General features: G+C 44.5%; 5 protein-coding genes and 1 non-coding gene across 11 annotated transcripts; 5 read left to right on the top strand and 1 right to left on the bottom strand.

Moving 5' to 3' along the window:
• The first annotated feature begins 4,642 nt into the window (after positions 1-4,642).
• On the top strand, positions 4,643-25,430 carry GOSR2 (golgi SNAP receptor complex member 2). Of its 2 annotated transcripts, XM_004013001.5 has the most exons (6): positions 4,643-4,714; positions 13,007-13,071; positions 14,715-14,823; positions 15,805-15,937; positions 18,836-18,976; positions 22,638-25,430. In XM_004013001.5, the coding sequence occupies exons 1-6, from the start codon at positions 4,686-4,688 to the stop codon at positions 22,797-22,799; spliced, it is 639 nt and encodes a 212-aa protein (XP_004013050.1). In that variant the 5' UTR covers positions 4,643-4,685; the 3' UTR covers positions 22,800-25,430. The 2 variants fall into 2 exon arrangements, with proteins under 2 accessions (XP_004013050.1, XP_027830191.1); XM_027974390.3 differs by lacking the exon at positions 18,836-18,976.
• Positions 25,431-49,571: 24,141 nt separating this feature from the next.
• Positions 49,572-50,722, bottom strand: RPRML (reprimo like). Its single transcript, XM_004013425.6, has one exon. It carries the CDS (start codon positions 50,463-50,465, stop codon positions 50,100-50,102), a length of 366 nt encoding a protein of 121 aa, XP_004013474.3. The 5' UTR covers positions 50,466-50,722; the 3' UTR covers positions 49,572-50,099.
• Positions 50,723-50,777: 55 nt separating this feature from the next.
• On the top strand, positions 50,778-80,649 carry LYZL6 (lysozyme like 6). 2 transcript variants are annotated; one of them, XM_060394940.1, is made up of 5 exons: positions 50,778-51,000; positions 75,871-76,104; positions 77,039-77,197; positions 78,119-78,197; positions 80,293-80,649. In XM_060394940.1, the coding sequence occupies exons 2-5, from the start codon at positions 75,966-75,968 to the stop codon at positions 80,360-80,362; spliced, it is 447 nt and encodes a 148-aa protein (XP_060250923.1). In that variant the 5' UTR covers positions 50,778-51,000; positions 75,871-75,965; the 3' UTR covers positions 80,363-80,649. The 2 variants fall into 2 exon arrangements, with proteins under 2 accessions (XP_060250923.1, XP_027831241.1); XM_027975440.3 differs by having other exon boundaries at positions 50,778-51,058.
• Positions 66,702-66,774, top strand: TRNAG-CCC (transfer RNA glycine (anticodon CCC)). The gene has a single exon. It is a non-coding gene; the product is annotated as a tRNA-Gly (tRNA).
• Positions 80,650-81,686: 1,037 nt separating the features above from the next.
• On the top strand, positions 81,687-91,756 carry RDM1 (RAD52 motif containing 1). Of its 4 annotated transcripts, XR_009595361.1 has the most exons (8): positions 81,687-81,804; positions 82,188-82,367; positions 85,336-85,458; positions 85,832-86,003; positions 86,866-86,964; positions 88,335-89,299; positions 89,757-89,842; positions 91,349-91,366. XR_009595361.1 is itself a non-coding variant. In XM_004012999.5 (7 exons), exons 1-7 carry the CDS (start codon positions 81,709-81,711, stop codon positions 91,439-91,441), a joined length of 849 nt encoding a protein of 282 aa, XP_004013048.4. In that variant the 5' UTR covers positions 81,687-81,708; the 3' UTR covers positions 91,442-91,756. The 4 variants fall into 4 exon arrangements, 3 of the variants coding, with proteins under 3 accessions (XP_004013048.4, XP_042112057.1, XP_060250922.1); XM_004012999.5 differs by lacking the exon at positions 88,335-89,299 and having other exon boundaries at positions 91,349-91,756; XM_042256123.1 differs by lacking the exons at positions 86,866-86,964; positions 88,335-89,299 and having other exon boundaries at positions 91,349-91,756.
• A 160-nt stretch (positions 91,757-91,916) lies between these two features.
• Positions 91,917-141,755, top strand: LOC101120000 (leucine-rich repeat-containing protein 37A3-like). The gene is made up of 17 exons (XM_042256823.2): positions 91,917-93,911; positions 94,497-94,565; positions 94,917-95,977; positions 96,077-96,303; positions 96,598-96,760; positions 99,105-99,176; positions 106,502-106,573; positions 113,154-113,225; positions 114,115-114,195; positions 123,175-123,246; positions 123,783-123,857; positions 130,051-130,169; positions 132,361-134,165; positions 134,580-134,684; positions 140,923-141,066; positions 141,148-141,290; positions 141,399-141,755. The coding sequence occupies exons 1-17, from the start codon at positions 91,917-91,919 to the stop codon at positions 141,505-141,507; spliced, it is 6,384 nt and encodes a 2,127-aa protein (XP_042112757.1). The 3' UTR covers positions 141,508-141,755.
• The last annotated feature ends 201 nt before the right edge of the window (positions 141,756-141,956 follow it).

Raw genomic sequence — 141,956 nt, 5'->3', positions numbered from 1 at the left:
TGCTCCTGGCTGTTATGGCTACAGGAGACAATTTGCTGATGGACTCTCTCTGTAGGGCAGCTTCCTGGAGAACTCTCCCCACCTCCTATAGGACCCGGGGCAACATCTCCTCCACCTGGTGGGTCCTGGAAGGGGCCGCAGATGCTTGTTTTTCTCAACTCACTGCAGCTTCTGAATTCAGAAATGTCATCCTGTCTGCTCAGCTTTAATCGAAGGGGCTGGGGAGAAAACCCAGAGGCGATGAGATTATGTTTCTCCGGCTTTGAGGGGGTGGTGACTAGGGTTTTGTTGCTGTCCAAAGCAGAATCCTTCAGGGGTGTTTTACTTATCTGTGCAAGGCCCTCTTTGAGTCAAAAAGGCAGGATGACAGAGCAGCTCCTTGGAGGGCAGTGTGAGACCACAGCCTGGACCTAGTTCCCCTCTCCCACGGTCAGTTTAGGCAAGCAAGTTAACCTCTGAAGCTCAAGATGCTTGTCTAGAAAACCAGGATGGTGATGCCTGTCCTGCCTCCAACCGGGTGGTGGCAAGCACAGAATGAGAAACTGTTGTGAAAGTGCCTTAAGAGGAGGTATTTTGTTTAGTACTCTGCACCAATTTCAAGTGATGAGTCTTTCAGCAGGAATGGCTCCTCTGAGGCAGACTGTTTATAATTGCCTAAAAGTCAACTTTCAGACAATTCCGAGCTTCTGAAATGGCAGGCAGATGGAATAAATAGGAGAAATGAAGTCTCTAGTCATGTCTGACTCTTCGCAACCCCATGGACTGTAGCCTACCAGGCTCCTCCATCCATGGGATTTTCCAGGCAAGAATACTGGCGTGGGTTGCCATGTCTTTCTCCAGGGGATCTTCCCGACCCAGGGATCAAACCCAGGTCTTCTGCATTGCAGGCAGACACTTTACCATCTGAGCCACCAGGAAAGTCCATAATTAGAAGAATGAGTTGATTAAATGGAGTTTATTTCAAGGTATTAACATTAACAAGTACCTACCTTATAGCAGTCAAGGCTTCTCATGTGGCTCAGTGGTAAAGAATCTGCTTGCTCATGCAGCAGGTATGGGTTTGATCCCTGGGTAGGGAAGATTCCCTGGAGAAGGATATGGCAACCCACTCCAGAATTCTTGCCTAAGAAAGCCCATGGACAGAGGAGCCTGGCGGGCTACAATCCATGTGGTCACAAACAGCTGGACACGACTGAGCATGCATGCACCTTATACCAGTTATTGATTTGATTCTAGGAAGATACAAGGATGAAAGACACAACTCCTGCCCTTGGGCTGGTGGGCAGAGAATTGAGATACATGTGAAAAGTGCTGAGAAAGAGCACCAGGTGCCACAGGAGTACAGGGGAAGAGTCCTGATCCAGCACAGGTGTCAGGGGCACTCCCCAAGAGAGGTGAAACCAGAATGAAACTTGAATGATTTCATCAGGCTTGAGGCAGAAGGAAGGGTGTTTGAAGCATAGGGAACAGTGCATGCAAAGGCCAGAGAACACAAAGGCACTTCAGGGGAGAACTACAATTACTGTAGTCAGGATGGGGAACGTGGCCATAGATGTAACCAGTAAGCAGGGCTCTGTCTGCCAAGATAAGAATTTATTGCGGTGTTTCTGAGGCACCAGGGAGCTATCAAAATGCTCAACACTGAAGAGAATGATTGGAAAGGGGAGGGAAATGAAGGCCTCTCAACAGGCTCTTGGTAAGTGAGACATTCAAAGCTGGTGCTAATTGTGTGAGGTGCTGAATGAATATTGGTACAGGTGAGATAGACAGCAGGGGGAAGGGGGCTTAGGAGACAACAAGATCAGAAGGAACACTAGGAGCAGAGTAGAGACCAGAGTAGGGGGAGTATAGGGAGCAGGGATGGTTTGATAAAAAGGATAACAGAGCTGTTCTATTCCATCTAATTGACCAGCGAGACACAACAGATTCATGGTTTCTGAGAAAATAATTACGTTTCGTCAAATTGGACAGATCAGAAATACTCTTCACGGACTCCCCTGGTGGTCCAGGGGTTAAGAATCCGCCTGCCAATGCACAGGACACAGATTCGATTCCTGGTCTGGAAAGATCCCACATGCCAGAGTGTGCCGAGAGCCTGTGCTCTGCAATGAGAGAAGCCACCACAATGAGAAGCTCACACACCACAGCTAGAAAGGAGCACGTGTGCCACACAGCCTAAATAAATAAACAGATACACAAACTTCAATAGAGTATTGAAGCTTATCACACCACGAAGGGAACAAACAAGCTGACTGTAGACTAGTTTACCAAATTCTGGAGCTGTAGAACAGTAGGACACCTCTTAAAGTTCAGATAAAAGGAGAGAGCATGAAGTCACCATACTGATTTTTCTGAAATATTATCTTATTCCATTACCCAAGGCTCCCCTGGTGGCTCAGATGGTAAAGAATCTGACTGCAATGCAGGAGACCTGGGTTTGACCCCTGGCTCAGGAAGAGCCCTGGAGAAGGGAATGGCAACCCACTCTAGTATTCTTGTCTGGAGAATTCCATGGACAGAGGAGCCTGATGGGCTACAGTCCATGCAGTTGCAAAGAGTAGGACATGACTGAGCAACTAACACTTTCACTTTCATTTTCTCCCAAGGCTCAAAGCCCTCCAGATGTTCCACAAGATGGAAGCAAAACGTCTTTCCTGCCTGCAGCATCTTTCTCTGCTCTAGCCAAGAGGAACCACACAGACTGCCTGGGACTACCTACAGCTTTTGAACTTTACCTCTCTGCTTGCCAAGAGCCCTCTATGCCTGCTTCTCCAAACATCTTAATCCCTCTTGTACTTCAAGGTTCAACTGAAATCTCATCTATTCTGGAAAGTCTTCCTTCATCATCGAACTGAAAGGAATCTCTTCCTTCTCTACATTATGACATACCTGATTGTCTTCACTACTCATTACACATTCATACATTGTCTTGCACTGTTACCTTTTCATAATCCCTGTACCCTCTCTAACTGGCTGACAAACTTTTTGAGGTCGAGCATCTCTTCCTGAAAAACAAACAACCCCAAAATTCAGTGGCTTAAAATATCATCAATTTTACTTTATCTCTTGATTTCCTGTTCAGGAATTCAGGCATAGCCTCAGTTGGGCAGTTCTTCTGTTCCATGTGAAGTCTACAGATGTCTATAGAGGTAGGAGTCAGCTCTTGAACAGACTACTATTGAGGGGACAAGATAGTTTCACTTACAGGTCTGGTGCCTTTGCTGAAAGATTGGGCTCAGCCGGGCATGTTGACTAGACTACATATAGACATGGCTTTTTCAGCATGATGGCCTCAGGGGAGTCAAACTTTTACCAAGGTGGCTCAGGATCACCAAAGTGAGTGCTCCTTTAAAGGGGTGAGTAGAAGCTGCCAGGCTTCCTATGACTTGACCTTGGGAATCCTAGAATTTCTCTTTTACTACATTCTGTTGGTCAAGGAAGTCACTCAGAAGAATTAGACTCCACCTTAAAATCAATTTTTTCCTTTACAGTAGCAAAAAAAAAAAAAAGAAAGAAAAAAAGAAACCCTCTTTATTCTGCCACACAACATTATCCTAGGGGCCTAGGCAAGCAAAGTCCCTGGATCTCAGGGGGTCCTACACTTTGGAGTGCTAGTTTTAATTTTTTCTAAGTCTTCCTTAAGTGACTGGGATCATTCTAATCTGCTTTTTTAGGATAGTGTCTTACTTGTCTTCCATCCCCCGCCCCAATATCTGTGCCCGGTAACAGTAGGTAATCATTAAGAAATAAATATTAGAATAAATGGGCAAGTGTTAAGGAAAGAATGTACATGGGTGGACAGTCTCTTGGGACACAAAACTGGGTGGGATCCAGGATACAGGAAAATAGAAGCATCAACTTGTCAAAGGAAGAGGAACATCACCTCCCTTGGGAGGAACTGTAGATAAGTATGGGAGGACGGAAACGGATTAGGTCTACGTGGTGTCCGAATCCTTCAAGTGTCCAAATCCTTCAAGTCCTAAGTCACATGTCACCTCCTACATTGTCTTTCCTGAATCTCCCATTGGAGCCAACTCTAACTCGCTTGATTTCTTTAGACCGTCTACCCTTAGACGTTTATTTGTGCACACATCTTATTTCCTTTCCTATACCGAGACCTCTTTGAAGACAAGAAGAACCGGTTTGCCCCACAGCATATGTGATACATGGTAACCGCTCATTTACTCCGGGTTTTATTAGATGAATGGGGGGGACGTGGGGAGGCAAGACAGCAGATGCTTGCACCAGAGACTCCAGCGAAGAGAGAAATCTCCAGACACACAATTAAACAGTTTAACGCGAAGCCAAGCAGCAACCCTCCAGCCTGTCTCCAGCAAAGAAAAGCTGTGGTCCGCTGACCTCCAACCTTGCTCTGAGGACCCCAAGCCGATACACTGAGACTGCCCTTACCAATGCCTGACTCGAAGCTGCAGACAGTCTCTTGCCAAAACCTATACTTCCTCGTCCCTCATCTGAGGCAGAACCTCTGATTACACTTAGCCTTCTTCAGGCCTCCTTACTCGTTCCCTTTCTCCCTTCTCGCAGGCGCCACCAGGGTGGCGCGCGTTGGGACAGCCCTAGCGGGCAGGGGAGGAGGGTCCTGTGACCGGAAGCCGGAAGCCGGAAGGGGGGCTGTGAGGACGTGTTTCGTGGAAGCCGGAGCGGGACCCGGCGGGGCCGGCAACATGGAGCCGCTGTACCAGCAAACGCACAAGTGAGGGACGCGGCGGGCACGGGCTGGGACGAAGCCAGGCTGGGCGAGCCCTAGTCCCCTGGGCTGGGGCCTCGGTCGTCTGCCAGAATGGAGGCCTAGTCCTTCCGTCCGGGCGCTGCCGTGGGACCAGCTCGGAAGGGCTCAGTCTTTGGCCGTGATGCCCAGGTCTGCGGCGGCCGGCGGGTCCGACCTGGTGCCGGCGACATTGGGCCGGATGCCTTCCGGGATCTCCAAGGCCGTGACTAGCTGTTGGGTAGACTAGGTGAAGGGAAAGTCTCACATTGTCCAGCTCCAGCCAACTGTGTAGTCAGGATTGCTAGAACCAGTGGGGACTGAGGGCCCCTGCACGTAGGCGTTTACGGTTTAGTTGGAGAGCCAGGGTGTTCGAAAAAAGGTCTGACATGGGGTACCATGAGATGGAAGGTAAATGAACGTTACCAACAGGATCTCCTTAAGCAACTTAGAAGGATTCATAACTGGTCTAAGGTCGTCAGAAAACGTTTAATTAATGACTCACAGCCCCTAAATGATACTAGTCCTTACTTTGATTGGTCCAAACCTTGTTGCTACTACGCTGTGATTTTTATTTTCTCTTTCATTCTGATTTTTGTGTACACTAAAATACCATATTTTTCTGATAAAAGAAATTGCTCCAAATATCTGGTTCCAGGTTACCTTTAAGGAAGTTGAATTTTGGTTTAGCTTCTCATAAAATTCCTTGGTAGTGTTCCTTATTCAAACTGCCCTGCGTTTTTGGACTTTGCCGAAATATATAATTGAATAGGGAAATAAGGTCATACCTATCCTGTTTTGGGGGAAATTTTTTAGGAGTTATCTTTTATTATGGTCAAACGTAAATAACATGAAGTTTACCTTTTTAAAGCTAACCATTTATTTTTGAATTAAGTTACCAGTATCATGTAATTTACTATTTAAAATGATACTCATTTCTAAGCATACATCTCAGCGGCATTAAGTACATTCACAGTGTTGTGTAACCATTGTTATCTATTTCGTGAACTTTTTCATTATCCCAAACAGAAACTCATGTACCCATTAAGCAGTACTTCCCCAATTCTTCCCAGGTCCCTGGTAACCTGTTCTACTTTCTGTTTGTGAATTTTCCTATTCTAGACATCTAGATATCTCATATAGTAGAATAATGTATTTGTCCTTTCATGTCTGCCTTATTTCATTTAGCATAAGGTTTCCAAGGTTCATCTGTGTCATAGCATGTATCTGTTGCTCCTTTTATGGCTGGATAATATTCTTTTGCAGAGTTATACACACACACACACACACACACACACACTGTTTTGTTAAACATTTCTCTACTGATGGGCACTTGGGTTGGTTCCACCTTTTGACTGTTGTAAATAATACTGCTGAGAACACTGGTGTACAAATGTCTGCATGAGTCTCTCTTTTCAGATTTTTTTCGGAATATATACCTACTTATCCCTGTCCTGTTCTGACACCTTTCAACTTACAGTGTAGTTTTGTGCTGATGAAAATTCTTAAAATCACACCCCCAAGGCCTGGGAAAGAAAGAAAATGGGAACCCACCTCAAATTCACAATAAAAGAAATACTTTAGAGCACTAGAATAAGAGGGAGATGATCCTCTTGTTTCATTTTCTACTTTTGTGTCTCATTTATGTTTCATTAAGTTACTGTTTTATTTTCTACTTCCTTTTACTTTATTGATTCAGCGTTTGGTTTGGGCAGGTGGAAATGGAGAGCCTACTTTGTGCTGCTGCTGGGCTGCTAAGTTGCTTCAGTCGTGTCCGACTCTGTGCGACCCCATAGACAGCAGCCCAGCAGGCTCCCCTGTCCCTGGGATTCTCCAGGCAAGAACACAAGAGTGGGTTGCCATTTCCTTCTCCAGTGCAGGAAAGTGAAAAGTGAGAGTGAAGTCACTCAGTCGTGTCCGACTCTCAGCGACCCCATGGACTGCAGCCCACCAGGCTCCTCCATCCATGGGATTTTCCAGGCAAGACTACTGGAGTGGGGTGCCATTGCCTTCTCCAGCCTACTTTGTAATAGTATTGAAATGACAGAATTGGTCTTACACTATTATATGAGCCCTATTCTCATGTAAAAATTATAGGAAGGACAGACAAGGGACAAAAACAGACAAGGGACTTTAAAAACTGGATCTGTGAGTCAATTGGAAAAGAAATGAAACAGGAAATTGTGCCCATGTTACTAAGAAAGGGCAGATCTTTTACAATAACCAGGCTTAGTGGACTGAGTAGTGCTTTGAAATTGATCTTGTGTACAGTCTCATCTGGTTAGCTAATTTGGTTAAAGGATAGTCCTAAGGAGCTTGCAACCCAGGTTATTTTTAAGAATAATTTCGTTCACAGTGTCTCATGCTACCTGTTACTGGTGCAGCAGGTAGCTGATCACAGAGTAAACTCAGAAGCTCAATTATATGTCAACTTAGAGGAGGAATTCTAAACGGTGTCCCAAACAAGATTTGTGGAGCATAGATGAACTCCTTACCTATGCAGGCCTCCAACGACCTACCCTCAAGCTCTGTAGACCCTTAGACTCTATAGCAGAGCTCACCAACTTTTCCTGTCAAGAGCCAGATGGTAAATATTTTAGGTCTTACAGGCCATATGGTCTCTGTGGCAGCTATTCAGCTCAGCTATTATTAGTGCACAAGCAGCCTGTAGACAGTGTGTAAACAAATGGATGTGATTTACAAAACAGACAAGGGGCAAGATTTGACCAGCCACTGCTAGGCTTTCTACTGTGTAGTCATTCGTTTATTCGGTGAGTATCGATTGACCACCTGCTCCGTGTTAGGCACTGTTCCCAGTGCAGACAGTACAGCCCTACCCTCCGGAAATTGGTTTGTGCTGCAGTGTATTCATCAGTATCCTCATGATTATTATTAGTGGCGCAGTATGTTCTGATCTGCCTCCTTTCCCTTCGAGGACTGAAACAGGACTGAGGATTCTGGTTCTAGACCTCATCACCTTATTTTCCTCACCTATGAAATAAAAGTTTGGGGCTGATTAAACTGTAAGTCTCCTTTCAGTTCCATAACACTGGTGATTGTCTTAAAAAGGAAACAGAATCCTGTGCATATCTGCAGTTGACTTTTGGAGTTGCAGAAATTAATGATTGCAGCTGAACTGATACAGCAGTAACTGAGCATATTAATTTTACTGGAACTTTGAAACCAGTTTGTGGTTATCTCTTGCTGTGTCCCTGAAAGTACATTGGAATTACATCAGCATTTTAAAGTTGCATTTATCTTGAAAATGCCTGAACATTGGGGGAAAAAAACAGATGAAAAGCAGGGTAAACATTTTACACTTAAATGATACTGTGTTAGGGTGAACTTTATAGAGGAGCTAATAGCCAGGCTTCTATTTTTGAGATCGCAGTGCTTGTAAAGGTGCCCATATTTGTCCAGGATCATTCAGTGCCCTGGACCTTATTATCACTAGAGATTCTGATTCAATAGGTTTCGAGCACAAGAAGCTCTATTTTTAACAAGCTCTCCAGGTGATTTTGATGAACAGCTGGGTTTAAAGACTGTTACCTTATCTCAAGACCAGTTTCTCCTTTTTTTTTTTTTTTGATTTTGCCTTCTGATGAGAGGCTAAATATAGTGAAGGCAAAGTGGGTGAGGTGAAAGTGCCCAGATGGTTCCGCTACTTTTAAATAAACGAAGCAAAGTAAAAACAACAGACTTCCCTGTGGCGCTGTGTGGTTTACCGCAGCAGTTTCATATTGCCTTTGGATCTATGACCCCTTAAATATGATTATCAGTGCCCCATTTTAGAGTTGAGAACACTAAGGCACCAAGGAATTAAATGAACTTGTTCAGTGCCCCTCAGCTACTGCATAGTGGAACTTTAACTTCAACTCATGTCTTTTAACTCTAAAACCCTGTTTCCTGCTCAAGTTAGGCAGAAACAGTATGTGTGCAAAGTGGGTGTATATGATGGGGGTCGGGTAGTTCCATGGACTTAAAAAAAATTTTTTTTTAATTTGGTTGTGTACATGGGCTCTTTGATCTTCGTTGCTGCATGTAAACTCTTAGTTGCAGCATGTGGGGTCTAGTTCCCCGGCCAGGGATCGAACTCTGGCCTCCTGCATTGGGGAGCGTGGCATCTTGGCCACTGAAATACCAGGAAAGTCCCTCCATGGACTTTTAAAAAGCAGTTCTGTTTTAAAATTCTTCCTAGGGACCTCCCTGGTGGTCCAGTGGTTTAGAGTCTGCCTTGCAATGCCAGGGATGTGCGTTTGATCTCTGGTTGGGGAACTAAGATGCCACGTGCTGTGGAGCAGCTAAGCCCACACTGCATAACTGGAAGGTCTGTGAGCCCATGCAACCAAGACTCGACGCAGCCAAATAAACAAGTAAGCTTTATTTAAAAAAAATTTCTTCCTAGATCTACAGACATTAAAAAAAAAAAAAAAAACTCAGCAACATTGACAATTGTTTATTTGCTACTGGGTCTCTGCTTGGCTATGTTTTCACCCACTCCCACCATGAACCCCACACTAGTCAGGGCTAGGATTTCTGAATTCTAGTGTCCACATTCCCGTGTCAGATTTGCATATCAGCTGTTCCTTATTGGCTTCAAATGTGTTGTCTGGATTCCCAGTTCCATGTAAAACAGATTTGCCACTTTGCATATAGTAGTTCTCGTGGTGCCATTCATCCTTGTTCTGTTGTTTTCATTTATTTCCTCAGGCCTGGCGTGTGGAGATTGGTATCACTTTATTGGCTCTTATCTCTTCTAGTTCATGTAAAGCAAAAAGAGATTGGTTGGGAAAAGTCATGTTTCGCTGCAATTTAATATCCATTTTCACTTAGAAAATAGTAAAAACCAGCTGATGAGCGGCTATAGCATTTCTTGGCTATTGACCTCATCTCTCCTGCTGCTGTCGTGGAATTTAAAAATTGAAAGTGCCTGGCAAGATCTTCCATTTCAATTCACTTTGGTCAGGAAGACCCTTTATAAAGCCCAAGACAGTTCATGTATTCTGTGTGTAAACATGCCAGAGTCCTTTTTTTTTCCCTCTTCTTTGAGAGTTTGTTCTCGTTTTTTCCCCCTGTGTTCAACTGACATCTGTCATCTTGAAATTTGTACCCTTTGGTTCTGGGGCTCCCTTAAGGGGGGGGCTTCCCCGGTGGCTCAGTGGTAAAGAATCTGCCTGCAGTGCAGGAGGTCTGGATTCAATCCCTAGGTCAGGGAGATCCCCTGGAGGAGGGCATGGTAACCCACTCCAGTATTCTTGCCTGGGAAATCGCACGGACAGGGAAGCATGGCAGGCTATAGTCCATTGGATCACAGAGAGTTAGACACGACTAAAGCAACTGAGCACGCGTGCACGCACTCCCTTAAGGAGCAGCAACAGAGAACAAGCCCACTCCTCTCCTGTCATCTCTAGATACTTGAAGAGCCCCAGCTGCCCCATTTTAATTTAGTTGTTTTTTCCTTTCTTTTCTCAAAGGATCATTATCACTAGCTCTTTTGGCTGTTCCTCTTTGCAACTTGACTTCTAAACTTTCCCAGTCATCTTGTTCATCTCCCACTGGGGGAAATCTTGACTTGGTAGGGTTTCTTCAGCAAGTGACCCAAACCTGAATGCCATTCTTTGTTGTGCATTTGATTTTTTAAAAAAATCTTAAAACGCTTTTTATCCTTGACAAATTTTATTGTATTCATTTCAGTTCAGTCGCTCAGTCCTGTCCGACTCTTTGCGACCCCATGAGTCGCAGCACATCAGGCCTCCCTGTCCACCTCCAACTCCCGGAGTTTACCCAAACCCATGTCCATTGAGTTGGTGATGCCATCCCACCATCTCATCCTCTATCGTCCCCTTCTCCTGCCCTCAATCTTTCCCAGCATCAAGGTCTTTTCAAATGAGTCAGCTCTTTGCATCATGTGGCCAAAGTATTGGAGTTTCAGCTTCAACATCAGTCCTTCCAATGAATACCCAGGACTGATCTCCTTTAGAATGGACGGTTGGATCTCCTTGCAGTCCAAGGGACTCTCAAGAGTCTTCTCCAACACCACAGTCTAAATGAAAAACGTTCGTATTTGCTTTGTGTTTCAATATCCTAACCAGTCACTGGAGTGCAGAATTTTGTGCAGATATCATAGCCGTAAGTTGATTTTTTAAAAAATACCAAAACAGAACACAGAGCCAAAGGCAGTCCTGTGATAGAACCTGGAAATCTTCCCCAGAATCCCTTGGGTACCATTGTTACGCCTGCCAGGGGTCCCTCATCCTTAAAGTTTAAAATATTTGTCAATCACATGGGAGAAATGTGATGTTATTACTTTTAATATGCATTTTCCTGATTACTAGAAGAGTGTTTCTTCATATATTTTTTGTCCATTTGGATTTCCTTTTCTCTCAGTTGCCGTTTGCCCATTTAAAAACTGTTTCATTTTATTTTTCCTATTTGTAGGAGTTCCTTATACATTCAAACATATTCCTTTGTTATCTGCTGCAGGTGGCTTCCAGTCTCTCCTTTTTTTTTTTTTTTCCAGATGTGCCTTTGGTGTAAAAAGGTTTTGTTTTTGTTTTTTAATGTGGTCAGATCTGTCAGTCTTTTCTTTTGTGATTTGTGGGGTTTGGGGGTAGTTTGGGGTTTTGTCTTGTTTAAGAAATCCTTATTTAACCTGCAGTCATAATATGCACGCCTTGAGGTTACCTTTGTGTGTTATACGGGGTGTCACGGTTAACAAGCTGAGCCGTCAGCATCTATTGCAGTCCGTTCCTTCCCCGCTTCCATTAGAAATTTGCCTCACTGCCCACATCAGGCCGTCAGGAAAGTCCTCGTTCTCTTTTCCATCAGCACTGCCATTCAGTGCTCTCTAGCTGTTCCCATTGTTTCCTGATCCAGACACCAGTTTCTTCAAGTTGCTGTCCTTCATCTGCCTCCATGTGTCTCCATTCAAAAGCATCTGGACTTACCTTCCTGAGGTAGCGACCTTATCCCTCAGACTCTAGGAGTGGTTTCTGGTTGTCTGTCAGGACCTTGGGTCTTGCCCAGGAACCTCTGAGGGTCTGCCTTTGCTTCTGGAGCCATGGGTCATGTTTCGAGACCGCAGGGAAGCCCTGGAAAAGACTCGAGGCAAGTTCAAGCCAAATTTAGGCTCCTGGCTTGCGTTGGTAAATATGGGGTCACAGTTTGTCGTGCTCACAGTGGAGGATGGTTGCTAATATTTCTTCAAGGCCCTGTGACTCTCTGAAGAGACCAGAAGCCCCAGGAGGCAGTTTTTGGGGTAGGATGAAAACATCCCCAGGGTTTATCACAGAGGACTGCTCGGAAGGGCTCGGAGGGTGACTTTGGCCAAGCCCTGGGAAGCCATCGGGAATTGCCCTGGGCCTGGTGTCAGGACCGGCCAGAGGGCCCAGGTACAGTGCTGCGTTTCCAAATTGCCTCCTATTGCCAAGGAAGGAGGGTTACCAAACAGGAGATCCCTGTTTCTCTGGGCCTTCCTCTGATGGCTCCCTCCCACTAATCCGCCTCCTGCCCTTCTCCTCTCTGACCCCAACTCTCAGGCAGGCCAGCCTGCTGGTCACCCACATGACCGGCCTCGCAGGCATTTGTGCACGTTGTTTTCTCCACATTTTCCTTCACCAAATCACATTTTGAACTCCCTTTGCCCACAGAGCTGCCCCCAGCTCGGTCTTCTGTTTTCTTTGCCTTTGCATAGCACTGCTGCTCAGATCTTTCTTTTTATTTACGCTTGTGCGTGTTCGTGTTCTCTTAAATCTTCTTGGGACTTTTCGCGTCTATCTGGCCTGTCGTTCCTAATTATACTGTTTCTCAAGGACAAGAATTCTATCTCTCTTGCCCTTTGACTCTCTCTAGTACAGAGCAGCGCTCAGCACATTGGGTCAAAGAACAGAGAGTGGGATTGGCCGGGTCCACATGGAGGTTTATCACTTGGTGTGTGACCTTGAACAAGTTACATAACCTTTCTGGGCTTTGGTTGTCTTATTTACAAAAAGAGGGTGATAATAGTCCTTTCCTCATAGGGTTTTTGACCTTGCAGAACGTCTCAAATGCAGTGAGCGCTCACTAAATGCCGCTTGTCTGCCTTGTTATTAATATTTAACGTTAAAATATTAGAAAACCGTGCCAAAACATGTGACCTGAAGTGCCGCATACAAATTTCACAGTTCAGCGACACTGTCCATTTAGATCAGTTCTACGCTGGCATTAGAAAAATTGTCTTTCCTGACCGAAGCACTGTTGATTACGCATGTCTCACTCATTTCCTCCCTCTCCCTTTGATAGGCATGTCCATGAAATCCAGTCTCACATGGGACGCCTGGAGACGGCAGACAAGCAGGCTCTGCACTGTGAGTAATTAACTACGGAGACCAGAGTCCTGTCTCTGATGACACGCTGCTAATGGGCTGGGTTTCCTGACTGTGTTTCTGCCTCAGGGGCTGAAGGAGTCAGCGTGGAATGAGTTCTGTTGTGAGGGTGGACAGAAAAACCCTATGGCAAAGTCACTGGTTTCCCTGAACGTGCCCTCTGGAATACCACAAGTCTTATCCCCCATTACCCCTCCACTCAACCTGACAGGGCCCGATGGGAATGGGAGTACTTGCCTCCATCTGTCTTAATCTAATTACCCTGTCCGTAGAGGAATGTGGTCCATAAAGATTCAGAGATGTTTAACTGGAACTGGGCGTTCCTTCTTGAGCTGAGAATTCTGCGGCTTTCTAGGAGGATTATTCAGAAACGAAGGGCAATATTAATTAGTTCAGTTCCCACACCATGATTTCTTTTGAGAAGAGTGCTGCTTATTTGTGTTTTAGTTTCTTTTCTGTTATGAGAAAAAGTCCTGAAACTTCCCTGGTGGTCCCTTGGTTAAGACGCCATGTTTCCCACGCAGTGGGGTACTGGTTCGATCCCTGGTCAGGGAACTAAGATCCCACATGCTGACGTGTGGCCAAAAGAAAAAGAAAAGGTGCTTTTTCTGAGTCCATCACACAGACCCCGCTGGCCCCTCCCACCACTGCTGCGGTCGTCTCCTCTCACTCCTGCGCTGGCGCTGGGCCCCTTCTCCTGCTTTCTCAAGTCTGCTTTCTGCTGCTCCCAAGCACCTCTTCTCTCGGTCCTGTGCCCTGCCTTGTTCTGAGCTGTTTGTTAGCTCTGGGCTCCTCTAAGCAGGCGACACTTCTGTCTCTACCGTCACTTCCTTATTGGACACAAGGCAGTCTGGATGCCTTTTTCTGTGCACAGTTTAGCTTCTGACCGTCGACTTTGGCTTTCCAGCAATCTCATTGATACATGATTAGAAATGGAAAAGAGGTCATTTTGACTGTTTAGTAAAGGGGCTAAGGAAAATGACTGTATTTATCATATTATTACCTCTGTGGATTCTTTCGTGGGCCTTCCCTGTTGGTATTTTGTCTATTCTGGTGACTCCAGCATCTGCCTACCTATTCTTAATGGAATGTGTCTCTGTTTTTCACCTACTAATCTTTTCCCTGTGTGCTTTTATTTTTAACCTCATTATTTTCTGTAGAGGATTCATTTGACAGTCTTTTTTTTACTAGTTATTTATAACCCATATCTGAGAATAATCTCAAAGGAAAAGAGGCCTCATTCTATATCAGAAAATACTGCATTTTGCTGAAAATATTTATTTGGGCAATCGTTGAATGTTCATTTTATTTTCAAAGGCAGGAAATTTATTTCTATAGATTTATCTTTAGGTTGTTTTTTTAAAAATAACATTGTTATGGCATTAACACCTATATATACGTGTGTGTATATATATATGTATATACGCATATATATGTATATATATAAAAACATTTAGAAAGTCACTTAGTATAATTTGAATTTTCTTCTGTTCTCATCAGTGCATTTTTCTTCTTTTGCAAGATAGATTTTTTAGTTTATTGGATATAGAAAAAAAATGTTTATCATTCTAATTTAAGTTCACTGTCTCTTTTCTAGTAATTATTCTTTTTTTTCTTCTGTGCAGTAGTAGAAAATGAAATCCAAGCAAGCATAGACCAGATATTCAGCCAACTAGAGCGTCTGGAGATTTTGTCCAGCAAGGAGCCCCCCCACAAAAGACAGAATGCCAAACTGTGAGTGCTCTGACCCTGCCAGGCCTTGCTCCCGGAGAGGTCATCAAATATTCTGAAAATCCATTTACACGTTGAACAACTGAGACTATGCAAAGATAAAGTCACCTAAAGACCACAATTCTATTTGCATGATTCTCCCTCAGAATGAAAAGCCTGTGTTGTACACCACAGGGAATATAGCCAATATTTTATAGTAACTGTAAATAGATTATAACCTTTAAAACTTGTGAATCACCCTATTGTATACCTGTAACTTATGTAATATCATACACCACCTCTACTTCAGTAAAAGAATAAAAACCCGGTGAGGTTAGCAGCTCAGAAGCATGGTGTCTCCTCTCCTTGTTGGTATCATTTTGAAATTTTGCCCCCAGCACTGTTTTTCTGACCAGACCCATGGCCACTTGAAACCTAAGGCCACCAGGGAGTTTCACTCTGTTTTTTGATTCCCACTTCATTCTTGGGTTGAATTATCTTGCTCTTAATCACTCCAGTCAGTGTATTTGTAATGAAATACTGGTCTAATGTTTGATACACCCCCATGAAATTAAAGTGAAACCACTCTTACCACCTCCACCCCAGCCTCTCTTTCCAAAATGTTTATGAAACTTCATTGATGCTCTACTCCACAGATGCCTTGGGCTTCTTCCAGGAGAGCAATATAATCCCTAGAAGGTCAGGAAAAGGTCATCGAACCTGCTTCCTGTCACCTGTTCCCTGTCATGCATCCAGAATCAGAGACCAGCAGATAGTTAAGGAAAGCTGCTGGAATCTCATTCGCTACCATCCTGATTTAACTACAGGCTCCCTTTTCACTTTCAACATCATTGATCAAATCAGATTATTTGGGGCCGGGGGTTGGATAGCATGGAGGGGTACAGGGGGAAGTAAGGAATTGTCTTCCTCCCTGAAGACAAAGTCCAGCAGCCTCCAGTTGTGCTCCTCTGGGCTCCTGGAATTTAATATTTCTGTGAATTCCAGCCGTGTCGACCAGTTAAAGTACGACGTCCAACACTTGCAGACTGCTCTTCGAAATTTCCAGCACCGGCGGTATGCACGGGAGCAGCAGGAGAGACAGCGAGAGGAGCTTCTGTCTCGCACCTTCACCACAAACGTAAGCCCGGTGCCTGGGCGGGATTGGCAGGGACTGGGCGATTGGTTGGAGCTGGAGCTCAGGACTCTTGACAGGAGCCCTCTGGGGGGTCCTGAAGCAGACCGATGGGATGGGAGGAGAGCAACTGGAAGTGATGGCTGACTCTGCGTTGCCACGGAGACTAGACCTAAACACTGCTTGCATCTCTTTTTCTGTCACGAAAACCCTCAGAGGAAGTCGTTAAATTGAGGGAACAGGCAGAGGTGAAAATTACCCGGTTTGACTGGTCGATGCAGAGTAGTCGACTTTCCCACGGTGAAACATTTTCCTGATCAGATCAAGAGGGATGATGAGAACTTAGACGATTTGTAGCGAGGGCAGCATTTCAAAGCTGCCTTCAGGCAATGTCTCTGTGTGTGTGTGCACGCGCGTGTGTGCAGTGCCAGTGTTGGATGCGTTAAAATGTTTTTGCCCCTTGCTAGTGTGTGTGGAGAAGGCGATGGCACCCCACTCCAGTACTCTTGCCTGGAAAATCCCAGGGACGGAGGAGCCTGGTCGGCTGCATCCATGGGGTTTCGAAGAGTCAGACACGACTGAGCGACTTCCCTTTCACTTTTCACTTTCATGCATTGGAGAAGGAAATGGCAACCCACTCCAGTGTTCTTGCCTGGAGAATCCCAGGGACGGCGGAGCCTGGTGGACTGCCGTCTATGGGGTCGCACAGAGGCGGACACGACTGAAGCGACTTAGCAGCAGCAGCAGCAGTGTGTGTGTGTATGTGTGTGTAGTTCCAGTGTTTAATGCATTAAAATGCTTTTGCCCCTAGTCTGAGCGGCAGTTAGGAGGGATTTGTTAACAGGTATTTCGTTTTAGAGGGACTACTTGACTTGAGCCCGTTTGAAAGTTGCCTGTTGGTTTGCATGTTTGATTTCCTAGGATACCCATGTCCCTGTCCTTTGGTCTTAATGGGATCATTTCTCACATGTGGCTATAGAACATTACTGGCTTTTCCTGTGTCCTCCATAATGTATTCCACCAAATAAGATGGGTCTCAGGGGCTTTTTCTTTGGTTGGTTTTTTGTTTTCTTACAGAGGTTCATTTTCTAGAGAGGACTTACGCTTTCTAAGCCCATCCTCAGAATTCAAATCAGTTCCCACTTTGAAGATGTTGAACCTTCTTTGCTGTGTCCACACGTGCAGTAAATTTCCCCAGGTGCTTCAGAATATGCCTGCATAGTTTGGTTTCTCTGATGTAAGCAGTCAGGTAGTAATGATTAACAATTCAAAAGGTCAACAAACATGTGTTGGTCATTAAGCAGAGCCTCTTTTCGAAAGAGTAGGGAGCTATATGACACATTTAAGGTGTTGTGTGGGCTTTTGATAGCTGTGGCATTGGTTATAGGGCTTTTTTAGGCCAGGGATGATGGCTCCAAATTACTTTACATCTTACCAACCTAGTGTGATGCTGTGCGTACAGTGGGCCCTTAATAAAAATTATCTGGCTGAATGAACTTCTTCCTGGTCTTTTTATGATCATGAGCTATAGTACATTTTTCTGAGAAATTACAGCCTATCAGCTGTACCCAAACACTGGGATCTTCACCCACCAAGCATCAGCTTGTGCAGGATGCTATTTAAGGTGCTGAAAGTAAAGTGTGTTTAAATTAAAAACCTTGACTCCTACTCCTGAGAAACTCCCATGTTAACAGCATGGGGATTGAAAATATATACCTGAAAAAAGATTGTGAACTTGAACAGCGAAGAAAAGGTGGTTGGTTTAACTTCTTCATGATGACAGAAAGTGGTAAAAGTGGTACTGCTTGGCAGAAGGGTTTGTAAGGGTCAGGGAACTGGAAAGAGGACAGGGCAGTGACTGGCCGTGCCATGCGTCTGTGTCCTTCCCGCTTGCAGGGTGAAAGTGGAGCGCTGGCATTGGTTTTGATGTTTCTTCCTACAGGACAGTTACCCAGCATGGGGATTTGTGCCCCTCTGGACGTCTCACTGGCAGGGTCTTAAAGTCATTCCACGTCTCTGGGCTTCTGTTTCTTCATCTAAAACAAGGATAATTCCATAACTACAGCATAAGCTTAGAGTGGGGCCTAAGCGAGCTTAGAATGAAGAGTTTGCAAAGTGGAAAGCATTGATCAGTATTAGTTCTTTCCTCCCTTCAATTTTACAGACTTTTCTTCCCTGCTCAGGTGGATAGTCCCATTGTGAACACTGTTGGGCCTTTAATAGAAACCAGTCTCTGCTCTCTGTAGTCAGTCTGTCTAATCGGAGGGAGGAATAAGCTACAGATAAAATAGCCAAAGGACAAAAGCAAACCTCCCACTGCACCAAGGGAAAACCAGGTAAATGAACAATCAGAAGAAGGCAGGTTAGTAAGGCATTAGAGACAACCTTTAGGAGAAGCCTAGAGAGTGTAGTATTTCCAGGACTTCCCTGGGGGTCCAGTGGTTAAGACTTTGCCTTCCAGTGCAGCAGGAGTGAGTTTGATCCCTCATCGGGAGCTAAGATCCCGCATGCCCCGTGGCCAAAAAAACCAAAGCATGAAACAAGCAATATTATAACAAATTCAATAAAAGACTTTAAAAATGGTCCACATCAAAAAGTAAAATAAAAAATTTTTTCCTGAGTTGGGGGAATGATGCAGAGGAGGCAGGGATGAACAGACTTGTGTGGTGGAACCCATTTGGAGACTGAGAAGTCTGAGAATTGTACTTCCTCTGAGTGAACAGAGGCTGCCCCAGATCTCCGCTTTGCTTTTTAGTCTCCGTCAGGTTCCTTTGATTCTTGAACCGTTTCCTCTGGCAGTTCTTCAGCTTGAGCTTGACCAAGAGGCAGAGTGGTCAGTTGAGGTGGGGACACCAGGAGCTGAGCAGCAGCAACGTTAATCAAGTGCCTGCGTTTCTTTCACAGGACTCTGACACCACCATACCAATGGATGAATCACTGCAGTTTAACTCCTCCCTCCAGAAAATTCACCACGGCATGGATGACCTCATTGGAGGCGGGCACAGTATTCTGGAGGGACTGAGGGCCCAGAGAGTGACCCTGAAGGTGGGGGCCCTTCCGGGGGGACAGGGAGAAGGCCTTGTGTTTTGACTTTAGCCAGCAGTGTGGAACCTGCATTTACCTTTTGGTCACGTAGCCCTGGACTGTGATGCTGTGATGGTGAGACAGAGCCTTTGAGTTTGGGATCCTTTTTGCTGGAAGTGGATTATTATGAGTCCAAAAGTAGCCGAATTCCCTTTGCCAGTAGGTATTTACTGTGTTTACAGTGAACCATAATGTGGCATCTTTCAGTATCCAGGTGTTTTTCCATTTCCTGAACTGAACAGAAAGTGACTGCCGCTGTGAGAGGAAGCAGTAATGGGCCAAGAAATTCTGTGATAGAATTCACTCTCAGAAGAAGGAAGACACGGCTTTACTTGGCGTCTCACTCACTCTTGGGTGTTTGCCGTGCAGCCCCTGTGGTGGGCCGAGACCTCTGTTGTGCAGTAGCTGCAGCCCCCCAGGGGAGGGTCTTAGGGCTGCCCGGGTTGATTGGCGGTGGCTTCTGGAGCACAGGCTAGTGACCCCCAGTGACTCTGCTTCATTCTCTTTAGTAACAGGTATTCCTAGAAACCCTGCCGCATTGGCTGAGACTCAGACCCCTAGGGAGTGGTTTACAGAAACATTACACAGCCTCTGATGTCAGTCATGATGTTTCAGCCTCAGCCCTTTTCCTGTATCAACCCTGGTGGATAATGGGGTGTGAACTGTGCCTGTTATCAGGGTGTGGTCCCTTGTGCACAGAGCCCTCCCAGCCCCTGAGCTATGAGAAGCAGTCACTCGGAAGTGTGAGCTTTATCTTAGTTTTTGTTGGACCATGTCGAGCCTGTCAGCTCTGCAGGACTTTAGCATGTTTCTGAGCATCGCCTACCACCTTTACCTGGGAGGAGGTCAGGCAGGCCTGGAATGACACTTACCTTGCTGATGGCCACAGCGCTTCAGACAGTCTGGAAGCGTGGTCTCTGACAGCTCCACAGGCACCCCCTTGCAGGACAGCCACCTGCAGTCATCTAAGCTGATGTGTGTGTGTGTTTAGTTGCTCAGTTCTGTCTGACTCTTTGTGACCCCATGAACTGTAGCCCACCAGTTTCCTCTGTCCACATTTTTTTTTCAGGCAAGAATACCGGAGTGGGTTGTCATTTCCTCATTTCCTCCTCCAGGGGATCTTCCCGACCCAGGGATCGAACCCGCATCTCCTCTGTCTCCTGTATTGCAGGCGGATTCTTTACCCACTGCGCCATCAGGGAACCCCAGTCTAAGCTAATACATGAGGGTTAATCCTCCCTTTCTTCAGAAAGCTGCTGGCTTCCTCCCCATATCTCAGAAAAACAAACTTTTTTAGGATGAGACTCATAGCCTCAACACTCAGCGTCGAACTGGTTGGGCTCAGGGCTTATTGTTAAAGCAGATGTCAGCTTCCTACCGAAGTCTGGTGTCACCAAAGAGCCCAAACAACTGCCCTAACACTGTCCCCAGAGATGAAGCGCTGGGAAGCCTGGCGGGTGGGCAGTCAGGGGTTGGAGTGTGAGGTTTCTGATCTGTTTCCTCTGCGGATCTGCCGTACCGCTTCCTTCTGCCTGCCCCACTGCTGTCAGGCAAGCTTCTGCCTAAACCATTTGAAAAGAACAGAGGAAGCATGAAGGAGCCAGACCTTGACTTGGGGAAATTGGTGGTAGAAAATGAGTAGTGTTTTTGAGATGTATGTTAACTTTCCAGTGATTTTTGAAGTTGATATTTGAATTTCATAGAGTGATGGAATAATCTCTTCTTTCTTAGCTAAGCAGAGTCTTGAGTGAGAGTCTAATGCTGATCATCACTGTTGTGGCGAAAACGTGTCTCTGACCTCCTCTGGCAGAGGTGAAGTTTGACCTGAGAGCCTCTTCTCTCAGTTGCCTGATACTGTGTTCACTTAAGTAGACACGGGACCTTAGGTTAGATGCCTCCATACACATACAATGGGTGACGTGTAAGTTGAGGTCCACCCAGCATTCATCTATTATTTCATATAAAATTGAATATGCTTAAAAATGAAAATTAGAAAGCAGAGAGAAAGGGCAGCCTGGGTGGTATGGACTGTTGGTTTAGGAATAAAATACCCTTTTGTTTTGGGTGGTGGGCGGTGACATGTATATGTGGGGTTTCAGGTCGTGGTACTGGGGTCTGGTAGCTGTGTTTCTCTGGCTCCGCCTTGCCTGCTTCAGACGCTCTCCTGAACGTGGACATAGGCTCTGCTCAGCAGAGTTCCTGAGTGTCCACAGCGCACACAGACTGATAGCAAGCATCTTAGAGCCAGAGGGCAGAGGAAAAGTTTCTTTGATGTTGCCTTTCATTTTTCAATATGAAAAGTGAAAGTGTTGGTTGCTCAGTCGTGTCCGACTCTTTGCAACCCCGTAGACTGTGGTTCACCAGGCTTCTTTGTCCATGGACAAGAATACTAGAGTGGGTTGCCATTTCCTTTTCCAGAGCATCTTCCCGGCCCCAGGATCAAATCCTGGTCTCCCATATTGCAGGCCAATTCTTACCATCTGAGCCACCAGGGAAGCCCATTTTTTCTTTTTAAATATAAAATATTCTAATTTAGAACTTCTTTGTGGAGGTATGGTGTGCATACAGTGAGGTGTACAGATCTTAACTTGTACAGGTCGTGGAGTTTTGACAGATGCCTATATACACCTTTGTAACTCTCCCTGCTATCGAGACATAGACCATTTTTATCACCCCTGAAAAAGCTCTTGTGCCCTTTCCAGGTTAGTTTGCTCCTGCCCCCAACCCCACGCCACCCCCCTAGGCAACCACTCTTGTTATTTCATCATAAATTAGTTTTGACTGTTACTGAACTTAATGTTGATGTTCGCATTACTCTTGTGTGTGTGCCTCCTTCCTCTCAGGAGTGTTCCAGGCTCTTTCATGTCATTACATGGTGTCGTTGGGTCCTTTTTATTGTGCATCAGTATCCCATCATGCACAGAACATACATTGTTAATCCATCCTCTTGTTGATACGCACCTGGATTATTTCCGGTTTGGGGATATTCTCCTGTTTTCTTCTAGAAGCTTATAGTTTTAGCTTGTATGTTTAACTTTATGATGAAATTTTTGTGTATAATATGAAGCAGTGATCATTTTTTAACACATGTTCTTGTGTATTATACATTTGGACATACACATATAAAGTGAAGTGTTAGTCTCTCACTTCAAGAGTCGGGGTTGCCCGACTCTTTGCAACCCCATGGATGGCAGCCCATCAGGCTCCTCAGTCCATGGGATTTTCCAGGCAAAGATACTGGGGTGGGTTGCCATTTCCTTCTCCTGGGGATCTTCCCCACCCAGGGATTGAACCCAGGTCTTCTGCACTGCAGGCAGATTCTTTACCGACTGAGCTACAAGGGAAGCCCATGTTTATGTATATGTGTGTATATATGCTCTATGTACAAGATGCCCATTATCCAACCATTTGTTCCAGCACGTTTGTGGAAAAGACTTTCCTGTCCCCCTTGTTTTGCTCTGCGACCTTGATTGAAGGAGCCTGATCTATGTCTGGTTGCTGCTGCTTGTATACTTCGGGCGTGACCGAGAGACTGTTGGTCCATCGCAGTTCATGATGACATTCACCAGCCTTGGCACAAGGAGGTGATCACGGTTTTCCGTTCTCCTCTTGTCTGCCCCAGGGGACCCAGAAGAAGATCCTCGACATCGCCAACATGCTCGGCCTGTCCAACACGGTGATGCGGCTCATCGAGAAGAGGGCCTTCCAGGACAAGTACTTCATGATCGGTGGGATGCTGCTCACCTGTGTGGTCATGTTCCTCGTGGTGCAGTACCTGACCTGAGCTGGCCAGGCCCCGCGGCTGAATGCCGGTCCCAGGGCGTGAGAGTGTGCGTGAGTGTGTGTGCGCGAAAGAGAGGGGCCCCCGGGGCTGCCCTCTGGAATGTGTGTCCCCATCTTAACTGTGAAGAGCCTTCGGAAATAATTGTGACCTGTGGCCTGGTGGGAATTTCAGACCTCTGTTTCTTGTGACATCTTGGAGGGAAAGCTCATGCTGCCAAGACACGCGGTGCTTAGGAAATGAAGTACCAGTTCTCTTGCTCACGCTCACTCGCTCTCACTGGGGGAAGGAAGTGAAGCCAGGGTGAGGGAGGAGGAGGAAAAGGGGAGGAAGAGAGTGGCCTTGGCGGTTCTATCCTTGTAGCTGATAGGCGCCTGGGAAGCTGCTCAGGCTTGCAGACGAGACTCCATGCTCTGTCGTCCTCCACCCTTTCTGACTCCTAGTAGGTGGTCTGGAACAGAAGCAGACAGGAGGGGGAAAGGGGCCTTCTTTCTCTACACTCACTATAGTAGGTGGATTCATATGCTCTTGCTACTAGCCACTGTGCCCACCCCACCCCCCACCCCCAGATGATCTGCAGATGGCTGACTGCTAATACTTGTCATCCTTACCTGGAAGCCGCCACCTAGAGGAAGCAGAGGCATGGGCGCTGTTGCTGACAGCAAGTTAAGATTTTCCACCTCACGGTCGCTGGGTGTTTCTCCTTTATAAAGTAAGGCCACTGTTACTCCCTGGTCTGTCTTGAAACTGAAGACCCTAGTCACTGATTTGTTTTCAGCAGTTAATAGAACAGTTGACTTTTAAGACTAGAGCCTGGGCCTTTGCCCCTTAGAAAGTAGCTGTGAACAGAGGTTAGTGATTGGTCTATTGCGATCTCATCTCGAGTTTTAGCGTCTCTAATTAATAATAGACTGTTTTCCTTTTCTTGAAATATATTAGCAGCTGCCAGTCAAGCCCCCATTCTGTCCAGCCAGTGAGGGCAGATGCCACCCTAGGGATGCTCCTGGTGTGTATGTCCTTGTAAGACTCTCTTTTAAGGGACCAGCACCTTTTTTCTTCTCTGACCAACCCTGGATTAAGGCTGTACCAATACCCAACGTGTTGCGAAATTTATTGTAAAGCCAGCCTGTTCAAAGAGAGTCATCAGTGAAAATACCAGAAAGACCTGGTTAGCATATTTTTTCATCTATCACAGGCCCTCCCAGCCGTAGGCCCAGTAGGGCAAGACAGAAATATCACTCAGAATTTCCCAGAGGAACTATGAACCTGGTCGATATTAACCCCACCTTTGAACATCTTGCCCCAGCTGCTTCCTGTCTTTGTTGCTTGTCATTTGGACTCTCTTCTGTCACCTTCCCCTCCTCTTCTCTCTTTTCTGTGTGTTCTCGTCCACCTCCCTTTTTTACCCTCCACCTGTCTCTGTAGCAGTATTGTCTTTCCAGGTACATCTGTGGCATAGATCCCTTTTGGGGAAAGGTTTCTTAATTGTCACAGATTTTTAAATGAGTTTTCTGGGTACTGTTTTCACACTTTTGGTTGGATCTCCATTGCTCCTGCTCGTCTGGGCTAAATGGGCCCTGAGTTTCCGAGGAAAGGGGACTGTGATCAGAGTCCCTTCATAAAAGGCTGAGGGCCTTACCAGCGTGAAGACTGGCCTGGTGGACAGACAGGGGTGGGTGCATCTTCCGACCTACCTGTGACACGGGGAGGCCCAGTGTGAAATGTCCCTCACGTCAGCACCCCTGTCATCCCAGGGACCCAGCACAGGCTTCTTACCAGTCCACAAAATGGGTCTTTAAACTGCACAGACTTGGCTGTGAGCCTGGGCACTCGAGGATCCCACCAGACGGTGCACTTTGGAAGATATGCAAGGAGCAGCTGAGCCATTTGGACTTGAACTCAGGGGAGGCAGAAGCTCCCCCCACCCTCTGCCCTCTGGTGGCTGACGTGACATCTGTTTGCAGTGTACACCGGTGTATTTCCACACTTGGCCTTCACAAGTGATTGTTGGCCTCAATGAACCAGAAGTAAGGTCTGCACCTTCAGTGCCATTCTTCCTGCTTTGTGATACAAATGGAGGAGAGAGTTTGTGGGTCTTCACTGCTGGCGGGGTAAGGAACAGCAGCCACCGTATGTCATAAGGTCCTGAGGTGCTGAGCCCTTGTGTCCTCCCATGCTTGGCTTTCAGTGATGGGAGAAGCACACTTGTGCCTAACTGGGTGCTCTGTCTCCACAGTCCTGAGTACAGGGAAGGGTCCCAGAGCAGGGAAGGAGCGCTCTCTAGTGGAGATGGGGTGAATTCTTAACATAAGCTCCAGCAGCAGCCTCTGGGATCTTGTAAAGAATTTTGGTGTTCCTGTTGTGGATTAAGAGAGGTGGGTTGTCCAGAAACTTGGAAATAACTTTCGTTCCACAGATGTTTACTCCAGGTGTGATCATCTTAAGAAAAGCCAAACTCCCAAGACCAAGTAAGTAGGAGAGTCTTGATTTTATAGAAGGCTTCTCTGCTGGGTTTTCTCTTAAGACCTTCACCCTGATGAGTTTAAATGGGTTTGACTTGCAAATTTGGCTTTATGCTCCTTGTTTTCGAAACACATCAATTGAATAAAGTTGCCATTTATTTTATTTAGAAAATGACATTTTGTAAAGGAGTTTGACATTCATCTTTATAACTAATGGCCCCCTTTTTCTGTCAAGCCAGAGATTCTGAAACACTGTTTCAAGACCAAAGTTGGGGTTGGTTGCCTTAGCAGCAGCGGGGGAACTTTTAAAAAATTACAGATTACTCAGGCCTACCTTGGGCCTTCTGAATTAGAATATTTTTATATCTCTGAAGTTATTCTGATGTGTGTCTTGGAAGCTTTTCTCCTAAAGACTAGAGCATTTGAAAACTTGCTGAACTAATTCAGCATATGTGAGTGGAAAGCAAACTTATCAGGTCCAAAATAAAGTCTTAATTGGTTTCTGTCTTATTCCAGGAAAGATTTGAGGAGAGTTAAAGAAAATAACTAAGTGAATAAAGAAGTGAAAACTAGGAACAAGTCAGCAGAATGTCAGTGCCAAGAAAAGGACACTCAGGTGCACGTTGTGAAACCCCGCAGGAAGGCTCTGAGGGGTCCCTGACTTGGCCTGGAGGCCCAGGAGGCCCAGCGAGGAGAGGAGCATGGCCTGGTTAGTCCGTTGAGGGGTAGGATGTCGTACTTGCTCAAGAGGAGGGCCTAGACCTTGACGACTGCTTGCTTCCCTGTGGCCCTTATTGTAAGTGGAACATGGTTTCTGGGTCACCTGTGTAATCTTCAGAAACCTTACCAGTTAGGTTGAGAGTCCTTCCATTTGTGCAGATCAAGAGGCTGAGCTTCAGTGACTTTCACAAACCCCCGCAAGGAGTCCTGGAGGAACCGGCCCCTCTGACTTCACAGCCCAAGCACATAACCATGGCGCCTGCCTGCCTGCCTCCCCTGCTCGGAACATGATGCAGGAGGCTGGGGCAGCCTGGGTGAAGAGCTGTAGCACATTCGGTGCACCTTACATGGCAGGTTCTCTGCTCTGAAATATTTTCCTGATTTAGAGGGCAGGGGTGGGGAATTTGAGGAGGCCCTCCTGGAAAGAGAAGGCAATGGCAGCCCACTCCAGTACTCTTCGTCTGGAGAATCCCATGGACACCGGAGCCTGGTAGGCTGCCATCCGTGGGGTCGCTAAGAATCGGACGGGACTGAGCAACTTCTCTTGAACTCTCTGGAAGTGGTGAATGGGAGCTGTACTCAATCTTTCCACTAGGGGGAGACATGAGCCTTTCGGGCTGGTCTGCCCAGCACTCCACTCTGCCTTAGGCCTGGTGCGTTTGCAAGAGGAGGAATCATCTTCAGATTCAGTTTGTTTCCTTATAGAAATTACTGCTGAGCAGCGGCTTGGCCCCTGTTGCTCTCAGGGTATGGCCAGCAGCACCTTCTGAGATCTCAGTTCATTCTAATTTCTAGGGCTCCCCTCACTTTAAGTCTCACAGCACGTGGGTGTGTTGCAGACAGACGCGGCAAATGCTCCCCGGGGTGTCAGCCCCTTCCCCTCTCTCTGCATCTGTTCATGTCATAAAGCATATTGGAGCCGAGGGAAGGAGGGCGGCAGAGGATTCTGCAGTCCTTGGCCCCCTTGGGTGCCATCGGTAGTCCCCCCACCATGGAACCTCCGTTGTGTACACCTCCCTGCCTCATCCCCACAGCCCACTGGCAGTGGGCTCTCAACTTTTGCTCCATGTTGGAATCCTCTCCAGACCTTTTAAAGACACCTGTGTGGGGGGTCTTACCCCAATCCATTATGATTTAACTGGCTTGGGTTGTAGCCTGGATATGGGGGATTTGAAGGGTTGCCAGTGCAGGAGACTTGGGTTCCATCCCTGGGTTGGGAAGATCCCCTGGAGGAGGACATGGCAACCGACTCCAGTGTTCTTGCCTGGAAAATCTCATGGACAGAGGAGCCTGGCAGGCTATGTTCCATGGGATCTCAGAGGTCTTGTCAATGACTAGACAACAGCAACATCCATCAGCCTGTGACTGTCAAAGGCAGTGAGGGAGAGCTGCTGGGAGGGCTGCCTGTTAGGCTCACAGCTCTAGTGCGTCAGCTCAGGGCCCATCTGAGGAGTGGTTGCTGCTCCGAGGCTCAAGAAGCCTGCAGTGGAGCTGAGTCCTGGGTGGACAGTCACTCGGTGTGGGCTGTGCCTAAGGAAGGCGCTGCCACCCCTCTTCCCCCTCCCAACCCAAGGCCATGGCCCCATATTCTTTCACCTAAGACAGCTTGGGCAGATCCTCTGGCTCCACTCCTCTCTTGGCACCTGCTGGCAGGTTTTTTGTTTTTTTTTTTTGCATGCAGTGTAAACTTACGAGTTGTTTATTTCTGGAATTTTCTATTTAATGATTTTAGACTGTGGTTGAACAGAGTTAATTGAAACCATGGGAGGCGGAACTGTGGATGGGGGGTGGCAGGGACACTACTGTGTCCAGAATTTTCCAAAGTTCTGTGACTCATTCCAGCCAAGCTGGATAGAAGTGCCGGTATCCTGGGCACTCCATTGCAATTGGCATCTGAGGTGGGGAGCAGGCCTGTGAGACAGAACCCTTAACCTGTGGGGTCTGACGTTAAATCTGGAAGTCAGGACTGAACTGAAATGTTGGACACCCAGTTTGTGTCAGAGAATTGGGAAATAGATATTCATTCATTCATGATCCTCAGCACTTTACTCAGGCTTTCAGTTTGGGATTCTGAGTCCTCCATCCCTTTCCAAAATTAGCCTTTATCATGATCAGCCAAAATCTGTAGTAGTGTTAGGTAAACTTAAAAAAAAAATGTCTTTGGCTGCACCAGGTCTTAGTTGCAGCACACGAGATCTTTGATCTTTAGCTGTGGCGTGAGGGATCCAATTTCCTGACCAGGAATCAAACCCAGCCCCCTGCACTGGAAGCACAGAGTCTTAGCCACTGGACCACCAGGGAAGTCCCAGATATCAAACTTTTATCTGGTAAAAGCTTGAGTTGGTCACTTCTCTGCTCTGCTAAGAGTTTCTCACACCAGGGCCTGTGCAAGGATGGGGCAACGGGTTGGGGAGCTGGGACCTCCATAGGAACAGAGAGTAATCATTGCTGACCCTCAGACCTCTCTCCGTGTGGTTGTGAACTTCTAAAGAGAAAGTCCTGAATGCTCCTTCATGTTGTCTGAGTTCTTGTTGCAGTATGCCTGGGTGGGCACACAGTCAGTGTCTAGGAAACCGTTTCTTCCCCTCCACTGCTGTGGCAGGGAGTGGCTCTTTCAGGGAGCTCAGCACAGAGGCCCTGCCCTGGGAGACCCTTGGCAGGCAGCCCCCAGAGCAGAATTCCGGGATGGGAAACCATGGCCACCTTCTTGAACGAGAAAACACATTGAAACAAATTTTCTGAGATCATCTGTTTGGAGGCAATAGCCGTTAACTAAAGATGTAGAAGGCCTGGGATATTCACTTAAGCAGGGGAAAAAAAAAGCTCAACCCTAGCATTGTACCCTTTTAACATCCCACTCCAGTATTCTTTACTGGAGAGTCCCATGGACAGAGAAGCCTGATGGTCTACAACCCATGGGATCGCAAAGAGTCAGACACAACTGAGCGACTAAGCGCACCACACCCATCACTTGCTTATGCTCTCTTTCAGCTTCAGTGTCCTTGTGTGTCAAATGGGGATGGTAATAATGACCTGCTTAGAACTGTGGTGAGGACAAGACGATCAATCACGTGGATCAATGAGCATGCTCTGGGCTGCAAGCACCAGCAGCTCCAACTCCAAGTAGCTTAAAGGACTGCTGGAGCTGCAGTGGGCTGCAGGGGTTATCGATTCAGGGCTCCAATGTCATCCAGGGCAGGCTTGGGACTGCGTAGGTTCCCCAGGAACAGCAGAACTCTGGGGAGAGGAGGTAGGAGAGGTGGGAGTGATGGTTGAAAGGTTAGTCTGGAATTGTCACCTGCTGAAGTCCATGGATTCATTCATTCAGTAAACACTCATTGGGCACCCGCTATGTATCCAGTCATGGAGCTGGGCCTTGGAGTACAAATGTGATTCACAAGGTCCCACCTGCATTAGTTTCAAATAATGTGTCACCACAAAACATAGGGGCTTAGGGACTTCCCTGGTGGTCCAGTGGCTAAGAGTCTGTGCTCCCAATAAAGGGAACTCGGGTTTGGTCCCCGGTCAGAGAACTAGATCCCACATCTAGTTCTGAAGATCCTGCATGCCGCAACTAAGACCTGGTGCAGCCAAATGAATACATAAAGATTTAAAAATGAGCAAACAACACTGCTGTGTTCAAAATGGATAGCAGTCAAGGAACTTGTGTATAGCATGTGGAACTCGACTCCGTGTTACGTGCCAGCCTGGATGGGAGAGGGGTTAGGGGGAGAACGGATACATGTATGTGTGTGGCTGAGTCCCTTTGCTGCTCATATGAAACTAACGCGACGTTGTTAATCGGCTATACTCCAATACAGAATAAAGAGCTTAAAGTTTGAAATAAACAATCAGGGACTTAACAACGCCCAGTAGTTGTTATCTCACCGTTTCTAAAGACTAGGACGGCACAGTTGGGATGCTCCGTGATGTCCAAGGCTTCGGCTGGGAGGTTCCAGGGCTGGGGGAGGGAATCATCCGACGATTCACTCTCGGGTCTGATGCTTGGTATCTGCTGAACTCCTTGGCTGAAGCTGTCCATTAGAACACCTTCTTGGGGCCTCTCCACGCAGCCAGGGCTTCCTCACAGCATGGTGGCTGGGTTCCAAGAGTGAGCAGCCCAAGGGAAAGAGCCTGGTGGAGCAGTACTTATTTATGGCCAAGCCTCAGAAGTCCCACGCCGTCGGTTCCTCCATGCTCCTTGGGCAGTGGCAGGCACAAGCCCCCACTGCCTCTCAGAGGGGGTGGTGTTGGTCACACTGTTAAGAAGAACAGGTAGGAGGGGTCAAACCATGCGTGTGGCCTTCTTTGGATAGTACAGTCTGCCATGTTGCTTCGTTGTTGGCTAGTTTCTTAGTCATGTCTGACTCTTGGCAACTCCATGGGCTGTAGCCTTCCAGGCTCCATGGCGGGATTCTCCAGGCAAGAATACTGGAGTGGGTTGCCATTTCCTTCTCCAGGGGATCTTCCCGACCCAGGGATCGAACCTGCGTCTCCTGCTCGGCAGGTGAATTCTTTACCACTGAGCCACCTAACTAACCCCATAGTCTGCCAAACTCCTCTGCAATAACAGGCACGTCTAACTCACAACAGTAAAACACACCAACTCTGTTACCGTAGGTACCGGCTAGTGTCTACTCATCTGAGACACAGGAAGGGGCCTTTGAGCTGAATCTCAGCTGTAAGACTTGACCAGATGCGGCCTGGGAGGAAAGTCTCAGCAGAAGGAGTTGTGTGAAAGGGTTATATCCTGAATCAAGCACGAGTATCTCTGTGACTGGGGCTCAGGCTTGAGGTTGAGGGCTTGCTGGGGCCAGACATGGTGCCAGAGAACAGGCTCATGACTCTGCCTGCCTTCGTACCCTGCCTCTCGGCACACAGTACACACTTAATGAATATTGATTGAAACTGGAATGAACAGTACGTGTCCAAGAGGAAACCATATCCCAGAGCCGTAAGATGGGGCCTTTGGAGGAGGCATGGGCTAAACACAAGCCAGAAGTCACTGTCTTACTGTAGGAACTTGGGGTCTTTTCCCTTAATTGACAGCCTTCCAGTATTTGTCAGTGTTTCTGAGAGAGCCTGCAGGAGCTGGTAGCCGTACCTGAACCACTTCCCTTTTGTTTTCCTTGCTGCCAGAAAGATTCTTAGGGTCTCTTCCCTGCCCGAGACCCCCATGACACTCTGCTGCCCCTCATGGATGAAGAGGGTGGGATGGGGATGGCAGAGGAGGAGTGGAAGGGCTAGGAGGGAGGAGATGGAGAGGAGGGGAAAGAAAGGAGAAGGGGTAGGAGAGAGAAAATTGAATCCTTCTGTGTATGTTCAGGGCCAGAGCCAAAGTCCCGCACCGCAAATTGCTTTTTCCTTCACACACATCCCAGGGAAAGGTCCAATTAAAATAGCATCTATTGGAAATGGAAGCGTAATTGCAACAGGCAGCTTATGAAACCCATCTCTGGGAGCATGCGGGGGCAACCAGGAGCTATGGGAACATCTGTCTGCATGCTCAGACACCCCAAGCTCAGGGGCAAGGTGGCCCCATGCAGCAAAGGCCTGGGGCACGGGGGCCACCGCAGCGTCTTGCCTGCCTCAGAGCCTCTGCGACAGCCTCAGAAGAGCCTGGGCTGGTCTCTGAGGGGAGGACAGCCTGTGCCATGGTGGATGGTGCTGAGATGAGGGGCTGATGAGATCCAAACTGTCAGGTTCCAAATCTAAGAACAGAGGAAAAGTGGAGCTGAATGGGGTCTTAGGGACCTTCTGGGAGAGAGTGACTTGCCAGGGGGTCACTCAGCCAGCTGGTGATATAACAGATCTGAAATCAGTGTGGAGGTGCCCTGCTCCCAGTCCAGTGCTCATGCCATTTCACCCCTGCCATGGGCATTCTCGCCTTGCCAGCCTGTCCTAACCCTTGTCTGTGGCATTTACCCCAGCTAGGTCCCATGACCCAGTGCTCTGCCATACTCTTGCCACACACAGCTAACTCAGGGTGGCGGAAGCCATGCCAGGTCTTCTCTGATTGGGGGTATCTCCCCAGGTCCCTTGGAGAGTGATGTGAACTGGCACACACATTGCCAGATGGTGATGTCCCTAAGAGGATGCAGACAGAGGTGGACAGAGCCCACAAACACAGCTGAAACAGTGGCTTCCAGAGGTGCCTGCTTGCCACCCACAGTGAAAGCCTGGTGGTGGGTGGCATTCTCCCCTCGGGTTACCCATTAGACGATGTCTCATCCTCCCAGAGTCAGTTTCCATGGAAACAGCAAGTTTCTTACCCATCATTTTCATCCTTAAAGATTTCCACCCCAGCTGTCTGTGCCTGGGCTCCTCGCCCTGCTGCCGCACCAGCCGGCCCCAGATCCCAGGTTTAACAGTGAATTGTCGAGCTGCCAGCAAAGCCTCCTGGGATGTGTCTGGTAACTGGCATAGCCCTTGAATATGACTATATAATCACTTCTCTTATTTTAGATTTTTGATGTGGACCATTTTTAAAGTCTTTATTGAATTTGTTACAATATCGCGTGTGTTTTATGTTTTCGTTTTTTAGCCATCTATGGCCTGTAGAATCTTAGCTCCCTGACGAGGGATTGAACCCATACCTGCTGCCTTGAAAGGCAAAGTCAGCCACTGGACCACCCGGGAAGTCCCATAATCACTTTTTAAGAAAAGATTATTTATTTGTGTTTGGCTGTGCTGGTCGTCTTTGCTGCACAGGCTTTTTCTCAAGCTGTGGTGCGCAGGCTTCTCATTGAGGTGCCTTCTCTTGTTGCAGAGCCTGGGCTCTAGGGCGTGCGGACTTTGATCGTCGTGGCTCCTGGGCTGTGGAGCACAGGTGCGTGGACTTGCTCTGCAGCACATGGCATCTTCCTGGCCCGGGGGTCAAACTCATGTCGCCTGCGTTGGCAGGCAGATTCTTACCTGCTGAACCACCAGTGGTTCACCAGGGAAATCCACCACAGTCACTTAACTGTGTTAGACACTTGCTCCCGTATCAGAGCCACCTCCCTCCTCTCCCCTGGAACTTAGCACTGGGGGTCTTCCCCATTCCCCTTTGCCCACCCTCCCAGGCCAAGACGATGCTCATTAGGGCTGTGTGAAAGCCAGACACTGACTCAGGAGGAAAGGGAATCCTTCAGATTTCTGGGGCCCAGGTACAGGCAGGGAGGAACTCCAGCCTCCACCGCCGCAGGGTGGGCTGTCCGCCCTGCCTTCCCTCCCAGGCAGCTCTGTTCCTGGCCTCTGCGTAGCACTTATCCTTCTGGGCTTTTAACCTCCCTTCTCCTCTCTAGCTGTCAGCTCCTTCACACCCGAACTCCAAGTTCACTTGCACCAGGATGTCTTTCTAAACCATTTTTCTCAGCATGGCTATATTTGGTTCCTGCAATATAACTTTGCATATATTATGTCAGGGGAAGGAGATTCCTGAAGCTATTTTTTCTTTCTAAAGCTATTTTTTGGTATATTTTCTTTCTATACTGGAGAATTCCTGTCATGGGCATATGTTGTTGATTTGCCCAGCATCCCCTCTTCAGACTACAAGCCAGTATCCCCTTCAGCTGGGGGCATATCTCCGCTTCATATGGAAAAGTCTGTTCCACAGGATGCCACCAGGGCTGCCTTCTCCAGCAGGGGCAAGCACCTGAAGTAGCCCAGCCAACTGGAGAACTCTATCCATGGGCCCTAGTGGGTTGGTTCAAGAATGACCACATGACCACACAGAGCCAATTGGAATCTTCCTTGGTATTCCTGCAGACAGTGCTGGCTCACAGACCAATGTCCTCTCTCCCCTTGATTCTCACTAACAAAACCCTACTTTTAGTGGAAGCCCAGTAGAAAATACTGTAGTCTCCAGGTTTTCTTGCAGTTAGGGGTAAATCATGTCACCCCGTTCTGGTCAGTAGGAGGTGGGAAGAAATTGCTGGAAGGGACTTCTGGGAAAGACTTTCAGAAGGAACAAACTCAGACTGGCATGGCCCCTTGAGCACTAATTCTAACCGATCACTGGCTCTGTGGGAGCAAGGCATCTTAACCTGGAGCTTGAATTCCAGCCATGTGGAGAGGCTGCCTGAGAACGAAGCCCTCCAAGAGGAAAGCAAAGCTGAGAGGGAGAGAGAGGTTGGGAGAGAGACATGGGGAGAGGGGAGGGAGAGGACAATGTCAGTTAAGCCCCTGGATTGAGCCCTCAAAACTTCCTAATTTCATGAGCCAGGAAATCCCTTTCCTACTTAAGCAGGTTTACATTGGCTTTCTGTCTCACTGAAGGCTCAGAAGGAAATCCTATACAAGACCAAAGCCATGCCTTTGTCTGTCTCCGTTCTTGCCTCCCAAGCTATTAGTATTTACATTATTAGATGCTACCTGCAAAGCTAGCAGACAATAAACATTAACTCAAGTAGGCCTTGAGCCTCCCACCCCAATTGTTTATCTCATCAAGCTTCAGAGTAGAGCTTGGAAGGACTTGATTTCTGAACCAAACTCATTAAAAGACACACACCCATCTGTCCTCTGTAGATGTCTCAGTCCACGCATGCTTGCCTTCTTCTCTTGGAATCCCTTCTCCTCGTCATCAAACCATTCCTTCAGCACTCACCTCCTCCAGGAAGCCTTCCAGACCAGATCTTAACATCGTCATCTTGCCTACCTTTGCGATTCCCTGCTTTTGCTAACATTTTCTTCAGTTGTTCTTGGTTAGATGTATCATTTGAGCATAGCTCTGTGTGTGTGTGTGTGATCCCTCCTGCCCCACCCCTTGCCAACTGACTCAGAGCTTTCAGGGCAGGGGCTGTGTCTCTACCATCAGACTAGGAATCTTCTGGGGGCAGGGGTTAGTAGAGGGGCAGAACTCCCCTGCTAGTCTGGGAACCCAGATGCTGCTTCTCACAGCAGACAAGGCACTGCACAATTTAGAATCATCTTTCCATGCCTCATGAACCTCATCAGCAAGGCAAGAAAAATCCAGTCTGAATCATATTATAAATGGAGAGTGGGAGGAAGACAAGTAAGTGACCCTCCTCATTCACAGGAGGATCCACTTTAACCTTCAAGGGAAAACTGAAGAACAGTCCGCAAGATTAGTCCCAGAGCAGAATCTGCTGTTCACCAGCTCCTGCTCTATTCTAACTCAGATCCTGTTCCCTCCTGTGTAGCAACGTAAACAGAAGTCTCCCCACACGAGGCCAGAATTCTGCCTTACAGGCGTTCTTGCTTCCCTTGTTCCTTGACTGTTGGGTAACAATGAAGCCTTCATTGGGAAGCTTGTCAAATCTGCGTAGACACCGAGGGGGCGGCCATATGTTTTCCGTCTCATGGCTCCTGTTGGACCGCAGCCCTGGAGTAGCCTGTGTAGCTGACAGTGCTGGTGGGACGTGATACCACCCTCCTGCTCTCTTCAACACGCCCTTCTGTCTTGGTACCCCCTGCCCCCATCCCAACACTCAAGCCTTTTTAGCAGCAGCTGTGCAATGAACCGTGATGGAGAAAGGATGCTAAGGTAGGGTCTTGAAGAAGGTGATGGATTCCCAGTGAGAGTCAGAGAAAGTCACTGGGGAAGGACAGAACCTGAGAAAAGGCAGTGTGTGGGCGGGGAAGGGCAGGGGGTGGAAGAGGCTGCCCTCAGAGAACTGACTTGAAACTACAGAGAGCAGGGAGCCGAGGTGAGGAGGGGTGAGACAGAGAGGACATAAAGGGCTGGTTAGTTTGGTGGGAGAGGAAGGAATTGATGAAAGCCCTTCAATGCAAGTCAAGTCTGTACTGGGTGGAAAAAGCGACGAGGAGACGAGGCCGCATTTGAATAGGAAAGAGATGTGATAAAAATAGTGCTGGTGATCCAGTCATGCACGTGGGAAGCCGGGCGCTGGGGGAAGCGGAGGCGAGGTGCTAAGCCTGGGTGCCACAGCGGGGTAGGCGTGCGTGGTGAGGATTATGGCAGTGGGTTGGAGCTGGGGTCAAGGTGAGTGATTCCTCGACTTTGAGACAGGCTTCATCTCTTGGACGAAGGTACTAGGAGCTCAGGCTTAATTCCCCAAGGGGATGATGGCTCCAGGAGCCTGGGCCGCTGCTTTGGAGATCAGTTGCTGCCAGAGCTCACCAGATCTGGACCATCCCATTCAATCCTTGGAGAGCAGGTCTCCTTGTCCTCAGCTGCCCAGAACTTTCTTTCCTTTGGCAGCAACTGGCCTTCAAGGGACCTTGAAGAAGGCAGGGATGGGGTACAGGCTACCAAGAAGTTTGGGCCCAGGTAAACCAACTTCCATGGCAGAGGAGAGAGGTGAAGCACCTTCAGCCTCACCGTTTACCCGCATTCCTATCACATACCAAATAAGGATAAAGATGGGAAGCATTTGCCCAATAACTCAAGACAGGGTCTCCATGGCAACAATTACCCAAAAATCCACTCCTGACAGTCGCAACAGCAGGAACTAGCAAAGAAGACTCTGGGGGTGGGAGACAGGCGTGGGGACTCAGAGGATGGCTTCCTTTTATTCTTGAACTGAAGGAAATGCTGACGGCAGAAACCAAGGCATCTCAGAGCTTGACTCAGCCAAGAACACTTGGAAGGGGGAGCTGGAAGGAGTCTTAAAGATGAGGCCTGGCTGCAGAGCACCCTCAGTGTCCTGCAGGGGATGCGTCAGCTCAGGGGTGAGGGCTGGGCCATCAGTGCATCATCCCTCCCACCTCCCACTTCCGGTGGCCCAGAGTTCTCTCTCTCTCCCGGAGGTTGTGGGATGGGGACAAGGGGTGGACCCAACTTCCTGGGAAGTGAGGGGCTCCAGGGAGTTTGAGCCTGCCTGAGGACTGAGTCCAATCCATGAAGATTCCACACATGATTGGGATCTAGCTCACTCCACCTCCTCTTCTTTGTTTCCCCAGAAGTGAATGTACAATCTACCTTGAAGAACCAATACAAGACTGAGTGAGTCAAGTGAGATGGGAAATGCTTTACCAAAGTCAAGTCCAGTGCAGAGACAAGAGCTCTCCACGTATCCATGCAGAACAGCTTAACAAAATCTGACCGAGACTCTCCTCCACAGGCAGAGCATCCTAGGGCAAGGGAGTCAGTATCAGGAATGCAAGGGGGGGCACCTAAGTGTGGTCAGAGAGCAGCATCAGGAGCTGACGGGAAGATGAGAGCAGAGGGTATCTTAGCAACAGAAGCATCATCTGCTTCCTACCAGCAGACAGGTGGACAGATGGACTAGGGGCAGGCAGCAAAGTGCGTGACCTCTAATCTTTAAATTTTTAAGAAGAGGTTTGGATCAAAAGGAAAAGTATTCTGCTTTTTGGAAAAAAATCAAATCCACTAGTAGCACCCCACACCCACCCCTACTTCTAAGATTATTTCTCTTTGTCTGGTAGTGCTCAAGAGCCATTGACTCTGATAGCCACTGACTATCAGATCCTATAGGTCAGGCTGCACTAAAAACCCTGGAGAAAGGACAGGTTCCTCATCTTTCTTCTGGGAACAAAGAAAAGAGACAAATTGGCTCTATCTCTAGAGTCAAGAAGGCTGCGCTGCATTTGGACTTGTCTCCCAGCCCCCATGGATAGCAGTTCTGTTACACTGAATTATGGTGAGAAGGGATTAAGCCAGAGTATTTCCTGAGCCCTCGTTTGGTTCCAGCTTTCTCCTTTGCCATCCCACTTTCCACCTGCAAAATTTTTCTGTTCCCTTTTTATCTTCCTACCTGTGGAAAGTCCTTTCATCCCTGGAGGTCCCCAGAAGCCAATCTTTCCACTCTGGGGTACACACACACACACACGCGCGCACACACACACACACACACACACATCCCGCCTTCTGGACTGAGCAGGGAAGAGAATGCAAGAGTGAGGCCATCCGAGAAGTGTTGGCTGGGCCCTCAGGCAGGACTTTACAGGGTGGACTTCAGAGTGCTCACCAAGGTCCTGGCTTCAGTAGGGTCAGGACCCTAGGAAGGGTCCCTAGGTCCTAGGCCCTATTTGCCCAGGACACTCAAAAGTGGCCAGTCTCTCAGGACTGACCAAACTCAATGAGGAGCAACCAAAATGCCACTTCTAAACTCAGGATGGAAGGTATGGAGGCTGCCTTTTCAGTCACTGGACTACTACTCATGCTCTGCTGCTGCTGCTAAGTCACTTCAGTCATGTCTGACTCTGTGCAACCCCATAGACAGCAGCCCACCAGGCTCCTCCATCCCTGGGATTCTCCAGGCAAGAATACTGGAGTGGGTTGCCATTTCCTTCTCCAGTGTATGAAAGTGAAAAGTGAAAGTGAAGTCGCTCAGTCGTGTCCGACTCTTAGCGACCCCATGGACTGCAGCCTACCAAGCTCCTCCAGCTATGGGATTTTGCAGGCAAGAGCACTGGAGTGGGGTGCCATCGCCTTCTCTGACTCATGCTCTAGCAGCTCCCTTTCTTGGAGTCAGGAGACCAGGGAAACCAAAATAAAGGTCAGGAAGCCACTTGTAGAACAGAGAACCAGAGAGAGAAGGCAATAGGAGGGAAATCAAAAAAAGAGGGGATACATGTATACGTGTAGCGGGTTCACTTTGCTATACAGCAGAAACTACCTTAACACTGTAAAGCAGCTATTGTTCAGTCACTCAGTTGTGTCCGACTCTTTGTGACCCCATGGACTGCAGCACGCCAGGGTTCCCTGTCCTTCACTATCTCCTGGAGCTTGCTCAGACTCATGTCCATTGAGTCAGTGATGCCATCCAACCATCTTATCCTCTGTTGCCCCCTTCTCCTCCTGCCCTCACTCTTTCCCAGCATCAGGGTCTTTTCCAATGAGTCAGCTCTTCGCATCAGGTGGCCAAAGTATTGGAGCTTCAGCTTCAGCATCAGTTCTTCCAGTGAATACATAAGGTTGATTTCCTTTAGGATTGACTGGTTTGATCTCCTTGCTGTCCAAGGGATTCTCAAGAGTCTTCTATACTTCAATAAAAATTAACTTTAAGGAAATTCTATTTTTTAAAAATGCAATAGACCTAAGTGATGTAAACCTGGACCAAAGTGAATCACCTCCTTAGTAACCAGAAGGCTCAGCTCCCCCATTCACTCATTGCATCATCCACTCAACAGATATTTGTGGTGTTCCTACTACACAGGCGCTAACTAGGTACTGGGGACACAGCAGTAGGGGTGAGAGTGGGCAATGGATGGGAGAGGTGTGGAACTCTGTGAGAGACTGTTAATGAAAAGGCAAGGCCTAGGCTGGGAGAAAATATTCACAAATCACGCATCTGCCATGAACTCTCAAAAATTAATAATGAAAACCAACAACCCAACTTTAAAAAATGAGCAAGACACACTTCTCTAAAGAAGATATTCAGATGGTAAACGACCCCATGACAAGATTTTCAACACCATCCTTCCTTAGAAAATACTAATTTAACTCACAGTGAGATATCTCAACCTACATACTAGAAAGAACACACATACAAAGAAACAAAATACAAAAACAAGCAACAAATAAAACGCTGACATTACCAAGTGCTGTGAGAATGAAGAGCAGCCTGAACGCTCACACATTCCTGATGGGAACGCAAAACGTGGCAGCCAGTGTGAGAAAGAGCTGGGCAGCCTCTTGCAGAGCTGAAAACATTTATGACCCCACAGTCTATAAGACCCAGCACTCCTAGGTACTGAGAAGGGAAAAGGAAGCTTCACTCATCCACACATCCAAAACCTGTACATGATTGTTTATATTGAATTTATTCATAATCACCAAATACTGATACACCCCAAATGTACTTCAACGGAAGACAGATAAAATTCAAGATTTGATTGAAACAATCTTTGATAAGTCCATGTAGTAGAATACTACTCAACAATAAAAACGAGTGAACTGCTGATGCGCAGAGCAATGTGGATGCGGTAAGCTAAGTGTGAGTAGCCAGACTGAAAAGGCCACATAATCATATGATTCCATCGATTTGACATTCTGGAAAAGAAAAACCTTAGGGACAGGGAATAAATCAGTGATTGTCAGGTGTTGAGGGGGGGAGGCAGCAGGAGGAGGATGTGTGTTTGGTACAACTTCTGTATCTTGGTTGTGTTGATGGTTACACAACTTGAATCATTTGTCAGAACTCGTACTATACACCAAAAAACACATAAATTTCACTGTATGTAGTTTTAAAAATAAAAAGGCATATTTGTGTGGATTCCTTGGCAGTCCAGTGGTCAGGACTCTGTGCTTTCACTGCCAAGGGCACTGATTCAATCCCTGATACAATCCTACAAGCTATATAGTGTGGCCAAAAAAAAAGAGACATATTTCTGACTACTTTGGGGAGAATTAAAAAAAATAGGGTGGAAATAAAATACTAGAGAAGAAAACTTGGTAGCTGGGTGAGGTAATCAAACATTTGAAGTCTTTGTTTTGTCCAGGATGAAGACAGAGATATTGATTAATTTTAGACTCTTTCATCAAAGATGCTATTAAAAATTGAAGGTAACTGCTATAAGAACAGGAATAAAATGCATAACTTCCAACCCAGTAGAAGGCATGAAAGGAAGGGGGGAAAGGAAGCAAATAAAAAGAGTAATGAAAACAGAACACCAAATAAGATGATAGAAATAAATCCAAATAGATTGGTTATCACAAGAAATGAAACCAGAGAAAACACACCCGTAAAAAGATCATATATGTTTTAATCCGGCTGTATTTTATTAACCTAAAATATATTGCTAGAGAAACCTGCAAAGAAAGGATAGAAAAAAAGATACACAAAGAAAATATTAACCAAAATAAAGTTGATAAATAAAATATTAATACCCAACAAAGTGTGAAGCCTTTATTTAATACCTGCTGTATGCAGAGCCCTGTCCTAGGCCTGTGGGGTGATAAGTGAGAAGCAGAAATGTGATGCATGTCCTAGGGGACTAGTTAGGGCGGTAACCACATGACTCTAGATGATACAGTTAACAAGTACTTGTTCAATGACTCTGCAAACCCAGTAAGAGGTGATATGTCTGAGAACGAGATAAGGTAGTGGCATACTTGGAATTTCAATAACAAAAATCATTTATTGATCAATGTAGTAGTTGGTTTCCAAAAACATCCACCAATGAGCCGTACCTCCCAGATTTGATGACCTTATATAGTCTCTTCTCCCACAGTGGATCTGGACTGGCCCTGGAACTCAGACTGACAAGTAGGATGTGGCATAAAATATGCCAATTCTGAGCCTAAGGCTTATGAGGGCTTGAAATCTTCTGCTTCTACATTCTTGGGAAGAAAGCTGCTATGTGTCAATAGTAAGTATAGCCATCTTGCTGCAGAGACCATGTGGAGAAACCACATGGAAAAGAAGATGCCATGAGACTATTAGGAAAGGAGAGAAGTCCCATCCCATCTCAGCCATCCCAGCTGACCCCTGACTTCCATCTGTCCCCACCAAGGCACCAACTTGGACACTCTAGCCAGATGACCCCTAGATGGCTGCAGCTCCTGCTGATGTCACATGCAGTTGAGGAACTTCCCAGCTGACCCGCGGATGCCCAGTCAACCCACAGAACCATGAAAGATAATACAATTATTTTATTTTTAGTATTTATTTATTGAGCTGCATTGGATCTTAGTTGTGGCATGTGGGTTCAGTAGTGTGGGTTCAGGTGCTACATGGTATGTGGGATTTTAGTTCCCTGACCAGGGGTAGAACCCCTGTCCGCTGCATTGTAAGATGTATTCCTAACCACTGGACCATCAGGGAAGTCCCAAAACAGGGGTCATTTTAAACCATGAAGTTTTGGGGGTAGTTTTTGATGCTGCTATAAATAATCAAGACAATAACTTTCAATGTGGGCTGACACTGTGCTTGCTAATCATTTTCATAAATGATGTTAATCCCTTCAACAACACTTAGAGGTTTGTGGCGTTAACCCCCATTTTACCAATGAAGAAACAGAAGCTTGGAAAGTGTGTCTTATAGCTAATAAGGAGCAGAAGCAGGGCTTGTATCAAGGGCCCTTCTTGATTATGGACTCCACGCTCCCAACCTTCCCTTTATGCTGACAAGTGGGGGTGTTGAAGAGTGAAAAACACAAGGTGTTTCAGACCAAATTGTGGTGTCTGTGTCCCTTAGAGGGTGAGCTCACTTCGAGCTTTCCTTTCTTTGTCTTTTTCATCCTGTGCTACTGTAGAGTGAAGCAGACTCTGGAAAGATGATCAGATAAGTAGGCAGAGGATATAAGTTGGAGATTTTATTATAGTTTTGACACATAACAAGCACTAATCATCCTCAGTGTTCAGTTGTCACTTGAGAAAATGTAAATGCTACATCTGCTCACTGCCTGTCTTTTCTTCCAAATGAAAGAAAATATGTTCCTAACAAGGGAGTGTGCTTTGTTCCTCATCCTCAGCCCCACTAGAGAATCCCGAGCCTTGGGACAGATGGGGAAGGGTTGAATCTTTATGGGCTGTCCTCTCCCCGGTAGCCCAGGCAAGCTTCTGGGCCCATCAGGTGTTAGGGATCATCTTAGTCCCCATCTTAGCTTCACTGATGAGAAAATAAAGGCCCACAGAGAAGGTGTGACTTCATAAAAAATCCACTGACAGCAAATACCAGAATCAGGCTAGGACCCTCTCCAGATTCCTCTTCCAGTGCTCTCTGAAAACCAAGACTCTCTGGAGTCTCTCTCCAGCTGCAAGCAGGTCTCCCAACTCCTGACAGAGGCCTCCTGAGTCCACCAGACTCTGGAAGTGCTGAGAATAACCAGGAACTATTGACAACAAGATGTGACCCAGGAGCTCAACGGACAGATGTTCAGCACCACAGACAGCTCCTCTGACCTATAGAGTAATTTACTTGAGAGATCAGTCGCCCGTCAAGGCAGAGTGTCACGGGAGAGAGAGAAAAGAGCTGGAATGATCTTAGAGTCCAGCCACTCACTTTGCATGGGAGAAAACCCAGGAACAGATAGAATGACTTGTTCAAGGTCACATGACAGGTCAATAGAAAGGAGCGCCAGCAGCCCACTTCCTCGTACCTCTTCAGGGCCCTCAGATACCTGATTCTCATGACTTACTAATGATACAACCAGAGCTTGAATCCAAGTCTGGACAATGGACAATTTAAGTCCATTGTCTTTGGGGATGGTAAGAAAAGAAAAGAAAAAAGGAGAGGCAAAAAGGAACTGAAAGAGCACCCGGCCCTGATGGTAAAGTTTGTGATTTGGCCTCTAAACTTCAGGTCTTTTATGGGAGCTCACTGTTTCCCCAAGGTGATGTGGCCTTTTAGAAACAGTTTTGTTACCATGGCAACCTCATTCCAGGTTTCATTTCCATGGCATTTCATTGGATCACTTTACAGATCACTCTTCTGGGAAAGTACACATGTGACTGCCAATACATACATTGCAGAAAAATTAATGTAAAACCACACTTTTAGAAGCATCTCATATTCTGAGTATGCAGTCAGGAGTATAACAAGGCAGGTTTCAGCATAGATGGGCCACGGCATCAAGGACCCAGAGCAGTCTTGGGGGCAGATATGCCCTCTGACTGTCATTGCAAACCTCTTCTAAACTTCACAGATCAGTATATCTTAAGCTCACCATGGCCATTAAAAAAAAAAAAAGTCTCCTTTTCTGTATTGTCCCTAGTGTCCTGTGAATGACAAAGCCTCAGACTTGCCTCTGATTGCAAGAAATGCTGGGACAAGTAGAGAGGGAGCTGATTCTTCTGGCTGCAACCTCTGCAGTACCCCCAAGAGTGTCCTCCTGTTTCCCTTGCCCATGCCGCCCAGTTTGGGGCACCCCTAGAGGTGTTCCCCTCCTTGGTGGCAGACCTTAACTTGCGTGATCTGTGGGTTGTGGGCACTCCTTTCAACATGACCTAACCTGCCACCTATCTCCCAGGAGATCTTTGTGGTTTCTAGTCCATGAGGACACCCCTTCTGTTTCCCAGCAATGCTATGGATTTGCTTTACTATCCTGATGTTTATGATGACACAGAGCTGGCTGGAGTGAGTATCTAGGGCACCATTAAGACCTAACCCTCTTTCTCTTTCTACTCTTAGTGTCTTGGGTAGCTTTCCTTGCCAACTTAATGTTTAATGATGGTCGTGAGTCATTCATTACTTCCTCATTATTTTCATCATCAGTAACAATACCAGTTCTTGACTAAGGAGTCACCATCACATTCTGCAACAAACAAAAGTAAGAAGTGCTCATGAAAATCCTCATATCCCGAACAATGAAACAGAAAAATCAAGGCATGTTTTAATTTCAGAATTTTAATCAAAATCTTGAAATATGCCAGTTCTTCACCTTAAATATCTTTCCTTATAATTTTTTTATTTTGTATTGGGGTATAGCTAATTAACAATGTTGTGGTACCTTCAGATAAATAGTGAAGGGACTCAGCCACACATATACAAGTATCCATTCTCCCCCAAACTCCCCTCCCATCCAGGCAGCCACATAACACTGAGCAGAGTTACATGTGCCACACAGCAGGTCCTTGTTGGTTTCCATTTTAAATATAGCAGTGGGTACATGTCTATCCCAAACTCCCAAACTATCCTTTAACCTGTCAAATATCTTTTGATCTTGATAGACTTGAATTTACCACCACTTTCCTGGTGGCTCAGTCAGTAAAGAATCCACCTGCCATGCAGGAGACCCAGATTTGATCCCTGGGTCAGGAAGATCCCCTGGAGAAGGAATTGGCAACCCATTTCAGTATTATTGCTTGAGAAATCCCATGGACAGAGGAGTCTGGTGGACTACAATCTGTGGGATCACAAGAGCTGGACATGACTTAGCAACTAAACCACCACCACCAGATTTGAATTTGGACTCTGGTTCTATAAATTCCTTTTTAAAAAAGATTTATTTATTTAGATGTGCTGGGTCTTAGTTGTAGCATGCAAACTCTGAGTTGTGTGGCATGTGGGATCTAGCTCCCTGACAAGAGACTGAGCTCAGGGCCTGTGCATTGAGAGCCCAGAGTCTTGGCCACTGGACCACCAGGAAAGTCCCTGGTTCTATGGATTCTTAACTGTGGTTTCAGAGGAATGACCTAAACAATTTGAGCCTTGTTCTCTTAAGCAGAGATGACAGCAATCTCTGCCTTGCAGGAATGATTAGATCTGGGTTATGAAAAAATCAGAAAGGATTATGAGATCAAATATGAAAAGTGCTCCACACTATTCCTGGCATGTGGAAGATCTTCACTAAATGGCAATATTAGCACCTAAAAGGGGAATCATTACTGTGAAATTTTATTTGCGTCTAACTGAAGTGAGCGCTCACCCGCCTTGTGTTTTGTTTATTTGATTATATGTCTTTGACCCATATGAGCCATGACACTCTTTGAAAGCAGAGGCTGTGTCTTCAGTTCAACCCAGTTTTGTGATGTCCCTAAACAAAATAAAGCATCATGCTTGCTGCCACAGAAAATACATACACAGAGAAGACAGCTGTGATCCTCAAGGGTAGTGTAGTGATGGAGCTGTGTTACACCATGGAGCTGCAGGGGTGAGCAGGTACTGCCTCAGGAAAGCCCCCTCACTTTTCAGCTGCTCACTCAGCGTCCTGGACACTTGCCTGGTTTGGCATGACCTGAGCTGGGGTTCAGGGTTCTGGACATCCCATGTACTTGGTTAGATCTTGATTGACAAGAGAGGACTGTGAGCTGCATTCAAGGGATGCTACTCAGAGATCCTACTAAATTCCTTTGCATTGAGTTGACCAAAAAGTTCGTTTGGGTTTTTCATACAATCTTATGGAAAACCCAAATGAAATTTTTGGCCAACCCAATATAAACTACACACACACCCCTTTTCCCCCAGCACTGGAATGCTGGCTGTGGCCATTTTCGTCTGTGTCCACCACTTCTCATGTTTCCCTCTCCCTTCTAAACCTCCCTAACACTCCAGATTGCTCTTGGTCTGCTGCCGAGTGGGTGTCTCGGGAGAGATCAGGCAGGGCAACTCCTGGAAGCCAGCCCAGCCTGGCTCTGTGTGAATGTGATTCAGACAAACAAGTGGGAAGATGAGTGGATGCTGTGATGTAAGCCCTTCCTACTGTCTCCCACTCCAGGGGACCTCTCGTACTAGTGAGGGCGTAACTGACCCCAAATATTCCAGCCCTGACTCAAAGGAAGGAGGAAAGTGAATGGTTTGACCTCATCCGCGAGACCCTTAGCTTAGTACCCAAGGGCTAGCTGCCCTGAGGAGTGCAGCAAGAATCTGGGGCTTCCGGGGCTGCAGGCCAGGCTAGACTCCAGCTCTGCTACCCACTTGCTCACCCTGGTGCCCACACAGTACCTGGCCCTGGAGATTCCCAGTAGACACGGGTACAAAGGATGAACTGGGGCAAGGCCCTTAAACAGAACCTTAGTTTCCACTCCTTAAACTGGCACACGGGAGAGTGTTTGCTCTTACTCACCACGCTATTGTGGACAGCAAACAAGAGCATGCAAAATGGGAGCAGTGATGAAACCGTCCTCTGCGGGGTGGGCGCTCCGTGCTAGCTCTGCAGGCTAGACATGTGATACATTGTTTTTATCCTGCTTATGAGAGTGCTTTGAAAACAACAAATTACATTGCAGATATAAGTTACTGGATTTCTGTCCAGGATCCCTTTTCAGAGAACCAAATATATCTTGCTGGGGAAGCGTTCATACCCTAAACAGAAGTCACGACAGTCACAGTAATTATCTTTATTTGCTATTTATTCCGTGCTAGGCACAGTGTTGGCTACCTAAACTCATCATCTCATGGGAGCTATGGGCTCTATGGCTTCCATTTTATGTTTATTTATTTATTATTTATTTTTGGCTGCACTGGGTCTTCCTTGCTGCCCGTGGGTTTTCTCTAGTTGCCCTGAGCAGAGGCTACTCTCCAGTTGTGGTGTGCTGGCTTTTCATTGCGGTAGCTTCTCTTGTTGCGAAGCACAGGCTCTAGGGTGTGTGGGCTTCAGTGGTTGGAGCACATGGGCCAAATTACCCTGAGGCATGTGGAATCTTCCCAGACCAGGGATGGAACTTGTGTCCCTCTGCATTGGCAGGCAGACTCTTAACCACTGGACCCCCACGGAAGTCCCTGGCTTCCACTTTACAAATGGAAACTAAGGCACAGAGGAAACTAAGGAAAACTAAGGTAAAGAGAGGTCGAGTTACTTCCCCAGAGTCACAGGGCTAGGAAGCAGGGTGACTAGGATTTCAAAGAATAGTCCAGGACTTCTTTTCTGAACCCAGGATCCCCAGAGACCTGGCCCCTCAAACTTGGGCAGACTTTGTTGGAAGATCTTTCTCTGCCCAGCGATGGGGAGTGGGGGGCAGCATTGGAGAACTAGACCCCTTCTCGATCCAGCACCCCGTGCCCCAGCCTCAGGATTCTGATCTAGTCCTGCTTTTCCCCCAGAGCATGATGCTTCCTCTTACGTAACCAAGTGTGCCCGCCCCCGAGGTTTATATAAGACAACTCTGGTAAACACACTGCAGGGCATCAGGGCTTCAGGAGAACTGAGATGGACAAAAAATGAGATCTTACCCTCCACTCCTTCCCAGGACGCCACTCACACTTGCAGTTTTTCTCTTTGGGGCTTGAGCCTGGCTTTGTGTGTCCCTACTTGTGCACGGGGGCATGCCAGTTATGGAGGGACAAACAGGCATGTTGGTAGGGATGTCTTTGTTGTCCTTTTTCTTCTTTACAGTGAGAAAATCCTGCAAAGCTTCCCCACTAAGGCTTTCCTTTTTCAGCAAATTCAGGAAACTTAACTCTTAAATCCCCTCCTCTTGCCCTAGTCGTAGATCCATTTCATTAGAAGGAAGTTCTCATAGTTGTTTGCTCCAACTTGGTCAGCCAGAAAACTAAGTTTCAGTGTCCCTCCTGAAACTACCGTTTTCCGGTCATTTGGGTTTCCCACGAATGCCTGCAGCTCTTTGAACCACATTCTCCAGGTCATCTCATCACGCTGGGCTCCAGGCACCTGTGCTACAAAAAGCTACATACTCAGGTTGCCCCCATCACTCAAGGCTGCTCTTCCCAGATCAGGCGTGCTAATCACCCCAAGCCATCAACAACAAAACATTCTCCACATTGTGGATCAAATGGAGCCATCCAAATTTGATCCATCCAAAAGTATAGATCAAAACTATTTATAAACTATCCTTTATAAATAGTTTCTGGCCCCTAGCCTCTACTGGATTGGCCTAATTGGATGAACTTGAACTCTCCTAGGTCTGAGATTGGGGTGGTGGGGTGGGGGTGGGTGGGAAGGCGACATATCCTGATGTTGATGACTGTGGTTACACAGGAGGTCTCAGGACCAGGAAAATACTGGGTCCTTCATAATCAGTGAGCATCTACGCTTTTGTTGAGATACCCTGCCCTCCCCCAACCCCGTACGGAACTAGTACTGAAGACATGAGGCCTTGTGCCCTCTGTGTGTGTGTGTGTGTGTGTGTGTGTGCTAAGTTGCTTCAGTCGTGCCCTATACATATCTTCCCAAAGCCAAGTAAGGCTTCAGTCCCCTTCCATCTCACTCATCTTCACTTCCACACATGGTGAAAGGGAGAAGAGAGAGAGAGAAATCAACTAGAGCCCTCCCCTCAAATCTTCCAAGCACCAGGGTGCCTGAGTCAGGCTGGCACTAGGGTTCAGGGGGATACATGGGCCACAAAGCCCAGCTTTCTCTCCTTCTGTCCCCGTGACCCCAGGCTCAGTTCTTCCCCAGACCAGACACTTGCAGACAGTAGAGCCACTCATTCCCCCTTGGCCAGTGAGTGCCAAGGTTCGAACTGCTTAACGTGGCTTTATGGAAATTCTGCACCTGTAAGAGATGCCAGGGTTCTAGGCAGCAGGGGAAATCTCATAATGGCAGGTTCCAAATTCTCCCAACCCAGCTGCATTGGAGGCCATCTGCTCCCTTTTAAACGTCATGGGTGTGGACTTCACCAGCGGTCCAGTGGTTAAGACTCCACCTTCCAGTGCAGGGGGTGTGGGTTCAATCCCTGGCCGGGGGAATTATGGTCCCACCCTATGCCAAGGGCTGCAGCCAAAAAAATTAATAAATAAATAAACATCCTGGGTCCTTCAAACCACAACACCCTCTCCCAAGTTCACATCCCCCTTCCCCCACACCCTCCCTCCCCACACTGCAAAGGCAAATCTTCAGAATCTGCTCACCTACCCTCTACAAGGGTGAGTCAAACAAGCCCTGAGCTGGGGCTTTTGGCCCTATCTTGAAAATTTTACCTCCATCTAGACCTCTCCCCACACACCAATTACATTTCATTTGTCCACTCTCCTGATGTATTGTTTTTGCTATTTTCTCCCTTTTGAATTCAAGTCGTTGATTTATTTATTTTTTCCATCTCACAGAATAGATTCAAATTTCCCAGTGATTTAATTTACCTCACCAGCTGTCCAGCCGTCCTTGCAGGACCTGCCTGCCTGGGCTGGCAGCAGTAGAAAACGGGCAGTTCCCCCCCCCCACCCCACGCCCCGTTCCCGGCTTTGGAGTGGGGTCTCAGGAGACCCCGACCATCCCCCATAGCTGCCCAGTCCGGCAGCCAGGCGTCCTGTGACCTGCTTAACGTGCTCCTAGGTTACACACCGCCCCCGCCGCCAACAAACGCCTCAACATACACACAACACCCCACAGAGGAAGCCCCCGACGGCTGTAGCTTTATTAAAAGATCTCTTCTCAAATGCGAAATCAGGCCAACAAGCCAAACAATCTCAGTGACTCAGATTCATCCACAACTGCACTCTCCCCCACCTCGCCATGCTGCTCGGAACTGGCCCCCACCCCACCCCACCCCACCTACATACGCACAAAATTCCCACGCGAGTGACCTCAGCCCCAAGCTGCTTCCCACAGCCTCTCCCACCACCCTGTCCAGAACTTAAAAAAAAAAAAAAAAACAGTTTAAGAACCCCCATCCTGCCCACCAAGGCTGGACCGCACGCAGTCTGGTGTGGAAGTCCCTTCCCGCGCCGCCGCCTGGAGTCCTGCAGTGTCCTGGGGGTGGGCGCCCCGTGGCGCTTTGCGGGTCGGGGATGGTGGGAGCCCCTCGAGCTGCCCTCCCGGAGGCGGCGGCGGCAGAGCTCGGGAAGGAGGATCTAGGGTCCTGAGCTCTCCTCGGTCTTCCAGTCGCGCTGACGAGGGCGGGCAGAGGCGGCGCTCAGTACAGCCCCAGGATGGCAGCGCCCACGTCCTTGGAAGGCCGGCGCTCCTGCATCAGAAAGTTAATCATGCTTTCGGACTTGATGAGCAGGTTGCAGCCCAGGAAGAAGACGCCGAAGATCACAGTGAGCGACAGCACGCAGAGCACGGCGATCTGCGCCACGCGCGACACCCACAGGCTGCGCTCGTCCGGTGCCAGCCCCGCGGGGACCCCGTCGCTGGCGGACAGCGGCGCGCCCCCGGGGCAGCAGCCCAGCCACGTGCCCAGCCCGTGGCTGCGGTTCCCCAGCGCAGCCCCGCCGCCGCCGCCGCCCAAGCCACCCGCTGTCTCCAGGCCGCTGTGGTTCAGGAAGGTCGAGTTCATCGCCGCTCGGCGCCCGGGGGGTCTCGGCGCGCAGTCCGGGGCGCACTGGAAGGCTCTCCGGCGTCGGCGCTCTAGAAGCCCGCTCTAGGAGAAGCGCGGGGAGAGGGAGAGGGCTGGGGGCTGCCGGCGCGCCTCACCCCCTCCGGCCGCCGGCCCCGGGGCACCTGGCGGGAAGCGGCGGCCCGCAGAGGCGAGCAACAGGCTTCGCGCGAGCCGGAGCCGCAGAGCCCAGCGCGCCTCTAGGCACCGACTGCGCTCGGCGCCCGCCCAGCCGCCCCTCCCCTAGCAACGGCCCCGCCCCCTCTCCTTCCTGCCTTCCCCCTCAGCTCCCCCAGGCCCGGCCGCGTCCAGGGGGAGGTGGGAGAGCCCGCCGCGATCGCATCTCCGCCTGTGTCCCAAGGTTGGAAGGGGTCGGGAGATCAGGGCAGCCCCGCCCTCAGTCGGCGAAGCTCGACACCCTCAAGGCATCCTTGGTCTGCTCCAGCCGGAAAAAATCGCCCCAAGGAGCCCCTTCTGGGATTTGATGCTCTCTGCAGTTAAGTTCTTCCTGAAGTCTGCCGTAAATCTCTTCTCCGCTCTTTACTGAGGTCGTGGTAAGCCTTCCTAGATGTCAGAGAAGTTGCAGAGAACACCGCCCCCCATCCTCTCCCCGCAGCGCAGCCTTTCCTTTCCTCTGCGCCGTATCCCCCCTCCCCTCTTCAATGGGCCGTGGCCGTGGCCGTGGGTGGCCGCGGGTGGACGCCAAACCCCACTGCCCCGACTCAGGTCGCCCCAGCCTCGCCTCCATCATGAATATGAGGAGTACTCTCGGCCTCCTTCCCACCTCGTCCCCACCCCTCCCCACGTGGTTTTTCTTAACTTAAAAATAGGTTATTGCGTTTTTTCTGTATTCCTTGTTACAAAGCCACATTACTGTAAACTAGTTAGAAAGTACACATTCGGAAAACGGAAAAAAATCTAAAAACTCATAATCCTACTACCCAGGGAGTGTCCATATTACCGCCTTGCTTCAAAATCTTCCTGGCCTTTTTCTATGTGTTTCTAGATATGTATTCAGAATAAGGATGCACTGTTCATACATACTGTTTTGTACATGCTGTTTTGTAATCCTTTGTCATTTAACAGTTTATTCTTCCGTGGTGATAAATATTCATCTACAACAGGAGCTTATTAAAACCCGGATTCCTGGGCCCAGCCCAGAGTTTACCAATCGGTAAATCTGTGCATTTCAAACAAATGCTCTTTCTGCTCTTCCTGGACTGACTTTGAGAATTACTGGTCTGCGATATCATTTTCAGAGAAGGAGTTGTGTTTCAAAGTATAGACTGTTATACTGTTACCATTTATTGAACCAAAGTCTCTATTTTTGGATATTTGATTTGTTTCTGTTCCTTCTTTCCCTTTTTTCTCTCTCTTTCTTTTTTCTTTCTCTTTCATCAGAAACAATATTACCATAAAGAACTTGGTGAGATACCTTTGTACAGGACCTGTAATTTTTTATTTCTATCATATTTTGAAAAATGGACCTGCAGAATCAGTAAATTACATCTGACTAAATTGCCCTCCAGAAATGTACCAGTTTCCACTCCAGTCTTCCACTGGGAGAAAAAGTGCATTGCTGCCAGGCCTGGTCATTGTCAATATTTAAAAAATCATTGTGTGAATTCAGGGGATAGGGGATAATTTCTCACCCTTGTATTCTTTGGTTGCTGAATCAAAAGAAAAAATGGAAAGCCTTTAGGACTTGTTGCAACAGTCTAGGCAAAAGATGGCTGGCTGGAGGCTTGGATTCCAGGGATGGCAGGAGAAGGAGAGAAACATGGATGGAAAGAAAGAGCCTGGCAAATTGGAGGGAGGGAATTCAGGCTGTCTCCAGCAGGTGAGCATCTCAAAATTACCCCCTCATTATTAGCAGAACACTAATTTGTGTGTGTGTGTCCTGTGAAGCTAGTGAATTTTTCATTTTAAAGATGAAACTGACACATATGCATAGACACACGTACACACACACAGAGGAGAAATTAGAGAAAGACCCAGATCACCTCTGCAGTCCTAGGAACACAGTCTGGCACAAGAGCACTCAAGAGTTTTCTGGGCAGGGGTCTCCCTGCCCTGACTACCCCTCAGGGCCAGGACAGAACAGAATGAGAACGGTGTCCGACCTGGACACTTTCTCTTCTGCTTTTGACCAGTTGGAGAAATACTTTAATGCCCTTTGTCCATCCTTCTTCTGAGACAAACTTCTGACCTTTGATGTACCCCAGACTTAGCCCATGACTGACTCCATCCAGCTGGTCAGTCAAGCTGCCAGATGCGCAGAAAGGTGGGGGACGGTAAGTAAAGATGAGGCACGGGGTCCTGCCTACTTCAGGAAGAGGCTGTGAGGGGGCTGACGGCTGGCCTTTTCTGTGTGCCCGACTCTTTGCAATCCCATGGACTGTAGCCTATCAGGCTCCTCTGTCCATGGAATCTTCCAGGTGAGAAATACTGGAGTGGGTTACCATTTCCTCCTCCAGGGGATCTTCCCGACCCAGGGATTGAACCTGTGTCTCTTATGTCTCCTGTATTGGCAGGCAGATTCTTTACCACGTGTGCCATCTATGAAGTCTGCCCTTTCCTTTATTAAGCACCCGTTGTATGCTCAGTGCATCAAATATATTACCTCAGTGAATGAATGTTTTTTATTTTTGGACCACACCATTCAGCATGCATGTGGGATCTTAGTTCCCCAACCAGGGATCAAACCTATACCCCATGTGGTGGAAGTGCAGAGCCTTAACCACTGGACCTCCAGGGAGTCCCTCACTGAATTCTTGCAGTGACTGTGTCCTTGATGTGAGGAAATAGAGGCTCAGAGTGGTTGACTTCCTTAAGCCCACACAACTAGTTAAGCATCAGAGTCACAGTTTGAGCCTAGATCTATCCTGTTCCAAAGCTACACTTTTCTTTTTTAAATTTTATTGAAATTAGTTGATTTACAATGTTGTGTTAATTTCTTCTGTACAGCAAAGTGACTCAGTTATACATATATATATAATATATTCTTTTTCATATTCATCCACATTATGGTTTGTCACAGAATGTTGAATATAGTTCCCTGTGCTATACAGTAGGACCTTTTTGTTTATCCATCCTCTATATAGTAGTTTGTGTCTGCTAATCCCAAATTCCCATTCCTTCTCTCCTCTATCCCCCCCAAGTCTGGTCTCTACATTTGTGAGTCTGTTTCTGTTTTGTAGATATATTGGTTCGCATCATCTATTTTAGATTCCACGTGTATATTATATCATACAGTATTTTTTTTAACTTTTTATTTTGTATTGGGGTATAGCTGACTAATAATGTGATAGTTTCAGGTAAACAGCGAAGGGACTCAGCCATACATTTACACATGTCCTTTCTCCCCTAAACTCCCCTCCCATCCAGGCTGTCACATAACATTGAGAAGGGTTCCGTGTGCTATACAGTAGGTCCTTGTTGGTTATCCATTTTAAATATAGCAGCATGTACGTGTCCATCCCAAACTCCCTACTCTCCTTTCCCCCCATCTTTCTCCCACTCTGCAATCAAGCTCCTTCACAAAGTCTGTGAGTCTGTTTCTTTTTTGTCTGTAAGTTAATTTGTATCATTTCTTTTTAGATTCTACTTATAAGGGATGTCATAGATATCATATCATAATCTCTAGATCAATCCATGTTGCTGCAAATGGAATTATTTCATTTGTTTTGATGGCTGAGTAATATTCCATTGTATGTATATACCACATCCAAAGCTACATTCAATTGTAACTGTCCCCCATCATCCCTGAGCAGCTTTCTCTGGACACCTGGAGGGAGAGAAAGACGTCTGTGACCTGGGAGAAGGAAGGGAGAGAGAGAACTTGGTCTTGTGGAAATAAGCAAAGATCAGCCAAAGGAGAATGAGCACTCTATTTTTCCAGAGTTTGCTACAGCGGGGAAGTCAGCCATATTTACTTGAGTTTGACAGACACACAGAGGCAGGCAGAAGAGTGGGAAAGCTTTATAGTGGGGGCGGTGGGGGGGGTGATGGTAGCCTTCATATATGCCCTGATTGGAGACTGCTGCCTTGGAAAAGGTGTAGGTGGGCAGACTAGATGGGGGGCGTCCCATGTGATTGGTTAGGGGAGCATATTTAACTTTCTCCAATTTGTACTATGTTGAAAGTGGGGGAAAAATTAGAGAAGCTTGTTATTGATCAATGTCTGGCTGTTTGGGGCTGGTTGCTACAAGGGCTGTGATTTGGCTTCCTGGGCTGTTGCTATAGGTAGTGAGTCAGAGTACTGTTTTTATATACAGTCTGGCCACTGTATGTATATTCAGTGTGTCAGACTTCTCCCCAGAGTTCAGGAGTGGGGACCTACCTAGCCTGGACCCAGCCAGGTACTCCCTCCTTCTGCTTCTCCCTTCTGCCCTTTCTGGAGGCACTGGTCCCAGAAAGTCTGGTTGCCATTTGATTGGCTTTTTTTTTTTTTTAAAGCCACACCATGTAGCTTGTGGGATGTTAGTGCCCTGATCAGGGACTGAACCTGTGCCCTTGCAGTGAACGCTCAGAGCTCTAACCACTGGACCACCAGGGAACTCCTTGCATTAACTTTTTTTTTTTTTTAAGCTCTTTGGGGCCCTCAATTCTTTTTATTATTAACTAATTAACTGTTGGTTGTGCTGGGTCTTCACTGCTGCACAGGCTCTGTTCCTCTGCTGCAGTGAGCGGGGCCTGCTCCCTAGCTGTGGGACGCGGGCTGCCATTGCGGTGGCTTCTCTTGTTGCAATGCACAGGCTCTAGGCGCCTGGGCTTCGGTAGTTGTGGGGCTCGGGCCTTGCTGCTCCGTGGCATGTGGGATCGATCTCCCCAGATCAGGGATCCTGCATTGGCAGGCGGATTCTGTACCACTGAGCCACTCACTAGGGCAGTCCTGCGTTAACTCTTAATTCATACAATAACCCTGAAAGGTAAGTACGTTACTTATTTATCTCTGCATCACAAATCACCCTCAAATTTAGCAAATATTTATTATCTTGCAATAGTTTCTGAGCGCCAGGAAACCAGAAGCTGCTTAGCTGAGTGGTTCTGGGTTGGGGGTCTCTCATGAGGTTGTAGTCAAGGGGTTGGCTGGGGTCACAGTCACATAAAAGCTCCATGGTGGGGGGTAGAGGATTGACTTCTAACGTGATTCTTCAACACAGCTGTTGTCTCGAAGCCTCAGTTCCCGGCTGTATAGACCTTCTCGAGGGGCTGCTTGAGTGTCCTCATGACATGCAGTTAGCTTGCCTCAGAGCCAGTCTTGAAGAAGGTGCTGGAGGGACTTCCCTTGCGTCCTAGTGGTCAGGACTCCAATGCACGGGGGTGTGGATTCCATCCCTGGTCCGGGAACTAGGATCCTACGTGCCACAACGTGGAGTCAAAAAGAAACAAAGAAAAAGCACGTGCAGGAAGGTGAGCACCTGGTGGAAGGGAGAGAGACGGAAGAATGAGGCTGCAGGATAGTGGAAATTGTTATTTAATCTTCACAGCAAGCCTTGCCGAGAAAAACCATGAGCCTCTTTGGATAGATGAGAAAATGGAAGCTCAGAAAGGAGAAAATTCTTGCCTGAGGTCACAGAGCTGGTAACTGACACAGCCAGAATTTCAGCCCTTAGCTACCTTATAACCCAGCCTAAGCTCATTCCAGTTCCAGCAATTTGTTTGCTCATGGGGGCAGGGAGGGCAGGGGGACGAATGGTGAATATAGGAGTGTGCTTTGATATTGGAGAAAAACTCCCCCCTCATCCAGGCCCCAGGACTCAGGAGCCCAAGAAGGTGCCTGTCTGTGGGCTGTCTCCTGCCCTAGAACCAGGAAGCCAGTGCCTCTGGGCCCAGCTGCCTCCCACACAGCACTATTTTTACCCTCCACCTCAGTGACAAGCCTGCCTCTCCCAGATCTGGAAAGGCCATCTGGGCAGTCTGGCTGCCCCAGGAAGAACCTCCACCCAGAGGCCACTGTTGTCCCCGCAGCTGTTTCTAGATGAACGTTTAGTTCTTAGGCCTGCCTTGGCCATCCAAGATCAGTGAGACACCTCCTCCCCTCGATTCAGAGATTAATCAAACCTCCCCAATTAGTATCACTTGCCAGGTGGACCTATCCGAACTAAAATGTTTAAATCCAAAGGTATTTTACATTGTCAACCTTTCCAAAAGGTTACTAAAGTGCTCCCTGCATTTTAATGAAGAGGTCAGAATGATTTTATTTGCATATTCAACTGTACAGATGAACATGTTGTTCAGTTGTTGCTCAGTCGTGTCTGACGCTTTGCAATCCCGTGGACTGCAGCACACCAGGCTTCCCAGTCCTTCAGTAACTCTTGGAGTTTGCTCAAACTATGTCCATTGAGTCGGTGATGCCATCCAACCATCTCATCCTCTGTCATCTCCTTCTCCTCCTGTCTTCCATCTTTCCTAGCATCCGGGTCTTTTCTAGTGAGTTGGCTCTTTGCATCTGGTAACCAAAGTATTGGAGCTTCAGCTTCAGCATCAGTCCTTCCAATGAATATTCAGGGTTGATTTCCTTTATACTGACTGGTTTGATCTCCTTGCTGCCCAAGGGACTCTCAAGAGTCTTCTCCAGCACCACAGTTTGAAATCAGTTCTTTGGTGCTCAGCCTTCTTTATGGTCCACCTCTCACATCTATATATGGCTACACACGCACGAAATATCAATAGGTGACCCTTGTACCATGGCTTGTTTCAGGGAGGCCCAAGAACCCTTGAAAGGAATTTATTTTCCGAAGTGGTTTCAAACAGCTGCCCTGGGGCTCCTGTTTATGCTAGTCATTCATTTGGCAAACTCTTCCTGGAGCGGGCAAAGGTTGCCTTATGCCCAGGTCCTGTCCAAATGATCTCACGTTTCACATTGGCAGAGGGGAAGTTAATAATGATTTCCTGCATCTGGTACAGAATTTAAATAAACATGGACTGCCCTGTTCAGCCTTTGCCCCTCCAGAGATTTCGAGGTTGGCCCCTACTCTGTTCATGCACACAGAGTGGAGGACAGAAGAGCCTGACTGTTCATGCAAAGGTGGCTTTGCCCAAAGCAGTGAGAGAAATGCCTTGGGGGGTGTTCGTGCCATAGCAGAAAGCGGGAAGTATTTTTTTAAGTACTGTACAGTGGAGAACTTGTGAGCAGATGTCACAGGTATCAGGAACTTCACAATGAATCTGCCACCTGTCTGATTTGTGTGTCAGAGAATACCTGGTTTTTGGAGATCTATTTCTGGTTTTAGATCTAGAATCTATTTCTGCCTTAATTGTCTACATGACCTTTGACAAATCACTTAATCCTCTCTGGGCTTTGATTGGCTCATCTGTAAATCAAGGGAATGGAATCTGATCATTTTCAATAAAACTTTATTTATAAAAACAGGAAGTGGTGCCAGATGGGTCATGGTTTGCGTTTCTCCACTCTCTCTTTCCTGGAAGGGGTGGGGTGGATGTGCAGAGAGCATGGGGCCCAAAATCTGTGCCTGGTCTGTACCTCAAGCATTACCCAGGCCTTTCTTGTTGATGTTATTCAGTCACTCAATCATGTCTGACTCTTTGTGACCCCATGGACTGCAGCACACCAGGCTTCCCTGTTCTTCACCAACTTCCAGAACTTGCTCAAACTCATGTCCATTCAGTCAGTGATGCCATCCAACCATCTCATCCTCTGTCGTCCCCTTCTCCTCCTGCTTTCAATCTTTCCGCATCAGGACCTTTTCTAATGAGTCAGTTCTTTGCATTAGGTGGCCAAAGTATTGGAGTTTCAACTTCAGCATCAGTCCTTCCAATGAATATTCACGATTGATTTCCTTTAGGACTGATAGTTTTGATAGTTGATTGCTAGTTTTGATAGAATTGATAAAACGCAGGGAGCACTTTATTAACCTTTTTGGAAAGGTTGACAATCTAAAATACCTTTGGATTTAAACACTTTAGTTCGGATAGGTCCACCTGGCAATCGATACTAACAAAAAACTGAACAAACCTTTTTTTTTTTTTTTTTTAACTCCTGTGTACCACTCAGCACAGTTTGGACTGGTTTGATCTTCTTGCTGTCTAAGGGATTCTCAAGTCTTCTCCAACACCACAGTTCAAAAGTATCACTTCTTTGATACTCAGCCTTCTCTATGGTCCAACTCTCACATCCATCCATGACTGCTGGAAAAACCATAGCTTTGACTAGATGGACCTTTGTTGGCAAAGTAATGTCTCTGCTTTTTAATATGCTGTCTAGGTTGGTCATAGCTTTTCTTCCAAGGAGCAAGTGTCTTTTAATTTCATGGCTGTAGTCACCATCTGCAGTGATTTTGGAGCCCAAGAAAATAAAGTCTGTCACTGTTTCCATTGTTTCCCCACCTATTTGCCATGTGATGGGACCAGATGCCATCATCTTAAGCCTTTCTTACCCCATTTGTAAGATGAGAAGCAAGGGGAAGATCTGCATTCCCCAAACTGTATTCTGGATCAGCAGTCCCAGCGAGGTGTCCACAGAAGTGACACTGACCCCAAGAGGTTTCTTCACTACAGGACTTCTCAGAGCCTTTAGAATACTGATGTATATTGTGACTTTCCTGCAGGTTGTGCTGTGTAACAGCGGGATGCTTTTTCCCTCACCAGCAACTAATATGCGTTGGCCAAATAGTTCATTTGGACTTTTCCATACCATCTTGTGGAAAAACCCGAATAAACTTTTTTTTTAAAATTTTGCCACTGTGTACCACTCAGCACAGTTTGGGAAATGCCCTGTAATCTCCCGAAAACCTTTTGTTTCCTTCCCTGAAGAATAGGGGTGATGATGGTTTCTGCCTCCTGGAATTGTTGGGAAGGGTAAGCGAGGTAATGCCTGGAAACAGGCCTGGCACAGGGCCTGGCACAGAGTAAGTGTTCAATAAATGCTGGCAGCGATTATTTATAATAAGGTTCTTCCTTTCCAGCTCTGACATTCTGTGCTTCTAACTGCAGCGTGTAATTAAACCCCAAAGCATCTGGCTTCTCAAGCCTAAAGAACAAGCCTGGAGGAAGGAAAAAAGGAAGAGAAAGATCCTTCTGGGTTGCCCATTTGGCACCAGCTTCAATGCCAGTCATCACAACAGGGGGCATGCAGCAAAATGCCAGCTCCTAATGACAAGGCTCTAGGGAGTCGGTGGTTCCCTGTTTAGTTCAGATGCTGTGGGGAATAGCGCAGACTGTGGAGAGGAGAAGGGGAGGACCAGGGCTGCTTTGGGGTCAAGTGGAAGAACCCCACGGCATCCCACATGAGTCAGCCACCCCTTCCCACTGTCTGGGCACAGTGATCTTGGCCACTTACAGTTCTGTATGATGTGCTAAGGGAAACAGCGACAGAAGAACTGAGTCAGAAAAGGTACATAGGAAAATTCAGACAGAAGGGGCAGGAAGAGCAATCTGCAGGGGAAGCAGCATCTGCTGCGGCTCTGAAACCTGAGGGAGCCCAGGGCTGTGGTCACAGGGACCCGGGGTGAGGCTGCAGCGCTGCAGAGTGTCGAGAGAGAAGGTTGAAGAGTGGGCAAGGAGGGGACTTGCCTGGTGGTCCAGTGGATAAGAATCCACATTTCCAGTGTTGGGGGCCTGAGTATGATCTCTAGTCAGAAAATAGATCCTACATGCCACAGCTAAGACCTGGCAAATATTTAAACACACACACACACACACAATATTAAAAAAAATATTAAAAAACAGATAATGAAGTACTAAAGATGTAGTTACAACATTATAAATATAACTAACACTGCTGTATGTTATATGTGAAAGTTGTTAAGAGGATAAATTCTAAGAGCTCTCATCACAAGGAAAGTTTTTTTTTTCTTTTGTATCTATGTGAGATGATGGATGTTCACTAAACTTACTGTGATAATCATTTCATGATGTATGTAAGTCAGATCACTATGCTGTATACCTTAAACTTATGCAGTGCTGTATGTCAATTATATCTCAGGAAGTCTAGAAGAAAAAAGAGAATAAGATGATCATTTTATTGATGTTTCCGAAAGCCATAATGAGCATGTGCAATGGGAGAACCTTGGAGAACCTTCTACAAATCTTTGAAAGGAATGAGACAGGGAAGGAAGTGATTCATACCACACTAGGAACCAGTGTCTAAAACATTCACCCTGCAAAGCCAATTGAACAATAGGAAGCTGTTCACACCTGTTTGAATGTTAGAAACATGTCTCTTTTTTTGTCTTTTTCTTCAGGGTCATTTGACAGCTGAAATGACATACACAAGCTGCTTTTATTATTTTTTTAAGATTTTTTTTTATGTGGACCATTTTTAAAATCTTTATTGAATTTGTTACAATATTTATTCTGTTTTATGTTTTGGTTTTTTGACTGCAAGGTATGTGGGATCTCAGCTCCCTGACCAGGGATGGAACCTGCACCTCCAGCATTGGAAGACAAGTCTTAACCGTTGAACTGCCAGGGAAGTCTCCATAAGCTGCTTTGAAATGGTTCAGGCCTTCCACCAGCTATATTTCCAAGAATTGATCACATTGCAATGGTTTTCAAACTGTATTCCTTGTGGAGCACTACGGTTTCATAGAGACATTTGGTTGGTTCTACAAAACTTTGACTTGAATGCCACAGGTGCTGAGGCTGATCAGAAACAAAACCAAAAATAACTATGATCTACAACCCTGAGTTTTTAAAAAGAAAATGTACATTTGAATTTATAAAATATATGTAACTAACAAGGTGCCCCTCTTACCTGTTATTTATATGACTTCTAGTTCAAGTTTTATTTGGAAAGGGTCTTACTTCTAAAAGTAAATGGTATCACCATCCCAAGAAAATAGTCATTTTATGCTAGAAGGTGTAGCTTCAAAGATACTCACTACAGCACTGCTTATAGCAGGATCCAGCAAACTATGGCTCCGAGGCTAAATTGGCCACTGCTTGTTTTTGTAAATAAAATTTTATTGGAACACAGCCACACTGCTTCTTTTATGCATTGTCTGTAGCTGCTTTTGTGCTACAAAGGCAGGGTCAAACGGACACCTTATAGCCTATAAAGGCTAAAACATTATTCGGCCCTTTACAGAAAACGTTTGCTAACTCCTGGTTTCTAATATTGAAAAAAATGGAACCAAAGTGAATGTCCAAGGAAGGGAGTTGGTCAAATTACAGCATATCCCTTCAGTAAAGAAAATGCAAGGCCACCATGAGAAAGTGAGGCTGTGGCAAGGAGCGCTCCAGCTTGACTGCACACTGGAACCCTCTGGGGAGTCTTAAAAGTCCCATGAACCAACCCCATCCAGGGTCAATTAAATCTCCCTGAGAGTGGAACCCAGACATGAATATTTGTTAAGCTTTCCTTGAGGCTTCTAACAAGAGCCACTGTTGGAGAAAAATATTTGATGACATAGAAATACGCCCACTGTTTGCAGTCGTCCCTCCATTTCCATAGGGAATTGGTTCCAGAACCTGCTTCAGATACAAAAATCCCCAGATGCTAAAGTCCCATAACCAGTCCTCCATATCCACAGATACGGAACCTGCCTTGTTTTGAAAAAAATCTGCAATAAATGAACCTGCGCAGTTGAAACCTGTGCTGTTCAAGGTCAACTGTATTGTTAAGTGAAGAGAAGCAAATTATCTAACAGAGTATCCCTCATGACTCCTTTTTGGTAAATTTCTGCCTATACACACACACATGCACACAGACTCAGACAGGTGAACAATAGGTGTGAAACATAGATGTGCTCATCTCTGTGTAAGATATTTTAATATTTTTATCTGTATTTCCTATATGTTCTAATGTGAATATTATATCTTGTAACAAGTACCAAAAAAGAGATAAAGTCATCAGCTTAAAAAGTCATATACTTTTCATTTCAAGAGAAAAAGAGAAATGAGCATCTAATCAAGGTATTCACAGGTCATTTGTGTACACACCACACCCATAGGGGTGACGCAGCCCAGTGGAGAGGCAGGTCCCAGCCTCTTGGTGACAGCTGGGTTCTGTGAGTTAGGCAGTCGCTGCTGCCTCTAAGCCTCAGGGCCCTCAAGATGGGATGTGGGCTTCCCTGGTAGTCCAGTGGTTAAGAATCTGCCTGCCCATGCAGGAGACATGAGTCCCGTCCCTGGTCCTGGAGAATTCCACATACCACGCCTGTGCACCGGGCACCTTAGTGCCCATGCTCTGCAACAAAAGAAACCACAGCAATGAGAAGCACTGCAAAAAGACTAGTCCCCGCTCACCGAGACTGGAGAAAGCCCTCACTCAGCAATGAAGACCCAGCGCAGCCATAAACAAATAAATCTTTAAAAAAAAAAAAAAAAAGATTAATGGGATGAGTTTGTCCACCTCATGAGATGGAAGACATGAATGTGCAACTTCTGGCACAAAGCAGGTGCTCAACAACATTGCGTTTTTTTTCCATAAGCAGCTCTCAGAGTCAGCCTGCAGCCAGTCAGCTCCTTGCTCATCTTGCTGAAGGAGAGGGGTTAGTTTAGCCCAAGTTCGTCTACAGTTGCTGGTCCCCGGTGCTGTTGCAGTTGTGCTAACCGGGGGCCACCTCTCACTGGCTTTAGCTTGGAATCTCTGCTGCCTGTGGAATTTTCCTGGACTCCCGAGAATGACCCGGGCTTCTTACCAACCTGTTGACCCTCTTATCAACATAGCCTGTCTCCACCATCCCCAGATGGAGTCCCATCTGCATACAGAAAGAAGGGCTTTCAATTTTCCTGGGGCTGCTCACCTTTAATAAAAATGACAATTGTAGCTGCCGTATTTGGACCCTACATCTGCCCATGCCTACATCCTCTGTCTCTCAGCCTCAGCTCTGTTGGGCATGGGATGATGCTATCCTCATTTCACAGGTAAGAGAGGTGGAGGGACTCAGTCAAGCTCACACAGCTGGTAACTGGCAGGTCTGTCTGGTCCCCAGGTTTCCCCATTCTGCCACACTGCCTTCCAGCAGCTGTTTATGCTCCCTTTTCTATCCCAGTGGATTCTAATGAACAGCCAAGTTAGAGAACTGTTTTTACAAAAGCAGTGATTCTCAACATGAACTATGGAATCTCCCAGAGAGATTTTTAAATGCTAATGATAGGGGTGGATACTGAAGGGTGTGGCGGGGGAAGGGTGGAGGTGGGAGGAGGGCGAATGCGGAGTCACTGGAAGGGACCCTTCAGGTTTTCTGTGGTTGTGGTAAGGTTCTATTTCTTGATCTGGATGCTGGGTGCTTAGGTGTGTTCGTCGTGTGTGTGTGTGAAGATCACTTAGGATTTGTGTACTTTTCTTTGTCCATTTATTCCATAGTAAATTTTTAAAAATTATTGTTTAAGTAAAGAAAAAATAAAGGCAGTTGTCCTCAACCACATCGCCGCCTCCTGGGAGAAGGCAGTCTGTGACCCTTGGACTCATCTTGAGAATTCCTTTCACAGCATCAAGCAGTTATTGGCCTTTGAGTCTGTGCCTGTCCTTGACAATGAGCAGACAATTCTTCCAGGGCTGATGCTGCACTTAGCTGGCAAAGGCCCACTGTTGCTGCAGCGGCAGGTACTCAGGGACAGTGAGGCCCTGTGGCTGGGCTCAACACCTCCTCCCTCCCCGCACCTGAATTCATGTGACCCCATTCCACCCAAGCCCTGGGACCTAGGGCAGCAGACATGGAAACAGCTACAGCCTAGCACCTGGGTCTAAGGGTGAGCCCCCTGCTCACTTCTGCCTTATATCATAATTTGAGTCCCTGAAACATGTTCTCTGATTTTCACTTATAGACTGTCTGATTTTTAGCTGGGCCCATCCGTGAATGTGTGAAACTAAGACTGTATTTCCCATTGTCATTTGCAGCTAGGTCTGGTTCTGGCCAGAATGTAAATGAAGTAGTCTGCATAATTCTAGGAAATGCTCTAAAAAAGGAAACTGTATTTCTCCTTTCTTGTTACCTGGAATATGGCAAGGAAAGGCTGAGTCCTAGCAGCCATTTTGGGCCAAGGAGCAAAGTCATGACTGAAGATAGAATAAGACAGGGGAAACTAGAGCCTCTCTCGCTTTCATCTCCTTTGCACTATGGGGCACCCTGTTGGTAGTAGACTGACTCCCTGGGGGTCTCTTAACATGAGAGAGAAATGAGCTTCTACTCTGTTTGAGCCAGTGATACTTGGCGTTTTCCATTCCTCTCAACCCCAATTTAAGCCTAGCTAACACTCAGTGCTTCTGATTAAACAAATATATATACTTGTTGTTGATTTACTTGGCTGTGCCAGGTCTTAGTTGCGGCATGTGGGTTTTAATTCCTCGACCAGGGATCGAACCCCCGCCCCCTGCATTGGGAGTGCAGTCTTAGCCGGTGAACTACCAGGTAAATCCCAGGGCTTCTGAGTTTGATCCTTGGCCTGAGTTCTAGCCTTGGTCACCTGCCCAATATGAGGATGAGGGTCCTGCCTTTCTCCCCCTGGGCACTGGAGTTCTGCCCCAGTCCCACCTGAATGGTTGAACCCTGCAACCTGCTGGTGCTCCCTATCCATGCTGCCTGCATGTTGTGTTGGCCAGAGTGGCATACAGCCTGCTGCTCCAATTGCTTTCCTAGAGTGAGCCCTGCCACTTCCCTCTTCCCTCTCATCCTCTTACCTGTGGCTCCCGCCCCGTACCTGACAGGCTGGCTGCTCTCTGGACATCTACAGCAGGACCAATGCGTGCTGTACCTTCCCCAGGGGGCAGACAGCACCCAGTTCCTGAGATGTATTGAGAATATGCAGCTAATACAAAAGAAAAAGTACAGCTAATAAATAATTTTGTTTTTTTGTTTTTCAGTTTCTCAGTCATGTCAGACTCTTTAGGACCCCATGGATTGATTAATTAATCAATCAATTAACTTGGTACCCCTGCAGCCCCACTTCCTGTACGTGGGCCGTTGCTGGCCCCTAGTGGCCACTGGATAACTTGCACAGAGAGTTGCCCTGAAAATTGGAGTGTGGGAAAAATTTTCCCCCATTTCTGAATTTTCCTGATGCTGGGGGTTTCAACCATGACAGACCCATAACTCCTCCATCATAAAATACATTTTGTATAATGATAATAGTTTTTAAAGATTTTAAGCACTTTATTGAGGTTGTTGTTCAGTTGCTAAGTCACGTCCGATTCTTTGTGACCCCATGGACTGCAGCATGCCAGGCTTTCTCGTCCTTCACCCTCTCTCAGAGTTTGCTCAGATTCATGTCCGTTGAGTCAGTGATGTGCTGTGCTGTGCTTAGTCGCTCAGTCGTATCCGACTCTTTGTGACCCCATGGACTGTAGCCTGCCAAGTCTTTGATGCTAATAAATGACATATTTGTAGGGTGCAATTTGATAATTTTTGATTTATGTGAATTTCCATGCCCATCATCACAATCGAGATGGTAAACATCTCCATCACTCCCCCCAAATTTCCTTGTCCCCCTTTCTACCCCGTCCCCAAGCAACTAATTATTGCTTCCTGCTTTCTATAATTTTTAAAAGTTTTTATTTATTTATCTTTTTGACCATGCCACAAGGCATGTGGGATCTTAGTTCCCTGACCAGAGATCAAACCTTTGCTCCCTGCAGTGGAAGCATGGAGCCCTAAACACTGAACCACCAGGGAATTTCCCCCATGCTTTCTATAATTAAAAAATATATATAGATTAGTCCACATTTTTGAGAGTTTTCTATAAATGAAATCAGTATATACTTTTTTTGGTCTGGCTTCTTTTACTCAGCATAATTATTCTGACATTTATCCATTCAACTAATTAACCAATAGTTCTCTTTTCATTGACGTGTTTATCCATTCAGAGTGATGGTAAATTTAAAAAGCAGCATTATGCCCTAACTATCATATAGAAAAGAAACAGAAGGAAAGTAATAAAATAATAGATAAGTCCCAAGTAGATGCTCATTCATGAGAACAGTAAAACATACAATGATGTGGTCCCAGGCTTTACCTATACATGAAATTACATGAGCCCAGTTCTTTGCCAGAAACTTTGGCTGGTTTGGCTTCAAAGGCCACTCCATACAGGAGGGTACATGCTGTGTGGATCACACATGGGCGCTGAGATTGAGCAGAGAAGGTGGACACAGGCAGATTTTAGTTCAGTGGGTTCATTTCTCAGAGGACTGATCATTAGGGTGGCATGTTACTTTTTGAATTATGTGATTGGTGTGTTCGGTGTGGACCACTGTGGAATTTTCTCCAGTCTATTAATTACTCAGGGACCTCCCCGGTGGTCCAGTGGCTAAGACGCCACACTCCCAATGTAGGTGGCCCAGGTTCAATCCCTGGTCAGGGAACTAGATTCCGCAAGCCGCAATTAAGTTTGCATGCCACAACTAAAAGAACCCCCATGCTGAAAAGAAGATCAAAGATCCATCATACCACAACTAAGACCCGGTGCGGCCAAGTAAGTAAAGAAATGTTAATTACTCCAGCTTATGAGCTCACTGAGGTCCATACTTGATTTTTTTTAAGGCATGTATTTGATTCATCTTGTGTTTTACAGTGCAATCTAGAAGCTTCCCTTGCACGTTCCTGAGCAGAAACGGAAGTCTCCTTCTGTTACCCACGCTCTCAAGGCCAGCCTCCGGCAACGGTACCTCTGTTCCACTGGAGGCCTTCTTGAGTCAGAACATGATTTTATGAGAGAAAATGTTTGGCAATGATTTTGAAGTAACAAAGCTTTAGAACCTTCAGTTATTCTACCTTCTTGGATAATCAACCTACTGAGTTTTGTGGTGACCTGTAGCTTCAGAGTGACCTGTCCTTGCAAGGAATTCACTCCAGAAACTTTGAAGAATTTAGCTTACACCGCAGTAGTGCCACAGAGAAGAATCCAAAGTCCAAAGTGGGACACAAGATACGCACGTTCTCTCGTTGCTGTTTCTTAACTCCATTTTTAACTTGTCACCCAACATTTCCCCTGAATCTGATTCGATATGAAAGTGTAGAAGTGTTAGTCACTCAGTTGTGTCCGACTCTTTGTGACCCCATGAACTGTAGCTCTCCAGGCTCCTCTGTCCATGGAATTCTCCAGGCAAGAACACTGGAGTGAGTAGCCATTCCCTTCTCCAGGGGTTCTTACCCACCCAGGGACCAAACCCGGGTCTACCTCATTGCAGACAGATTCTTTACCATCTGAGCCACTAGGGAACCCCTCAATTAAATATATTATGCTTTTATGCTTATGCTTTGCTTCCTTCTGTTTTCCTTGGGAAAGTTTTTCTTCTAATTTTTCTAACTTCTTAAGTCAAACACTCAAATTTGTTTTACTTGAATAAAAGCAGTTAAGACTATGAATTTACTTCTAAATAAATTTCAGACACAATATATTAATGTCATTTTCATTTTAGAAAGCTGTTACTCTAGATTTTATTAATAATTTGCCAATGACCCAATAATTATGCAGGGGAAAAAGTGTCTGTGTGTCTGTGTATGTGTTTCTTTTAAAGTTATAAGAAATTGAGGTTTTTAAATTGTAGCCAGAGTATGGAGCTGATATAATTCCTCCTTTTGGGACAATTTGAGGTAGTAGTTTTACCCTAGTTTATAATCAGTTTTGTAACTATTCCTGAAGTGTTTGAGAAGGTATACTTTTCTGTGGGGTAAAGTACAGCCTAAAAATAAAATAAAAAACTCAGTCTTGGACTTCCCTGGTGGTCCAGTGGATAAGAATCGGTCTGCCAATGCAGGGTACACAGGTTTGATCCCTAGTCTGGGAAGATTCCACATGCCACAGGGCAGCTGCTGAAGCCCGTATACCTAAAGCCTGTGCTCCACAAGAGAAGCCACCTCCACGAGAAACCCGCACCCCGCAACCAGAGAGCAGCCCCAACTCGCTGCGACTAGAGAAAGCCCACACACGCAGTGAGGACAGCGCAAACAAAAATACACAAATAAATAAATTTTAAAATTCGATTATGAACGTCTGGTTTGACTGTGTCTCACTGGTGACTGCCTTTTCATGTCAGGTCTGCAAACTCACCTTTTTCAGCTTTGTTGTCTTTTCCCAGTTTGTCTCTGATCTTTGTCATCCACATCCATCCTTTCCATCCTTTTCGGTTTCATCGTTTTCCACATGCCTTTCTGCTCAGGATTTGGAGGACTTCCAACTGTGTGATGACAGCCTTTTTTAAGATATTTTTATAGGGACCATTTTTAAAGCTTTATTGAATGTTACAATATAGCACCTGTTTTATGTTTTGGTGAATGCTACAATATAGCTCCTGTTTTATGTTTGGGCTCTTGCGAGGCACTATTTTGAAGTTGAGAGAGGCTTTGAGCGGAAAAGTATTTAGGTAAGAGGAAAGACTAATAAATTAACTCTTCAGAGCTTCCCTCCCAGGTAGCCTGAAGGCAATAGATTTGAACACAATGAGAGATCATTTGCTAATAGTGCTGAGTGTACAGTTTCTTATTTTTGTGTTCCTATTCTTGGTTCTAGAAGTATCCATGAATTAGTACAATATTTACCTCAGCTGTAAAAAGCTGAGGAAATGTTTGTAATATTGCAAAACTCACATTACACATTACTCTTACGTTTTCATATATGTCTAAACTTTAGACATAATATAATACTAATTCTTTACATTGACAACAAGATGGACATTAAATGCTAGACTTATGAATTTTGACATTTTAATTTGAAAAGTTACTTTAACGTTTAAATTACATTTATAACTTAAATAAAATTTAAGTTAAATTTTAAAATTCAAAGTTACTTAGTAAAGTGTAGTTAAACTTTCAAAGAGTGAAATAAAATGGATCTCTGTAATTTTGATATAAAAATTTAATATGTAGTCATTCTAATTTGTATTTTGACTTTTAAGAAAATAATTTTATTTATTTATTTTTACTGTGCTGGGTCTTTGTTATTGCTCGGCCTTTTCTGTAGTCTCAGCAAGCGGGGGCTACTCTCTGGTTGCGATGCACAGACTCCTCATTGCGGTGGCTTCTCTTGTTGGGGAGCACAGGCTCTAGGGTGTGGGGGGTTCACTAGTTGTGGCACACGGCTCAGTAGTTGCAGCTCCCAGGCTGCAGAGCGCAGGCTCAGTAGTCGTGGTGCACAGGCTTAGTTGCTCCATAGCATGTGGGAGCTTCCCGGACCAGGGATTGAACCCGTGTCTCCTGCATTGGCAGGTGGCTTCTCTACCACAGAGCCGCCAGGAAAGCCCTTGACTTTCAAATTACTAGATACTTTTTAATATTTTAAAGAAACGAACTTTTTGGAAAACAAAAAATTAGTACATTTTCTACATAAATTTATATTTTTGATGAAAATATATTTAAAGTCATATACTTTGAATATAATTATGCTTTTAATTCTTAAATATATTTAAAAGTTGATCATAGTAATATAACTAGTGTTTGTGCTGAAAGGAAGATAAGAAAATAAATTTCATAAAAGATTTTAATCCTTTATGAATTATGTATACACTTATTATTCATCCCAACATTATTAGTCCATTAGCACAGCCTCCAGACATGTGGAATAAAAATTAAATTCATTGATCTTTGACATTTTGCTAACTTTCAGTCATATATTAATATAAGCCATAGCTTCATATGGGCTTCCCGGGCAATGTTAGTGGTAAAGAATTCACCTTCTAATGCATGAGGTGCAAGAGACATGGTTCAAGCCCTGGGTCAGGAAGATCCTCTGGAGTAGGAAATAGCAATCCACTCCAGTATTCTTGCCTGGAAAATTCCATGGACATAGGAGCCTGGGGGCTACAGTCCCTGGATCCGCAGACTCAGACCCAACTGAGCACACACACACACACAGCTTTATACACATTTTAAAATTTTATTCTTTTAAAGGAATGTTTGTCAGAATATCAGGATAGAAATTATTTTATTTAATAGCTTGTTGCTGCTGCTACTGCTGCTAAGTCGCTTCAGTCGTGTCTAACTCTGTGCGACCCCATAGATGGCAGCCCACCAGGCTCCCCCGTCCCTGGGATTCTCCAGGCAAGAACACTGGAGTGGGTTGCCATTTCCTTCTCCAGTGCATGAAAGTGAAAAGTGAAAGTGAAGTCGCTTGATTTATAACTTGAACATGTTTATTTAGACAAGTGATACGTGGAGGCCATGTCTTCTTGCCCCAGGCTACTACTTTCAGACTTTATTCATGGGTCCCAGGTTGGATGTGCCAGTTCCTTGAATGGGTAGGAATCCATCCAGGGCTCACGTGTGCCGTGGTTGGGGGTGAGTGGGGCTGGAGGGTCCCTATGGTCCCCTTGGGAGTGCTGCCATCATTTCCTCTAAGACTTCATGTTGCAAGGAGACCCTTGCCTGCAGGTCCAATTCCCAGCATGTGGTCCTGGAAGCCTTTCCTGTCACCCAGGGCTCTAATTCTGCACAGGTGAAGTTACTTGGATCATCTGAAGTTATCTGGGTCACCCGTTTTGGCCACAAATGGTATTGCATAAAGTGATAGCCAGAGAATGCCCTCCTCCCAGGCTACAACCTCCACCAGAGCTTCAGAATTGATGCTTTCAAGATGTGGTGCTGGAGAAGATTCTTGAGAGTCCCTTGGAGTGCAAGGAGATCAAACCAGTCAATCCTAAAGAAAGTCAGTCCCGAATATTCATTGGAAGGACTGATGCTGAAGCTCCAAAACTTTGGCCACCAGATGCAAAGAGCCAACTCATTAGAAAAGACTGATGCTGGGAAAGATTGAAGACAGGAGGAGAAGGGGATGATAGAGGATGAGATGGTTGGATGGCATCACTGACTCAATGGACATGAATTTGAGCAAGCTCCAGGAGATGGTGAAGGACAGGGAAGCCTGGCGTGCTGCAGTCCATGGGGTCAAAAAGAGTCGGACACGACTGAGCGACCGAACAACAGAGATTCTGCTGTCTTTACATCCTAAGACGCAATGCGCTGCTGCCCCACTAGGGAGACGAGTCCAGAGGCGGAGGGTACAGGGCATCACTGCCCACTTAGAAAACTCCTCCTACTTCCTTTTTGGTAGACTCTATCACCCTGTCTCAAGGGTGAAGTGAGCATCAGTAACAAAAGTTTCTCTTGCCTCCTTTTTGCTATGCTTCTGCTGCTAAGTTGCTTCAGTCATGCCTGACTCTTTGCAACCCCATGGACTGTAGCCTGCCAGGCTCCTCTGCCCATGGGATTCTCCAGGCAAGAATACTGAAGTGGATTGCCACGGCCTCCTCCAGGGGATCTTCCCAACCCAAGGATCGAACCTGTGTCTTATGTTTCCTGCATTAGCAGGCAAGTGGTGTTTTTTTTTTTTTAAGCCACTAGCTCGACCTGGGAAGCCCTTCCTTTTTGCTATAGTTGGTGGAAATGTCTCCTAGACTTCCTTGGTGACAAATGATACTAAAGATGTGTGTCCTTCATGGGGAGGTGACAGGTTGTCAGGTCACCATTCCATGGATGGTTAACTCCATCCTACCTGTACTAAGCAGGTCTCTTTTGGTTGTATGGGTGACAGAAACTCAACTCAAATGTGTTTATACAAGAAAGGACATTTATTGAATCACAGGGTTGCAGTAAGGGCAAAAGTGAGTTTAGGCTGCAGAAGTGGTGGATGCTGGACAAGAGTCCAGTCTGGACTCTGCTCCCTGTTCAAGGAGACTTATTCGCTCAGATGGGCTGTATCCATGAGATTCCAAGCAGCCTCAGGCCCCACACCTGAAGGCTTCCTGTGAGAAGCTGAGCCTCGCCACTTAGTTTCAGTTCAAGATACACGGGTTGGGGCACGAACAAATCCTCTCACCTGGAGGGCAGGGCTCTGTGACCAGCAGACTGCCTAAAACCCATAGGGGAAGGAGTTCCCTCAAAGGTGTTACTGTGCCCAGAGGGAAGGGAGGTGGTCAGACGAAACAATGTGCCCTCTCTACCCTGTCCCACCAGTGGTCCTCATCACAGCTGTCACCAATCCCTCCAGGCCCATCTGCCGCTTCTGCCTCAAGACTGAGCCAGTTTGCAAGGTTAAGACCAGAGTATTTCCAGGAGAGTGATGACATCACAGAACTGGGGTTCCAGAAGGCGGGGGTGACTGAGGGCTCCCATCTTCTTTAGAACATGGAGAGCAGTGAGCTGGGCGGGGCTAAAGGATAGTCCATGAGGAAGAGGAGTCTCCCACCCAAAAGGCATTGTTCTATAGATTCTCACGGAAAGCCCTGGGCAGGCTGGGACCTGGGGTCAGCAAGGGATAGGTGAGAGGTAAGCTTCAGGAGGGGAGGTTGGGGTGTACCTGCCCGAACCACCATCTTCCCTGGAGAACCCCAAGAGGGGCTTTCAGGGGCAGAGATGGAGCTCCCTGCTTTCCAAGGCTCAGTGATATCTGTCTCTGAAGGATCCTACTGAGTCAGAGCCAAGTAAGGTTGTATGAGACGCACTTACACTAAAAAAATAACCATTGTTTGTTTGAAATTCTAACGTAACAGGACATGCTGTGATTTTATTTACTAAATCTGGCAACTGTAGGGTGGGAGAGAGAAGCAAAAGAATGGTCCCAAGCTCAGGCTGCTAAGGAATGAGTCTCAGGAGATAGAATAAAGCATTCGTGAGGAGACAGACTGTCAGGGTAGCCATCTTGTCCAAGAAACTGCCAGACTCATGAAGCCAGTGGATGGAGGAACCTTCAGGAACATGCATCTAGTTAAGGAAACCCCCCCACACACGCGAGGCTTCCTAGGTGGTGGAGTGGTCAAGAATCCACCTGCCAATGCAGGAGACATGGGTTCTATTCCTGAGTCAGGAAGATCCCCTGGAGGAGAAAAGGACAAGCCACTCCAGTACTCTTGCCTGGGAAATCCCATGGATGAAGGAGCCTGATGGGCTAAGTCCATGGGGTTGCAAAGAGTTGCACACGACTTAGGGTCTAAACAAGACAGCAGCAGTATGATCACAGGGCAAGACGTTTTCCCTTCCTCCTTCTCCATTTCCAGCAAGGGACATGTATCCATTCTCCCCCAAATTCCCCTCTTGTGTATTACATTGAGCAGAGTTCCCTGTGCTATACAGTAGGCCTTTGTTGGTTATCTGTTTTAAATAGAGCAGTGTATATGTATGTATATGCTCATCTCAACTTCCCTAACTATCCCTTTCCTCACCCCCCGCGCCACCCCCCATCCTTCCCCCTTGGTAACCGTAAGTTCTTTCTCTAAGTCTGTGAGCTGTATCTGTTTTGTAAATAAGTTCATTTTTATCATTTCTTTTTAGATTCTGCGTATAACGGATATCATAAGATATTTCCCCTTCTCTGACTTACTTCACTCAATATGACTGAAGTCAAAATGCTGTCTGGTTTCTCCACTGTATTGCTACTGTTTTTCTCATGCAACTAAGATGCAGTCTGTGGGGAGACACGTTAGGACCATGAACATACTCAGTTCTTCACTAAGCTTCCCACTCCCTCTAAATGCACCCACTGTTGATTCTTTCTTGCTCGGATCAATCTATGATGGTTTCAGGATGGTGATTTTCAACTTCATGCTTACCTCCACATTTATCAGTCAGCATTTTCTTGTCAGAAAGAGCCCCCCCCCACTGCCTTGATCCCCATTAAGTACCTATTTATCTATCTATTACTGTTATGAACTCATGGATTCCTGTCTCACTCAATGAGTTATCATCATTTGATAGAGTGAAGGTTATCACAGGTAATAACTATCATCATTTATTTTGATGGCCAAACTGTTCTAGATTATCATGGAAACCGTTATTCGTTGGTTTCACAGATATGATACCAAAACACATGCAACAAAAGAAAAAAACACATAAATCGGTCTTCATCAAAATTTAAAACTTTTGTGTTTCAAAGAAATACCATCAAGAGAGTGAAAAGTGACCCATAGAATATGGGGAAATATTTGCAAATTACATATCTGATAAGGTTCAGGGTATATAAAGAACACTTACAACTCAATAATGAAAAGACAAGAAACCCAGCTGAAAAAGTGGGCAAAGGATATGAAAAGACATTTTGCCAGTCATACAAATGGCCAATTAGCATGTGAGAAGACAATCAACATTATTAGCCATCAGGCAAAGGCAAATCAAAACCACAATGTGATACCACTCCACACCCATTAGGACAGCTTTGCTCAAAAAGACAGTTAATAACTGTATTGGTGAGGATGTGGAGAAGTTGGAATCTTCATACATGGTTGACTGGAATGTAAATTGGTACAGCCACTTTGGAAGTTTAGCAATTCCTCAAAAGTTTACACTTTAAGTCACCATGTGACCCAGCAATTCCACTGTTTGGTATATATCCATAGGAATGGAAATATTTGTCCACACAAAAACTTGTACATGAATGTTCACAGGAGCATTATTCCCAACAACCAAAAAATAGAAACAACTCAAATGTCCATAAACTGATGAATACATAAACAAATTGTGATATATCCCTACAATGTAATATTATTCAGCCATGGTTTAGCCACTCAGTCATGCCCAACTCTTGTGACCCCATGGACTGATGGTAGCCCTGCCAGGATTCTCTGTCCACGGGATTCTCCAGGCAAGTATACTGGAGTGGGCCACCATTCAAGGGTATTCAGCCATGAAAAAGGAATAAATACTGGTACATTCTATGACATGGATGAACCTTGAAAACATTAAGTGAAAGATGTCAAATGCAAAAGACCAGATAGTGTATGACTTCATGTCTATGAAATGCTCAGAACAGGAAAATCTATAGAAATAAAAAGCAGATTGCATGCGTGCATGCTGTCACTTGAGTAGTGTCCAACTCTTTGAGACCCTCTGGACTGTAGCCCATCAGGCTCCTCTGTCCATGGGATTCTCCAGGCAAAGAGTACTGGAGTGCGTTGCCATGCCCTCCTCCAGGGGATCTTCCCCACCCAGGGATCAAACTCGCATCGTTTATGTCTCCTGCATTGGCAGGCGGGTTCTTTACGACTAGCTCCACTTGGGAAGCCCAGAAAGTAGGTTAGTGGTTGCCAGAGTCTGGAGGGAAGTGGAAGAGGGAGTCACAACTAATGGATATGAGGTTTCTTTTTGGGTTGATGAAAACAGCATAAAGTTGACTGAGGTGAGAGTCACACAGTACTGCATTCTGAAAATGATTTTCTGCTATCTGAAAATGACTGAATTACACACTTTAACTGAATTAAGTATATAGTATGAATTACATATTGTCAATTATATCTCAGTAAAGTTGTTACCTCAAAAATGTTATTCCAGATTTGGCTAGTGGGTACCCCTTTAGGCCAGCTCACGGGTCTATTTGACATGCCCCAGCACTGTTAATTTTAAATTGGGAATAAAAAACCAAAGAGGAGACCAAAAAAAAAAAAAAAAAACTATTTACAGAATAATACGTGAAAGGAAAGAGAAATAGCCAGCAGTGGAGCAGTGAGTGAGTGAGGACGTTTGGCTGCCCTCTCCAGATTCCCCGGGAGAAGACCAGCAGGCAGTCTGGGAGACTCCAGGACCCGCAGGGCCTGCGCTGCTCACCCTCCACCGTGCCTCCTCCCCTCCAAGGATGACAAGCCCACTGCTCATCTCCTTGGTCAGCTGCCTCGTTGCTGTGGATCAAGCCAGCCTCATCGGCCGCTGTGACTTGGCCAAGGTGCTGCACCAGGAGGACTTGGATGGGTTTGAGGGCTACTCCCTGACTGACTGTGAGTGACATTTTCTCACTCCCTCCTCCCTCTTCCCATGGTCGTGCCCTTGGTGGCCATCTTTCTTTCTTCTCTTATTTGTTTTTTTCAAAGTCAAGTGAACAAAGCAGCCCTCTCCAAGAAGGCTTTCCCAACACTCCATATTTGTTCAACCATTATTAACTGAGCACTTACTATGTCCCAGGAATGATTTTAGGTGCTGGGGGTGCAGACTTCAACATAGCTCCTTCTCTTACAGAATTCACATCCTAGGAGAAGAGGCAGCAAGAAACATACAAATATATGAAGTGCCTCCTGGTGGTGATAATGCTATGCAGAAGAATAAGTCAGGGGGAGTGATGGGAGACACTTGTAGAAGGCGAAGTCAAGGAAGGCCTCTCTGAGGAGGTGACTTTGAGAAGTGCTGAATAGAGAAAAGGATCTAGTCCCCCAAACGCCTGGGGGAAGAGCATTCCAGGCAGAGCGAACAGCCAGTGCAAAGGCTTTATCCCGCTCCACAATAGAGATAGCTCCCTTTGGCCCAGAATTTGTGCATATCTGCCTTACAACACTCTCTCCTTTTATTTTGCCTTGTGGGTTTTTTAGGTCCATAGTTTCATTCTTACTCTATAGGCTCCTTGAAGGCAGCATCTGCATTTGACCCAGCTAAATGTCCCTCGCTGAGCTTTGCACAGCTTCTAGCACACAGTAGGTGATCATTAAGTGCAGAAAGGCTGGATGGACAGAGGGATGCATGAGTGGTTGTACTGATGGGTGGCTGGCTGAACGGACTGAAAAATGAGAGGAGAAGCTGATGGATGCTTCTGGCCTGCCAGCCCCATCTAGCCTCTCAGTCCTTGTTCCTTTCTTCTGATTCCTCATCCCTTTCTCCTCCGTCTTCCTTCTCCCTCAGCTTGGCCACCCCCTCTGAAAACCCTCTTCTCCCTGTTCTAAGGGCTGTGCCTGGCTTTCGTAGAGAGTGATTTCAACATAACAAAGGTAAATGAAAACACAGATGGCAGCTTTGACTATGGCATCTTCCAGATCAACAGCCACTACTGGTGCAACGATTACCAGAGTCACACGGAAAACAACTGCCAAGTGGACTGTCAAGGTCTGGCAGGGGCCCCAGGGTGGGAGAGGTGAGAGAGGTGACCAGGCTCTACTCACGGGACTTCCCTTCCCATGCACAGCCCGGGAACGCCCCCAGAGGGATGGCTCAAGGAATCAGTGAATTCCTTTACTGAGCAGGGGGTGTGACTGTGTCACTGGATGCCCACAGGAGGTTCTGCAGGGTACTCTCAGGATCTACAAAGGCTCTGCACAGTCAGTAGAGCAGAGCAGTGCAGCAGCCAACATTTATTGAGTGTATTACATACTCAGTACTTTGCACACATGGCTCATTTTACCCAACTTGCTATGTGATAGAGACGAAAATGATCCCCACTTTACAGATGAACAAACTGAGGCTCATAGAACCAGTGCCAAATGCCACACTGATGGCCCTGAAGGCTCAGCTCTTGTCAGCAAGCAGTGCTGTCCTTGGCTAATGGTCTGACCGAAGGTCAAGTGCAAAGTCCCCACCTCAGGGCTAGTCCAGAAGATTCCACAGGTCCATGACTCTGTGATGAGGAGGAGACCTCATCTCCTCCTTTGAACTCTGATGAATGGCCCTCGGCTCTTCACCTGAAGAGCCTCACTTCCTTGGCAGGACTTCACCTTGCTCTCTGTGCAGCCTGTTTTGGCTTCTTCTTTCCCTAGAAACCTCCGCACTTGGGGTGAACCACCATCCACTAGGGAGTACGGCAGTAAACAGACCCAAATCTCTGTCCTGCTGACCCTCCTGCCCCTACTCCCCAGCCACCCCCAACCTCCACCAGCCATTGTATGGATGCCCAGATGGGCCTCTGAGAAGGAGGCCATGCCTCCACTGGAAGTTCTCAGCCTCTGGGTGGGAGGTGCCTTGCAGGAACAGCCAGTCTTTGGGACTGTCCCCAGCACTTTCATGGATATTCTCTTTCTCCTTTTCTTTCAGAACTGCTGAGCCCCAATCTTCTCGCAATTATCAACTGTGCAAAAAAGATTGTGTCCGGAGCGGGGGGGATGAAGAACTGGTGAGGCGGTCACTTTGGGACGAAGTTAGTGGGCAGAGCCTTAAGAAAGATGTGGTGACAGAGAAGGGGACAGTAGGTCAGGACTTTCTCTACAGTCTAGAAAAATGGGGGCTGTGGCAGGAACTCTGACTCAGTAGCACCTGGGATAGGCACCCCACTCCAGTACTCTTGCCTGGAAAATCCCATGGCTGGAGGAGCCTGGTCCATGGGGTCGCTACGAGTCAGACATGACTGAGCGACTTCACTTTCTCTTTTCCCCTTCATGCATTGGAGAAGGAAAAGGCAACCCACTCCAGTGTTCTTGCCTGGAGAATCCTAGGGACGGGGAGCCTGGTGGGCTGCTGTCTGTGGGGTCGCACAGAGTCGGACACGACTGAAGCGACTTAGCAGCAGCAGCAGCAGCAGCAGCAGGGAGCTATCTAGCTTTCTTTGATGCTATATCCAGCAAAACTCTTTTGGTTGCAGTACAGAACGACTTTAGCTAGCTGGGAGTAGGGGTGTGTTGGGGCGGGCGGTGGATTTAGGCTGAGAGGACAAGGTGTCTTGCTGGGCCCACACGAGGGGTGCAGTTAGGCCTCAGGAAAGGGATGGAAGCAGGGCTGGGGACTTTCCGTGGCAGGTTTTTGCTTCTCTCGGTGCCTTGGCCTCACTACTCCCTCTGCAGACCAGCTTTCTCTAATCTACAGTCCACCAGAAAAGACTATGTCTGCCCTGAATCTATGGGCTAATGTCCTAAGTGACCATAGAGACCCACAAGGCTTAGTCCTAATTCAGATAGAGGATCTGTTGGGTTCAACTTGGACCTGGTGACCCAGCTCCATTCAGCTGTAGCTGCTGCTGTTGCTGCTAAGTCACTTCAGTCGTGTCCGACTCTGTGTGACCCCATAGACGGCAGCCCACCAGGCTCCCCTGTCCCTGGGATTCTCCAGGCAAGAACACTGGAGTGGGTTGCCATTTTCTTCTCCAATGTGTGAAAGTGAAGTTGCTCAGTCATGTCCGACCCTCAGCAACCCCATGGACTGCGGGATGGAAGCAATTAAGCAACATAAATATGGCTGCCATGGGACCCTCTCTCCATAACTGGCAGCAACATTTCTATAAAAAAACAGTATTGTTCATCGGCTGGATGAGTGTTGCAGATCCAGCTTAACTATGGCGGATGTTGAGTTGATTATTTAACATTTCTAAGCCTCAAACTGGATATATAAACAATGTAAATGGCTGCCTCTACCGAAAACTGAAAACAGGAGTTAAGTGCCTTGCATGCTCCAAAGTGAAGTGAAGTGTTAGTCATGTCCGACTCTTTGCAGCCCCACGCACTGTAGCCCGCCAGGTTCCTCTGTCCGTGGAATTCTCCAAGCAAGAATACTAGAGTGGTTTGCCATTCCCTTCTCCAGGGGATCCTCCCTACCCTGGGATCAAACCTCGGTCTCCTGCATTGCAGGCAGATTCCTTATCACCTGAGCCACCAGGGAAGCCTGCATGCTCCAAAAACACCATGCAAAATAAGGGGCACTGGGGCTTCCCTTGTGGTCCAGTGGCTAAGACTCCACACTCCCAAAGCAGGGGGCCCAGGTTCAGTCCCTCGTCAGGGAACTAGATCCCACATGCCGCAACTAAGACCCAGCACAGCCAAATAAATAATTTTTTTTTAATGAATGCACATAGCAACTTTACCAAAAACTAGAGAGAGGGAGAGAGTAGGGGGCATTGATGACTGTTAGGGCTGACCCTTTCTGAAGGGAAAGTCAATAGTTACACCTGGGATTTTTTTTTTCTTTTTAGTAACTCTGTAAGTTACTATTTATTTATTTATTTATTTTTTAGTAAGCCCTGTAAAAAAGTGCTCCCCCCTTCAGAAGGAGTTAAGGATTTGAAAATGTGGAAGTATACTAAGTAGGGGGAAAGAGCAAACACTATGGATGACAGAAATTAAAGGAAGAATCAGATGGGCCACAGGAGGACCCAGTAGAGAGCTGGGAATGAAGGGGTTTCTGGGCGTTGCTCTGTATGGAATACTCACGTAACGCTGGGTCATGTGTTAAGAAGCAGCTGCCAAGTAGGAAGCAAGAACCACTGTTCTTTCTCTTCACAGGGTAAAATGGAGGTTGCACTGTGCCGGCCGGCCCCTCTCCTACTGGATGACAGGCTGTCACCTGGCATGAGGCAGGGAGCAGGCCTGTGGTGGAGCCATTCCAGAACTCTTCTCCTCACTCGGGAATTCTTCAGTTCTTCTTCCTCTTGCCTCCACTTCATGTTATTTTCTTCCCTTCCCATTTACAAATAAAACTGACCAGAGCCCCAGGAATAAATGGTTTTCTAGGGCTTCCTCCTTGTTCCCATCCAGGCCCAGGTCCCTGGTTCCTGACTGTCATTTGCAAACCAAGAAGACCACGATGAAAGAAGCTTCTCTCTTTTTTTGGAATTATTAAACCATTCCTTGTGCAAAGAATGTGTTAATTTATTCATGATTAATTCCACCTATATTTGAGTACCTAATAGATTATGAGTGTGTGCTAGGTACTAGAAGAAGGATGATAAATGGTAACTATTGTTCATGTGGTGTTCCTAATCCAGCTGCAGAAGCAAAGACATTTGTGAACAATGGATACAATGAATAAATGGACACATACTATGAATGCAAAAATAATGAAATGGATAATAAAATCTGTAGTTATTGGTTTGAAACAGTATCAAGATCCAAGTTATTTCTCTAAAGTCAACTATTTTTGAAGTAAAAGAGCTCAGAAGTAGGTAATGAGTGAGGCTAAAGTTCTGATATATTGAAGTGGAGAAAGTCATGGTAGGGGTGTAGAAATATGGCAGGTGATTTGGGGGTACTTTAGGAAAATGGGCTAGAAACCAGCTTTTTAAGGATTTCAAACTAGACTGTTGATGGCTTTAGTAAGTTATACCTTGATTTGCATAATTTAAAACTCATGAAAACAAATGCTCTTAGGTCCAAGTGTTGCATCTTTGGTGGTCATTTCCCACAGAGTCGGGACATCTAAAATTTTAAAGTTCAGTGGGTATTTACTGCTAACTACCTAGTACTCTGGGCTTCCCTGGTAGCTCAGACGGTAAAGCGTCTGTCTGCAATGCAGGAAACCCGGGTTCGATTCCTGGGTTGGGAAGATCCCCTGGAGAAGGAAATGGCAGCCCACTCCAGTATTCTTGCCTGGAAAATCCCCTAGAAGGCGGAGCCTCGTAGGCTACTGTCCATGGGGTCGCAAACAATCGGATACGACTGCGCGACTTCACTTTCACTTTCACTTAGTACTCTAACACTAAATTCCAAGGTCTCCCCGGCGACGCAGCTGCGGAAGAGGAACTAGAGGCGGAGACCCGCCAGGAGCGGGCGGGGCGAAGGAGAGGTCCGAGCACCGCCCTCGTCTCACTCCCCCAGAGCTGGCCCCGCCCCCTCACGCGCTCCTTTTAAAAAAGCGCGGGCGCGCCGTGCGCAGGCGCAGTGCGGCTTTCTCCCGAGCCGCGCACGCGCGGTGACGGTAGGATGGCGGAGTTGGTACCTTTTGCGGTTCCCACAGGGAGTGACAAAACCTTGCTTGTTTGGGAACTGAGCTCTGGACCCACGGCCGAGGCCTTGCAAGTGAGCCAGGCCGAGGTGGAGGGAGGGATGGAGAAAGTCGCCTCGCGCACTAGTAATTGGGAGCCCCGGGGCCCTGCTTCAGCACCTAGCCCGCCTGTGGTCTTCGCTGAGAGGAATCTTAGTTCTAGAGCCGACCGGAGCAGTCAACTCGTCCTTACAGATTTTTGAGAGATAGTTCCCAGCAGGCCTCACACTGCCTCCTAATGCTTCTCGAAGCTTAGGAGTTCAGAGGGAAACGTGTTTGTGAAATGAGAAGTGTTTGGAGTTGGAGGCTCACCACCGTTGCCTGTGGCGAAGGGCTGGGGAGTATATAAGGGAATGGGCAATTTGGTTTCCTGGGCTTGAAATTTCCTGCTCTTACTTAGCGTGGGACCACCCTACAGCATTCTCTGTTCACAGTCTTCTCCCAGTTCGGCCTTCTGTATTCGGTCCGAGTCTTCCCAAACGCAGCAGTGGCCGGTCCTGGATTTTATGCCATCGTCAAGTTTTATTCAGCGAGGGATGCTCACAGAGCCCAAAAGGCATGCGACCAGAAGCAGCTTTTCCAGAAATCTCCAGTGAAGGTGGGTCCAAATGTGGAATTCCTCGTCCCACTGGGATGAAGTGCTGAATTTAAAACGAATAGGCCAACGTTTGTAAAGCACTCTGCTTTACAGAATGCTTTCAGATGCATTGCTCCACTTACCGCCCACAGCTCCCCATTTCTTCCCCCCACCACCATTTCTTTTCTCTTCTTTTTCAAAGAAACTCGAACTCAGGATGGTTAACTGACTTACTTAAGGTTCATGACAATAAATATGGAAACTAGAGGTCAAACCCAAACTTATTGATGTTAAACCCCATGTCATTTTATGCTGCCCCTTAATTTAAGAAATCTTCACAAGAGTTCTTTTTCGTTTTATATGAATTTTAAATGTGTGAGCTTGACAAAGTCTTTAGTCAGTTGTAACATAAAGGATGCTTTATCATCATCATCATCATTTTCAAACTGCCTATTCAGAACTCCCTTCAGTTTCCAGAAAATGGTTAAAATATTCTTTAGTGCATGATTATTCTAATAATATGGCTCCATAGTAACATGCCAGCCAGTTTTACTTTGCCAGAGCCCCAGAATGAACATGTCACTATATGCCTCCATTCAGCCACCATTCCTTTTCCAAGGATTTTTTCAGTTCCTCTGAATAAGTGAGTAAGGCTTAGATTTCCCAAGCCTTTCACTTTATAACTGTATGTCTCCTCTGGTTGGCTTCTTCTTTTTTAAAAATATTTATTTATTTGGCTGGGTCGAGTCTTAGTTGTGGCACCGGGGCATGTGGGATCTTAATTCCCTGACCAAGGATTAAACCCACGTCCCCTGCTTTGCATGGTGGAGTCTTAACCACTGGATCACCAGGGAAGTCCCTCTGGTTGGTTTTTTGATCTGGCTACTTCCCACTGACCTTGCTGCCTATTCTTACCCATATTTCTCTCCTCACTGGTTTAACCTTGATGGAATCTGAGAACTCTCCTCAGACATGACTCTAGGTACAGTACTTCCCACTTTTGTACCCTGTTTCACACCCTCTTCAATCTGGGCTCTCCTCCCTATGACTGAAATGATTTCCTGTCGGACATTCTTTAATTTGGAGACTATGATCTGCCTGCTACTGGCTGCGACCATTTCATATACCCACTTAGATATTACTGGAAAGATTATGAAACGATTACTTGGTATCAGTTGTGAGTAATGAGCTCTTTTTCTTATACTGAACATTAAGACCATTCCGTAAGCTTAGGTTTTGAGATTTACACACCATAAAACCCATCACTGATAGAGAAATGAAGGAAATATTCTATAAGTCACTATATAGTTGAGAGAAAATGGCATTCATATTAGATTTCTTTATGTAATGCAGAACCTTGAGTTTTTACCCCCCTCCCAATTGTTTCCTAGTTTAATTATATGTTGTTTGCCAGTGAGAACTGTGGCAAGGTTATCTGAGATGTAGACTCTACTATGCTCAGAGCTCTTCTGAAGCTTTCTCATTGTCCAGGACAGCTGAATTATGACTCACCATACAGGGCCTTGGAGAAGGCAATGGCAACCCACTCCAGTTCTTTTGCTTGGAAAATCCCGTGGAAGGAGAAGCCTGCTAGGCTTCAGTCCATGGGGTCACGAAGAGTCAGACACGACTGAGGGACTTCACTTTCACTTTTCACTTTCATGCATTAGATTCACTTTCATGCAAAAGGAAATGGCAACCCACTCCAGTGTTCTTGCCTAGAGAATCCCAGGGACAGCAGAGCCTGGTGGGCTGCCTTCTATGGGGTGGCTCAGAGTTGGACACGACTGAAGTGACTTAGCAGTAGTAGCATACAGGGCCTAGCCTCCCACAAGACACTCAACATTTAAAAATTAGTCTTCATTTCTCCTTCCCAGCAGGCAGCTTCAGTTGGAGAAAGTAATTTCATTTTCTTATTTACTCATTCTTTCATTTGTTCACTGAGTCAACAGACCCTCAGTCCTCTATTATATGCCAAGAATTATGCTTGTTCCTGGTAACAAGATATGGTTCCTTCCAGCACTTAAGAAGTTCATAAACTAGTGATAGAGGAAGATCCACAGACAGAGCAATAAAGAATTAATAATGCTTTGACTTTATTTGAATTTTTATTAATATATTTAAATACTACACCCTGTTTAAAATGGAAATAGACATTTAACAAAGTGCTAGTGATGTAAAAAATCCACAGTAATGTGATACTGTGTAAGTTATTTGGAGAGTTAATGCTGGAAATATTTATACTCTCAAAGAAGTTTGTCAATGTAGATGAACCTCTAAGTCTTTTGGTTACTTATAAAATTTATGGAGGTATGTGTATTCCCTCTTCTAACAGGGGTTAGTAACTTGGGGAGGGGATGCTACAGATTAAGGTCCTACTTCAGTGGCCAGTCCACCTTATCTCCCCTTCAGGTCATATTCTCAAGCAGGATAAGATGGGGATAAGATGACTAAAAGTTTCCTTCCTTTGCTTACTCACAGCCCTAGAATAGGCTTCTGCTGGGCTTCCTTGGTTGCTTTCATCATCACTTTCACCACCAGAGGTCAGGGAAACCTGATGAATCAGCGGTTCTGAAAATGATGCAGAAAAGTACTGACTTATTAAAAATAATAAAGAACACTTATTTAGGGCTCACTGTGAACTCATTACTTAAAATGTCATATATAATCTTTACAATCACTCTGAAATTGGTTGGGGTTTCCCAGGTGGCTCAGGGATAAAGAATCTGCCTGCAATTCAGGAGATGTGGGTTAACTCCCTGGGTGGGAAGATCCCCCAGAGGAGGAAATGGCAACCCACTCCAGTATTCTTGCCTGGGAAATCCTATGGACAGAGGAACTTGGAAGGCTACAGTCTGTGGGGTCACAAGAGTCGGACACAACTCGGCCACTAAACAACACAGCAACGTGAAACTGGTATTGACAAACAGGTATATCCAAAATAAGTCTATGTCAGATTGTGATATTTTCAGGTTTCTTATGTCTTTAGATTCGTCTTGGCACCCAACATAAGGCGGTTCAACACAACGCCCTTGCCCTAAACAGCTCCAGATGCCAAGAATTGGCAAATTACTACTTTGGTTTCAATGGATGGTCAAAAAGGATCATTAAGGTAAACTCTGTAGATTTTCTTTGACCAACCAGGCCCCTTTCAACATTGAACTCCTACACTTTAGAAAGAAAACTAGAACTAGGCTACAGGGAGGAGATGGGAAAGACTTCCTCATGGAAGTATCTGAGCATGGACATGCCACCTAGAACTCGTTGATCATCTCAGTGACTTAAATGGTGGTGTCCATAATTTTCTCCAGTATTTGTGTGATGTATAATAAAAAGTAGTTCTCTGTACCTAGTAATTCATTTGCAAATCTCACTTGATTTTGAAGCTATAGGACACCTCAACTATTAACTGGGATTGATGGGAGTTTTTTAGTTTTCAAAACAGAATATTTTGAAGTATAATCTTTAATTCAAAATCTTAACAGCTTCAGGATCTTTCTGACCCTGAAGAAGAAAGGGAAAATGAAGATATTGTGGCACCTCTTCAGAGGCAAAGCCTGAAGTTCTTCTGTGCTTTAGAGGTGGTGTTGCCATCCTACGAGTGCAGAAGTCCAGGAGTTGGCATGGCTGAGGAACCTCTGGATAACTTGGAAGAAGGTCTGTTTTCCTTTTTTTCTGAAACTCGCCTTTTTAGATACATCATCACCTTTGCCAAGCAGCTAAAGTCCTGGGCCGAGTTTTTCTCCTTTGCCACATAGGTTTTTAACTTAGGCAATACCTGACAGGACCTTAAACTTCAGAGTTTTAGAACTGACTGACTGCCAAGGAGGAGGGAAAATTAAGGTGGTTTTCTTTTTCTTTTTCCATTTTTGGTTAATAATGTGTTTTCTGCTAAAATAGTCCTTCAAATCTCTTGTGGCCTTCAGTTATCCCAACAAAATCATTGTCTAAAGATTTCAATAAACTCTTGTGTAAAGGTTCAGTCCTTTGCCTCCTATGGAGGGGCTTGAGTGGAGAAAGTCAAATGTAGATCCCTGGAGAGGGGATTCCCACTGGTATGGATTCCCTTGGCACTAGGGCTTCAGTCAGAAGCAGGGCTGTTAGCCAAGGGAGTGGAGGAGGCCCCACCATCCACCTGAAAGTGATGCCTAGAGAGAGGCCAGAGCATCTGTCTCACTGTGTGACTCTAGCCCTCTCAACGCAGGAGTCTGCAGGAGCGTGGCTGTAGCTTGTCCATGTGGAATCTGTGAGTAATGAGAGATTTGTGCCACGTTCTTGGTTTGCATCTCCCATCCAGTATTTCAGGAACTTCAAGAATAGATGTGAGCAGGAAAAACGTGCCCTGCCAGAATATAACTACATCATAGTCATTCAACCACACCCTAGTGTTGTGTTCACCCTTAATCACTAAGATAATGATCTAAGAATCACAGGTGCATTTTTAAATTTCTAAACATACAACCTATAAATCAGTTATCCAGATAAGCATTTTAAATTCATTTGTTTTGGTTGGATTTAGGGCCATTATCACTCCTTATAAAAAGGAAAAAAACCCAGAAGCTTGCTATTCAGAAGGCTATGGCAGATGCATTCCAGAAACTGCAGATTGTGGTTTTAGGTAAGACTTTTTTTGATTGTCCTTAAAGTACTTCAGTTTCAATGAGCAATTAAACTTATTTGAAAAGTTAATTAGATGAAAATAATGGTTATCTAAAACACTACATAGGGATTTCCCTGGTGGTCTAGTGGCTAAGACTCTGTGCTCCCAATACAGGGGGCCTGGGTTTGATCCCTCATCAGCGAAGTAGCATGTGGCTCCCACATGCCACAACTAAAGATTCTGCATGTCACAGCTAAGACCTGGCACAGCCAAGTAAATAGATAAATAAAAAGTAAAAAAAAAGAATGTTTAAAAATAAATAAAACACTACATATTCTTTCATTTACCAAATGCTTTCACAGCAACAGTCTCAAATTTGTTCTTTGTGGCATTTATGAGAAAAATGACACAAATATTATTGTCCCCACTGTTTAGATGTAGACTGAGTTGCCTCAGTTCATATAGAAAGTGTTTGACCCGGTTCTTCTTTCTCGATGGCTGACTTATCATACAGAATAGTATAGTGACTATAAGCCTTGGACACCTGTGTTTGAGTCCTCACTTTGTCTCTTAGATTTTTTTTGTTGTTGCAATTTTAGGTTTTCTAGCCAGAGAGATTTGAAGGTATTAAATATCTCTAAGCTGCAATTTCTTGATCTATAAGTAGGGTTAGTATTTCAGCTTACCTTGTGGGGGGATATTGTAAGAGTAAATAAGATGATGAATGTAAGTCTTAGAACCATGCCTGGAACATAGTAAGCAGACAAAATGTTTTGACTGTTATTATTATTGTTGTTTTATTGAAGAGTTGATTGCATTATGTTTTTGGACTCAATTTCAGTTTTCATTTCTGATATATTGGGTGAATACGATTCTTATATACATTTTTGTGAGCCTTGAGTGTGATCATGCTATTGAATAGCTTGATTATGTACCCTATTGAGTTATATAGGGTGAGAATGTCACAGGCTGTGCCCAAAGGAAACTTCATGGTTGGTGGATCCCTGGAACAGAATTGCTCCCCTGTTTCACGGCCCTGCAGGCTTAGGGACTGAGAAATGCTAGCTAAGTTGTCAGAGACCTTATTTGCTTGTCAGAGTTGGCCTTGGACTGCTGTCAGCCTTCCAGCCTGGGCAGTCGTTCCAGTGAAGTTTGACTTCCCTGGTCACCAGGCAGAAACTCCATGAACTGTCAATTCCAGTAACAACCTTTGAGAACCAAACTAACTGTCTAGCTTGTTTGCCTATCCCTAATATGCAAATGCAGTTGGCTCCATAGCTCAGGGGTTAGAGTTAGAACTGGGCATGGAACAACAGACTGGTTCCAAATAGGAAAAGGAGTACATCAAGGCTATATATTGTCACCCTGCTTATTTAATTTATATGCAGAGTACATCATGAGAAACGCTGGGCTGGAAGAAGCACAAGCTGGAATCAAGATTGCCGGGAGAAATATCAATAACCTCAGATAAGCCGATGACACCACCCTTATGGCAGAAAGTAAAGAGGAACTAAAGAGCCTCTTGATGAAAGTGAAAGAGGAGAGTGAAAAAGTTGGTTTAAAGCTCAACATTCAGAAAACGAAGATCATGGCATCTGGTCCCATCACTTTTTGGGAAATAGATGGAAAAACAGTGGAAACAGTGTCAGACTTTATTTTTGGGTGCTCCAAAATCACTGCAGATGGTGATTGCAGCCATGAAATTAAAAGATGCTTACTCCTTGGAAGGAAAGTTATGACCAGCCTAGATAGCATATTCAAAAGCAGAGACATTACTTTGCCAACAAAGGTCCGTCTAGTCAAGGCTATGGTTTTTCCAGTAGTCATGTATGGATATGAGAGTAGGACTCTAAAGAAAGCTGAGTGCCAAAGAATTGATGCTTTTGAACTGTGGTGTTGGAGAAGACTCTTGAGAGTCCCTTGGACTGCAAGGAGACCCAACTGGTCCATTCTAAACGAGATCAGTCCTGGGTGTTCTTTGGAAGGAATGATGCTAAAGCTGAAACTCCAGTACTTTGGCCACCTCATGCGAAGAGTTGACTCATTGGAAAAGACTCTGATGCCGGGAGGGATTGGGGCAAGAGGAGAAGGGGACAACAGAGGAGGGTGAGATGGCTGGATGGCATCACCAACTTGATGGACGTTAGTTTGAGTGAACTCCAGGAGTTGGTGATGGACAGGGAGGCCTGGCGTGCTGCGGTTCATGGAGTTGCAAAGAGTCGGACATGACTGAGCGACTGAACTGAACTGAACTGAATATGCAAATAGTGTTCCTTATATGCACTCAAAATTCCTTAAACGGAAAAGCCTGGTGGCTGTAGTTTGCCTTGAGGGAAGCTGTGTAGTCCAAAAGGTACATAGGCCAGTAAAATTCTCTCTCCAAAGCTTTGTTCATTGTATCTGGTAGAATTTTGGTCCCAAGTAGTAGACACTTGCCTCGCTTCTAATAAGACATTTCCTGTATAGTCCAGTGGTATCTATCCCCGGTTTGAACTCACTTTGACCCCTCCTTAATGACTTCCTATTTAATTATATTGTGATTGAACATTTTTGTTTCCACAGCTTTTACTGCATCATTCCTTAGTTCTTATTTTTAAGATCATAAAGGTTTTTGAACCAAAATTGATACTTCTCTTAAATATTTTTTCACAAATAGTAATGATATGTGTCACATGAGGGAACTGCTAGGAAAATGCTCTTGTTTTCTGTGTTTAGAAATAAAAACAATGTCTAATTATTGGATGCTACCATTGTGTACAGGAAGTTTTGGAACAAAATTTCTGAATTGATATTTGTTAACTCTGTTTCAGAAAGTGGTAAAATAGCTGTGGCGTATAGATGCTGTGAAGAGATCACAGATGCTAGAACCGAAGAGGAGCTACAGGATTTAATTCAAGTATGTGGAGAGAAAGACTCAAGGGATTCAAAGCCAGGGTAGCCGTAATTCAAAACAGCCAGAAGATTCTTGGCATGTCTGCTCAGCTCCATCATCCTTAGGGAAATGTGAAACTCTGAAACTGCTTTTGAGGCAGGAAGTTTCTAGGACTTTTCCTGATGTCCGAGCCTTCTCTCTGACCCCTTATTTGAAATTTGGATAGACTGGCACTTCGTTTCTTACATAAAAAAAAAAAAAAAAAAAAAACGAAATTTGGAGTGCAGGGGTGAGGACCATGAGGTACTTGTACAATTGTGGACACAGGAGAAGACACAGGCCTCTTAGAACTCCCCTCAAACAGAATTGTGGGCATTTGGGAACAAAGTAATTATGGCTTTAATTTGTTGTGATTATGCCACAGTGTGTGAAAACTGTATTAATGTGTTAATGCCTTTCAAATAAGGTGTTTTACCCAGATCTCATATGTATTTTGTGTGAAATATTTTGCTGAAGGACCTTTCTGTAAACCAATTATATGAATGCCTCAAATCAGGGATTAAGTTGTCAAAGTAATTTCTAAAAGAAAACATTAATGTACTGCATATAGGATTTTTTAAAAAAAAGCGAAAAATGTGTTTCATGTCATTGAGAACTTAATTTGGGGCTAGATTTCTGATTATTTAACCCACCCCAATGTTGCAAAGTTTGTTTTGAAGAGAAGAAAGTAGAGAAAGAAGAGGTGGTTATGTCCTGAAAAACATAAAAGTTTTGAAAGTTTTTTCTTCACAAAATAATTATTTTAATTCAATTTAAATCAAATAAGTCACAGAAACTTCAAACGTATCCAAGGTTGGGCTTTTAGAAGGCTAGCTTCCTATGAAATGAGAGAGGAAAGGAATCGGTATTGATGTTAAAGATTTTGGAAACCTGATTATAGAAACAAATCCGTTCCCAAATGAGGCCAATCTTCGAATCAGTTCCATTTAAAAAACATTAGGTTGGACAGTGGGAATAAGATGAAGCTTCTTTTCTCTTGGAGTTTAAACGTTAGAGGTCTTGCCAAACAAAAGGGACTAGATTATTTAAAAGGACTGTGAAGAAAGTAAACTGCGTGCTTAGTTACAGTATTTCAAGAAAATTACTAAAACGTGCTGACTTTTAACATCTTAAGTGTTTTCTCCAGGTGTGTACACAGAGCAGGACTCTGTGACACTGCAATTTTTTCTAGATTAATGGCTGTGTTGAAACGAGGTGGGATGGGGCAAGTTTTCCCATGGTAATGTAAAGGGCCATTCACTTGGTTGGACATTCTTTCCCAGAATGACTTGCTCACTTGCCCAAAGCCTCTCCTACAAAAAATTTGAAGTCATCACTGATTTGGTGGCAACCCTTAACAGCAAAGTGGTGAATTAATGACCAGACTTGGGTACTGAAAGTTTAGAGGAAAGAGCAACATTTTTGAATAACTTTAAAATTGAAAGGTGTGCTCCCCTGCCGCCAGCCTAACTAGTGCTGCTCATTTTGCAGGTCAGCTGCTTTTCCTGGAAGCCGTGTGGCCAGGGGGAGGAAGAATGCCTCTCGGACTTCAGCTTTGAGGAGGAAGAGTTTACAGTGCCATAGCTGGACTAGCGCTTCTGAATTGCCCGGAATGCTTGGCCTCTGGGGCTTCCTTGGGAAGCTCCGCATCCCCTTCCACTCCTCCCCGGACCCCTGGGCTGTCAGCGTCCAGGGCCATTTAGGTCTGCAGCCCAAATCCTGCCTGGTTGCGCAGAGCCCGGGAGGGGCTGGGGGAGGCTGGGGAGAGGGCCCGGCCGGAGGTCACTGTCACCTGTGCGAGAGAAAGGATGGCTTGGTTTACGCCCTGGTGACTCTGGGAAAAAGGCGCACTCAGATGGCGCAGATTGGTTCGAACCTAATAAAGGTGGCGTAACTAAAGGTGTCGTAAATAAAGGGCTGGACGCGGGGTGGGGGAGGGGCGCGCGGTTGCTAACGGTGCGCGCGCGTTGTGGGCTCACATAACGGTTCGGCTCCCGCTCAGGGGCGGCGCCGGCGCCCCACTGGCCTGGGTCGCTGCGCCCGGGAGCCTCCGCATGTCATGTCCCGGCTGCGCCTCTGGCTCCTCCTTACCTGGCAACCGTTGTGGCTTTTGGTTCAGGCAGCTCAGCCTCTGGAGTGGGCCCAGGGCCCTGTCCAGTTGACCTCGGACCCCCCAGGGCTGACTGAGCCCTGGTCTTCACACTCCTCTGACCTCCCGCCCGAATCGCCCCATGCACTCACACCCCTGGCAGAGCCGGGGGTTTTTAATTACTTGACTTCCTCCTCTCCAGACCACATGTTGGCCCTGCCTCATGAGGATCTGAGTGAGACTCTGGTTCCATACCTGGACTCGGATTCAGCTGGAGAGCTGTTGGCAGAGCCAGATAAGTTTGCTATTCTACACGAGGATCTGGATGACAAGCTAACCCAGCATCAAAAGCTCCCAGCAGCGGTTCCAGTGCTAGATTGGGACCAGAATCAAGCCTTGGTTCTGCCTCCTCGACACAAAAGTAAGGCTAAAACTGTAGGTCTAGATCAGGCTGAAAATCACCAATCATTTGAAATACTTGTTCCACCTCTAGGTAGTAAGAGCTCAAAACCAACGAAGTTTATTGTTTCACCCTCAAACCTGAAGAAAGATCTTGTTAAGCATCGACCTCTTGCCAAAGTTGTTGTTGGAACTACAAGACAACTTGGAAAAAAAAATCAGGGTCTAGAAGAACTGCAGGATGATTATTTAGATTCCAATATGGATGCCTTTTATCCTGAGGAGAGCCTACCTACGGATTTTCTGGGAAGCCCAGATCAACCTCCAGAGCCCCCTGAGGCTGAAATTTCTTCATCTCAGCAGGTGTACCACACTCGCCGACCATTGCCCACCGAGCAGTTGGAATCTTTATCCCAACAAGAGTCGCCTGAGGAGGCTGAATCTTTTCAGGAGGAGGCCCAGGCTCAGCATCTGGAGCCCACTGAAGAGGTAGAACCACCTCTACTTCAACAGGAGGCTCTGTCTCAGCCTTCAGAGGCCCCTGAGGAAGTAGAAACCTCAAGCCCTGAGGAGGCCCTAGCCCAGCCTTTGGAGACACCTAAGGAGACTGTAGCTCGACCAGTAGCACATCATAAAGTTCAGCAGTCACACTTGCATAATGTCACTGTTAAACCTCTGGATCTGGTGCTTACCTTGACTCCAGAGGTTACTAAAGAGGTGGAACCTTCTCCAGTCCAGCAGGAGGTCCTATCTCAGCTTCCAGAGCACTTTGAGGAGGTTGAACCTCTTCCAGCCCAACAGGAGGGCCCATCTGAGTTTCCAGAGCAACAGGAAGGGGTTGAAACTCCAGTCCAGCCGGAGGACCTATCTCAGCCTGCAAAGCACCCTGAGACAGTTGCATCTGTGCTCCATCAAGAGACCCCAACTCAAGCTCCAGGGTTCCCTACTGAGTATGTACTCCAAATTCCAATTAGCGATGAGGTAATAGTTCAACATGGCATTCAACATCAGGTTCATTCAAACCTGCACAATGTTACATTTCAACCTCATAATTTGAAACTTGCCATCACTCCTACAATCATTAAGAAAACTAAATTTCCTGCAACTCAGCAGAAGCCTCCAGAGACCCTGGGGGAGGTTGAACTTTCAAGTGAGCAGGAGCAACCAGCTCAGCCTTCTGAGCTTACTGGGGAAGTTGAAGCTATTCCAAGCCAGCAGGAGACCACAGGCCAGACCCCCGAGGAAGTGGAGCCTTCTTCAAGTGAACAGGAGCAACTAACTCAGCCTTCTGAGCCTACTGGGGAAGTTGAACCCTCTCTCACCCAGCAGGAGACCCTGACTCAGCTGTCAGACTCTTTTGGAGTAGCTGGATCTTCTCCAGTCCAGGAGGAAGATGCTGCTCTGTCTCCAGAGTCCCCTAATGAGGCTGAATCTTTCCCCACCCAGCAGGAGACCCTAGCTCTGTCTCCAGTGGAGACAGAATCTGCTGCAACCCTGGTGGAGCAACCTACTCAACATTCAAGCATATCCAATGTCACTGTCAAACCTGCAGATCTAGAGCTTACCGTAACCACAGAACCCACTCCGGTGGCAGGACTTTCTCCAAGTCAGCAGATGCCTTTGGCTCAGTCCTCAGTGCCCCTTACTAATGCAGAATCTTCTGCATCCCCGCCAGAGGCCCCCACACTGCTTTCACAGTTGCCCGAGGAAGCTGAACCTTTGCCAGTTCAAGTGCCAGCTCCAGTCCCATCTCCAGAAGCTGTTACCCAAATTACACCTTCAGAACAACAGGAGACCCCAGCTCAGGATCTACAGGCTCATGAGACTGTACCTTCTCCACCCCAGCAGGAGGCCACAGCTCAGCGTCCAGAGCTCCCTAATGAAATTATAGTTCTCTCTCCAGAACATCATGTGACAACAGTTTCTTCTCTAGGTCAGCTTCTGCAGCGGCCCAGCGCCACTGTCAAACCTGTGGATCTTGCACTCACCATCACTCCAGCATTCACTAATAAGGTTAAAACGTCTCCACCCCAAAAGGAAACCTTAGCTCAGTCTACAGTGTCCCCTGGGCAGTTAAAACCTTTGTCAGTCCAGCAAGAGGTTTCAAATCAGCCACCGACTGCCTCTGAAAATGAACTTTTTGTGGTCCAGCATGAGCAACCAGCTCAGCCTCCAAAGGACACCAACGATGCTGCTACTCAAACTTTAGTAGAGAATGAGGTAACAGTCTCACCTCTGGGTCCAGTGTTACCTCATATCACTGCTAAATCAGTGGATCTGGCGGTTGCCCTAACTCCAGGCCCCACTAAAGAGCTTGAACATTCTCCAGTGCAGCTGGAGAATGCTGCTCATACTCCAGATCCCCCTGGGGGGATCAAGCTTCCTTTAGCCCAGGGGGGACACCCAGCTCAGTCTCCAGTTCCCCAGGGGAGCTCAACTGTATCTCTCAAGCCCCCCAAGGAGGTGGTGTCTTCTCCCACACAGCAGGTGCTTCAGACTCAGACATCAGAACCCCCTGCAAAGATGGAACCACTTCCAGCCCCTCAGGGGACCCTTCCTCACCTTCTACAGCCCCCTCAGAATGTAGGATCTTCTCCAAACCAAGAGGAGTTCCCAGCCCCACCCCTTAAAGAGATAGAACCTTCTCCAGCCCAGCAGGGCTCCCCATCTCAGCCTCCAGTGCCACCTACAGAGGTTGTAGCACAAACTCCAATGCTTTATGAGGCGACAGTTTCAACACCAGGACAGGATCAGACTCATCATTCAGACTTAACCAGTGCCACCATCAAACCTTTGGCCCAGAAGCCTACCATAACTCCAGAACCTTCTACACCCCTGGAGGCGACAATTCCTAATCCAGAGCAGGTTCAGGTTCAACATCCAACCTTGACTGAGGTCACAGTTCAACCTTTGGACCTTGAACTGAGCATAAAGCCAGAGCCTACCAAGGAGGAAGAACCTTCTCCAACCATGCAGGAGCTACCACCTCAGCCTGTACAGCCACCTAAGGAGGTTGTGGCTGATTCAACTCCAGGCCAGTATCAAGCTCAGAATCCAACACTGCCAAGCATCACAGTTCAGCCTCTCAACCCGGAGCCTACTGTAACTCCAGAGCCTACTGTAGAAGCTGAATCTTCTACAGCTCTTCGCCCCAAACCCCCTGAGGTGACACTTCCAAATCCAGAGCAAGTTCAGTCTCAATTGACAGAATTCACAGCTCAACCTTTGGACCTGGAACTTACCATAACTCCAGAATCTACGAATGAGGCTGAATCTTCTCCAGCCATGCAGGAGAGCCCAGCTCAGCATCCAGTGCAGCAAGAGGTGACTGTTCCAATGCCAGCTGAGAGCCAACTGCTGCCCAGTGTCACAGTTCAACCATCGGGCCAGAGGCCTAACACAACTCCAGAACCTACGACAGAGGCTGAATATTCCACAGGCCTACAGCAGACTGCAGCTATTCCACCATACCCCGAGTTAACACAGCCACATCCAAAGCCAGTTCAGTCTCAGCGCCCAGCCTTGAGTGGGGTCACCTTCCAATCTTTGGACCTGGAACTTACACTAACTCCGGAATCCACTGTGGAGGTTGAACCTTCTCCAACTGCGCAGCAGACCCAAGCTCAGCCTCCAAAACCCATTAAGGAAGTTGTAGCTCAGCCGCCATTGTATTCCGAGGTGACAGGTCCAGCACTCGAGGCGGCGTCGCCCGGCGTCACCGCTTATCATGTGGACCTGGAGCTTACTGTAACTCCAGAGCCTGCTACATCTGAACATTCTACTGCCCTGCCACAGACCACAGCTCCTCCTCCAGAACAGCCTGAGGGGACACTTGCCCAGCCAAACCTGACTGAAGTCACGATTCAGCCTATGGACGTGGAAGTTAACGTTACCGCAGTGAATAATACGGAGGCTGAACCTCCTCCAACCCTTCAGGAGACCCCAAGCAAGGATCAAAGTCAGCCTCCAACATCACCCAGCATCACAACTCATCATGCAAACCTGGAGCTTACCATAACCCCGGAACCTGCTATGGTGTCTGAATATTCTACCACCCTGCAGCAGACCACGGCTCCCCCAGAGGTGACACTTCCTCTGCCAAACCTGACTCAAGCCACAATCCCAACTGTGGACCTGGGAGTTAGCATATCTCAACAACCAAGGTCATCTGAGATGATATCTCGGATGGTTCTTTTTCCTTTGACTCCATTTTCGGTACCCAGAAGTCCCCCTGGTATAAAACATATCCTAGGAAAGAAGCAACCAGTACAGAATGCCACCACAACCATCAATGTATGTAAGCTCTGTACCTGCAAAGATGAGACGCTGTCATGTGTTGGTCTGAGTGCAAAGCAGAAGCTCCACAGAGTGCCTGAGCCAGGGCCCAACTCCTACAATGGCACCTTCACCATCTTGTAAGAACGGCCTTTCTTTATTTGTTCTCTGCATTCTGCCTAATGTGGCAGCCCCTCTTCCAGGTTTTCCTGGGTCTTTCTCATCTCCCCAACCCATACTGACTGACTTGCCATTTTTAACCTTTCATTTGTCAACGATTCCTTATATTCATTCTCCTCCTTACTATTGTTGCCTCTTCTCCAGTCTTTTACTTATAATCACCCCTATTCGTTTTCCTTCTCTAATTTTTACCCCATTATTTAATTCCTCAACATCTACTCTTCTCCCATCTTTGCTCCATCCTCTTTACAGCAACATGTCCCTCTCCCCACCTCATTGGTGGTGAAACAACAAATGGTTAAGAGTAGAGATTCCAGAGCTGAACTGCCTGGGTTTGAACCCATGTCTGTAATTTGCTAGCTTTGTGACTCAATTTCTGCATCTGTAAAGTGGGAATGATGATAGTTGTCATCTCATAGGATTGTTGTGAGATTTAGATGAGTTAATACATGTAAAGCTCTTACACCAGTGCCTAACATATATGGGCTTTCCTGGTGCCTCAAATGGTTAAGAATCTACCTGCAATGTGGGAGACCCAGGTTCTACCCCTGGGTCAGGAAGATCCCCTGGAGAAGGAAATTTCCATTTCCAGTATTCTTGCCTAGAGAATTCCATGGACAGAGGAGCCTGGCAGGTTCCATGGGGTCTCAAAGTGTCGGACCCAACTGAGCGACTAACACACACAATACATGTAAAATGCATGTAAAACACCAGTGCCTAGCATATATGTTAGTGTTAGCTATTATTATATTTAGTTCCTCAGTTATATCTAGAACTCATCTTTGTCCCCTGATTTCTATGTATAACACCCATTTTGTGCCCAACACAGGGCTAAGTACTGTGGGCACCACAGAAGTATGACATTGTCTGCAGAACATGGCAATGATAGGTGAGAAGAAAGGGGATGTGCTTTAAAAGGGAGATAATATGCAGTTAAGCATTAAAAGAGATACAGATATCTGCTGTAGTTCACCAGGACCTGTAATCATTAGGTTGTGGAGGTCACGGAAAGCTGTATGGATAAGTTAAAATTTCAGCTGGGACTTAAAACATTGGCTGTGATTTGTTAGAGAAAAAACAGAGAGCACGGTCTAGGCAAATGTGTGCCTGCGAGGATGATCAGGATTTCATAGATTAGTCTGGCTGTAAAAAGAAGCGGGTTGGTGGTGGTGGTTTAGTAGCTAAGTCATATCTGACTCTTTTTGACCCCGTGGACTGTAGCCCACCAGGCACCTCCACCCATGGGATTTCCCAGGCAGGAATTCTGGAATGGATTGCCATTTCCTTCTCCAAGGGATCTTCCTGACCCAGGGATCAAACCCACATCTGCATTGGCAAGTGAATTCCTTATCGCTGAGCCACCAGGGAAGCCCAAAAGATTGGGTTAGAGAACAATGAAAGCTACGATTATGGAAAACCTTGGCTACCCTAATGGAGGTTTGAAAGTGATGATGTGAGATATGCGGAGCCACTGAAAGTTTTCAAGCAAGAAAGACAAATGATTAAAACAAGAGAATTATTAAGACCAAATAGAATGGTCTAGGAAAATCTAGGGGTAAAGTGAGAAAGGGCTGAATTAGAGTGGTTGTGAGAAGAGTAGAAAGAAAATCATGAGAGCATGACAAAGGCAAAACCAACTAGATGTAGTCATTGACTAGCGTTGGTGGACTTGGGTATGTGGGAAAGAGAAAAATCGCGTATGTTGATGGGGCTTCCCAGGTGGTGTTAGTGGTAAAGAACCCACCTGCCAAAGCAGGAGACATAAGAGACATGGGTTGATTCCCTGGCTTGGGAAGATCCCCTGGAGAAGGAAATGGCAACCCACTCCAGTATTCTTGCCTGGAGAATTCAATGGAGAGAGGAGCCTGGCGGGTTACAGTCCCTGGAGTTGCAAAGAGTTGGACACAACTGAAGTGACTTAGCATGCATGCGCGATGGGGGGAATGATGGTGGTGTAACAAGTGGAAATACAGCAGTTGGGAAGGAGAGCTAGTTAGAGGAAGATGAGTTCCGTTTTAAACATTTAAGGTTTGATCCCTGGGTTGGGAAGATCACCCAGAAAAGGGAATGCCTACTCACTCCAGTATTCTTGCCTGGATAATCTCATGAACAGAGGAGCCTGGCGGGTTTATAGTCCAGAAGGTCACAGAGTTGGACTAAGCACACACACTGGGAAGCTGTGGGAATTAAAAATCTGGTTTTTTCTGCATTTGAATATTACCCATAAGGTGGCCATGGTTCTTTTACATATTCTCTTCATTCTTTTCCTGCCTGTTCAAGGATATAACCTGTGTTTCTTCACAGAAATTTCCAAGGAAACTATATTTCTTACATTGATGAAAATATATGGAAGGCATACCGTTGGGCTGAGAAACTGTGAGTATATGATGTCCAAATGTGAATACAAACTGCTAACTGTCTTGTAAGATCCTTCTTGGTCCAGAATTTTGAGGTCAATAGCTGTGAGAAAAGGTATTTCCCCTTTCATCTCCCAAAGCAACCTATTGATTGAAATTCTGTGTTTATTTTAAAGATTAAATTTGGCAGGCTCTATTTAAAGTCAGTAATTTATTTTCCATTATATGAGTATTGTATGATTATATTCTCATTATGTAAAAATAACAGGTATAGTAAAAACCCTCCTTGCTCCCTAAACCCCATTCAGGCTGCTTTGAGTTTAGTATATATCCTTCCAGACTCTTTCCTATACATTTGAATACATATATATTTCCAGATAACCAAATAGGTTTCTTGTATGATTTTCTTACCTTTTTTACACAAATGAAACATCTTGCAACTTGATTCTTTCATTTCATGATGTCTTAGATTTCTTTCATTCCTAGTACATAGAGTGTTAACACATTCATTTCAACTCCTGCATAATATTCCATAGTATAAATGTATCACAGTTTAATAATGCTCCTATTGAAGGACATTTGTATGTCCAGTTTTCTTGTTGCATGCATTGCTGCAATGAATATCCTCATACGGGCACCTTTGTGAATCTGGTCAGGTATTTCTGTAGAATAGATATCTAGAAATGGGATTATTGGGGTGAAGACTATGTAGATATAAATTTTTCAGTTCAGTTCAGTCTCTCAGTCGTGTCCGACTCTGGGACCCCATAAACTGCAGCATGCCAGGCCTCCCTGTCCATCACCAACTCCCAGAGTTTACCCAAACTCATGTCCATTGAGTCGGTGATGCCATCCAACCACCTCATCCTCTGTTATCGCCCTCTCCTCCTCCCTCAATCTTTCCCAGCATCAGGGTCTTTTCAAATGAGTCAGCTCTTCACATGAGGTGGCCAAATTATTGGAGTTTCAGCTTCAACATCAGTCCTTCCAATGAACACCCAGGACTGATCTCCTTTAGAATGGACTAGTTGGATCTCCTTGCAGTCCAAGGGACTCTCAAGAGTCTTCTCCAACACCACAGTTCAAAAGGATCAATTCTTCTGCCCTCAGCTTTCTTTATAGTCCAACTCTCACATCCATACATGACTACTGGAAAACCATAGTCTTGACTAGACAGACCTTTGTTGGCAAAGTAATGCCTCCGCTTTCTAATATGCTATCTAGGTTGGTCATAACTTTCCTTCCAAAGAGTAAGCGTCTTTTAATTTCATGGCTGCAATCACCATCTGCAGTGATTTTGGAGCCCCCAAAAATAAAGTCTGACACTGTTTCCACTGTTTCCCCATCTATTTCCCAAGAAGTGATGGGACCAGATGCCATGATCTTCGTTTTCTGAATGTTGAGTTTTAAACCAACTTTTTCACTCTGCTCTTTCACTTTCATCACTCTCTTTAGTTTCTCTTCACTTTCTGCCCTAAGGGTGATGTCATCTGCATATCTGAGGTTATTGATATTTCTCCTGGCAACCTTTTTTTTTTTCTCCTGGCAATCTTGATTCCAGCTTGTGCTTCATCCAGCCCAGCATTTCTCATGATGTACTCTGCATAGAAGTTAAATAAGCAGGGTGACAATATATAGCCTTGATGTACTCCTTTTCCTATTTGGAACCAGTCTGTTGTTCCATGTCCAGTTCTAACCATTGCTTCCTGACCTGCATACAGGTTTCTCAAGAGGCAGGTCAGGTGGTCTGGTATGCCCATCTCTTGCAGAATTCTCCGCAGTTTATTGTGATCCACACAGTCCAAGGCTTTGGCATAGTCAATAAAGCAGAAGTAGATGTTTTTCTGGAACTCTCTTGCTTTTTTGATGATCCAGAGGATGTTGGCAGTTTGATCTCTGGTTCCTCTGGCTTGTCTAAATCCAGCTTGAACATCTGGAAGTCCATGGTTCATGTACTGTTGAAGCCTGGCTTGGAGAATTTTGAGCATTACACTACTAGTGTGTGAGATGAGTGCAATTGTGTGGTAGTCTGAGCATTCTTTGGCATTGCCTTTCTTTGGAATTGGAATGAAAACTGACCTTTTCCAGTCCTGTGGCTACTGCTGAGTTTTCCAAATTTGCTGGCATATTAAGTGCAGCACTTTCACAGCATCATCTTTTAGGATTTGAAATAGCTTACCTGGAATTCCATCACCGCCACTAGCTTTGTTTGTAGTGATGCTTCCTAAGGCCCCCTTGAATTCACTTTCCAGGATGTCTGGCTCTAGGTGAGTGTGAGTGATCACACCATTGTGATTATCTGGGTCATGAAGATCTTTTCTGTATAGTTCTTCTGTGTATTTTTGCCACCTCTTCTTAATATCTTCTGCTTCTGTTTGGTCCATACCATCTCTGTCCTTTATCTAGCCCATCTTTGCATGAAATGTTCCCTTGGTAGCTCTAAGTTTCTTGAAGAGATCTCTAGTCTTTCCTATTCTGTTGTTTTCCTCTATTTCTTTGCGTTGATCACTGAGGAAGGCTTTCTTATCTCTTCTTGCTATTTTTTGGAACTCTGCATTCAAATGGGTATGTCTTTCCTTTTCTCCTTTGCTTTTCGCTTCTCTTCTTTTCACAGCTATTTGTAAGGCCTCCCCAGACAGCCATTTTGCTTTTTTGCATTTCTTTTCCATGGGGATGGTCTTGATCCCTGTCTCCTGTACAGTGTCATGAACCTCCGTCCATAGTTCATCAGGCACTATCAGATCTAATCCCTTAAATCTATTTCTCACTTCCACTGTATTGTCATAAGGGATTTGATTTAGGTCATACCTGAATGGTCTAGTGGTTTTCCCCACTTTCTTCAATTTCAGTCTAAATTTGGCAACAAGGAATTCATGATCCGAGCCACAGTCAGCTCCCTGTTTTGGTTTTGCTGACTGTATAGAGCTTCTCCATCTTTGGCTGCAAAGAATATAATCAATCTGATTTCGGTGTTGACCGTGTTCTACTCCAATCAACATGCCATGATGACATTCATTTCTCCCACATTCCTTCTACCATTGGATATTCTCTGCCCCGCCCCCCTGCTCTTTTTTTGTCTGATCTGATGGGTGAATCAAAGAGGTCTGATCTGAATTTGAATTTTTCTGATCACTTATGAATTTAAATGTCTGTATATGTTTACTGAACATTTGTCTTTCTAAACTGCCCTTAGTCCATTTTTCTGTTACTGTTTTTTTAAATTGATTTGTAGAAAAAGTCTGCTTAGATACATAAGTGATTTTGGAAAAAAAAACATTCAAAGTAATTAACTAGTATTTTTCATGACCGTTTGTGGTCATATCATTCATTCAACTTGAATAAACCAGTCATAAATGAATTCTGAATTAATAATAAAAGACATAACAGTCAATCTGAAAATAGGGATTATGACCACCCTTAGAGACATGTTCCCTTAGTTTGACTATCTTATTGGTAAGGAAAAACTACTAGAACCAGGCAATTTTTTAAAATTTACAGATTTCGTAACTACAAAATGTAGTTTATATTTCCCATGATAGTATCTAACTTGGAGATTTTATTTCCCAAACTTGTAAGAAGAATGAAAGTCATGTGGCACAAGAAATAGATTAACATTCGTTTCCTCTGAGGAGTAGAGGGCAATGGTAGACTAAGGGACAGAGGTAAGAGAAAAAGTTTGGATTGTGTACTATATATCTTTGGGATTTTGAGCCCTGTGAATATATACTACATATTTTGTGAAAAATAAATTTGAATTAAAAAGTTAACTGTTAAAAAGCCCATGTTTGGGAAGTGATACAGTATAACATGAATCTGGTAAGATTTGAAGATTTCTCAGCCAGCTTGAGGTTTATACCTTATAAACAGAGGTTCCTAACTTGGTGTCAGTGGTTCCCCAGGGCAGAATTTTTTAATCTCCCTCCTGATCCCCCATGTATGTCTCTTTGGCGTATAATCTACAGAAGCTTATATTCTTGGGATAATGTTTTTAAGTGTATAATACGTCAAAATAGATAGAAAAACAAAGGAAACCGACTATATTGAAACACTGACTAGTTTTCAGAATAGTTTAAAAATCAGTGATATAGTAATAAACATGCTTCTCTTAGCACACTAAATAACAAGATAGTGGTAGGTCAATAAATGTTATACCTCAGGGTAGTGATGTGAATAAATGATATTTTGAGATATCTGCAATGTACGTGTGATATGAAATGACCTGTGATTTCTATTGGGGACCAAGTTAACTACTGCTGATCTACTGTGATTTGTTGCCTATATTCATAATGGAAGGAAATGCTGATTTTACTGAGAGATTGTGAAAATTGAGATGTAATTTTGTTTTCCATCCAAGTTTAGCCCTCTGAATTCAGTCTACTCTGTTCATAGACCTCTGCCCTAAAAGGATGGTCCAGAAACGGAAAATTGCACGTATACTTTTACATGTGTTCCAGACAGTGCAGTTTTCTAGGGAAAAGGACATTTTTTTAAATGAAATTCTCAACGGATTCTTATCTCAAAAGATTTAGTCACAAATGTAGGGGAGAAGATATTTCTTTCCCTGTACTTATCCTCATGAATGATGGTAAATGGATGATTTGTTTTAAATAAAAGTATCAGATAGTTGATAACCCGTCACTTTTTGAATTCATTCAATAAATATATTTTTGAGTGTCTCCTATGTGCCAGGAACTGTTTTATATGCTGGAAGACAGGCCTCAAAACAAAAAAGACCAAGTATTCTAGTTCTTAAGGGGGTTACAAATATATAAAAATAAGTAAGTAAGTATAATAGATAAATAGATATAATCTTAAGTATTGATGAATACTTTGGAGAGAAAGAAAGCAGACAAAGTCGAGTAAATCACTTCTAGAATGGCCTGCTATTTGGCCTGCCACTCAACTATATGTATAGTTGAGTCAAAGAAACACTGAGCCCTCTCAGTTTTCTAGAAGTTGCAGAATGGAAAGAAGGATAATTGTCTATAAATATAAAATCAAGAATGAATGTGAAACTTAGAAGATTGCCTTAGATAAGAACCCTGGTCAGAAGTAAAACATGGATGTTTCTTAAACGTTACTTCATGCCTGGTTTTAATATTTTCATGGTGTGAGAAAGTTTTTGATCTGGCTTTAACTCTTGATTCCCTATAGTTTTAGATTTCTTGCCTCAGTCAGAATGAATATTTGGAGTTCTACAGATCAGTAGACTTTATTTCAGTTAGTTGCTTATTTGAAGCTCTTTTGGGGGGTACTTTTTGGTGACTGACATTCTCAGTCTACACTTTACTTCTAGGTTGAATTTATTACTGTTATTTTTAAAAATTTTAATATCCTGTCATCCAAACAAGTCCACAAAAAGAAACCCCATTCATTTAAAATACATATTCTTGGTTACTCTCTGTCCTCCCACAATATTCAAACTCCAGCTAGTCTGATATGGGCATCAGCCAATCAAAGAAGACAGTGCAGTGAAGAGTTGATGATCAGCCCCGTCTCTTCACTGTCCTGATTGAGTCCTTGTCAGTGTTCAGACTTACAACTAGTACATACGAGTTTCACTTCTGTCTCAACCTTTTTCATATATCATTATTTCCTGTGACTTTTGTAAATCACCTATGGTATACACAGTTTTTTTTACACGATGTGGGGAGGTAGAGTTCTTTCCAACTTTCGAAGTTATGAAAAAGGTTACTATAAACGTCGTTGGGCATATTGATTTGAGCTTTCCAGGTGGAGCTAGTAGTAAAGAACCTGCCTACAAATGCAGGAGACATTAGAGCTGCAGGTTCAATCCCTGGATTGGGAAGACCCCCTGGAGGAGGAAATGACAAGTCACTCCAGTATTCTTGCCTAGGAAATCCCATGGATAGAGGAATCTGGTGGCCTACAGTCTGTGGAGTCGCTTCTGTCTTGACCTTTTTCATATATCATTATTTCCTGCAACTTTTGTATATCACCTATGGTGTACTTGGTTTTGTTATGTGACATGGGGAGGTAGAGTTCTTTCCAACTTTCAAAGTTATGGAAAGGGTTACTATAAACGTCTTTGGACATACCCATTTGTTTTTTCTTTTTGAATCATTTCCATGGAAATGTGAAACCACTACTTAACCGAGGTGAGTAGTCAGTCTTAGCACCGGCTGTTGACCGTTCCTCCTTCACCTGTCCATCACTGCTGTTCTTTCTAACACGGTGAATTTCAAATTGAGGTCAGGATCTTTGAAGCATTTTCAGGACTCCGAGAGTTCTTTGTGGGAATTCTGTGGGAATGAAGTCTTCTGTGTTTTTGTTTTAGTGATCCTTGAAAAATGTATATGCCTTTAAAAATGTATGTGCCTGTATTCTATATAATATGAAGCATCTTATAACTGAGTTGCAGAGTTTCCAGGTAGTAATACTTTAATTCTCATAAGCTATGAGTAAAGAATTAATTTATGAGATGGAATCAAGCTATGAAGTGGAATTAATATGAATATGTGACCAAGATACACTGTGAGTGAAAAACAATGTTTTAAATGCAGCACTCAGTGAGAATATTCACAAGGCAACATAGCATGTGTTCAGATCCCCGAGACTCCTGAAGGGTGTACCACTGTTAATATTGCAAGGAAGGGGATTCTTGCAGGCAAGAGAAACTGACCTCTGATATCTTTATAGAGAATCTGATATCTTTCTTCTGTGCTAAAGTCAGAGAGAGAGCTGTGATTGGAAAGGTCTGCCCAGGGACTCCTCAGATGTTGACAGGATTCTTTTCTGACATGAGTGGTATCACACAGGGATTTGTTTCATAATTATTAAACTGAACAATTGTATATATTTTATGCATATTTTTAAAATATGCAAATAATTTTCAAAAAAGTTTTACTAGAGGAATAAAATCAAATGACTTCATTTGCAGCCCTGATACAGTTCTGTGTGGAACTTCCCAATAAGGTTTGGGAAAAGAGAAGAGGGAAGGACACCTCTGCAATGTTGGTGCTGCCCAGAGTTGAATTCTAAGAGAAATCCTGTGATCTAGAGAGTGGGCATTAACTAAATGATCTGTGTGATTTGGTGGGAAGAGTGGATGGAGAGTGTGTGTGTGTGTGTGTGTGTGTGTGTGTGTGAGAGAGAGAGAGAGAGAGAGAGAGAGAGAGAGAGATGGAGAGAGATGGACACAAAGGATGTGAAGAGAAAGGTTTAAATGAAAACAGAACAGAAATTGCCACCCCTAAATTAAATAAAAATTAGGGTGTTTAGATGGCACCATTACTTAGCTTCCTCCACTTACAGGAGTACTATGTAGTAAATGGTTATAGTTATTTTGCATTTTGATTGAGAAATAACCTTTTCATTTTTCAGAATTCTCAGTGAAAATTCTTTGACTGAATTACACAAGGACTCATTTGAAGGCTTGCTATCCCTCCAATATTTGTAAGTTAATTAGTGAATCATATTTATTGATGAGATCTTCTCTATAAAATAACTACAGGGTTCAAATTACATAATCTCTTCAAGTTCTTCCACCCATACAATTCTACAATTTTGTAAGTCTGTGTAAGGCCCAAGCCCATCTCTACCATTAAATACCTCCTAATCATTTTTTAATTTAATTATTTAGGCAAGATATAGATAGGAAAAAACCCTTTAGTTGTAGAGGAAAAGTGGTAATGGGATCTGAGCAATTATAGACTCCCACGTCTATAACATTATATATAAACGTTCATATACTGTCTGCTTATATTTTGTTCATGACTCAAATCTGAACCATGGTCCATTTTTATGCAGCCTGTAAGTTAAAAATGATTTTTAAAGGGTTGTAAATGAAAAAAAAAAAGAGAGAGAAGGAAAGAAATATATGTGACAGAGGCTGTGTGGCCTGCAAAACCTAAGATATTTACTCCCTGGCCTTTTTGGAAAAGGTTTGAAAAACTTGTTTTACTAAAATGAGAGGAATGAAAGTTAACTTCAAATTGTCACCCACAGGAAAGAAAATATGGAGCACTTGCATTAGTGTGAATGCCATTAACTCATGATTTTGATAATTTAATCTAAGCTAAAACTGGAGCAGTTCAGTTTAGTCACTCAGTCATGTCCGACTCTGTGACCCCATGAATCGCAGCACGCCAGGCCTCCCTGTCCATCACCAACTCCCAGAGTTCACTCAAACTCACGTCCATCGAGTCAGTGATGCCATCCAGCCATCTCATCCTCTGACATCCCCTTTTCCTCCTGCCCCCAATCCCTCCCAGCATCAGAGTCTTTTCCAATGAGTCAAACTCTTCGCATGAGGTGGCCAAAGTACTGGGGTTTCAGCTTTAGCATTCCTTCCAAAGGACACCGAGGACTGATCTGCTTTAGAATGGACTGGTTGGATCTCCTTGCAGTCCAAGGGACTCTCCAACACCACAGTTCAAAACCATCAATTCTTTGGCACTCAGCTTTCACCACAGTCCAACTCTCACATCCATACATGACCACAGGAAAAACCATAGCCTTGACTAGATGGACCTTTGTTGGCAAAGTAATGTCTCTGCTTTTGAATATGCTATCTAGGTTGGTCATAACTTTCCTTCCAAGGAGTAAGTGTCTTTTAATTTCATGGCTGCAATCACCATCTGCAGTGATTTTGGAGCCCCCCAAAATAAAGTCTGACACTGTTTCCACTGTTTCCCCATCTATTTCCCATGAAGTGATGGGACCAGATGCCATGATCTTCGTTTTCTGAATGCTGAGCTTTAAGCCAACTTTTTCACTCTCCTCTTTTACTTTCATCAAGAGGCTCTTTAGTTCCTCTTCACTTTCTGCCATAAGGGTGGTGTCATCTGCGTATCTGAGGTTATTGATATTTCTCCCGGCAATCTTGTGCTTCTTCCAGCCCAGCGTTCCTCATGATGTACTCTGCATAGAAGTTAAATAAGCAGGGTGACAATATACAGCCTTGACGTACTCCTTTTCCTGTTTGGAACCAGTCTGTTGTTCCATGTCCAGTTCTAACTGTTGCTTCCTGACCTGCACATAGGTTTCTCAAGAGGCAGGTCAGGTGGTCTGTATTCCCATCTCTTTCAGAATTTTCCACAGTGTATTGTGATCCACACAGTCAAAGGCTTTGGCATAGTCAATAAAGCAGAAATAGATGTTTTTCTGGAACTCTCTTGCTTTTTCGATGATCCAGCGGATGTTGGCAATTTGATCTCTGGTTCCTCTGCCTTTTCTAAAACCAGCTTGAACATCTGGAAGTACACGGTTCACGTACTGCTAAAGCCTGGCTTGGAGAATTTTGAGCATTACTTTACTAGCATGTGAGATTAGTGCAATTGTGTGGTAGTTTGAGCATTCTTTGGCATTGCCTTTCTTTGGAATTGAAATGAACACTGACCTTTTCCAGTCCTGTGGCCACTGCTGAGTTTTCCAAATTTGCTGGCGTATTGAGTGCAGCACTTTCACAGCATCATCTTTCAGGACTTGAAATAGCTCCACTGGAATTCCATCACCTCCACTAGCTTTGTTCGTAGTGATGCTTTCTAAGGCCCACTTGACTTCACATTCCAGGATGTCTGGTTATAGGTGAGTGATCACACCATCGTGATTATCTGGGTCGTGAAGATCTTTTTTGTACAGTTCTTCTGTGTATTTTTTGCCACCTTTTCTTAATATCTTCTGCTTCTGTTAGGTCCATACCATTTCTGTCCTTTATCAAGCCCATGTTTGCATGAAATGTTCCCTTGGTGTCTCTAATTTTCTTGAAGAGATCTCTAGTCTTTCCCATTCTGTTGTTTTCCTCTATTTCTTTGCGTTGATCGTTGAGGAAGGCTTTCTTATCTCTCCTTGCTATTCTTTGGAACTCTGCATTCAGATGCTTATATCTTTCCTTTTCTCCTTTGCTTTTCGCTTCTCTTCTTTTCACAGCTATTTGTAAGGCCTCCTCAGACAGTCATTTTGCTTTTTTGCATTTCTTTTCCATGGGGATGGTCTTGATCCCTGTCTCCTGTACAATGTCACAAACCTCTGTCCATAGTTTATCAGATGCTATTAAAGCAATGCTGTTTAAACGGCACTTTGAAGGGCCATTAGTATCATCACATAGAAATCTTGGTAAGAATAAGCTTGTGAAAGGAAAGTGAGAGAGATAAAAACACAGGAAAATGTTAAATATATAACTTTAAACACTAAAATGTTAAATATTTAAGCAGATGAACTATGTAAACAGTACTTTGTCAAGAACACATTAAGTTATCAAAAGAACAGACTGTTGTTAAGGATTTCATGCAGCAATTGCATGAAATTAAAAATGTTAAAGATGATGTATAAGTGGTATATTTAGAAATGTTTACAGAAATAGACATATAAGAAATGCCCCTAGCTTCACTAGGTACAAAACAAAAATCTCTCCAGCCTCTGTTTTTTGGCCACACTGTGTGGCTTGCAGGATCTTAGTTCGTCCACCCGGGACTGAATCCAGGCCCCTGGCAGTGGAAGTGCTGAGTCCTAACCACTGGACCTCCAGGGAATACCCTCTGTAGCTTCTTTATCCAAGAAGAAATGCTTGCATAATGTTTTTGTTTATTTGGGATAAGGAGATACCATGTTCTTTGCTTTAAAAGCTCAATTTTTGTCCTTTGTCCATGGCATCCAAGATGTGTATGTTATTAACCCTTATTAAGCCAATTTATGATGCTGTTTAACAAGTAGATTATTTTTGCAAATATAAAAGAGTTAAGGGAGATGAGTATATAAAGAATCTCACCTCACCCTAACAATAGCTCTTTAATTATCAAATCTTCAAAGCCTTAAGGGCAACCATTTTCTTTTCTCCTGTCTGGGCTCCAAACCTTACAAACACGGTTTGGAGAAAAACAAAGATAATTACTCAGTGGATTAGGCCCTTCGTTCAGCTCAGTTCAGTCGCTCAGTCGTGTCCGACTCTTGGCGACCCCATGAATTGCAGCATGCCAGGCCTCCCTGTCCATCACCAACTCCCGGAGTTCACTCAGACTCACGCCCATCAAGTCAGTGATGCCATCCAGCCATCTCATCCTCTGTCGTCCCCTTCTCCTCCTGCCCCCAATCCCTCCCAGCATCAGAGTTTTTTCCAATGAGTCACTCTTCGCATGAGGTGGCCAAAGTACTGGGGTTTCAGCTTTAGCATCATTCCTTCCAAAGAAATCCCAGGGCTGATCTTCAGAATGGACTGGTTGGATCTCCTTGCAGTCCAAGGGACTCTCCAATACCACAGTTCAAAACCATCAATTCTTTGGCACTCAGCTTTCACCACAGTCCAACTCTCACATCCATACATGACCACTGGAAAAACCATAGCCTTGACTAGATGGACCTTTGTTGGCAAAGTAATGTCTCTGCTTTTGAATATGCTATCTAGGTTGGTCATAACTTTCCTTCCAAGGAGTAAGTGTCTTTTAATTTCATGGCTGCAATCACCATCTGCAGTGATTTTGGAGCCCCCCAAAATAAAGTCTGACACTGTTTCCACTGTTTCCCCATCTATTTCCCAAGAAGTGATGGGACCAGATGCCATGATCTTTGTTTTCTGAATGTTGAGCTTTAAGCCAACTTTTTCACTCTCCTCTTTCACTTTCATCAAGAGGCTCTTTAGTTCCTCTTCACTTTCTGCCATAAGGGTGGTGTCATCTGCATATCTGAGGTTATTGATATTTCTCCTAGCCATCTGGATTCCAGCTTGTGCTTCTTCCAGCCCAGCGTTCCTCATGATGTACTCTGCGTATAAGTTACATAAGCAGAGTGACAATATACAGCCTTGACGTACTCCTTTTCCTATTTGGAACCAGTCTGTTGTTCCATGTCCAGTTCTAACTGTTGCTTCCTGACCTGCATATAGGCTTCTCAAGAGGCAGGTCAGGGGGTCTGGTATGCGCATCTCTTTCAGAACTCTTCACAGTTTATTGTGGCCCTTCGTTACTTCTATGAAATACTTTATAAGCTGGTTATTTCATGTTAGCATCCATATGCTCATTCTTTTTTAAAAGTGTCAGTCAATAAAAAAGCTAAAAAGGAATATGCTAAGAACTTAGCCTAGTGTTGGAAACACAAAGGTGGTTAAGCTAGGATTCCTCCTAGCAATTCATGATCTCACAGAGAAAATAAACAGAAACTCAAACCATAACGACAAAGTGCTGTAGAGGCACAGAAGAGGGAGCCACACAGGAATAAAGCTACATTTCTTTTAAAACAGTCATTTTCTTCTTATTCACTCCCTACTTGTTGATTTTATAAATATTTGAGTTTGCTTTATGTCCATGTGTTGGCTGCAAGCATGATAGACAATGTGCATAAACGGGATCTAACCCATACATTCAAGGAGTTTTACGCTGAGAGAAAATGGGATGCAAAAATAGCTTTCTTTTTTAAAAAAAGGAAATGAATAAGGGTAATGAGAGCTGTAAGTAGGTGTTGGAGCATAGAAGAGGGCAGAAAGACTTCTAACTGGATCAGGGAAGATGTTGCTAAAGCAATGCCGTTCAAACGGAACCTTGAAGGGCCATTGGTATCATCAGATAGACATCTTGGGAAGAATAAGCTCGCGAAAGAAAATTGGGAGAAAGACAAAACACAGGAAAAACACTTTGATTACCCATAAAGTTCCAGTGGGGAGAGTAGGAGATGAGAGCCAGATTATCAAGGGCATTGGGGACCAAGCCCATAATATCATGCCAAGTGACTGTGTTACCACAGCAGTGCTCTAGGACAGAGAGCCTGCAGCAGAATTAGTCACCTGGAGGGCTTGTTGAAACACAAGCTCCACCTCTGTAGTTAATGATTCAATCCGTCCAGAGTAGGGCTGAGTATTTGTATCTTCAGTAAGTTCACAAATGGTGCTGGTATTTAAGGACTACTTCTGGAAATTGGCTCAGATGGTAAAGAATCTGCCTGCAATGAGGGAGACCTTGGTTCAATCCCTGGGTTGGGAAGAGGCCCTGGAGAAGGGAACGGCTCCCCGCTCCAGTATTCTGGCCTAGAGAATGCCGTGGTCTGAGGAGCCTGACAGGCTACAGCCCATGGGTTCACAAGGAGTCGGACACGACTGAGCAACTTTCACTTTCTGAAGAGTTAAACTGATGATCGTGTAGAGGCTGGCTTAGGAATGGAGAGAGCAGAGATAGAAACACCAGTCAGAAGACAGTTATACCCATCCAGGTGGAATGAGACACAAGCTGATATCAATGGAAACAGGATAGTCAGCTATAGTCAAGAGTGGGTATTTTCAAATAAAAATCAATATGATAGAAAGTATAATCCTGAATTAGGTAAAGTTACATATCAATGAGGGGAGTAACTTCCTTTCAGGTTGTATGAAAATATATCTTTTATTTCTGCTAGTACTGAATTAGCCTAGAAAAACAGAACTAAATTGGGAGGTGTGTAAATATAAGAAAATTACTTTTAATGTTAGAAAATGTAATTGGAGAATAAAAACTTTGAGCTCATAATCTAGAATTTGAAGAGACTACAAAAGGTGGGAATCTAATCAATTCTGCTGTCAGGAAAGATTACCTCCAAAATCTATCAAGATCTATAGTTGTAGCTCAAAGGGTAGAGAATCTGCCTGCGAGGCAGGAGACCAAGGTTTGATCCCTGGGTTGAGAAGTTCCTCTGGAGAAGGGAATGGCAATCCACTCCAGTGTTCTTGCCTGGAGAATTCCATGGACAGAGAAGCCTGGCAGGCTACAGTCCATGGGGTCGCAAAGAGTTGGACATGACTGAGTGACTAACAGTCCATAGTGATAGCTGCCTTCCAGGTGATTATGATATAAACTTTAAAAAAGTTCTATAGTTATATATTTTATTTACAGAGATTTCTTGAGAGAGGTGAAGGCAGGGTTAGGGACTCTGGAAGGTTCAAATAACAATTCCTAAGGTTTGGAGTTTAGACCCAAGCTATGTATTTATTATTATCATTCTAACCTCTACTAGTTATTCCTATTAAATAGATATCTAATAGCTAATTGAGGCAATATTTTCCTTTTACTTTTCCTAGAGATTTATCCTGCAATAAAATACAGTCTATTGAAAGACGTTCATTTGAACCACTTCCTTTTTTGCAGTTTATGTAAGTTACAAATATAACTTCATTATATTTGGAATTTTTAGAAAACTTAATTTTTATCAAATTAATTTGTTACTCATTTTAAAATATCATTAAAATTATATAACAAGTCTTTTTTTGTCTCTGGCAAATATTGAGTGTGAGAATTATTACACAGATCAGAGTGAATCGTTATAGAACAGTGGTTCCCAACCAGGGTGATTTTGCATGAAGTGACATTTGGCAATGTCTGGAGACATTTTTCGGAGAAGGCAATGGCACCCCACTCCAATACTCTTGCCTGGAAAATCCCATGGAAGGAGCCTGGTAGGCTGCAGTCCATGGGGTCGCTAAGAGTCAGACACGACTGAGCGACTTCACTTTCACTTTCCACTTTCACGCATTGGAGAAGGCAATGGCAACCCACTTCAGTGTTCTTGCCTGGAGAATCCCAGGGAAGGGCGAGCCTGGTGGGCTGCCGTCTCTGGGGTCGCACAGAGTCGGACACGACTGAAGCGACTTAGCAGTAGCAGCAGCAGGAGACGTTTTTGGTTGTTAGAACTGTATGTGCTACTGACATCTAGTGGACAGAGGCCAGAGATGCAGCTAAACATTCAACAGTGTGCAGGAAAGCCCCAGGACAAGATAGAATTATCCAGTCTCAAATGTCACTAGTGCTGCTTTTCTAGAGAAATAAAGATCACTCAACATAAGCATTTATTGAGCATTTGCTAAATGCACCACATATATAATCATTAAAGTGTAAATCATATTATCTTCCACATTGACATTTCTTTACTGTATGGAGGGAGTGTTATTTTCATCATATATAAATTAGATTTACTGCCAAAGGATAAGTGTTTTGAAAGAATATATATTTTTCTTCTTCTTTTGCTTGTGTCTTTTTTTGTAGAAATCTTGGTTGCAATTTACTCACAGAACTGAGCTTTGGAACATTTCAGGCCTGGCATGGAATGCAGTTTTTACACAAGTTGTAAGTGAAATAGAAGATGAATACATGTATAAAACTATGTGTAAAAACATCATACAGTTATTGGTTACCTGGGTGTAAGCCTAGTATGAATCTTGAAAATTATGTCCTGAGATCCTTTTTTTTTTTTTTTCTCAAATGAGGAAACTAAGGTACAAAGAGGTCAAGAGACTTGTCTAACTCCTAAGTATGAAACAGTTTGGTTTCCATAGTACTGATCTTTGGCACAGGCAATAAAAGGCACCAAGCAAAAACATTCAAATTAGCGCTGTCATGGAATCCCACTGATCCTGCTCCAATACGGGAAGGGTCCATGACGTTCCATTTTTGAATTTAACTTTGATTCCTGCTCATGCTCAAAGTTCCTAACTGCTTAAAAGCTATGCAAGGCGAAACTGCAAAGATCTAAGTTTAGCACACATTTCTTCATGGAACAAAAGGTGTGGGTGCTTCCTCAACCATTAGCTTCTTTTAAACGGTAAAGGAAAAGGAATTCCTGAACATCCACCACAGGGCTCTCCCCCATCACCCAGATCCTTGTTTTCCAAAGAGTATGCCTCTGAAGTGAATGATCTGTGGCCAGTAGGAATCTTTCAGTTATGGAAAAAGTTGATGTTTTTGTTCAGCTGTAGTGTGAAAAATATAAAGAAAATACATTGCTGTAGCCTAATGCTATAGCCTTTCCTGACTACTTGTCAATAACAAGTGGGGGTTTTACACCCCTTCTGCTCAAAAATTCTGTGGTTTCTCTGTGATACAAGCAAATCATAGTACATCCATGGTCGGAAGGGGATTTTCGAGTCAAGGTAAAGAGCCTTGTCTACGCCTGGCTTTGGTGAAGACTCTTACTGTCGTGTGGCTCAGAAATCCAGTTTCACACAGTTCCTTTCCAGTTAATGAAGGTGTTGAGGGTGTGTCCAGAGCTACAGATCCCTGCCTTGGGTAGCCTCCCCCGTCCCCGCCCCTCATGAGTTTCCTACTTTGGGCAAAGAGCACCCAGGGTCAGTTTTCCTTTGGCCAGAGAGCCAGAGAGCAGGCCCTATGGTCCCTCCACCAAGAGGCTTCAGTGGCGTCAATACACTGTCTTAAACTCACCACCTTTTCTAAACATTTTATAGTGCTAAGAGTCCCTGATAAGAATCAGAGTTTCACTGTGGCTATGCAGGCAACAGGAAAATAACTTGTGGAATCACAGTTGACAAAAATTAATGAATTCATTCAAAAACATTCACAGAGTGCCATGCCCACTGTGTGTCAGCACTGTTCTAAGTGCTGTGTTGGGGACACAAAGAAGAATAGGACAAGGACTGTGTCCCCAAGAAGCTCTCACACTGGAAAGAGGAAGATGGATGTTGATGGGAAAATATATGAGAGCCATGCTAGCATCTATGCAGCAGGGTAACAAGGTGGGCAGGGGCAACAACGTAGAAAATGGGGGGTGGGTCCAAAAAGATTCGTAAGGGAAGAGACACCAGCTCGTCCCTTTTGAATTTTTGTGTTTATCATGAACGACAGGAAAAGGTAATGAAAGAATCTGAGCTATCTGGTGTTGGAAATAAATTAATACTGTACTCCTAAAACTCATTCAAAGTTTTACCATCAAAAGATTGTCACCATACAGTAAGTGGGTGCTGGGGGTAGGGCTCTTGGTTTGGGGCCAAGTCTTTCTACTAGACAAAGCTAATTTGCTTGAGGCAACATTTGCCATGGTGAGATATAAACTTTATTGCATCTCTCCAAAGGCAAGATGCCAGGAGAAGATGCTACCCCTCGAGTTAAGTCATTTTATTACCTATAATGACTAGGGTGTTTATAAGTTGAAAAGATATTTTCCCTTGCATTAAGTAAGTTTGGTAAAGGGCCCCAGTTGAGGTGGATTTATCATGAATTAAATGAAGTTTAAGCTTCAGGGCTCCTTACTTGCATAAGTCCCTTCCAAAGTCTTGGGAGTGGTCCTAGCAATTTTTGTATTCTTATCTTTGTGTGCTTTTATTAGAATTTCCCAAAGTAGATAAGGTTCAGGCCCTACAAAAACTTGATTCTTCACTGGCTTTCAGGTAATTACAACAGTAGATTTCTTAAATGAAGCCTGTATGTTATTGACAAACACCAGATAACCAGGTTAGCAGTGTCTATTCTGAATCTGAAATTCACCTCAAAGTTGAACCAAGGGCTTTTTAATTAAGTACAACTTTGTGAATGGCAGTAATAATCATATTTCTTTCAGATGAAATCAGGAATGAAATGAAATGTTTTCACCAGCAGTGGTTGATAATCCTAAATGTTAAGTATACTTTTTTTTCTGACTTTAAAGTGCTTCTCCTTCATTCACCTACACAGGTCCAGACTGATGGCTTATTTTTTTTTAAATTCTTTTAGTCACTTCATTGTTTTTAACAATACAAGCTCCATGATTTTAGAAACTGAAGGACTGTACAGTGTAGAAAGGCTATCTAATTATCCAGACAGAGCATGTTCACATGCTGGCTTGTCTGTGGTACGTCAATATTGTACCAAGAACATAAGCATTATGAGAAAATTAGAGGAAAACCAAAGCCTTATCCCTATTGAATTATTTACCCCACTGTTGAGAATATTGATGAGAGGGATGCGGTCATACCATGAAGGCAAACAGTCATACCATGAAGGCAAATTGAGCTGTGGTCACCAAGCCTCCCAGTCGGCTGGCCTTGGTTTCCTTTAGATAGCTGTGTACACACAAAAATTAGCATACTGGAGGGTGTCGTCATCACTTTTTGGTATGTACTGGAATCCTGGCAGCTTCTCAGATTCAGAATGGCATCGACATTAAAAATGAAAAAGAACTCACTTGGATCTGGGATGATTTAGGGTTGCTGGTTGTGGGTTTTTTGTTTTTTGTTTTTGTAATAGTTCAAAAATTTGAGATTGTCACACCTAGCAACTACTCTATTTTTCTTCTCCCAACTACATCTTATTCTTACCACCTATATTACAACGTTTCTTCTCTCTGTCAAAAGTATAGTAATTCTTCCTCTGCCCTATAACATTTCTTTAATACCTACATCTCTTAGATACGTATTATGTTCCAGGCACTATACTTACTATACAAGTAAGATAGTGCACCTAAAGCTTTTACCACAGTGCTTGATACATGGTAAATACTAAATACATATTACTTCACACTTTTATTCTCCCAACGACTCTTATTATCCCCATTTTGGGGATGAGGAAATTGAAACTCAGAGACATTGGATAACTTGCCTAGATTCACACTGTTAATAAGAGGCAAAACCGCTTATGAGCTTTGCAAGTAATTTTCTACGCAGCTCTTCATTTCCTTGCAGTAAGAACTAACTGATGACAATTTGGCTCTTTGTACCTTGCATCTTGAAGTTGGCTTCTAACTTGAATAGCGCCTTTAGAGCAGAGAGCTCTGGCTCCCCTGTGATAATTCCGCACTTCTGGAGCTCTTAGCCAGGCCACCTCTGGGCATCCCCAGGGTTTCTGGCTGGTGCAAATATGACATCATCACTTCTGAGCACCTACTCTGTGCCCAGTCTATGCTGGGTGCTTTGCTTACGCTCTTTCACTTAATCCTCAAGCTGCCTTACAAGGTAAATGGTACTAAGTAAGACAGAGATGTTCATTATTCAAGTCACTGTACCAGAAAGTGACAATCAGAATTCAAACTCAGGTCTGCCCAATTCCCTTATTTCTTTCTCTGTTCTTCCCTGCCAGGGACTCTTCTACAAGGCTATTCTCAGAATTTGGACGGAAAGACAGATTCACCACTTCAAATTCTTTAGGCTGCCCCCACCCCATCCCAAGAAAGGGTTTACGTGGTGCAGCTGGAGGTCTTGTATTGAGGAGCCTCACGTGGGGAGTCATGTTCTCATGGCTCATGGACCTATGTAGATGAATAAAGGAAAGGGGGTCAGCCCATCCCCAAGTACTTCAAATATATTGGAACAGGGTCCAGGTCACTCTGCTCATTTCTTTGACTGCCTTCCTCCAAGGAACCAGTTTGCCCTGCCTGCCTTGGGGTTCTAGCATAGATAGTTGTGGAGTTTGTCCTATTTGAAATCTGTTTTCACTGCCTGCTTTGGACATTTTTTCAGCTAAAGCTGTTAGGATTTCAGTACACTCAGGACAGTGATGACAAGCTTCAGTCCTCAATTCTTCTCTGTCTCCTCAGTTAATAGAAAGGAAACGTAGCCCATCTGTCTGGACCTGTATAGAAGAATTTGGAGAAAAAAATAACAGGTAAGAAATGTTCCCTTATTTTGTGTTCTACAGCAGAAGGCTGATGCGAAAACATTTGAACTTTATTCTTCAAATAAGATACATTTTTCAAAACCATTTAGGACAGCATTCCTTAAACTTTGACTCTGAGGTGGTCTTTGAGGCTAATAAAAACTGTTGCCTAGGGGAATCCGGGTAAAAATATATACATATTCCTTGATCTGTTTGTTTTTGTAACATTTTATAAGTTTGAAATTATTCAAATGAAACTTTTTAAAAAGTTGCCAAAAAAAAAAAAAAACACAACTGTTCCCATGTTTTGTTCCATAAAGATAAGCTCATGAATCAAAAAGGTAATGGACTAGAAGTTGGCATACCTTTTATGTGTAAAATGAGGGAATCAAGCCAAAATGGAAATGATCTGTAGTACAGTGTCTGCTGGAATCTAAAACCATTTGTCCTTTGGTTTGTGGGAAAGTCGGTGCTGTAGGAGCCCCCACATTGAGTTGTCGACTCATTCACACTCATTCTCCCCTTTGCCCAGACACAAGCTTAGTGAACAAAAGGCTGCATTAAAGGCAGGAGGAAGAAACGGTAACTTAGAGTGGCCGCACACTTTTATGTCACTAGGGATGAACACAAGGATGTTCATCTCAGAGAAGGGCTTCCTGGTTAAGAAAAAACAGTGAGCTCATGGAACCAAGCCCATGGGCAAGCTATTAAGAAAAAGTGAAGGGTTGGAGAATTGAGATAATTCTGGAGAAGGATAACAAACTTTGCCAAACTGTTTTGGCTACCTATTGCTTTATGACATTCCATTTTTATATATAGGCGTTCGTGATGACTAGGGGAAAGTGGACAGGAGAAGATGCAAAAGTGAAGCAATTCACTGTCACAGGAGCCTGTCAGTGATCTGATAGGTTTTAATGCCAAAAGTTTGTTTTTCAGCTCCTCAAAAGTTTGAGGAACTGTGCCTCACCAAACATGTGACACTCACATTTTTCCTTTTCTGACATGTACACGCTGCTCTATTTATTTATTGTTTCTTTATTTTTGGCTATGCTGGGTCTTCGTTGCTACACACAGACTGTCTCTAGTTGCAGTGACTGGCTGCTCTCTAGCTGCAGTGCACAGGCTTCTCATTGCAGAGGCTTCTCTCATGGAGCATAAGCTCTAGGGCGCGGAGGTTTCAGTAGTTGTGGCCCAGGGCCTCATGAGTTGTGGCTTGAGGGCCCTAGAACATGCAGCCTTCAGTAGCTGTGGCCCTAGAGCGTGGGCTCAGTAGTTGTGGCATGGGGGCTTAGTCGCCCACAGGGGCATGTGGAATCTTCCTGGACCAGGGATTGAACCCATGTCTCCTGCATTGGAAGTGTGGACTCTTAACCACTGAATCTCCAAGGAAGTCCTATCTTTTTTCACTTTCTTGATAGTGTCTTCTGAAGCACAAACATTTTTAATTTTTATAAAGTCCAGTTCATCTATTTTTCCTCTGATTGTTTATGCTTTGGGTATCAGGTAGCTTAGCGGTAAAGAATCTGCCTACCAATGCAGGAGATGCGAGAGATGTGGGTTTGATCCCTGAATCAGGAAGATCCCCTGGAGTAGCAAGTGGCAACCCACTCTATTATTCTTGCCTGGAAAATTCCATGGACAGAGGAGCCTGGTGGGCTACAGTCCATGGGGTCAAAAAGGAATCAGACCTGACTGAGTAACTGAACACAGCATATACACAATGCAAGGTCATAAAAATTTACTCCTTTGTTCTCTTCCAAGAGTTTTATAGCTTTAGCTCTTACTTTTGGATATTTGATCCATTTGGAGTTAATTTTCTTATATGGTGTGACGTGTAAGAGTCCAGCTTCATTATTTTGTGTGTGGATGTACAGTTGTCCCAGCACTATTTGAAAAGACTACGCTTTCCACATTGAGTTGCTTTGGCACTCTTGTTGAAAATCAATAGACCATAAATATAAGGCTTTATTTCTGTACTGTCAATTCTGTTCCATTGATTTAACGTGTCTATTCTTATGCCAGCCCCACACTGTGATTGCAGTAGCCTTAAGCTGGGTTTTGATACCACCAACATTGTTTCAGTTTTTCTTTTTCCTTGAATTGCCATGTGAATTTTAGAATTAGGTTGGCAATTTCTGGAAAGAAGTCGACTGGGATTTTGACAGACATTGCCCTGAAACATTAGGTCAATTTGGGAAGTGGTGAAACCTACCCATTTTATTTAGACCTTCTTTAATTTCTTTCAACAATGTTTCATACTTTGCAGTGTGAATCTTGCACTTATTTGGTTAAAATTTTTCCCAAGTATTTTATTTGTTTTGATGCTGTTATTTATGGAATTGTTTTCTTAATTTCATGTTTGTAGTATTCATTGCTGTTGTATAGAAATATAACTAATTTTTGTATATTTATCTTACATTCTGTAACTTTGCTGAACTCTTTCACTAAGGCTAATAGTTATTTTTAGATTCCCAAGAATATGTCCTGTGGTCTTCTAGTTTCCCAGGAATGTGTTGGAACATTACAGAGTCTCTGTGGGCATCTCATTCCTCAGCTTTTCTTTCTTTCTTTCTTTTTGGCTGTGGGTTTTCTTTGCTGTGAAGGCTTTTCTCTAGTTGCAGTAAGGAGCTACTCTCTGGTTGTGGTGCACAGGTTTCTCATTGCAGTGGGTTCTCTTGTTGCAGAGCACAAGGGTGGCTCTAGGGTGCATGGGCTCATGAGTTGCAGCTCCCAGGTTCTAGAGCACAGGCTAAGTAATTGTGGCACAGGGCTTAGTTGCCACATGGCATGTGGGATCTTCCTGGACCAGGGATCGAACCCATGTCTCCTGCTTTGGTAAGTGGATTCTTTACCAATGAGCCACCAGGGAAGTCGCTCAGCTTTTCTTTTTAAGCTTTTTGGTTAGGCTGTTTTTTGCCTCAAACTGTTATCCACGGCCTCATACAACTGTCTTGTTAAAATATTTACCTGAAAATATTTTCCAAAAATAGTACCCGAGAAGAGGCCTTTTACTTAGGTAGCTTCCAGTCAGGTCAAAGGCAAACCTTTCAAGTAAGGTCTTCCAGGGAACCACCAAACGTGTAAAATAATGATAGTGCTTTGGAAGTGAGGCTTTGAAGGCCCTCCCAGTCCATTCTGCTTCCTCTGGTACCAGAAGTGTGGGCTATTTTTCAAGGCATGGAGAGCAAAGGTCTGGAACAAGTGAACAGTTACCTCATTTGTAAAATGGGGCAACACAGATCTCATTGTTCTTACAGAAATTAATTTATTTTCCTTGAATAAATGGCTCCCTGGTTTGCTGCAAGCCTGTTGGTTAAATTTCCAGAGTTCAGGAAAAGTTGATTCTGACCATTTTTTGGCCAGTTTTGTTGTTGTTACTTTTATGGAGGGACGAATTTTCAGATGTCCTTATTCCATCAGTTTTACTGATTTGCCTGCAACATTGTTTAAAATCTCAGTGACCATAGGCTAATTAAATATTTGCTCATGGGAAAAAAAAGAAAAAGAGAAAGTATAATTCTCATAGAGGCTTTCCCAGATGGATAGATGAAGTTTGAAAAGGTATTTCTATATTTAGTGCTCTCACAATTAAGGTTAACATAACAGATATTTTTAATCCCTCATTTTTTTTCCCATACAGGTTAAACACAGGCTTTAGAGTCAGAACTGAGTACAAATTCCAGTTCTGCTTACTAGTTTGATGACTTAAAACAAGTTATATAACTTCTCTGTGCCTCAGTTTCCTCATTTGTAAAATGGGGTAATAAGTCGATCATGTAAGATTACTATGAGGATTAAATGTTAAATGCCAGTCACAGATGCCTAGCAACCCAACAGATATTAGTTGTGATAATTAGCTTTACAATATTCTGCAAAAATATGCTAGTGATTCTTGGGTGGAGTTACCCTAAAGACAGATTTTCTTTCCTTTCTTCCTGTTTCTTCTTGGTTTTCCTTTTCCTTATTTGTTTTAAAGAACTAAGAAGAAAATCTATTCTAGGATTTTGGAATAAAACTTTGTTCCAAAAAATTAATTTTTTCATTTTTTTGATATATAAATAAAATGTTATTTATTTATTCAACAAACATTTATTAAATACCTAGTAAATATTAGGCACTCTGTCAGGCACAGGGATAACAATGACAATATACTGTGGTCACTGCTTTCAAACTGTTGACAACCTGTGAGACTGACAAACAGGTGATTATATACACAGTAGCAAAGGCTATGATCCTAGGATACACATGGGACCACGTGATGGGAATATGACTTTCACCAGTTCCTCTTGTATTTATCTCTTCTTCTTTGGCTTCAAAATCAAGGAACTGTCCTATTTTTGTCTTTAATTGGGTAGTTTAAACTATGAAATATAAAAAAATTTTCTAGAAATGAAAAACACCTTGAATTATGGAGGACTCTAGAAATAGTATTTCTTATGGAGCAAGGGCCTCCTACCAGCATAGCCACTTCTAGGGTTTTTGACCTGAAAAGTTCTTTGGCGTATTTTTTCTTTACTATCCACTATTTTTCTATTTTTTCCCTCTTTTTCTCTTCTCCTTCTTATCATCTAGAGACACGGGTAATTCCCGAAGGAATAGTGCTTTACGGATTCTAAGGGTGATCTATAGGTAAACACAGAAAAAGATTATTTTTTTTACCAAGTTCCATATGCCCCAAAAATGCATGTAAACTTTCTTGGATGTCATTGAAAGTGTGGACAATTTTGATTCCATTCCATTTTTCAGAATTCTCAATCGTAATCCTTTGACAGCAGTGGAAGATTCGTATCTTTTTAAATTGCCAGCATTAAAATATTTGTGAGTATTGCAGCATTTTCATGACCCTTGAGATGATTTCTGCTCTTTCTTACTTTTGTTACAGGTTGAGTATTTTGACGAAAAAGCCATAATTTAAATTTTAACTAGGTTATTGATATAAGAGTTATTGGCAAAGAAAAAAGGTAAAGAAGGTATATGAGTAAGACAGCCAGCAGAGGAAGAGAGCAGTGTTGAAGAACACACACAGATACGGGACATGGAGATGCATGTAGGAATATTATTTATCCCAGAAAGCAAAAAGGAATAAGGGGTACATTATTTTTTTAAAAAAAAAGTTATCAAGAGAGGTAGATCCAATTGAAAATAAGAAGTCAGGGTAATAAAGATTTTACTATTCAGCACCAGGGTCATTAGTTTGATGATGCAAATTTAAATTTCTCCATTAAGAGTTCTCCGGAATTATCTAGGGCATATAAGAATTCAGAATTGAAGTAGTCACATGTTAAAAATTTTAAGTTTAGAATTTGTGTTTATATTATATGTTTATATCTTGCATGTTTGGGCTTCTCCTTCAGAGACATGGGAACAACACAAGTGTCACTCACAACAATTGAAAGCATTCTCATGATGACCCTTGAATTGGAAACACTGTAAGTTGATTTTTGTTATATTTATTTTCACTCGATTGTGTATTTTTAGGTTTATTTTATTATTTTTTAAAGTTTATTGATGTATAATTTTCATTTAATAAAATTCACTGTTTAAAAATATACAGTTTGATGTGTTTTGACGGCCTTATAGTTCTGTAGGCACTATTACATTTGAGAGATAGAAAACTTCTCCAGCCCCCTAAAAGACCCCTCAGGTCCCTTTGTAGTCAGTCTCCTCCTCTCGCTACAGCCTCTGGCAACCACCAATCTGATTTTTGTCTTTATAATTTTGCCTTTTCCATGGTATCTTATACATGAAATCATGTGACATGCAGCCTTTTTGGTTTTGACTAACCCTTTCACTTAGCCAGTCACCTTGGAGATTTACTGATGCAGATGCACCTGTGGGCAGCTCATCCCTCAGCAATAGTGCCGAGTAGTATTCTAGTTGTGTGGGTACATTGTTTATGCATTTTTCAGTTGATGAGCATCAGCTGAGTTGTTTTGTGTTTTGACTATTATGAACAAAACCCCTGAAAACATTCACATGCATGTGTGAGCATATGTTTTGTGCAAATGTATATTTTCATTTCTTTGGGATAAAATACCTAAGGGTGGGATTGCTCATCATATGTTAAGTGATTATTCAACTTTTTAAGAAGCTGCTGAACTGGTTTCTAAAGTGGCTGTTCCATTTTGCATTCCCACTGGCAACGTCTGAGAGTTGGGATTGCTCCACATCTTCAGCTGATCCTTATATTTGTTTTAAAAACCTTAAGCCTTCCTAGTAGGTGTGTGGTTAAATCTCATTGTGCTTTAATTTGCATTTCTCTAATAGCTGATGCTGTTGAGTGTCTATTCATGTGCAGATATCTTTTAAAATGAAGTGTCTGTTCAAATCTATTTTAATTGGATATTTATATTTATATCGAGTTTTAAGAATACTTTATAGAGCACTGAAAAATAAGTCCTTTCTCTTAGATATGTGTTTAGTAAATATCGTCTCTCAGATTGTGATTTACCCTCATTCTATTAAAGTGTCTCTGAAGACCAGAAGTTTTAAAATTTTGAAGAACTCTAGCAATTTTTCTTGTATGGTTTGTGCTTTTTTGTGTCTTACCTAAGAAATCTTCTGAGATCCCGTTGCCTAATCCAAAAATCACAAAGATTTTCTCCTGTGTTTTCTTCCAGAAGTTGTATAGTTACATTTAGATCTATGATCCATTTAATTTTCATGTATGGTGTGAGGGAAGGGGTCAGGTTCTAATTTCTTGCAGTTAAAAAAAACTATTTCTGTAGGTCTTTATTGTGACAGTTTATTACACACCTTCAGCTCAGTTCAGTTGCTCAGTCATGTCCGACTCTTTGCAACCCATGGACTGCAGTATGCCAGACTTCCCTGTCCATCACCAACTCCCAGAGCTTGCTCAAACTCATGTCCAGAGAGTCGGTGATGCCATCCAATCATCTCATCCTCTGTGGTCCCCTTTTCCTCCTGCCTTCAATCTTTCCCAGCATCAAGGTCTTTTCCAATAGGCAAAGTACTAGAGTTTCATCTTCGGCATCAGTCCTTCCAATGAATATTCAGGACTGATTTCCTTTATTTGAGTGCTGTATTCTATAAAGGTCAATTAGGTCAAGTAGATTGATAGCGTTGTTCATGCCTTCTAGTCCTTTCTGATTTTTTACCTACTTGTTCTGTTAATTATTGAGAGAGGAATGTTGAAATCCCTAACTATAATTGTAGATATTTTTTGGTTTCTCCTTGCCACTCTCATTTTTCATTCATATATTTTGAAGCTCTTACCGAATGGATAACTTTTTAGGTAGTGTCTTCTTCATCAGTTGACCTTTCTATCCCTGATATTATTCTCTGCTTTGACACTGACTTTGTCTTAAAGTGATATATCCACTCCAGTTTTCTTTTCATTAGTGTTAGCATAGGATAATTTTTTCTATCCTTTTAACCTTTTATTTTCTACTGAAGATGATTCTTGTATATAGTTGGCTTTTGCTTTTTTGTCTAGTGTGATGATTCTTTTAATTAGGGTGATTAGAGCATTTGCATTTAATGTAATTATTGATATTACTACATTCAAATCTACTGTCTTGCCATTTGCTTCCTATTTGTCCCATCTGTACTTTCTTTTTCCTTTTTCTTCCTACTTTCAGACTGAGTACATTTTATTATTTTATTTCCTTTGTTGGCTAATTCATTATAACTCAGGTTTTGTGGTTTTAATGATTGCTTTATAGTTTACAGTATGCATCTTTAACTTATCACAGTCTATCTTCAAATGACATTACACAATTTCATTAATACTATAGGAATCTTACAATAGGGTACTTCCATTTCTTCCCTCCTGACCTTTGTGGGATTGTTTTCATATATTTTACTTATGTCATAAACAGCACACTATATTATTTTTTGTTTAAACAATAGATTATCTTTTAAAGATATTTAAATAATAAGAAAAATCTTATATATTTACCTATGTTGTTACCAATTACAGTGTTTTTATTCTTTTGTATAGATCCATGATTCCATCTGGTATCATTTTCCTTCTGTTTAAAAATACTTTTTAACATTTCTTACAATGAAAATCAACTAGTGATGAGTTCTTCAGCGTTTGTATGCCTGAGATAGCCTTTATTTTTGAAAGATCTGGGTATAGAATTCTAGCTTGATAGAATTCAGTTCACTACTTGAGTTGTTATTACGTTAATCCACTTAGTATTTGCTTACATTGCTTCCAACAAGAAATCTGCTGTCATTGTTATCTTTGTTCCTCTATATGTAGTGTACGGTTTTTTCTTCTGATGGCTTTAAAATTTTTCTCTTTATTGCTGGTTTTGAGCAATTTGATTATTTGTGCCTTGGTGTAGTTTTGTCCACGTTTCTTATGCTTAAAGTTCACTGATCTCAACTTTGTGGGTTTATAGTGTTTAGCAATGTGGGGAAAATTTGGCTATTATTTCTTCAAATTTTTGTATGTCTCCTCTCCTTCATGGACTCTAAGTATACATATATTAGGTCACTTGAAGTTGCACAGTTCATTGTTGTTCGGTTCATTTTTGTCTTTTTTTTTTTTTTTTTTTTTTTTACTCTTTGTGTTTCATTTTGGTTTGTTTCTGTTACTATGTCTTAATGTTTTCTGATCCTTTCTTCTGCAGTGTCTAATATGCCATCAACCTCACCCAGTATCTTTTTCATTTCTACATTGTCTTTATAATCTCTAGAAGCTCAATTTGGATCAGTTTTACATCTTCCATGCCTCTCGCCTAACATCTTCAGTCTTTGGTCTGGGTTTGTAACAAATGAAATACAGTTGTTATAACTTTTTTCACGTATGTTTTTGTCGTTGTTCAGTTGCTCAGTTGTGTCTGACTCTTTGTGACCCCATGGACTGCAGAATACCAGGCTTCCCTGTCCTTCACTATCTCCCAGAGTTTGCCCAAATTCATGCCCATTGAATCAGTGATGCAATCTAACCATCTCATCCTCTGTCACCCTCTTCTTTTGCCTTCAATCCTTCTTTTCCAATGAGTTGGCTGTTTACATTAGGTGGTCAAAGTATTAGAGCTTCAACTTCAGCATCAGTCCTTCCAATGAATATTCAGGGTTGATTTCCTTTAGGATTGACTGATTTGATCTCCTTGTTGTCCAAGGGTCTCTCAAGAGTCTTCTCCAGCACCACAATTCAAAAGCATCAATTCTTCAACGCTTAGCCTTCTTTATGGTCCAACTCTCACATCCATACATGACTAATGGAAAAATCATAGCTTTGACTACATAGACCTTTGTTGGCAAAGTGGTATGTCTGCTTTTAATATGCTGTCTAGGTTTGTCATAGTTTTTCTTCCAAAAAGCAAGTGTCTTTTAATTTCATGGCTGCAGTCACTGTCTGCAGTGATTTTGGAGCCCAAGAAAAGAAAATCTGTCACTACTACCACTTTTTCCCCTTCTATTGCCCATGAAGTAATGGGACCACATGCCATGATCTTAGTCTTTTGAATGTTAAGTTTTAAGCCAGCCAGCAGTCACCCAGTCAGCCAGCTTTTTCATATATTATAATTTGTTTAATGTCCTTTTCTACTAATTCTTATATCTGTATAGATAATGAGTTAGTTTTGATTTATTGCTTTTTTCCCCAATATAGGTCACATTTTCCTGCTTAGTTGCATGCCTGGTAATTTTTCATATGATTCTAGACATTGTGAAATTTTAGCTTATTGTGTGCTATATATTTTTATAAAACGTTTGGGCTTTGTTTTGGGTAAAGTTAAGTTACTCGAAACAATTTTATTCTTTTAGGTCTAGCTTTTAAGATTCACTGGGTAGCACTTCAAGTAACCTTTAGTCTAGAATTCATTATTTGCAACTAGTGAGACAAGTCCTTTTTGTGTACCATGAGGTTTTCTCTTCTGATTTATAGGAACACCCAAACCTGTGTGATATCCAGTTAATCTTTTCTTTTTTTACTTTTAAAAAAATTTATTCATTTTTTAAAATTTATTGTTTATTGAAGGATAATTGCTTTCCAGAATTTCGCAGTTGTTCTTCTTATTAATCCTTTCGTGTGGTTCTTTTCCTGGCATCAGTTAATTCCTCACACAAATATTGTGCGACCAATACTTTGTTGAATACTTAAGAGCTCCCTCTGTATATCTCCAGAGTTCTTTGCGTACTTCTTTACCCTCTATTACTCTGCTTTGTGAACTCTCACCACCTTGGTTTTCCCAGATTCTCAGCTCCGTTTCTTCATCGGGGGAGTCTACCAGTCTGTGCCAGCGTTTTTCTTCCCTGTACCATGACCTGGAAATTCTCTTAAAGAAGTAAGCTAGGGCAATCACAGGGGTCACTTCATTTATCTCCCATCTCTTGGGGATCACTGAATTTTATTGCCTGAGGTCCAGTTTCTTGAAAACTGTTTTTCATATGTTTTGTTTGATTTTTTTTCATTGTTTCAGGTAAAAGGTTAAATTGGTCCTTACTACTTCATCTTGACCTGAAGCCGATCATATTCTTGAAGTCTGTTTTGTTTTGATATGGAGCCCAATCAGAGACTAGGCACTGGATGTCATGGCTTTGTTTCCTTTAATGTAGAATGTCTCCCTGCTTTTTTTTTTTTTTTTTTGGTCTTTTATGACATTGGCATTTCTGAAGAGTCTAAGCCAGTTGTTTTGTAATTTCCCCCACAATCTGGATTTGTCTGTTTCCTCATTAGATTCAAACTAAACATTTTGGAGTAGAATACTATATAAGTGATGTATCCTTCCTACTTCATCACTTCAAGTGGCCCACTGCTAAGTCTGATCACTTCATTAAGGTGATATCTTATATATGTCTCCATTGTAAAGTTATTTTCCCCCTTGGTAGTTGATAAATAATATATGGGCTGAACTTTGGGATCAGTAAAGATCCTACTTCCAGACAACTCTTCAGCCATCTGTGCATCAGTGATAATCCTTGTCTGAATCAACTATTACATTGATAGTTGTAAATGACACTTTCCTAATTTTATCATTCCTGTCTCATTTATTACCTGTTATTATTCAATAAAGCAAAGCTCCCTCACTTTTCTTTTTGAATATCATTATAAACCCATGTACTCTTCTTTAATTATAACTTGTTGTAATGATAATGTTATTCTTTTGACTGTTCACATTGTCCAGATTTGGTCAATGAGATCTCTGTTATTTTTTAACCACAGAGTGTTTTTTTTTTTTTATTCCTAGAATAATTTCTAATGTATTTATTACTCATAGATAGGAATTGAGAAAGAGACACCAGAAGTTGGGGACTTATTCAGATTTTTCTTAGAAGTCTGCCTACTTCTGTGTACTGTCAACCCAAAATGAAGTTTTTGGGTTGGAAGGAGATATTTCTGAATTAAACTACAGGTCAATGTAGTCCCTATTGTAGACCAATTCTAGTCCCTATTCCCTTTTTTCTAGGCATACCATCCTCACTGCCACCCTAATCCTTCTGTTAGGCACCTCTGGCCTCTATATTTATTTTCAACAGTCAAAAACAGCAACTGGCCAACTGATCTGTATCCAGTTCTCCAATCCATATGCCCCAAGAATTAACTCCTTTATGCGCTGGCCTGTGGTGGCCTTGGCCTGCCTCCTCCACCTACTCGAGTAACTCCTTTACCACAAATTTGATTCTCTGCATTTCCATTTATAGGATCTTACCTATCCGAATGGCCTGCTGCCTCTGCCAATTTAAAAATACTATTGAGGTTGTCTGCAAGACAGTCAAACTGCACTGTGACAGTGATTGCCTGACGAACGTCACATTTTGTGGTGAGTCTGAATTGCCTGATGGTAATTTTTAAATTTTCTTCTAATTCTTTAATTTTTATTTTAACCAGTGATGATAAACTTTAAAATTAATAATGTAATTGCATTATTTTTATTCATTCAGAGTTCCACATCCCTAAATATCTAAGAACTACTCTTACTAAAAATCAGATTCTTGGTTACATTATTAAGCTAATAATAGCTTAGTTACATTGTTAACTTAATAAGGTAACTGATATACATACATGAAATAACAAGAAAAGGAAGGAAAAGGGGAAGGGCATTAACATGAATGCCCACATAGTGTATTCTGTGCTGTCTGCAAATGAGAACTTATTCATACAGTGCATCAGTTTGTAAACTGATTATACATTAGGTCTCAAGTATCCTTTGTCTTATAGGATAGATGTAAACATATTTTTTTCATATTTTTGATATTTTGTCTATTTTTATAATATTATAAAAGAGTATAAGTGATGCTGTCTTATGGCCTACTTGGAGCCTGAGTTTCTGGTTCCACTACCAGAAGCTGCCAGCTAGCTCTTGTAAAGGGTGGGAGCACTGTGTGTGTGCTAAGTTGCTTCAGTCATGTCTGACTCTTTGAGATTCTATGGACTGTTGCCCATCAGACTCCTCTGTCCATGAGATTCTCCGGGCAAGAATACTGAAGTGTGCTACCACACCCTCCTCCAGGGGCTCTTCCCAACCCAGGGATTGAACCTGCATCTCTTACACCTCTTGCACTGGCAAGTAGGTTCTTTACTACTAGTGCTACCGGGGAAGAGCAATTTTATTCTTAGACTGTCCAGCTCTGAACTTGTTCTGAATCTCAAACTTTTCTAGCCACAAAATCCTCAGGTGCTTCTGACTGTTTTTCTATATATTAGATTTGTTGGCACTAACTTGATAACCTCCAAAATGCGCTTTGATGCCCAGATAGCTTGAATACAGGTATCTATCAATGGTCTAAAATACATCATTAAAAATAACACTTTGTTACTTATATAAAAATAATTTTTGTTTATTTTTCAAAAAAATTTTTATTTTGGCCACTCAGTTCCCTGACCAGGGATAGCACCTGAGCCATGGCAGTGAAAATACTGAATCCTAACCATTATCCCACCAGGGAACTCCTCAAAACAATTGTTTTTACCAATTATATTACTCCCTTCTCCCCCAGAAGTGGGGCAGGAAAGGCATTTTTAATCTCCTTTTGCAGATGAGGAAAAGCAAGATCCGAGGTATTCAGTGCAATGGCCTAGTACCCAGATCTCCTGTCCCCAATTTTAGGCTCTCTGCACACCCATGCCCCTCCTCTCTCATGACCCTTATGTCCTCCTTTGACCCTTGCCACCACCACTAAAATTTTTAATCCTTTTGGAAGAGAAGCCCAGCTACACAACAGTACATATACAGTCAGAAGCTTTGGATGGTTTCCCAAAACACTGGAAATATTAGAAGTGAAATGAAATGAAAGCAAAGTAGGCAGCTGACAGAAGTTGCTTCTCCCTTCTGCATTATAGTACTTCAAGTATTATTCTATTGATCTGTTGAACATTCCACTCTGGCATATAGGCTGGCTATACGTTAGCTAATGGATCCCTGCCTGAATTTCAGCAAAGAGCCGAGGTGACGTAAGAGTTTTGGACGTAGAGCCCTCTGTTCTAGGGGCTGGAATATATGGAGGCAGGGACTGAGCAAAGGATGGGTGGGTGGAGGACACGGTCGGATGATGACCTATCGGCCATCATGGTTGTGGTCCTGATCATCTGTGATAGCAATAAGAACGCAAGTGCGCTGAAGAGGTGGAGAGGGGAGACCTTATGCTCCTCTGCGTCTGAGGCAGGGCAGGATGGGGTACGTGCCTGTGAGGAGTCACAGTAGATCTGAGTAGAGGACTCTTTGTCTTCCTGCCAGTCCCTTGGGAGCCAGTCGAGTGATCCTAAATATAATTACTCTATTTCATGCCACAGAATCTTCTGAGTAGATGGTCACTTTTTCAAAAGATATCTTTTTTCACCTTTAATTGTTGTCAATCATTGACTTATGTTTGGGTTTCTTTCTCTCCCTTCCAAGCGGCAGTCAAACATTTGCTGATGCCTAATTTATTTGTCTGGGATGCGTGACTGTGGACTGACAAAAAGCTCTCCCACCAGTCTTCAGTTATCAAAAGCAGTCTCTTCTCTTTCGACAGATGAGAACGCATCTATAGGGAGTGCAGAAGGGTCGTTCATGAAGGTGTTACAGGCCCGGAAGAAGAGCACCAGCACGGAGCTGACCATTGAGCCCGAGAGGGCGTCCTCAGACAAAAGTGCGGTCAGTCTGTCAGCCTTCATGAATGAGCAGCTGGACTTTAACGACGAAAGTGATGTGATCAGCGCACTGAACTACATACTGCCTTATTTCTCAGAGGGAAATCTAGAAGATGTTGAGTCAACATTATTGCCCTTCATTCAGCTTCTTTTTACAAATGCCCATGAGGGAGATATGGCACTGGGCCATTTCAAAAACAATACAAAGAACCCTTCTGTTAAGCCTATATACAACAATTCGACTTATAAAAATAAATTGAGGAAACTCTACTTTCTGGAAAACTTGTTAGATGCAGAAATTCAAGAAAAAATTGATGAGGTTAAAAAGAAAGAAAAAACGGCCATGCTTATCCATGCCAACCTTTTGGGTCCCAAATTTAAACGCCAGATCTTTCCGAAGAAACTGGAAACAGCCCAATCACAGGAAAACAGCCTAGCTGAGATTGAGAACCCAGGGCAAAGGCTGCTCAGAGTGCACAGGGTCCTCAAGCGCCCGAGGGGCCTACAGAAAAGGCACTTCAAAGATGCGGGGGATGAGAGCAGCGAGAAGAAACACAATTCCCAGCTAATTGTGGAGAACACTGCCAAAGAAAGAAGGCTCAGGAGGCCGTCCCCAAGGGAGCTGGACAAGCTGGACATGGTGCAGAGGCCCAGGAAGTTAGTGGGGAACTCCTTCAACACAGAGCCTTCGTTCATAAAGGAACACAAGGCAGCAGTCTCTTCTTTTCTGAAGCAGTACTCTCGGGGCAGGCCTTCCGACCCCCTCCCTCCAAAACCCCAACCTGAGGTTCAAAACAAATCCAAAGACTTATCCTACACCATTTTCATTTTAGAAGATGCCGATGCTAGAGTGAGAAACATGAAGTCTTCCAAACCAGTCTCGCATTCCAGAAAAAAATACCTCTTCCATAAAGCTCGCTCTCGGGTGGCCCACAAAACACCAAAGGCCAAAACTAGCCGAAAGCTGAGAAAGAAAGGTTCACTCAGTAGAATGATGCTGGCCAGAAGGCCTCTGTTCTCTGCAGTGAGGAGTCTCATCAATTCCCCTCCACGAGAGGCATTTTCATCTTCAGGATTACTGGATCCTCAGGAAAATCGTTTTTCAGAATTATATTCTCTTTCAGACGCTCCTAAAGAAAAGTCTAGTTCAGTGAACAATACTCCACATGTTTCTGAAGCAGTTATCTCTTCGGGAAACAATACTCTGCCCAAAGAAACCAGGCCTAGAATCACCGCCCATAGTAACGTCTCCAGTGCACGTGCTCCTGTTGCTGTGGACTTCATGCCGCCTGTTCAGCACACCAACGAAACACAATGGGAGTACCACAACGTGGGCATTGAGTTCGCCTCTAAGCCCCCAAGCATCAGTTTCCCAGTGCTCTCTCCAGGCGATCAGTTTGAAAGTCAGCTTAACCAGCAGCTACGGTCCCTCATCCCCAACAACGACGTGAGAAAACTCATTGCTCACGTCATCCGGACTTTGAAAATGGACTGCTCTGAGACCCACGTGCAGCTGGCCTGCGCCAAACTCATCTCCAGAACAGGCCTCTTGATGAAGCTTCTCAGTGAGCAGCAAGAAATAAAGGTGTCCAAGGCAGAATGGGATACGGACCAGTGGAAAACTGACAACTACATCAATGAGAGCACAGAAGCCCAGAGTGAACAGAAAGAGCAGGAGTCCAGTGAGGTGAGGGTCATGCCTGAAACATGGGACCTGGACTTGCACTCAGCTCAGGACACGCCACTAAAGTGCCCAAGCAGGAAGACCTGGGGCTCCTGGTCTGTATCTTGTCTCGGCCAAGCTGGCTAAGACAATAACCTCCCTTTCTGCTCATTCAGAGAAGGTGTCACTGTTCCTAGGGTAGATGAGAAGAGGACATAACACACAAGATAAATACATTGTAGAAGAAAATGCTAACGATGAGATCAATAACTGTAAATTTGGTTTCTTCTGATAAAAGCTATCCGCCTGAAAAGGATAGAGTCTTCTAGTAGTTTAAGAATAGTTAGCTGTTGTTTAGAATAGGTTTAAGAATGCTCAGCTTTCATCCTTTCCAGCTCCCTGTTTTTAAAAACTTGTTATTTATTTATTTATTTTTAGCTCACAAAAGAAGTTCCAGGTTACGGCTATAACAACAAACTCATCTTGGCAATATCTGTGACTGTAGTAGTGATGTTTTTGATTATAATGTTCTGTCTCATTGAGGTAAGGACAATTATTAATTCAGATTCAGAACCCCCAACCCGAAAAATCAAAGCCACCTTTCCACCTGCTAGTACTTGATACTCCTCTTCAGTCACAAGGACTGAGATGTACTTTGTTCTTTTACTGAAGGGTATGTATGTTCCCAGGGTTTTCATAGGAGCTCCACTCCCAGGAGATAACTGTGGAACTGAATCCAAGATAACAAGCCATTAGACTATTCTGACCAGTTAAGTTTATAAGAAGCCAGAGTTGACACGATAGTAACAGTTCTTCGACTCAGAACACCATGTGGGTTTGATGCACTCACAGTCAGTCTCATGCTACCTCAATTTCTCTCCTTGTTGGCTGCAGTGATGAGAGATACATCATTCCCACCCTCACGTAGCTATCGGTCACCCTGCTACTGCTAAGTCACTTCAGTCGTGTCCGACTCTGTGTGACCCCAGAGACAGCAGCCCACCAGCGTTCCCCATCCCTGGGATTCTCCAGGCAAGAACACTGGAGTGGGTTGCCATTGCCTTCTCCAATGCATGAAAGTGAAAAGTGAAAGTGAAGTCGCTCAGTGGTGTCCGACTCTTAGCGACCCCATGGACTGCAGCCTACCAGGCTCCTCCGTCCATGGAATTTTCCAGGCAAGAGTATTGGAGTGGGGTACCATAAGGACCCGGGTGATGGAAGTGCCTTAGATCTCCTCAGCAGCTGTCTTCTCCGGTGTGTTAGGCATTGTGTAAACAGGTTCCATTAGAGCACTACAAGTTAGAATCCTGTATTAGGCCACCTTGAAGTATGTCCTGTTTAGAGTAGCATCTTCCTGGAGCTAGCCTCTTTACCTTTCATTCAGTTACATAATGGTTTATTACTTTCCCCAACAGGCAGTTGCTAACATTAAGAGGAAGATTTGGGGTTTTTTTTTAACATGTTTATTTAATTTTTTATAACCTTATTTATTGATTTATTTTTGTTGCCCTGGGTCTTTGTTGCTTTGTGTGGGCTTTCTCTGGTCTAGACAAGTGGTAGGGCTACTCTTCCTTGCTGTGCACAGGCTTCTCATTGTGGTGGCTTCTCCTGTTGCAGAGCACGGGTTCTATGTGTGGGAGCTGAGTAGTTGCCGCATGCAGGCTTAGCTGCACCATGGCACGTGGGGTCTTCCTGGACCAGGGGTCAAACCCATGTCTCCTGCGTTGGCAGGTGGACTCCTATCCACAGCGCCACCAGGGAGGTCCAAAAGGGCAATTTCAATGAGCTGACCGTCTTGATTCTACTCTACCAAGTCAGTATGCTTTATCGCTGCTTCTGTCCTGGCAGCCCTCTATTCCAGCCAAAGCAGCCCCCCACCATGTGCTCGTTATACCGTACCCATTGCTTCTTTTACCTGCGTGTTTGCACAGACAAATTCCTTTATTTTACTTGGCCTGTGGGAGTCCTGTGACTCTCAAAAGCCAGCTCAAGTTCATCTTTCTTCAAATAGACCTCCCTGAATAATCCAGCCCTCCTGACCCTAGTCCCGTGAGGCCTGTCACCAGTTCTTACGGGCCCCAGCAAAGCAGTCCCCTCACCTCAGAACTTACAAAAGTGGTAAACAGTTCTTTAGAAGGCAGCTCCATAAAAGCCTCATGGAGGGGAGCAGAGCGGTGTAAGGACCAATGGCTTCCTGGTCTGTCAGACTTGAATAAAACCTGACATGATGTGTTACCTGCTAAAGAGAAATGTGTCCATCTGCCGGAGGGCTGGTCAGTAGTGAAAGTACAGAAAAGGTGAAGAGGGACCAGCAGTGCCCAGCCTCACCTTGTCCAAGAGTAGAGATGACACCCGAGGCAGCATAACTGAAGAGTCAGGCCCATCGCCGGGCAGCATCTGTTGAGAGCATCTGGCTACTGCAGGCCTTTCCATTTAATGTGGGATTCAGCTGATTCCTTTGGTTGTAATTCTATTCTCACCAAGTAGCCTTTTGAGTGTGTGGTTGTGCTTTGGTGTGCCTTGGAGGCCTGTCTCTACAGAAGTTTAATTCTCTGGTTGTGTAGACACAGGTGCCCTGTCTGTAGAACAGATGCATTTCTTGTTGTCAAGTGAGAATTTGGCATTCTGATTTTTGATAAGTCCTGTGATATTATTGATAAAGTGAAGCTGCCACAAAAGGAAAATGTGAGTTCTCTCACATTTTCTTCAAATAGACTTCCCTGAATAATCCAGCCCTCCTGACCATAGTCCTGTGAGGCCTGTCACCAGTTCTTACGGGGAAGAGTAATTTCTGAGCCTAGATGGCTGGGGACTTAGCATGGGGTCTGGGGCCTTAGCATGGGGTCAGCTTGCTAGTAGTTGGCCATTGCCCAGACTCTACCCTCTGCATCTCCAGGTGGCATATGGCCTTTGCTTGTTCAGTATATCTCCATGTGCGAGCTAGTCGCCAGTTGTGTCTGACTCTTTGTGACCCCATGGACTGTAGCTCTTCCAGGATCCTCTGTCCTTGGGATTCTCCAGGCAGGAATACTGGAGTGGGTCGTCATGCCCTCCTCCAGGGGATCTTCCCAACCCAGCAATCAAACCCGCATCTCTTATGTCTTGTGCATTGGTGGGCAGGTTCTTTACCAGTAGTGCCACCTGGGAGGTCCTGTAACATCCTCTTTTTACTGTTTTTAATTTCCATGTAGTTTACCCTTGCATTTGTATTTATTTATACTATTTCATTGTTTCCTCTCCCCACTTACAAGGTTTTTGAGGACAGGGACTGTGCAATGTTTTCCCCATGACAGACACTAATGGTGTTACAGAGATGAGGCATTATACCACTTCCACAGTGAGGAATAATGCAGCGGAATATTTATTTGAAGTAGTGTAGAGAGTCCAGAAATAGACCCATGTGTTCTTAAGATATTTGTCATGTTTTAATATTCTAATCAGTGGAAGAAAATGAATAAATGATAATCAAATAAGCTGCCTGACTATTTGTGGGGAGGGGGAAGGAATAATAGCAGATCACCTTAAATAAACATGTTTCCATAAATGTGAAAAAATGCTGCATAAAAGTATTAGAAGAAAAGCAGTATTTTAATAATCTTGTGGCAGGAAAGCAGCTTCAGGGCCCGGTACCACGAGCAGAGTCTTTGATGAATCTGACCACCTGGTCTGTGACACTAACTTAGCACTGATTCATGCCAAGTGGAAGATGAAGAATTTTCTGTGTATTGTCTGACTCAGTCGCCACAATCCTGTGAGGATGGTATTACTGTCGCGCTCTCATAGAGGAAGGAAATCAGCATGAGGCCCCAATGGTCAAACCAAAAGCAGGAGCCAGGAACCAAAACTTTTAAACAGTTTTTAAAAGCAGGAGCCAACTGCAAAGCCTGTGCTCGCTACTCTGCTCTCTTGTCTTGTCTCCTCAGAGACAGAAACAGTGGGAGGTTTCGAAACGCTGAAATTCAATGAAAGCCAAACTCTGTTTGTTATAAAGAGGTTCGTGGTGGGGGGTTGTTTTTGTTTGTTTGGCCGTGCTGTGCTTGCAGGATCTTCATTCCGACCAGGGATCAAATCCAGGCCACCACAGTGAAGTCGCCAAGTCCTAACCACTGGAGCACTAGGCAACTCCAGGGGGGTTTATAAATCAACAGGGAGAAGATAGGCAGTCGAGGAGAGAAGCGGGTGAGGGCTGAGAAGAGCAGAGAGGCACCGACAGTCTGCCACCACACTGGGCCGTCCTCTCCTCATGGCTCATGTGCAGCCAAGCCTTTGTCACCTCGTGACATAAAAATCATCTCTGGTCATCATTTTCAAGTACTTTTATAATCTGCCCAGAACTTGCTGTATTTGATTTTTAGTGTGGTTGAGGTAGGGGATCTAACTTTTTCCCCAGTACGTGAAGATCCACTTGTTTTCAAATCTTCCACTGAATGGTTCATTCTTTCTCCCCTGTCTAAAATACTGTCTTTACTTGGATTCTATTCTGTTGATCCAGTTATCTTTTCAAATCAGACCGCTTAACCCCAGTCACTCTGTAACATGTAATTTTATATCTGTTAGGGCAAGGCCCTGCTCTTTGACCTTCTTTTTCATGCATTTTTCATGAGTGTCCTTGCATACTCTCTACCAAATGTCAGCTCACCAGGTTTTGTTTAAAAATTTCCTTGGATATAAATAAGGTTGCATTGAATTTGTAGGTTAATTTGAGGAGAATTGACCTCCTTACAGTATTCTCGGAAGATAGAATCCTATGCCATGTATGTATTTCTTCTCCAAGCCCTTCAGGAAGGTTTTAATATTCTCATTACATAAGTCTTACACATTTTTGGTTGAGTTTATTCCTAGTTACTTTATGCATTCTTATTATAAGTGGGATCTTTCTTCTATTTTTTAGCTAGTTATCTGAGCTATATAGGAAAGCTATTAAAGCTTATATGTTGATCTCTTGCTTTTGTACATAAGCCGTATTATTGAGTTCTCGTATTACTTACAGTACTTAAAATGTTGGTTGATTCCTTTGGTCTTCTAAAGTCCATCATTCATATGCTGATATGTTTATCTCTTCCTTTCCAATTCTCCTGTTTTCTTACTGTACTGATTAGGACCCCCCCTTCTCCACAGTGATCAATAGTAACAGTAATGATAGGCATCTCCCACCTGTTCTTGATTTTTAAACAGTGCTTAGGTTTCTGGTCAATACTTTTATTTTCTTTCCCTACTTCTGAAAGTTTTTTGTTAGGAATTATCTGTTGAACATGATCTAAAACTGTCCATAAAATGTATCACCAGCTGCATGCAACACCCAAGGTTAGGTACTGTGGGAGAGTCAAAGGATTCTTAAACAGGATAGAATTCCTGTCCTTAAAAATGTTGTCAACTCACTGGGTAGGTAAGACTGAAAATAAAAAGTAATGAATAAAGATTTGGAAGTGGCTGTCATGATTGTGATCATGTTTTCTTTTAAAACAGATTTATTCTCATAGAACAACATCAGAGGAAGAAGGAAGCAGAAGGTAAACACTGGTCTTTTAAAGTAGAATTTCAGAACTAGAAGAGAGCTGAGAACTCATCTATTTTAGTCTCCTCACCAAAGGCAGGAAGAAGCTTTATTTACCCTAGTGCTTTACGCTAATTTATTTATCAGCAGAACTAGCTCCCCAACCAAATCTGGCCTAGCACAGGACTGGGACGGATTCATCCAGTTTCATTTGTTCTTTAAGGAAAGAGGGTGGATGCGGAGAGATTTCGGTTGTCCTGCCGGTGGTAGGCATCAGGCCAGGTCAGAGGTGTTCTTGGAGGCTCTGGGGTAGGGAAGTTAGAGATTTGGGGGCTAGCCTTACTCAAAGCTGATGAAAAGTAAAACAAATTATGTGTTCTTCCTGTAAAGGGGCAAGGAAAGCTTCCCTTCTCATCAGCCTGGTTTTCAGCCCCCAACTCCGTATTCCCTTTATCCAAACTTCATGCAGTTTTAACTGGAAGAAACTTTAGACAGTAGTTTTCCTTTTATAATTAAAAAAAATGGAGAAAAAGAAAACATTTGGCCCCATGGTCACGCTGCTAGCGATTATCAAAAAGAAGGTGGTACCTTTCCAACGGGGGCCCCTCATGATCACACTGTGCTTGGGCTACGAGCTGCATTTTATGTCACAGCTCAGTACACACATACTTTATGGAGAGAAGTGGTTTCTGATACAAACTCATTGTGCTCTCCATTTTGTTTTGTTTTGTTTTTCAATTCTGTTTGTTTTCAAAAAGAATACTTTTGCGTTTTCCTGCTGGTCATAACCTTTAAACTGATTTCACGATTCACTCACACCTTGCATATGGCAGTGACAACCTGCCATATGCAACTCAGATTGCTAGATAACTTTGCTAGTTGGACTTAGGGGTTTACCTGCTGAGATGCAGTTTATCAGATGGAGCAGCTAAGGAAACAGAAGCACCTCCTCCCCTCCCCCACCCCCACCCCAGCAAATGCTGCACAGGAGACTCAGTCCAAAGGGGGCTAGCGTGGAATGCTTCTGAAAGGAGTGTGCATCTGCCCAGCATGGCTGTGCAGTGTTTTCTCTGCTCGAGGGCAATTGGCTGAGGGCCGAGAAATGTGAGTGGGGCTGCAGTCATGCCTGCAGGCCATGCTAAGCCACATGCGCAGGTCTCCCCAGAGATGCAGGCGGGGCGCCATTTTGGACAGACCCGGAGAGCTTCTGGGAAGCCAGCATGCATGGAGTGATTCTCAAGAGCCCAGGTCTGTGGTGACTTTGCTCACTGTGATTGCTGACTGAAGTCCCATTTAGCCCTGGTAAGACCAGAGCAAATACACTGTGAGAGATGGAAAGCGGCACGTGACACTAACTGTGTGTGCTTTCCTCCAAGGGGCTTTTTTGGATTCCTGCTGCGTAAGAGGAGCTCAGGGACAAGTGAGAGTCAGGTAGGTTTGGGAAGGATAAAGTGCTGTGGCCAGAGGGAGCAGGGGAGGAGCAGAACTAACATGTCGCTCTCTGTGTCCCAGGAGGGCTTTTTCTGGAGGCGGCGGCCACTTTGGCTTCGGGACATGTACAGGCCTCTCAATGCCACACGCAAGAAAAACATGGCGCAGAAGCTGCACGACAAGGAGTCTTCAGAAGAGGATGAGATTTTCAATAAGGATGCAGGGTAAATTACAGGGGACGGTTTATACTTCTTGACTCAGATGAGGAAATAATGAAAAGTGTGATTGCCCCTTTCGAGACTAAACGCTTGGCACTCTTCTTCTTATCCCAGGGGGGCCCCTGCAGCACCGACAGAGGAGGCTCCTCCGGGCACAGACTCGGCTGCTGAAGAGCCAACGGGGGAGGAGAGCGAGGCAGCCGCCGACACCACCACAGAGTGAGCCCCGTTCTGCCACTAGCCACGTGCAGATTTTATTTTCTAATACTGGCTTCTCAGCGTCACTTGTAAAATACTTATTTTTCTCATATTAAAATGTATAAATCCATAACCAATTCTAACCATGTGGTAAGGAATTAAAATGTCAATAGTTGAGTATTTATGTAAAGTATCAAGGGCCCGCAAGAAAAAAGCAGAGCTTTTTTCTGAAACTAGACTCCCTCAGGGCGGCCAGAACTTCCACCAGAGGAAACGCGGGCAGAAGAGGATAAATACAAGGATGGTGGGGGGCTTCCATCCCTGGTTTCCCCCGTATAACCAGCCCCTGGGAACTGGAAAACAGGTCATCCTCAGGGGGCATAGATCATTAAATCAAATAACAGTTTTCTCTGGTGCTCTCTCTTCTGGTTCATCAAGTACAAGTTATTTACAGCACACACTTGACCTCCTGCT

The sequence above is a fragment of the Ovis aries genome, chromosome 11 (assembly GCF_016772045.2).
Source record: "Ovis aries strain OAR_USU_Benz2616 breed Rambouillet chromosome 11, ARS-UI_Ramb_v3.0, whole genome shotgun sequence".
NCBI lineage: Eukaryota > Metazoa > Chordata > Mammalia > Artiodactyla > Bovidae > Ovis > Ovis aries.
Note: the sequence above shows the minus strand (reverse complement) of the source record. Positions and strands in the feature narration are given on the sequence as shown.

What these genes read in the sequence shown, in the direction of transcription:
- RDM1 (XM_004012999.5), top strand. Translation starts at nt 81,709, where the DNA reads ATGGCGGAGTTGGTACCTTTTGCGGTTCCCACAGGGAGTGACAAAACC. An exon ending in GGTCAAAAAGGATCATTAAG is followed by an intron (nt 85,459 to 85,831) that starts GTAAACTCTGTA and finishes AAATCTTAACAG; the next exon opens with CTTCAGGATCTTTCTGACCC. An exon ending in ACTGCAGATTGTGGTTTTAG is followed by an intron (nt 86,965 to 89,756) that starts GTAAGACTTTTT and finishes ACTCTGTTTCAG; the next exon opens with AAAGTGGTAAAATAGCTGTG.
- RPRML (XM_004013425.6), bottom strand. Translation starts at nt 50,465, where the DNA reads ATGAACTCGACCTTCCTGAACCACAGCGGCCTGGAGACAGCGGGTGGC.
- LYZL6 (XM_060394940.1), top strand. Translation starts at nt 75,966, where the DNA reads ATGACAAGCCCACTGCTCATCTCCTTGGTCAGCTGCCTCGTTGCTGTG. An exon ending in GGGCTACTCCCTGACTGACT is followed by an intron (nt 76,105 to 77,038) that starts GTGAGTGACATT and finishes CCCTGTTCTAAG; the next exon opens with GGCTGTGCCTGGCTTTCGTA. An exon ending in CTGCCAAGTGGACTGTCAAG is followed by an intron (nt 77,198 to 78,118) that starts GTCTGGCAGGGG and finishes CTTTTCTTTCAG; the next exon opens with AACTGCTGAGCCCCAATCTT.
- LOC101120000 (XM_042256823.2), top strand. Translation starts at nt 91,917, where the DNA reads ATGTCCCGGCTGCGCCTCTGGCTCCTCCTTACCTGGCAACCGTTGTGG. An exon ending in TACCGTTGGGCTGAGAAACT is followed by an intron (nt 99,177 to 106,501) that starts GTGAGTATATGA and finishes TTCATTTTTCAG; the next exon opens with AATTCTCAGTGAAAATTCTT. An exon ending in TAATGTTCTGTCTCATTGAG is followed by an intron (nt 134,685 to 140,922) that starts GTAAGGACAATT and finishes TGCTGACTGAAG; the next exon opens with TCCCATTTAGCCCTGGTAAG.
- GOSR2 (XM_004013001.5), top strand. Translation starts at nt 4,686, where the DNA reads ATGGAGCCGCTGTACCAGCAAACGCACAA. An exon ending in AAAAGACAGAATGCCAAACT is followed by an intron (nt 14,824 to 15,804) that starts GTGAGTGCTCTG and finishes TGTGAATTCCAG; the next exon opens with CCGTGTCGACCAGTTAAAGT. An exon ending in CTCGCACCTTCACCACAAAC is followed by an intron (nt 15,938 to 18,835) that starts GTAAGCCCGGTG and finishes TTTCTTTCACAG; the next exon opens with GACTCTGACACCACCATACC.